The following is a 144,179-nucleotide window of genomic DNA, read 5'->3' as shown; positions in this document are numbered from 1 at the left end:
TAAGTGCCTACTTAAAAATATATGGAGATATCTCATACTAGCAACTAACAGCACACATGAGAACTCTAGGACAAAAAGAAGTAAGCACAACTAAGAGAAGTAAACAGGAGGAAATAATAAAAGTGACTGCTGGAATTAATAAAATAGAAACAAAAAGAACAATGTAAAGTTTCAATGAAACAAAGAGTTGAATCTTTGAGAAAATCAACAAGATGAACAAGTCCTTATCCAAACTAACTAAAGGATGAAAAAAAAGATTATCCAAACTAATAAAATTACAAACAAAGAGGGAGGACACAACAAACCCAGGAAATTCAAAGAATCATTAGGCTATACTTTAAAATCTGTACTCCACAAAATTAAAAATTCTTAAAAAAAAATGGATAATTTTCTTGTGAGGTACCATTTACCAAAGTTAAATCAATATCAGATTAACAACCCCTAAGGAAATAGAAGTAGTCATTAAAAGTCTTCCAACTGAATAAAGCCCAGGGCCAGATGATATTAGCCCAGAACTTTACCAGACCTTAAAAGAAGCATTAATGCTAGTACCCCTCAAATTATTCCACAAAACAGAAACAGAAGAACATTATCAAATTCATTTTATTAGGCCAAAGTCACCCTGATACCCAAACCACAAAAATTTAATAAAGAGAAAGGGAACAAATCTTTTATGGGTAGAGATTCAAAAATATTCAATAAAATACTCACAAACTGAATCCAAGTATACACATTCTAACGATTATTCAACATGACCAACTAGGCTTCATCCCAGAGATGCATGGATGGTTTAACATACAAAAACCAAAATAATCCACCATGTAAACACACCATCTTACTAGATACCCCCCAAAAAAGCCTTTGACAAAATCCAACACCCTTCAGAATAAAATTTGTGGAGACAACAAGGATACAAGGGAAATATCTTGACATAAAAAAAGGCAATTTACAGCAAGCCTGTAGCCAATATCAAATTAAATGTAGAGAAACCAAAAAACATTTTTTCCTGAAAATCAGGAATAAGGCAAGTTTGCCCACTCTCTATCTATTCAATATAGTACTTGAAGTTCTACCCAGAGCAATAAGACAACCGAAGGAAGTCAAAGAATATAAGTTGGAAAGAAAGAAGTCAAAGTGATGCTATTCACAAATGATATGATAGTAAACATAAACCATCCACAAAATTCTATCAGGGTACCCCTAGAGCTGAGAAAAACTTCTAGAAATTTGGCTAAATAAAATATTAACTAAAAAACTCCTATATACCAATCACAATTGAGCTAAGAAAGAAAGCAAAGGAACAACACATTTCATAATAGCCACAAAGAATATAAAATACCTTGGAGTAACTCTAAACAAGCAAGTGAAAAACTTGTAAGATAAAAACTTGAATGTTTTGAAAGAAATCAGAGGCTGGAGAGATGACTCAGCAGTTCTGCTCTTTCAGAAGTCCTGAGTTCAATTCCCCACAAACACATAGTGGCTCACAACCATCTTTAATGGGATCTGATGCCCTCTTCTGGTGTGTCTGAAGACAACTTCAGTGTACTCACATTTATAAAATAAATATATCTTTAAAAAAGAAAACAGAAATAAAAGAAGATATAGGAAAATAGAAAGATCTCCCATGCTCATGGATAGGAAGCATCAACATAGTAAAAATGCCCATCTTACCAAGGTAATCTGAAGATACAATGCAATTCTCACCAAATTTCCAACACAATTCTTTATAGACATTGAAAGGACAATACACAACCTCACATGGAAAAACCAATAACCCAAGATAGGTAAAGTATTCCTGTACAATAAAAGAACTGCTGGAGGTATTGCCATCCCTGATTTCAAGCTGTACTGGAGAGCAATTGTAGTAAAAACTGCATGGTATTGGCATAAAGATAGACATATTGATCAATAGAATCGTATTGAAGACACGGAAATAAACCCACAGAATTATGGACATATTGTTTCTGATATAGAAGCCAGAAAGATGCAATGGAAAGAAGAAAGCATCTTCAATAAATGGTACTTGTCTAACTGGATGGCTGCATGTAGAAGAATGCAAATAGATCTATATATATTACCCTGAAAAAAAACTCAAGTAAAAGTGGATCAAAGATCTCAACATAAAACCAGATACCCTGAACCTGATAGAAGAGAGTATTGGGAGTAGTCTGGAATGCACTGACTCAGGAGATGACTTCCTGAACACAGATAAAGCAGGTATTAAGATCAACAATTAATAAATGGGGACTCATGAAACTGAAAATCTTCTGTAAGGCAAAGGACACTGTCAACAGGACAAAACAGATCCTTACAGAATGGGAAAAGATTTTCACCAAACCCACAAATGATTTAGGGCTAATATCCAAAATATATGAAGAACTCAAGAAACTACACATCATTAAACTAAATAATCCAATCAATAAATGAGATACAGATCTAAACAGAGAATGCTCTTGAAGAGACACAGGAAGCCTGCCTCTGCACTTTACTGCCACTCACGCAGTTAGAGCTCCACTTCCCCCAGCAGAGATACCTCTGGCCTTTTGGAGAGGGCAAATAGAGGGCCCAGACTGGCACCTGAATATTGCAGTTCCACTTTTCATGGTGGCACTCCCTTCCCCTAAATGACCTCCCGGGGGAGCATTAGATGTCAGCTTTGGGAACAGACAAAAGACAACATACCCCAGCCTCTGTGTCACCGAGGCTGACACTCTCCTTGATAGATAACCAGCATTTCTCCAGTGCAGATGGCTCCTTTCCTTAAAGGGTAAAAGGACCAAGCATCCTTGAAGTATAAGTGGACAATTCTTGGACCATAAGGAAAGTGCAATTAAGTGTTTCCAAACAGATGTGACCAGTTTGTAAAAATACAACTAGCTCCTGATAGCACCATAAAGTAAATTCCCAGGTCAGAGGGTCCTGCTCACAACTTCATGAATCTGCCCTGCTGTCTGATCCGACATTATGAGGTTTGCAGGATGGCTTCCTCTTGTCACCTCCCCAGTCATGTAACCCCAAAGCCTTAGAATCCCTGTTTATGCATGTGCGTGTATAAATACTCCAAGCCCCTGGACATGGGCATCGCATTCCTAACCTGATGAATGAGAAGGCTTGAGATCTGAGTCTGACTCATAAATAAAGGCTGTCTTTGTTATTACAGAGGATTTGCACTTCCTGGCATTCTTCTGGGGTTTCCAAAAACTGGACATAACATTTTGGAGGCTCGTCTGGGATTCCCACCAGACCTCTGAAATCTGCAATCCGGAGAGCCTAGTGCCAGTGAGCGAATGGTGGTGTTAATGGACATCCACCCCATGATGCCTAGTTCTTATACCCTATTGAGCTCCCTGACACCAGATCAAAAATGGTATTCTGTTCTGGACCTAAAAGATGCTTTCTTCAGGTTACCCTTGGCTCCCAAAAGCCAGAAATATTTTGCCTACAAGAATTCACACTCTATTTTTGATGAAGCCATACATGAGGACCTGGGTAAATATAGGGTTAATAACCCAGACATAACCCTTCTACAGTATGTAGATGACCATACCAAACACACAAACCAAAGAGGGATAAAAGACAAGGACCCAAAATCTCCTACAGGCTCTGAGGAACATGGGATATTGGGTGTCTGCCAAGAAAGCACAGCTCTATAAGACTGAAGTCACTTATCTCATTTATATTCTGAAGGAGGGCCAGTGGTGGCTTTCTATGACAAGAAAAGAGACTATTCTCAACATCTCCCCCCCACCCCCGCCCAAGCCCAAGACAGATAAAAGAGTTCTTAGGGTCCGCAAGCTCTTACAGACTATAGATTCCAGGCTTTGCTGAAGTAACCAAGGACTTTGTTGTGAAGCCACCAAAGAAGCAAAGGATTTTGTTGGATTCAGGATCACCAAAGGGTTTTTGAAAAAGTAAAGCAGTCCCTGCTGTCAGCTCCTGCTTTGGGGATACCAGACATTATTAAGCCATTTCACTTGTATGTTGATGAACATAAAAGAATAGCTAAAGGGGTGCTAACTCAAACACCGGGGCCATAGAAATGGCCTGTGGCTTATTTGCCAAAAGAACTAGACCCAGTGACAATAGGATGGCCACCTTGCCTGCATGCCATTGCAACTATGGCACTACTGGTTAAAGATAGAGATAAACTGACTTTGGGTCAAAATTTAGCCGTGACTAACCCCATGCAATCAAAGGGATAATTAAACAGTCACTTGACAAGTGGGTCAATAATGCTGCATGACTCATTACCAGACATTACTAATTAACCCTGGCAGAGTTACTTTCCATCTGCCTGTTTCCTTAAAATCCAGTGACCCTTCTCCCTAACCCTGATTTGGGCCATCCACCCCACTGACCCAAATACACAGTACTCGCCCTAACCTACAAGACTCCCCTCTGCCAGGGGCAGGGCAGACTTGGTTCACAGATAGAAGCAGTTTCATTCAAGAGGGTCAGAGAAAAGCAAGAACAGCAGTAACCACAGAAACAGAGGTAAATTGGGCTCAGTCCGTCCCCAAGGACACTACTGCTCAAAGGGCTGAACTGATAGTGTTAACCCAGGCTCTTATCATGGGGAAAGGACTGGCTATTAACATCTACAATGACGCCAATATGCATTTGTAACTGTTCATATACACGGAGTCATTACCAGGAAAGGGGGGCATCTTAAAATCCTATAACTACTTGAAACCCTCTGGTTGCCAAAAAGGGCGACAACCATACATTATCCAGGACATCAAAAAGGAGCAATGACAGTAGCTAGAGGTAACAACTTAGCTGACAAGGCTACCAAAGAGGTGGCCCTGGAAGAAACAGCTGCCTTCGTGTTGACTGTGACCCTACAAGAGCCACCCAACCCCAAACTGCCAGACTGTCCAGTCTATGCGGAGGAAGAGATTGAATGGGCCAAGAATCAGCCCATGAGCTGGTGGCAAATGGCTAAAGGTAAGCTAATATTACCTACCTCCCTGGCAAGATCTATCTTTAGAAAAATCCATAGTCACTCACATGGGAGTGAGATGGATGGCCGAATCAGTGAGGCAATCTAAGGCAACCTTCAGAGATATACAAAATATCATCCAGAGTAGAGTGACAAGCTACAGAGCTTGCCAATTAACTAATACCCACAACACTACCAAATATCCAGACTCTCTGTTGTGAAGTAAGAGGCTGGGGGCCTACTGGGAAGTTAATTGTACAGAGATCAATCAAACCAGGGAGATACAGTTACAAGTACTTACTGGTATTCGTGTACTCCTTCTCTAGATGGACAGAAGCATTTCCAACAAAGACTGAGACTGTTAAGATAGTGGCTAAAAAGTTGCTAAAAGATATCCTACCCAGGTATAGATTCCCTCATATGATAGGGTCAGACAATGGATCAGCATTTGTATCCAAGATAAGCCAAGATGTAACAAAATTTATTGGGGCAGATTGGAAATTACATTGTATATACCAACCCCAATGTTTAGACCAGATAGAGGAGATAAATAAAACATTAAAAGAGTCCTTGAGCAAATTGTCAAAAGAGACTGGTAGAGACTGGGTGATGCTCCTTCCCTTTGCACTATATTGGGTGAGGAATTCACTTACTGGATGATGTAACTCCCTTTGAGATTATGTATGGTGTCCCTCACCCTATTGTGCCTAACCTTCAGTCAGCAGCTATTACAAAATTAAAAGATGATAAATTAATAACTGAAGTCAGAGCAACCCAGTGGGGTCACAAGCAGGTTTGGCTTAAACTGCGTGCCCTCTATGAAGCTGGCCTAGCTCCAGAACCACACAAGTTTTAACCAAGAGATTGGGTCTACGTGAAGAGATTTCAATGGGTACATGCTGGAGCCCAGGCTTAAAGAACCCTTCGTCTTGCTGACCACACCAAATGCCATTAAAGTAGACAGGATTGCTGCCTGTGTGCACTACACTCACACTAGACCAGCTGATCCCCTCTCCCCAGAGGAAGATTGCCAGATTTCACCTCGGCCAAAAGTTCAAAAGGACTTCAGTCCTCTCAAGTTAAAATTAACCCAGTCCTAAGCCTACTGTTTCTGTTAGCTATAAGTACTGCTGCTCCCAACCCACACCAGCCTTTTGACCCGATCTAGACTATCGAAAATCCTAAGACTGGTTATCTTGCCCAACTGGCCCATACAAAAAAGCCACTTGGGACTCCCTGCTTCCCAGATTTGACCTCTGATCTGTGCCAGCTGGCTGATAACTCATGGCCTAACACTCAATGGACTTTACAAAATTCATACCCCAAGTGTAGATGGGAGACTATATATATATATATATATATATATATATATATACACACACACACACACACACACACACATATATATATATATATACACACACACACACACACACACACACACATATATATATATATATATATATATATATATATATACACACACACACATATATATATATATATATATATATATATATATATATATATATCCCTGGGGGGAAGAGAACTGTTACATGTGGGGGGCAGAAACAATTCTACTGTGCTTCTTGGGTTTGTGAAACATCAGTCATGGAGAATGAGGGATAAAAGGTATCCAAAAAAAAAAAAACCTTATCACAGTCGCCCGGTATGGGAACTGCTCCAAAGCCTTACTTAAGTTCACCACCAGAGGGAAGCAAGCCAAAGGATGGAAAGCTAGAAAATTGTGGTGTCTCTGGCTTTACATTATTAGAGAGAGCAATCCTGGACTGTGTTTTACAGTTAGATTCTCGATAAAACCAATTGTAAATCCCCTGCCGGTAACTGTAGGACCAAATCAGATTTTGACAAACCCTAAACCTGCTCAGGGAAGGCTTGTGCCAACACCATCCCTCAGACTAGCGGCCACTGTTCCCCTAGTCCCCCTACGGCAGGGATCTTCAGTTCCATTTTTTTTTCCCTGAAGAACACAGAACCAGTAAACCCCCTCTGGTCAATGATGTTAAAGACCTTCCAAATTCTAAATGTCTCCCAGCCAAAGCTAACTACCTCTTGTTAGTTGTGTTATAATGCTAGACCCCCCTTTTTTTGAAGGCTCCAGATTAATATCCAGATATAATGAGTCTGAGAGAGACACTACATGTAGGTAGTCCCTAGAAGGTCTGGCCTTAACTGTACAGACCATACTGGGACAAGACACCTACCTAGGAAAGGCTCCCCTGTCACATCGGCACCTCTACAATTGAACAATACCCACTGTTCATTCCAAATAGATTATCCACCCCTGATCAAGCATGGTGGCCTTCTTTGACAGGGCTGACCCCGTGTGTACATAGAGAGGTCCTTAATTCCTCTACCACAAAGGAGTTCTATATTCTAGTCCAGTTATTACCCCATATAACATATTATTCAGAAGAGATAGTGCTAAAAACTCTGGTAGGGCATGTTAAAGGAGACCACATAAGGCAAAAAAGGGAACCAATCTCCTTAACCCTAGCCATAATCCTAGGGACAGGACTAGCCAGAGTGGGTCCTGGGATAGCTGCACTGACGTTACAGGAAAACATTTACAATAACTTAAAGACAGACATAGATAAAGACATTCAACAGCTAGAAAAGTCCTTCTCACACCTAGAGCGTAATGTGGACTGAGGTAGTACTGATTAACAACAGATGAGGACTAGATTTAGTGTTCCTACAACAAGCAGAGTTATGTGCTGCTTTACATAAAATAATATCGTTTCTATGTCAACCATTCTAGAGTTATTAGAATAACCATTAAAGTTAGAGAAAACATAGATAGGCACCAAAGAGAACAAGAAAACTCCAAAAGGTGCTATCATTCACTATTCAATTCTCCCCCCTAGCTAACAGCCTTCATCTCCACAATTATGGGACCCCTGATTACTGTTCCTCAATTTGGGGCCATAAATAATCAATAAGCTTTTACAGTAGTATATGAACCAGAGACTGGGAAAGATTCAACTGATGGTAATGAGGCCGCAATATCAACAAGCTAATACACACAAACAAGGTTTTAGAGAGCTCAAGATTGACCTCTAAAGTCACTAGCAGAGGGGAGAATAAAAAGACACAGGACACAGGAAACCTGCCTCTGCACTTTCCTGCCACTAGCGCAGTTAGAGCTCCCCTTCCCCCAGCATAGATGCCTCTGGCCTTTTGGAGAGGGCAAATAGAGGGCCCAGCCTAGCACCTGAATATTGCAGTTCCCCTTTTCATGGTGGCACTCCCCTCGCCATAACAACTACCCCCAGGGGGGTGGCAGATGTCAGCTTTGGGAATAGATGAAAGACAACATACCCCACCCTCTGAATCACCGAGGCTGACACTCTCCTTGATAGATAACCAACATTTCTCCAGTGCAGATGGCTCTTGACCGTGAAGGGAAAAAGGACCAAGCATCTTTGAAATGATAAGTGGCCCACTCTTGGATCATGAGGGAAGGGCAATGAAGTGTTCCCTGCCAGCTTTTTGTGGGAAATATTATTAAAAAAAAAAAAAAAAAACATTGAACCGGCTCATTCCCGCACTTGTGCTTTAACACTCTGCCCCAGTGACCTGGTCAGTCATGCACTGGTGGTCAGTGGCTGACCTGTTTTTATCTCACGGAGACTCTGACTCAGAACTCCACAATCTCTCCACCTAGCTCACTAGGTTCCTGCTGGCGAGTCGCTACCAAGCCAACCAACCCCATGCTTCAAATCGGCCTTTGTGGTGCACCTCAGGCAACTCATGCTTTGCCACTGCACCTTTCTTAAACCCAGATGAGCAGCAGCATGAAGGAAAACGCAACACAAACTTAGTTCAGAAACAATGATAACTCAATCTCTGTGTGCAACAAGTAAAAACTAATCTTGTAAGCCTTATTACAATCTGATTGCTCCATTGGCAAATCCTTGTGGCTCCGCCATGATACGGGGGAATTCTAGCAGCTACATCTTACCCTTATCCTCTCCCCATTCCAAAAAGACCTAACTCTCTCCTGCTTCCTTTCTTCCTCTGTCCAACCCAGAACTTTGCCTCCTCACCCAGTGATTGGCTCCTTTATTCATTAGGGGATTGGTTCACAAGAAGCCACCTGAGTACATGACTCATTCCTCATCCCAGAAACCCATTCCCAGGAGAGCAGTATTAACATAAATATACAAGCTGCAAAGAACCATCCGCAACAACAGCTGTGACCAGTTTGTAAAAATACACTAGCTCCTGATAGCACCATAAAATTACTTCCCAGGTCGGAGAGGTCCCCCTCCTGCGGCATGAATCTGCCCTGCTGTCTGAACAAACATTATCAGGTTTGAAGGATGGCTTCCCCCTTGTCACCTCCCCAGTCATGTAACCCCAAAGCCTGAGGATTCCTGTTTGCACAAGTGTGTGTATAAATACTCCAAGCCCCTGGACACGGGCACTGCAATTCTAACCTGTGCAGTGGGAAAGGCTTGCAATCTGGGTCTGAGTCATGAATAAAGACTTTCTTTGTTATTACAGCAGACTTGCACTTCCTGGGGGTTTTCTGGGGTTCCTGAGAACAGGGCATAACACTTTATAGAGAAAATGAAACTGGCTTAGAAACACTTAATGTTCAACATCCTTAGCCATCAATGAAATTCAAATCAAAACTGCTTTGAGATTTCATCTCACACCTGTCAGAATGCCTATGATTAACAGTACAAGTGACAGCTTATGCTATTGAGGGTGTGGAGAAATATGAATGCTCTTCCATTGTTGGTGGGAGTGCCAATTTGTACAAACACTTTGGACATCATTATGTCAGTTCCTGAGAAGACTGGCAATTGATAAAGCCCAGCTATACCACTCTTAGGCATGCATATACTCAAAGGATGCTCCGTCCTACCCCCAAAATACTTGCTCAGATATGTTCTTAGTGGTTTTATTCACAATAGCCTAAAACTGGAAACAGCCTAGATATTCCTCAACAGAACAAGAAATAAACAAAATGTGGTACATCTACAATATGGAATATTACATGAAATTTGCAGCCAAATGGACGTAACTAGAAAAAAAAAGTCAACCTAAGTGAGGTAACCAAAACCCAGAAAGACAAACATGGCATGTACTCATTTATAAGCGGATATTAACTATTATGTTAATCACAATCATGCTACAATCTATAGACACAGAAAGGCTAAGTAAAGAAAACAAATGGATCTCCTTGGGAAGAAAAAATAGCATAGAATTGGTAGATACATTGAAGGCAGAAAGAAATGGTAACAGGAAGTATCAGGTGAGAGGGTAGAAGGAGGGGGGACAAGGAGAAATGACTGGTGTTGGAGGACATTTGGGGGGCAATGCGGAAGTATAGTAGAAAGAAACTCCCACCATTCTATAAGGGTGACCCTAAAGAGGACTGCTAGTAATGGAGAATATAGAGCCTGTACCAGCTATCTTCTGTACCCAGGCAAGGCTTCCAGTGGTGGGACTGGGACATGAATCAAGCCACAAACCCTTCAACCTATAATCTATCCTGCCTACAAGATGTGCTGCAGCAATGGAGGCACAGAACTTGCTGGAATGGCCAACCAATGACTTCTAATTTGAGGTCCATGCCAAATGAGGGAACCTATTTCTGACCCTGCCTGGATGGCCAGAAACCAGGATCTGTAGAGTCCAGATACCTAGGATAGAAAATTAATAATAATAATAATAATAATAATAATAATAATAATTCTTAATGATATTCTGTTATACTCATAGCCCAATCACCATCAGAGAGGCTTCCTCTGACAGTAGATGGGAGCAGATGCAGAGACCCACAGCCAAACATTAAGCAGGAAGGGAGTCCAAATTTGAGATCTCTATGGGTTCCACCCCCTTGGAGCTTTTGGAACCCTATAAAAAATGGAGAAGAGCTTTAGAAGCCAGAAAGATGAAAGACATCAGAATATGGCCCGTAGAATCAAATAAGCAGGGCCCATTGGTGCTCACAGAGCCTGAAGCAGCAGTCATGGAGCCTCTATGAGTCTGTGCTTGGTCCTTTTCATATATGTTATGGGTTTTTTCTTGTTGTTTTTGTGGAAGTCCTAACAGTAGAAGTGGGTGGTTTATTTGACTCTTTTGCCTGCTCTTGGGACCTTATTTCTTCTACTGGGTTAGCTTGCCTGGACTTGGTATGAGCGTTTATGCCTAGTCTTACTATTCCTTATTATGCTGTATTTTGTTAATATCCTTTGGAGGCCTACTATTTTCTGAAGGGAAACAGAGAAGGAGTGGATCTGGGGAAAAGGGGAGGTTTGCACAGAAAAACTGGGAATAGGAGGAGGGGAAATACAGTCAGGAAGTATTGTATTAGAGAAAAATAAATTAAAAATACAATTAAAAAGAAAATAAAAGGACATGTCTGTGTTCCACTGCAACAAATTACTGAGAGTCGTTGTTGTCAAAATGTACAAAGCCATCCTTTAAAAGTTATTTGTGGGTATATGTGTGTGCAGGAATCTGTGGAATCCAGAAGAAGACATTGGATCTCCTGGTACTGTTAGAGGTGTTACAGGTGTTAGTAAGCCATCATATGGGTATTATGAATTGAATCAAGGAATTCTGCAATAGTAAGCATAGCCCTATTTCAAAGATGTCCTAAAAAACAATGTACAAAATTATAACTGTTCTGTAACCTTTACAAATTACATTGAAAACTAAAATGTAATAAATACTAAAATTAAATATTTGTTTAGTATACTATAATTTTAAATATTGAACACTTTGAAAATTAAATTAATTTCATTTCTTTATAAAAACATATTAAAAGACCGCTTGGCACAGAGATGTTCACCTATAATCCTAGCATGCAAGTGACATGATAGTTGGGTGAAGACCAGTCTAAGATATATAGCCAAGACTGTCTTTGAATCAAAACAAGGGGTAGAGAAATGACTCAGCATTTAAGAGCCTCTTCCAGAGGACGGCAGTTTAAGTCCCAGAACCCATATAGCAACTTATAATTAGTGTTATCTCTAGTCTTAAGGAGTTCTGGGTTCCACTGGTATTGTGCTCATGTGGTATACATAAATACATGCAAAAATAATAAAAACAATAATAATAAATCATAATGTTATGTTTAGATTGTTAAAACCCCAAAGAGACCATCAGGAACCACAACTCCCAATGCAAGCACATGAGACTTTTTATTCAAGGAATGGAAAGGAGAGTAACCCCCAGCTCTAGGTGAAGGGGACTTATAAAGGAAAATAAAAAACAAAAACAAAACACAGAAGCAGGGGGTTTCAAGACTGATTCATTCCTATCTCCTTGTACTAAGACTTGGCATTAATGTGAGGGTAAAGGAATGTTGATCTCTTCCCCAGAGCCCAAGGATGGGAACCACATCACTCCAGGGACAGCAGACAATAGCTTTCTAGACAGTAGCTTTTTTCAAGAACAGTAGCTTAAAAATAAAATTTGAGAAGATGGAATCTGTCCTGTTGCTTTTTGTCTCCTCAATAAAATTAAAATAAAGCAAAATAAACATACAAAAAATAAGTTTACCAAATTTGTTCAAGACATACTTGGTACTTTCTTAGGCAAATTACCATATGAAGCAGGACCTTTTCTGCCCACTGGTAAATTGGCATATTCTAAGACTGACTGATCTTTCCTACAACTTGCTTCCAGTACTTGTAGTGTTGTAAAAGTATCTTACATGGTTTTGTAGTGATTACTTCCTTGCAGCATCTTCAATTTTCCATCATGATCACTTTGCTCATTTATAAATTTGATATAACCCTCTGCTAAATATTTTGAAAATGGTAGTAGGACCAATATCCCCAAAGTCAGCTTTTTGCTTTGTAATATTTGTCAGTTTTTTTTTTCATTTATGTTCACATGGACTTAAATTCCAATATTCCCACTTCTCTTTGCTTCACTTTCATCTCTCTTAGACAACTTCCATGGTTTATTATCATATTTTGCATAAGGTCACTGATATTTGTCACTAAGAGGCAACAAGGCAACACAAGATTCCCATAGATGAAGTGAATAACAAATGCATGGAGACCAGTCACCAAGTTTTGAAAGAAGTGATATGACTACTTCCTGCTTGTGATACTCATCTCTTGTTTAAGAACAGATTTGTGGTCCAAAGAACTACATACAAATTAATATTTTATTCAATTAGTCAGCATTAGAATTATCATGATGACTGAAATTTGAATTACATCATTATGGGACTAGTGTTACTTAACTAAACTAAAGGATCTGGAATGTTTGAGTGTTCAAACAAGGCGAGAATTGTCTGTAGAAAAGCAGAGAGGTTACATAGTCTCCCTCATACATTCTGAGTAAATAATCATTCTCCAAAAGTTTGCATCTGAAGTTAATCTGCACAAATAAGTTGACAAATTGAAATGCCCATGATGTCCCTCAACCGTTGTTTTATAGCAGTTTCCTTGAAATTGATACACTTTATCCTGTAGCAAAGCTCATTAAGACAGGAAATAAAAAACTTAATATGGCTTTAGGAAGTCCCTGAAACTGACTAGATTCACTGGGCTCCTTCATCTCCCAAGAATATATAAACAGTTAAAGCTCTTGGGAGTAGTTTTCAGTCAAGCCCAATTGCCTGGAACAAAGAGACCAGATTCATTGCCTAGAAGGAACATAAATCAGTCAAGTTGCCTGGAAGAAGTTAAGACCAACTGAGATACCTAGAAAGAGCACCTTCCAACCTGTTGATCTGCCTGAAGGCTCTGTAGTGTGTTCCATATTTCCAGCGTTTTTGAGCTGCCACCCATGCTAGCCTGGCCTTTGGTGGTCTTTGTGTTATTTGTGCTTCTATGATGCCTTACCCACATTCCTGCAAGTGACCCCAATAAAACTCATTGGTTCACCAAGGTAAACTTTGATAGTATCCATATTTTGGTCTTTTGTGAAATCCCTATCTTGGGGAAATAGAGATGTGTGTTTTGTCTCCCAAGAAGTCTGTCACACAACACTCACATGAGTGTTCCTCCACCCCAAGAAAAAAGGAAAACAGCTTGATTTGTGGCCAAGATGCTTAGACACCTGTAACTAAACACTCCAAATAGGTAGAAAAGTTAAAGGTTCAAAGCCTGTTCTAAATAACTTTTGGTAAAGTATTGGGACCTACTTGAGTCAAGTCTCTGGTGAGAACTGTTATCCAGAGAAAACAGGTTTCAATCAGTGTTCATAATTTGTGCTGCTCAGTGTTAAATTCACCAACCAAGGGGACTTCCTGAGCAGCTGTCAAGTACAGATGTAGCTGAGAAAAGCACTTTGCACTGCCCAGCATCAGAGGGAGCTGGGCCCACTCCATCTATACAAAGAGTTTCAGGAAAAAAAAAACAAAACAAAACAAAAAAAAACAAAAACAAAAAAACATTGCTGAAAGGACCACTAGAGAAATCAGCTAGGAGAGGTTATTTGTGCACATCTTTGGCTAACATTTATTAGCGCACATGGTACTTTACACACCTTTCACAGCAATGATTGGCCTTCCATTCCACAAATTATTACCTAGGCTTGACATATGCAAGCAAGGTCCTTGCATTATTTGGGGAAAGTGTGAAACCTCTTAGGAAACTGGCTACCTAATGACTAAAGACTCAGGTAAATGTGTCATTAAAACATACAAATACAATAGCAAAGTAAGTGCCACAGAAGAGATTGAGGTGATGTCATAGCAATGTAGAAAGGAGAAGAGGTGCCTGGGGAAGATTGTTTGATATTCACATTTGAGCTGAAATTTTGAATGACAGGCATGTTGGGTTTTCTGTAGATTGCCCCAAGTTTTGAAGGTTTATGACTTTGACATACAAAACAACTCATTTTTTGCTATTCTTTTCTGGGTTAAAAGAATGCTTTTCATCTAAATTTTACATACTTAACACCAATTTTCAGAACCAAAGTTTTTAAGCCAGTATAGCACGTTCTGGACATGACTTGACAGCTTTTCCAGCTCTAAGGTTTTGTTTTGTTTGTTTTTACATCATAGCAGGTACCTGCCCTGGTCTACTTGCCTTGGCCCATAGTCTGACTCTCACAATACTTCTTCAGTTTTCTACCCTAGCCTTGACTTTCCTTATAGATTTGACATATCCTTTTAAAAATTGTTTTCTTAGATTTATTCATTTCACTTTATATGTGTTTTGCCTGTGTATGTGTACCATTTGTGTGCTTGGTGCTTACAGAGGTGAGAAGATGGCATCAGATCCTATGGAACTGGAATTATGGATGCTTGTGAACCTCTGTGAGGGCTCTAGGAATCTAATTCCAGTTCTCTTTAAAAATAGCAAGTACTCTTAACCTCTGAGCTATTTCTCCAGCCCCTTCACATATTTCTTAACAACCTCGCTATAGCATTGGCTATCCTGAACAGTTTTGATTCTCTGCTTCAGTCCCTTGCTACCCTGAACTTGCATGCACAAGTGTGGTTGCCTGTGACTGACCACAGCTTCAGTGGGAGGACCAGAGTTTCTTAAGTGTATCCTATTTGAACTCCAAGATGCTCTGCTTGAATCATATTAAAACTGTGAAGTCCACAACAGCCAAGTCACCATAGGTAGAACTCTTAGTAAATTCTCTAAGAATTAGGTGGGTCTCTGTGAGTTTGAGGCCTGCATGCTCTACAAAATTAGCTAGAGGACAGCCAGGGTTGTTACACAGAGAAACCCTGTCTGAGGGTAAGAGTTGAATAATAAGGCCAGAGAGAAAGCTTAACAGGAAGAAGCAGTAGCTGTGCCAACCAAACAATATTAGTTCTACCCGACAACCTGCACAAAAAGCTAGATGTAGCTATGTATGTTTTGATCAAACCACTCATATGATGAGATGGAAACAAAGCAGAAAAATCATCTGGAAGCTCCATGGGTCAGCTAGCTTAGAGTATACAGTGCAGCAGCAGAAACCACAAGATCCTGCCTCACTAAGGTAGAAGGTCAAAAACTGACTTCTGAAAGTTTTCCCTCCACACACTCACTGTAGCATCTGCATGCCCGCACTCACTCACACACATAGACACACAGAAGCACTCATGTGTATGTACACACACACACACACACACACACACACACACACACACACAGACACACAGACAATAGTGCATAATTGTGTTGTTATAACTCTGTTTGTCCTGGAACTCACTATGTAGACCAGGCTGGCCTTGAATTCACAGAGATCTGCCTGCCTCTGCCTTCCAAGTGCTCAGATTAAAGGCATGTGCCATTGAAACTGCTTAGTAAATAATATGTTAATGTATTCTAAAATATTTGAGCAACAAACACATTATCTCCCTTGTCTGGCAGGGAGTGTGGGCACAGTTTTGAGATGTGTGCTGTGCAGTTTATGAAGATCATGAAGGGTATGAACCCCAGTTCCCCACAATGACTTCATTGATGACATACTGTATTGGCTGGTTTCACTTCTCTAACTCGTCTCCACACTCTGTTCTCAGCATTCCCTGGGACTATTGGTCAGACAGACAATTTATATATGAATCTTTTTCCCAGGATCAAATTCTCGAAAAACAGACTTGGTCAGCTGCCAATGTACAAGCTACTTTTCTGGCAAGGTGCTAAGTATTTTATATATTTAATTTCAATCACCCTTCAAGACAACTTTAAGAGATATTTGAAGTATTTCTCTTGTCTTATAGATACTAAATCATGACTCCAAGTTAAGTAATTGCACCAAGATCACACAAAAATTCTAACTGTGGAGAAAGGATTCCAAAGAAGACAATATGACTCTAACACTGTGTCCTTAATGTCAACTTAAACTTCCATGTTTTAGAAGCTCCCCTCTCCCAGCAATCAAGTAGCTTTATTAACTTAAACTGATCTCATCAGGTGCCATTAGGTCATCTATTCATTAATATTTTCAAAATAAGATTTGCATTCAGTTTTCTTAGGTTTAAGAGCAATTCTTGCTGGGCATAGTGGAATATGTCTTTAATTCCAGCACTTGGGGAAATCTTTTTTTTCCATTTTTTATTAGGTATTTAGCTCATTTACATTTCCAATGCTACACCAAAAGTCCCCCATACCCACCCACCCCCACTCCCCTACCCACCCACTCCCCCTTTTTGGCCCTGGTGTTCCCCTGTACTGGGGCATATAAAGTTTGCGTGTCCAATGGGCCTCTCTTTCCAGTGATGGCCGACTAGGCCATCTTTTGATACATATGCAGCTAGAGTCAAGAGCTCCGGGGTACTGGTTAGTTCATAATGTTATTCCACCTATAGGGTTGCAGATCCCTTTAGCTCCTTGGGTACTTTCTCTAGCTCCTCCATTGGGAGCCCTGTGATCCATCCATTAGCTGATTGTGAGCATCCACTTCTGTGTTTGCTAGGCCCCGGCATAGTCTCACAAGAGACAGCTACATGGGTCCTTTTCGATAAAATCTTGCTAGTGTATGCAATGGTGTCAGCGTTTGGATGCTGATTATGGGGTGGATCCCTGGATATGGCAGTCTCTACATGGTCCATCCTTTCATCTCAGCTCCAAACTTTGTCTCTGTAACTCCTTCCATGGGTGTTTTGTTCCCACTTCTAAGGAGGGGCATAGTGTCCACACTTCAGTCTTCATTTTTCTTGAGTTTCATGTGTTTAGGAAATTGTATCTTATATCTTGGACATCCTAGGTTTTGGGCTAATATCCACTTATCAGTGAGTACATATTGTGTGAGTTCCTTTGTGAATGTGTTACCTCACTCAGGATGATGCCCTCCAGGTCCATCCATTTGACTAGGAATTTCATAAATTCATTCTTTTTAATAGCTGAGTAGTACTAAGCTTCACAAAATCCAGAGTTCAAATAAATGAGTAAAGTTTGACTGTAGTTTGAAATTTGTGAAAGTAGACCCATCTATAAGTTATGAGTATAAATCATACTTCATTTTGGAAGATTGGGTCAATGAAAGATGGTTAAAAGGAAAAGGATATTTCCCCCTGAAATACAGAAAATAAAGAATAAACAGAAGGAGACAACACTCCAAAGACAATTGAAGAAATTCTAAACTGTAACTCCCAGGGTTTTAAGTATTGGGATGCGTTTTCTTCATGTGCAACAAAAGCCAAATCGGTTAATGAGACTGAAGGTGGAGTGTTACGAATCTGCAGAGAAAGCAAGCTGACAGCTTGATTGGCATATTGAAAGATAGGAGGAGAATGAAAGGAAAATTTATCATACCAAATTTACGATTGCCTTTTAACCTCAGAAAATGAGCAAGAGTGAGGGAAGAAAAAATAAATACTTTTAACTTTAAAATAAATGACTAAGAACTATGGACTTTTGGACATAAAAAGGGTTTCTTTAAGTGATGTGAAATTTCATTGGTACAAGAATGAGATTTAATCATGAGAATAGAATATCCATAAAGAAGAACTGATCAATTTCTAATGCATTCAAGGTATCCACTATCCCCCCCCACCCCCGCAGTATCATGAGGACTTTTCTGGAACCAACAGAAGCAGGAATAACTGTGTCCAAAAGTTCACAAACTGTTTAAGTTGGAGATTGTTGCCCTTTCTTTGTGTTATTTCCCATTTGGAATCCCGATCCATAGACCAGGTGTTATGTATCTGTTCTGTTTGAATTAAAATGTTCCTTCGTAAGAGGAGCTTATATAACTAGTAAACAGTTGTTTGTAGAGCAAAAGGAATTCAGTGGAGCACCCTGAAAGATATGCTACAGTTTTTATGAACCACCAGCAATACCACAGTGGACTTTTCAGTGATGCTGCTTCATGAGACAAACTCATTTTCCTGTAAGTAATCTCAACAAACCCACCAATACACCACCCTGGTCATGGATGAAATAATTCCCAAGCTAGAATGAATATGTGTTGTTGCCTTCTCTATCTGGGCTAGGAAAACTCGTACAAGCCTAGATTAGCTCTCAAATGTTCCTCTTTGATTTGTGAGCTGTTGTTCTGCCTCTGTCTCCTAAGTATTGGAACCACTAGATATATCACTATACCTAGATTCCAAGATAAAATTTATTGTGTTTATTTATTCATGTTCTGTAATTTTGTGCTTTTGTAGTGCTGAGGATGGAAACCATGACTTTTTCATGCTAGCACAGCATTCTATTACTGAGCTATGTCTCTGGCACTTGAAATATATTTGAAAGTCTCTTCCTTAAGGCATTGTCACAATTCCTCAATTAATCTACTTGGATTTTTTTCTCATTTTCTACTTAGCTATCACTCAGCACAACTAAGTAATAATTTTGCATTCAAAGGAATTTTCACAATATTAATGTACTATAAAATAAGCATAATGGAAATGCATTGCTCTATAGTAAATAACTAATATAATCTTATTTCTGTCTGTGAATTCGTTTAAACATGGTTAAATTTTCAGTAATAGTAAGTTAATGGCACATTAAAAATAAAACAGGAACCATTTATCTGAAGTATCAACAATATTATTATTATTATATGTTTTAAAAGGTCATCATTTATTTAAAACATAATTATAGAATGACACTATCCCATATAGAGACTTACTTTTTAAAGCACACATTACATTTTCATACAGTGGTGGTTGGATTTTTGAAGGCAGGAAGCTCTATACCATTATTGCATGTGTTTCCTTTGAACAAATTTGGCCCATAGGTCACTGACCTTCTAAAATCAAAACCAACACAGCCCACATCAATGAATCAATAGTGTTAGATCTAATCTCTCTTCTTTTGCCCTAGATTCATGTTGTAGAGGTTATGTGAACTTAAGATAAAAGGGAGTATGATGAAAATAACTGGGTTTCCTGAAAAGATTCACCTGGAAACAGAGCAGAGCAATACACAGCATCTAAACAGCACCTTTCTTTCTGGTGATACCTCTGCAAGATTATGATCCTAATAGGGAATGTGTTGGTGATTAACTATTGAAATGTGTGGATTATCTAAAAAAGATGTTTCTAAAAGTCTTTTTTACTTAGTATTATTGTCTTGTCAAGACAATTTTTTGACTGTGTTATTTTATCCTAGCAATAGTCACAGGCTTCTTGGGATATGCTATGAAGGAAAGATTCACGGATGCGATAGTTGCTACAAGAATATTTACCAATAAAAACCCAAAGTAAAATTAGCATTAATATTAATATAACACAGTATCACATAGAAATTTCATTTATATTATGCATTCCTCTAATCTGGGAGGTAGAAAAAGTATAATTATCATTCATGGTTTATAGGAAAAGATAAGAGAGAAAAGTGATGGTAATAGGTAATAGACAGAGATAGACAGAGAGGGAGGAAAGGGAGAAAATATCCTTAATTACTAAATCCAAAATCTAAAATGATCCCACATGAAAAACTTTTGAGCTTCAATAAGATGCTACAAGTATAAGATTCCATGTGATGAACCTATTCATACAAAATGCTATATAAATTTGCCTTTAGGTTATGTGGACAAGGAACACATGATACATATTAATTTTATGTCTAGACTTGGATTACATCCATAAAATATCCCATTATGCATGTGCAAATATTCCAAATTTTAAAAATTCTAAAATCCAAAACATATCTTGCCTCAAACTTCTCAGTTAAGGGATACCCAGGTTGTAATGTTGTTTTATTTTTCAGTTGTTATATAAACAATTAAATTGCACATTAATGCAAACTCTAGTTGCATTTTTTGTCATTGCCACAGATACCTTCCTTTAATGTTACTGACACAGATGTTGCAAGTTAATTTCACACATTTTTTGTATGAAAAAAATCTCTACCAAGAGTGTCATCTAGCAGCCCCATAGGAGGAACAACAATATGAACCAACCAGTACCCCAAGAATTCCCAAGGACTAAACCACCAACCAAAGAGTACACATGGAGGGACTCATGGCTCCATTTGCATATGTAGCAGAGGATGGCCTTGATATATATCAATGGGAAGAAAGGCCCTTGGTTCTGAGAAGGCCCAATGCCCCAATGTAGGGAAATGCCAGGGCAGGGAAGAGGGAATGGGTGGGTTGGTGAGAAGGGGGAGGGGGAATGGGTTTTCAGAAGGGAAACTGGTAAATGGGATAACATTTGAAATGCAAATAAAGAAAATATCTAATAAAAAAAAAAGAATGTCATCTAAACCAGGCATTTGGAGCATACATACATTCGCTAGTGGTTACTAACCTTACAGAAAACAGATTATTCCCAGTTTATTGTCTCCTTTAAGTGCTATTTTGATCAAGATAATATTTTGAAAGAAAAATGCTGACCACTGAAATATGAATTTACCTGTGTTAATTTTCCTTTTTTCCATTAACCCAATATGTGTTGAACACCATGGCTTAGTAGTACACACCTGCAATTTTAGCACTTGGGAGGCTGAGGCAAGAGAATGACAAGTTCAAGTACAGCCAAAGCCACAAAATGAGTTCCAGGACAGCCTGGGGTACATATTGAGTCCAAAGTTTTTTTTTTCTTTAATGTATTAAGTACTTCACTATTATTCCAAGAATTGTCTGAGCCATAGGAAATTTAGAGTGTCTTAAAAGTGGACAACTCATTCTATGAAGCCACAGTTACTCTGATACCTAAACCACAAAAAGACGCAACAAAGATAGAGAACTTCAGACCAATTTCCCTTATGAATATCGATGCAAAAATCCTCAATAAAGTTCTTGCTAACCGAATCCAAGAACACATCAAAACAATCATCCATCCTGACCAAGTAGGTTTCATCCCAGGGATGCAGGGATGGTTCAATATACAGAAATCCATCAAAGTAATCCAGTATATAAACAAGCTCAAAGACAAAAACCACATGATCATCTCATTAGATGCTGAGAAAGCATTTGACAAAATCCAACACCCATTCATGATAAAAGTCTTGGAAAGATCAGGAATTCAAGGCCCATACCTAAACATGATAAAAGCAATCTACAGCAAACCAGTAGCCAACATCAAAGTAAATGTAGAGAAGCTGGAAGCAATCCCACTAAAATCAGGGACTAGACAAGGCTGTTCACTCTCGCCCTACCTATTCAACATTGTACTTGAAGTCCTAGCCAGAGCAATTAGACAACAAAAGGAGATCAAGGGGATACAAATTGAAAAGGAAGAAGTCAAAATATCACTTTTTGCAGATGATATGATAGTATATATAAGTGACCCTAAAAATTCCACCAGAGAACTCCTAAGCCTGATAAACAGTTTCAATGAAGTAGCTGGATATAAAATTAACTCAAACAAGTCAATGGCCTTTCTGTACACAAAGGATGAACAGGCTGAGAAAGAAATTCGGGAAACAACAGCCTTCTCAATCGTCACAAATAATATAAAATACTTTGGCGTGACTCTAACTAAGGAAGTGAAAGATCTGTATGATAAGAACTTCAAGTCTCTGAAGAAAGAAATTAAAGAAGATCTCAGAAGATGGAAAAATCTCCCATGCTCATGGATTGGCAGGATCAACATTGTAAAAATGGCTATCTTGCCAAAAGCAATCTACAGATTCAATGCAATCCCCATCAAAATTCCAACTCAATTCTTCACAGAGTGAGAAAGGGCAATCAGCAGATTCATCTGGAATAACAAAAAACCTAGGATAGCAAAAACTCTGCTCAGGGATAAAAGAACCTCTGGTGGAATCACCATGCCGGACCTAAAGCTTTACTACAGAGCAATTGTGATAAAAACTGCATGGTATTGGTATAGTGACAGACAAGTAGACCAATGGAACAGAATTGAAGACCCAGAGATGAACCCACACACCCATGGTCACTTGATCTTTGACAAGGGAGCTAAAACCATCCAGTGGAAAAAAGACAGCATTTTCAACAAATGGTGCTGGCACAACTGGTGGTTATCATGTAGAAAAATGCGAATTGATCCATTTCTATCTCCTTGTACTAAGGTCAAATCTAAGTGGATTAAGGAACTCCACATAAAACCAGAGACACTGAAACTTATAGAGGAGAAAGTAGGGAAAAGCCTTGAAGATATGGGTACAGGGGAAAAATTTCTGAACAGAACAGCAATGGCTTGTGCTGTAAGATCGAGAATCGATAAATGGGACCTCATAAAATTGCAAAGCTTCTGCAAAGCCAAAGACACCGTCAATAAGACAAAAAGGCCACCAACAGATTGGGAAAGGATCTTTACCCATCCCAAATCGGATAGGGGACTAATATCCAATATATATAAAGAACTCAAGAAGGTGGACTCCAGAAAATCAAATAACCCCATTAAAAAATGGGGCTCAGAGCTGAACAAAGAATTCTCACCTGAGGAATACCGAATGGCAGAGAAGCACCTGAAAAAATGTTCAACATCCTTAATCATCAGGGAAATGCAAATCAAAACAACCCTGAGATTCCACTTCACTCCAGTCAGAATGGCTAAGATCAAAAATTCAGGTGACAGCAGATGCTGGTGAGGATGTGGAGAAAGAGGAACACTCCTCCTTTGTTGGTGGGATTGCAAGCTTGTACAACCACTCTGGAAATCAGTCTGGCGGTTCCTCAGAAAATTGGACATTGTACTACCAGAGGATCCCGCAATACCTCTCCTGGGCATATATCCAGAAGATGTCCCAACCGGTAAGAAGGACACATGCTCCACTATGTTCATAGCAGCCTTATTTATAATAGCCAGAAGCTGGAAAGAACCCAGATGCCCCTCAACAGAGGAATGGATACAGAAAATTTGGTTCATTTACACAATGGAGTACTACTCAGCTATTTTAAAAAATGAATTTATGAAATTCCTAGGCAAATGGATGGACCTGGAGGGCATCATCCTGAGTGAGGTAACCCAATCACAAAGGAACTCGCACAATGTGTACTCACTGATAAGTGGATATTAGCCCAGAAACTTAGGATACCCAAGATATAAGATACAATTTGCTAAACGTATGAAATTCAAGAAGAACGAAGACCAAAGTGTGGACACTTTGCCCCTTCTTAGGAATGGGAACAAAACACCCATGGAAGGAGTTACAGAGACAAAATTTGGAGCTGTGACGAATGGATGGATCATCTAGTGATTGCCATATGCAGGGATCCATCCCATAATCAGCTTCCAAATGCTGACACCATTGCATACACTAGCAAGATTTTGCTGAAAGGACCCAGATATAGCTGTCTCTTGTGAGACTATGCTGGGGCCTAGCAAACACAGAAGTGGATGCTCACAGTCAGCTATTGGATGGGTCACATGGCCCCCAATGGAGAAGCTAGAGAAATTACCCAAGGAACTAAAGGGAACTGGAACCCTATAGGTGGAACAACAATATGAACTAACCAGTACCCCCGAGCTCTTGTCTCTAGCTGCATATGTATCAAAAGATGGCCTAGTCGGCCATCACTGCAAAGAGAGGCCCATTGGACTTGCAAACTTTATATGCCCCAGTACAGGGGAACCCCAGAGCCAAAAAGGGGGAGTGGGTGGGTAGGGGATTGGGGGGGTGGGTATGGGGGACCTTTGGGATAGCATTGAAAATGTAAACGAGGAAAATACCTAATTAAAAAAAAGTGGATCTTGGTTGCAAAAATTTAGACAACACTAATTATTTAGTTTCTTTCAAGACACACTCTTTTGTTGTTAGTAGCAGACTGTTTAACGTCTTTTCGATTTAAATGAGACAAAAAAAGTTATCTTTTAATTTGAAAGACTTGCATCAAATGACTTCAAACTTCAGCACAGTAAAAAAAACAAAACAACAACAAAAACAAACTGTTCTTATTTTTGGTTGTGAACCTAGCCTTTAATGGCTTAGCCAACCCCATAGGAAGAACAACAATATCAATCAGTGAGAACCCCCAGAGCTCCCAGAGACTAAATCATCAACCAAAGAGTACACATGGAGCAACAAATGGCTCCAGCTGCATATGTATCAGAGAATGACCTTGTTGGACATCAATGGAAGGAGAGGCCCTTGGTCCTCTGAAGGCTGGATGCCCCAGTGTAGGAGAATTTGAGGGTGGGGAGGTGGGAGAGAGTGGTAGGGGGGGAACACCGTCAATGAAGTAGGGGTAAGGGGATGGGATAGGGGGTTACAGAGGGGAAACCAGGAAAGGAGATAACATTTGAAATGTAAATAAAGAAAATAGCCAATAAAAGAAAAGAGAAGAAAATGGTCTTATGAGATGTCCAACTCTGCCCTGAAATATTCTGATTTTAAATCTGGGCTGATGAATTTGACTTTTTGACAACTTCCTTATCCTTTAACCGGGTGGTCAACCTGTGGTTGTAGGTCATAAACCTTTTGGCAAACCACTATCTCCAATTTAAATATACATATATTAATAACAATTGTCAAATTATAGTTATGAGGTAGCAACAATTTTAAGGTTGGGAGTTACCACATGAGGTATAACTGTATTAAAGGGTCATAGCATTAGGAAAGTTGAGAACCACTGCGGTAATTGCACACATTCTGAGAATTGGTTTGTAAGGTTCATATCATTCTCAGAATGGTTTGCAAGGAAGTGTTCTTTACTTATGGGCCTTGCAGTCTTGTCATGCCCTTTTAGAGGATGGGGAGCCCTGATTTGTAAAAGGAATAAAGAGTTAGTCCAAATGCTTTGAATACTATCATTTAGTTGATCGATGAATAACTCCTTTCTATATACAATGAAAATTTCAATTTTTTTTCTCTTTTCTCGCTGTACTGCTGTTGGAGATGGAATCCAGAGCCTGAACCCTGGAGTCCTCAGTCCTCAGCATTTCATCTGTTTTCTGAATGGATGTGCTATTTGCCTTCCTTAAAGAGATGAACAGTCTGCCCTGCAGCCAGGATTTATTTGTCCTTTCCTTGCACTTGTTTATGAACTTCAGATGATGAAGACTTCATAGTCTACTATCTCTTCCCTTTTCAGTCTTACATATAAGGTATTTGTAGCAAATGTTCGTTTTATTGAATTAAGTGAAAAGGAACTCTAAAATTAGAAGTGTATGTGCTTTTCTATTTCAAGAATTGCTTGGAACTGCCTGAAGATGATTTGCCTCCATTAGGGAGTAATAAACAGAGGGCCCCCAGGAAAGGTTGTTTCTACCGTCCAAAGATGCACATGGAAAAATACAGCTTTAGAAGATTCCTCCCTATTTTACAGGATTCTCTTGGGCCTACTTTAATCACTAACCCTTGCTTTTGTAAAAAAGGCATTGTGCCACATTCATAAGGAGCAGCTAATTTACTGAATCCATATTTTCCAAAACACACTTTTCTCTTGTGTGTAAGTCATTTTTCTTGGACTCAAATACAAAATGTTCACTGATAGAATGAACCCATTGTAAAGATTTTTGGTGAGTCTTCTGCATAAGTTCCCTGGACTGAGTTTTAAGCATTAATCACAAACTAACACACACACAGCCCAAGAGCAGCAAAAAGACCCATGTACGCCAGCCCATCACACCACACAAAAACACCAAAGAAAATGAGTTAAATAAAAACATGCAGCAGTGACTGTGTCTGCTGGGAGCACTTCTTTGTGGTTTACATTACCACAGCTAAACATTAAGTCAGTCCCTTAACTTTATTTTAATGTATTTAAGCAATAACCATCAAGGCACAGGACATTTTCTGGGAATTAACGATCAGCAAGAAGGTTTGATGGTCTAAAGTGGAACAAGGACCGTTAACCCCAACTGGCTATTAATTCCCCAGGAAGTGGCTGGCAGTGAGCTTGGTATTGCGATTTATAAGGCCTTTGTATATGGAAAAAAGAATTACATATATTCCCCCTGCTGTGCCTTCATTTCACAGAGTGCTATGGGAAAGTGGGGAGCTGGATCACACTGTTGTTGCCACATCAAGCCTTTTCTACTAAATTAAAAGTAATAACCAAAATGAAGGCTTTGGCCTATGAGGAGACACATGGAAAAGCCTCCATACTGATCTCATCTTCCTTGTCTACACCACCAGCAAATTAAAGGAAGGGACTCATGGAAACACCTTCCTCGGACGTTCCTCGTCAATGAGATCCAGCATGTGCAGGAGAGTGCATGAGTAGAGTGGGATTCCGTTTTCAAATACACGTACACACAAATCAAGGTTTAGAGTATTTCCAGAATGCCCAAAGCCTTCCTCATGTCTTTTCCCAGGCAGCACCCCATCAGAGGAAATCACATTTCTGCTTGAGTTCCCTGAGTGTTTACCATTTTTCCAAATGTCCTGTGAATGAAATAACGCAGTGCATATTCTTTCGTGCTATTTTTTTCTCCACACTCAACATTATGTCCATAAGAAATTCACTAAAGATTTTTAAAAGTCAAGTCAAGCCTGAATGCTTGAATTTCTAGGTTATGTTCTTGCTGGGAAAGCAAATACATGTTCACAGCAAACGCCAACAACCCTATGTGTGTGGGACTTAAAAATTCCACTAGTGGACCTGGGATTGTAGCTCAGTGGTAGAGCATGTGTTTACCATGTAAAAACTGTCCAGGTCCATCTCTAACATCAAAAAACAAACAAAAATCTTCTATCTGTGGTAAATTGAACATGTAGGGCTAGGAATGCAGCTTATTGGTAGAGCACTTGCCCATCATGTATAGGGTCCTCAATAACTCAAAAACATTTTAATTGTCTATAAATAAGCATTTATAAAAATGCAGTTTAAGTATCTTCCTTATTCCCCACTCCCATGCCATCTCTAAAGGAACTATTATTAAGTGTTATTATGGTAGATTATTTATCTCTTTCATTCTCACAATACTCCATAAATATAGGTATTGTTATATCAGTATGACCATGGGGAAATGCCAAGTCCTGCTTGGCCATGTGGGAGAAATGGTGTGACATGGTTTTCTGCCCCTGGAATACAGCCAGCAGGGAGTGGGTCTCCAGGTCTATTGAAGGTTGCTGGGTGTGAGGCTTGTTTGTATATACATATATATATATATATTCCTTTAGGAAATATTCTCCCTGCCAAGGTTATCAAGAGCTATTCTCCTTACCAAGGTTATTGGGGAATGGCCTCTCTGCAAAGGTTAATGACTCCATGATAATCAGAGACAGCAAAATGGTGAATGCTGAGACCTTCAGGACAGCCCTTAAAGTGGTGGGAAGGAACACTGAAAACATTAGTTAAAAATATATATAATTTCTCAACTATGCAAAATATAAGGGTGCAATAAGAATTGAATAAGAAATTTCATAGACAAAAGAGCATAGGCAGTTGCACTGGTGAGTCAGTATGTGAGAAAGATACAAAGGCAGGCAGATACAAAGGCAGACAGATTCCTGAGTTCAAGGTCAGCCTGGGACAGAGTGAGGTTAGGCCCAGGCATGGTAGGAATGGTGACCTCAGAGTAAGATACCACCCATATAGCTTATTGTCTGTACTTACAAAGGCAGGCAGATCTCTGAATTCTTTTGCAATGTTAAGAAAGGAAAAAGAAAAACCAAGAATGTGCTCACTGTTTTTTTTTTTCTTCTAAGAATCAGGGGGGCTGGGGTCAGGGGATGCTGATTCATGGGATAATCAAAAGGAAACCTGAAGTAAATGACAGAATTGACATGTATATAAAAGACTGGGCCTTGGTTTGTGAGAACTGAGCTATTTGGAGAAGCTGTCTGAAGATCTCTAGACAAAGCTGTTTTGAGCAGAACACAGGCCATTTAACTTTGAGGCATTCTTTTCTCACTCCCATACACCCCTTCCTCAGAAGCCCTCTTCAAGCTAAGGCTGTTCCTTGGCAGGACAACTAGAAACCTAGCTAAGTTGGGAGTACTAATGGGCATAAGTGACAATATTAAGACTCATTCATCTTTCTCATTCCAGAACTTAGTGCTTCTATCATGCTCATAGCTAGGTGACTGGAGAGACGAATGACTTGGGATTTTGTTTAGATCTCAGCACGAAGCCCTTTGCCAAGCCTTTGTTTCTTTCTAGCGAAACTGCTTTAGTCAGTATTTGCCTGAATAACCGATGCCTAACCTCATAATCACCCTCTCAACCATTTTTGTAATGATAAAGTCTGACATTTATTAAGACTTTAGTATGTGTACTTTATGTGATGTGTGTGTCTCATGTAACCCCATAAACTCCCTCTGAGAAGGTAATAATAATAGTCTCATTTTTCAGATGAGAAGACATAAGTAGGAAGTCATTAAGTAGTTTGCTTAAAGGAATACAACCAAAAGGGAAGGTGTCTGAGTCCAAATGTTGGTTCTGAGCTGCACTGTGCTTATGAATACAGTGCCTTACTACCTAAAGCTAGGTTGGTTGCCTTCTGAAAGGAAATTAATCTTTGTCTTGTACTTTGTTGCTTGTGATAATAATTGGATGACAAAGTCATTGACTCTTCTGATGTGGATTCATTTGGGGGAAATAAGGTGCATGACAGATAACAGCAATCTTACCTCTAAAATATGTTTGAGGGACACTCTGAGAGCAAAGATTTGACTTAAAAAATTTAAATATACAATGTCTTACATGGATATAATTAGTAAGCTACATTTGTTGGTTAATATTCTGATTATCTATTTCTCTGAAATATATTAGTCATACCTAACAAAAACAATAAACATTTTATTATGTTCATGATTCTATGGGTTAATAAGTCACTCTGATGAATGGGACTGGTTAAGATAGTTGTATGTGGAATGACTATATTCTAGAAAGTTCTAAACTTACATGTCTGACACCTAGTCTGGGATGACTTGAAAATGAAAATGAACTGAAATAACTGGAACAAATATCAGTTGCCACATCACATGACTTGGGCCTTGCCAGAACCAGATATCTCATAATATTCTGACAGCTTAGGTGATGGCTCAGAGTCCCAAGAGAGAAAGTTTCAGTAGACAGAGTGCAAACTGCATCATCACTTTGGACTGAGCCCTGAAAGCCACACAGAACCACTCCTGATTCTAACAGTTCAATCAGTCATAAGCTTGCAAGATCACAAGATTTAAAGGTACCCTTACCATTGAAGAATAAAGAAAAGACAACATATCGATATTAGTGGAAGTGCTTAATCTGGGTGAGTTCTCTGGATATCTATGATGTTCATACCCACATGGTCTTCTGCTTGAGTTATCAACCCATAGATTCATGAACATAATATAATGTTCATTACCTTTGTTAGGTTTGGTTTATAATACATTTCACAGAAATAGATGACCAGAATATCAACTAACAAATGTGACATCTGACAATGGGAATGTTAAAGAAAACATTGAATGTTAAAGTAGTAGAAAGCTACTAGAGTCAAGGGTCAGAGAGGTAGCTCAAAGGTTCCAGTAGACTTGAGGTTCCCAGTATACATATTCAGCAGCTCATATCTGCTTGTAACTCCAACTCTAGAAGATCTGATAGTGGTAATTTTCTGGTTTCTGTGAGTACTGCACTCATGTGCACAATCCCTCACATCCCCATATTCACACAATTTCAAAAAAAATTACCAGAGTTCCTTTTTTTCAAATAAAAACTTTCACTGAGTTATAGAAAACCTGCACTATTGCAGAAAGCTAAGACTGTTGGCTTCAGTAGATCAACGAGGTAATTTTCAACTGTAAACTGTATCACAGTGGTGCCCAATGATTTATGTTTGTTCTATTTGAACATCTTGGATATCCACAGAACCCACACTTTGATTAAGAACCTCCATTAATACAGATGTGTTGTCTTTTAATTATTCTTCATGAAAGTGAAGACTATTCAACTGACAGCACCTTTACCCCGTTTCTTCACTTCTCTCTAGGTATCACCATAACTTGGGAGTTTTTACATACTTCTTTTTTGTCAAAGCTGAAAAGAAGAATTTATTTCTTGTGTGAGAAATAAATAAGCCTTGCTCTATAATTTCTTATTGGGCAGGAAGCAGAGATCTGAGGAGATAAATGAGGAGACATTTCTTAGGGCAGAGTTTATCAATATGTAATGTCACAATCTAGGTTGATAACTTGGCAGTAAATGTGACTGGTTATCAAGTAAACAGTGTGCAACATATTTGTATTTGCTAGCTAGCAGATTTGTCATTACATTTTTTTCCTCTGTCTTCTTTTTTCTCTTCTGAGACAGGCTGTGACTAAGTAGCTCAGGCTGGCTCCAAACTCAGTATTTTCCTGCCTCAGTTTCTCAAATGTTGGGATTATGGGTTTGTGCCACCACAAGAGGCTTTCATCAATCTTTATGTAGGTTTAGTTATTCTAAATTTTTCAACTTAATTTTAATTTTTTTTTTACTTATTCCCTCTATATCCTGCTCCTTGCCCCCTCCAAGTCACCCTCTTCTACATTCCCTCCCCATCCTCCCTCCTGTGAGTAGGTGGGGTACCCCTGGGCATACCCCTACCCTGGCACCCCAGGGAAGAATTCTATTTTCTAATCATAGTACTCCAAGTGTAAAAGGGTCCTTGCTACTTGTTACTTCAGTTGAAATCCACTTAACACTGTCCATAAAAGCCCTGTCTACAGTGGTGCCTTACAGCAGAAGAGCCAAAGAATTTTCCTTTTGTGTTCTAGAGTTTCCCTTCCTTCATTAGATTGAAGGTAATACTTGTGGTAGGAAGAAAGAGCTGGAAGGGATTTTGTTCTTAGGTGGCACTTCTCTGGGTTTTTAACAGATTGTATCATGCTTTTTGCATGGAAATATATTTAAAACAACAGATATCTTCTGCTTAGGAATCTCTCAAAAAACCTGAAAATCACCATTGCAAGATTCAGAGGACAAACTCAACTTTAGGTTTACTTAAGATTCGTAGGTCCAAATTTATGGCAGCCTCACATACTCCAAATTTTCCCAAAGCCACTTGATTTTCATTATTTGGCTTAAATGTAGAGTTATGCATCTTCTAATGGATCCTCTTAAGAAAACTAAGAATAACAGAATCCTATACAAACGAACAATAAAATAATGTGTATGAAAATTCCGTGACCAAGATCATACCTAACTGTAGAATGCTGAACATTAATCCTAACAAAAAGAACAAAGGAAAGATACCTGCTTTCATCATTTGTATTCAGCATTAAACATTTCTAAGTTGCTTGTGATAGCATACAGTCAGAGTTGATCTAAAGTAACTTGATAGTAGATGGAGGAGGATTCCTGCAAGTTCAAGGCCATCCTGGGCTATATAGTGAAATGTTATCATTGATTCCCTCTCCCTCTCCCTCTCCCTCTCCCTCTCCCTCTCCCTCTCCCTCTCCCTCTCCCTCTCCCTCTCCCTCTCCCTCTCCCTCTCCCTCTCCCTCTCCCTCTCCCTCTCCCTCTCCCTCCCCCTCTCCCTCCCCCCTCCCCCTCTCCCTCCCCCCTCCCCCTCTCCCTCCCCCCTCCCCCTCTCCCTCCCCCCTCCCCCTCTCCCTCCCCCCTCCCCCTCCCCCTCCCCCTCCCCCTCTCCCTCCCCCTCCCTCTCTCTTTCTCTTACACCTATCTCTCTCTCTCCCTCTCTCTTTCTCTTACACACACACACACACACACCATACTCCATGCTTCTGATTGTACCTTTTATATCTAGCAAATGTCACATAGCCACCCAACTTGCTTTTATTTCTTATACAAAGTAAAATGAAAGATTTTACTTTATTAAATGTTAAACAACTACACCTTAACATGATTATTTTAATATTGTGTATTTTCATTTCTGGGTAAATGGAGTTTATTAAATTCTCAAGTAGCAAAATCATGGAACATTATGAATGATATTTTTTACTGATTTTGATAGATAAGTAACTCAAGTAAGCCTAAAGATCAGACAAAGTGTATTTAAAATGAAGTTCCCATATCCAAATAAACAGGAAAATAACTAAAATACTGTATCATGGAGTTGAACTCTAAGTGGGAGAGCTGTAGAAAAACAGAAAGGAAACTCTTTTCCTGGAGTATGATAGTACAGATTAGTATCTCCCAAGCTTAGCCCACTATGGCAGTAAAAAAGAGTACTTTATCTAGGTCCAGAAAAAGTAAATCTTATTGAAATCTGCCTAGAGTGGACATTGCAGCACTTAAAAAGAAGGGGATTGTCTTCTAAGTTTCGTGTGAACATGCCATAGAGCTAAGTGCAGTTCAGGGCCATTTGATAACATGCTTTTAAAAACCTAGAAAGACAGTAAACCTGAGCATACCACATTGTGGTTACACAATGTAGTAGCACTAATGGGAGTCATGAGTCACACTCTTTTGAGTTCAGAAACTTTCTGTCCTTTCTTCCTTCTGTTCTTCCTTGCAGATAGTTATGAAAGCAACAAGACTATATCTGAACATCTGGGAGTAGTTTTCCATTCTCAGAGGTTTCCCACAACATTGGCCTGATTATAACAATGTGTTCAAAACAAGATTTGATTTCAAAGATACTCAGAATTTTATGAGGACTGGGATCATAAAATCCTTTTTTAAATTGTGGACAATATATTGCATTTAGGTAAGAGAATGTCATTGTTATTGGAAGCATCCTGATGATGAGATCTAATGTTATCAACTTATTCTAAAATGGTTTGGCAAACAATAAGAAATATGTATATATATACACACAAACATACAGAGAGAATGGTAAAACAAATCAGACAAAATATAAGCCTTTGTTGATGGCTGTGATAGCACCTAGTGCAATAGTTCTCAACTTTCCCAATGCTGTGACCCTACAGTTCCTCATGCTGTGGTGACTACCAACCATAAAATTATTTTTGTTGCTACTTCATAGCTATACTTTTGCTACTGTTATCATTGTAATGCAAATATCTGTGTTTTCTATGGTCTTAGGTAACTCCTGTGAAAGGGTTGTTTGACCCTCTTCTAAGGAGTCTCCACCCACAAGTTGAGAACCACTTTTCTACTGCCTTTTGTCACACTTGTTAAATATTCATAAGATTAAAGAGTCATCCTCTAGCAAGCATGAATGTTCATCTCTACCTAACATCCTCATTCCTTTCCAGTGGGAAGCAATCATGTTTTGTGGGACCATTTAGCCATGCTGATAAAAACTATTACCAAAATTAATTCCAAATTATTTCTGATGACATGTTCAACTTTGCTTAACTGAAGACATGAGCCTTGCTTGGAGCTTCATGAACAATAATGTGTTTCTGTGACCCTAAAAAAAGAAGTCACCTGATCTTTTATGGTTAGTAGATTCAGTTCAGTTTCAGAAAACTCTGAATGTGATAGCTATAGGTTATTTACAACAGTGAATACCAAAAGGGGCTATGATTTAGATAAATTTTTGAAATTTAAAATTTTGATATAATTTCAAATGTCAGTTTCATTTACAAATGCTTGAATTGGATTCACTAAAAGCCTATACTTTATCCTGTTTCTCTCTCTCTCTCTCTCTCTCTCTCTCTCTCTCTGGGTGTGTATGTGTGTGTGTGTGTAATGTTTGTGAGTATGCATGCACATTTGTTTGTTGTTTTTATTACTATTGCTTTTGGAAACATTTTAGATTATCTCATCTGGATGATGAGAACACAACAAAATAATAATTTAACAACTTGTCATTGCTAGAGACAACCTTGAATACTAAATTCAGAATTAGAGAGTGGAAAGTATTCTGCTCCTTTGTCATAACAAATGAAGGACATCATGCTCAAAATCTCGTCACATAAAAGTAGCAAAACATGGGGTGAAAGCAAGAAGTATGCATGTACAAAGCAGTAAAAGACAATGGGCCCAAATCCTGACACAGTCTTAAAATAAGAAAAGTTCCTATAATTTATTTGAATATTCAACTTAAACTCAACACAGTTCAATTTCTTTCTCCATAATAAATAACATTTTATTCATACTGTTGCTTTCTTTAAAAGATGTGATTGTCCACTATATTCCATATGTCAAATGAAAGAGAACAGAACACTAGAAACTGTGACCTAGCTTCAAACATCATAGTCCAGCATTTCTAAATTATAGGAGTCAAAAATTTCAGAAGAAATGGGACTCACATTCTGATGTAGGGCACACAGTCCATGCCACTCAAAGGCATGTCTTATGATTATTTTATAAACTTGTCACACTGCACAATTATGCCTTAGCATTTCTATGGGGCCTTATGTGGCCATAGTCACCACCCATTCAGTCATGTTCTTTGTTACTTCCCATGAACACTCCTTAGGCATCTTTTATTGTTAATTTCACACCTAGCAACTTCAAACATGCAGTCATGGTGGTCTGAAATTATTTCAGGACCTTATAGGGTATGGGCAGAGATGCTTTCTTTGGAGGGGCTCCAGGAGAAAAATCTATTTGGCTCTATCTCCAAGTTTTCACTTGTTGCTTATGTTCTTTGGTTTCTAACTCCCTTAGTCTACCAACTTGGCAACATTTCATCTTCAACTAGTTCTACCTCTCTATCTTCCTCTTTTTTCTTTTCTTTTTTTTTTTTTCATGAAGTCATTGTTTTTATTAGATATTTTCTTTATATGCATTTCAAATGCTATCCTGAAAGTTCCCTATACCCTCCCTCCGCCCTGCTCCCCTACCCACCCACTCCTGCTTCTTGGCCCTGGCATTCCCATGTACTGGGGCATATAAAGTTTGCAATACCAAGGGGCCTCTCTTCCCAGTGATGGCCGACTAGGCCATCTTCTGCTACATATCCAGCTAGAGACACGAGCTCTGGGGATACTGGTTAGTTCATATTGTTGTTCCACCTATAGGGTTACAGGCCCCTTCAGCTCCTTGGGTGCTTTCTCTGGTTTCTCCATTGGGGGCCCTTGTTCCATTTTATAGATGACTGTGAGCATTCACTTCTGTATTTGCCAGGCACTGGAATAGCCTCAATATGAGACAGCTATAACAGGGTCCCTTCAGCAAAATCTTTCTGGCATATGCAATAGTGTCTGGGTTTGGTGGCTGATTATGGGATGGATCCCCGGGTGGGGTAGTCTCTGGATAGTCCATCCTTTCATCTTAGCTACAAACTTTGTCTTTGTAACTCCTTTCATGGGTGTTTTGTTCCCTATTCTAAGGAGGAATGAAGTATCCACCCATAGGTGTTCCCTCTTCTTGATTTTCTTGTGTTTTTCAAATTGTATCTTGGGAGTTTTATGTTTCTGGGCTAATATCCACTTATCAGTGAGTGCATGTCTAAAGACTTCTTTTGTAATTGGGTTATCTCACTAAGGATGATATCCTCCAGATACGTTCATCTGTCCAAGAATTTCATATATCCGTTGGTTTTAATAGCTGAGTAGTACTCCATTGTGTAAATGTACCGTGTTTTCTGTATCCATTCTTCTGTTGAGGGACATCTGGGTTCTTTCCAGCTTCTGGCTATTATAAATAAGACTGCTATGAACATAGTGGAGCATGTGTTCTTATTACCAGTTGGAACTTCTTCTGGTATATGCCCAGGAGAGGTATTGCTGGATCTTCCAGTAGTATTATGTCCAATTTTCTGAGGAACCTCCAGACTGACTTCCAGAGTGGTTGTACAAGCTTGCAATCCCACCAGCAGTGAAGGAGTGTTCCTCTTTCTCCACATACTCACCAGCATCTGCTGTCACCTGAATTTTTGATCTTAGCCATTCTGACTGGTGTGAGGTGGAATCTCAAGGTTGTTTTGATTTGCATTTCCCTGATGATTAAGGATGTTGAACATTTTTTTTCAGGTATTCCTCAGTTGAGAATTCTTTGTTTAGCTCTGAATCCCATTTTTAATGGAGTTATTTGAATTTCTGGAGTCCAGCTTCTTGAACTCTTTGTATATATTGGATATTAGTCCCCTATCAGATTTAGGACTTCCTCTTTTTTCTTGAAAGAACCCTTGTAATTACTTTGAACCCTCCTCGATGATCTAGTAAAAATCAAACTTAACTATCTTAAAAATATTTCAAGGATAATACATTTCCAGGTTGAGGCATGAGATGTCGACATCTTTCCATTTGCCATTCTATCTCCAGGGAAATGTTTTGAGAAGAGTGGGTTGTCTTGCTTTAGAACTTTAGAATTTTCTGGTTATTTTTGTACTGCATTTTGTAATATTGGGGGGTGGGGCTTGTGAATTGTAGGCTGAGAATAAACACTTAAACCAAATAAAATACTTTCTCTCTCTCCTATATCAGTCTTCAGAATACTGGGATTATGAATGTAAGCCAAAATCTTGCTGGCATATGCAATAGTGTCTGGGTTTGGTGGCTGATTATGGGATGGATCCCTGGGTGGCATAGTCTTTGTATAGTCCATCCTTTCATCTTAGCTCCAAAGTTTGTCTCTGTAACTCTTTTCATGGGTGTTTTGTTCCCTATTCTAAGGTCTCCTATGAGGCTATGCCAGTGCCTGGCAAATACAGAAGTGGATGCTCACAGTCATCTATAGGATGGAACACAGGGCCCCCAATATAGGAGCTAGAGAAAGTACCCAAGAGCTTAAGGGGTCTGAAACCCTATAGGTGGAACAACAATATGAACTAATCAGTATCCCCAGAGCTCGTGTCTCTAGCTGCATATGTAGCAGAAGATGGTCTAGTCGGCCATCACTGGGAAGAGAGGACCCTTGGTATTGCAAACTTGATATGCCCCAGTACACAGGAATGCCAGAGCCAAGAAGTGGGAGTGGGTGGGTAGGGGAGCAGGGTGGAGGGAGGGTATAGGGAACTTTGGGGATAGCATTTGAAATTTGAAATGTATAGAAAGAAAATATCTAATAAAAAAAGATGAAGGAGAAATCATGAAAGAAAAAAATTAATGTAAGCCACCACGTTTAGCTAGCTTTTGAGATTCTTTTATTTTATGTTTTATATGTATTTACTTGTGTACATATATGTGTACATAGGTCAAAGGGAAGGTGCAGGGAATTGAATGAGCTCAGTTTTACAGGGTTGGTGGCAAATTCCTTTACCTACTGAGTCATCTCACTAGCCTTGAAATTAATCTCTCTCTCTCTCTCTCTCTCTCTCTCTCTCTCTCTCCCTCCCTCCCCCCTTCATGTGTGTGTGTGTGTGTGTGTGTGTGTGTGTGTGTGTGTGTGTGTGTGTGTGTATGCACATGTGCACTGCACATGCTGCTTGCACACATACCCACAAGTACCTTGAAGGTCAGATCCCCAGGACTGGTGGCTATAAGATTATAAGATACCTGACATAGATAATGGAACCCAAATTCTGGTTCTCTGCAAGAGCAGCAGGCACTCTAAACTACTGAACCATGTTTCCAGCTCCATGTTTCTTATTAAAGTTGCATGCTATTATCCATCCCATGACTATCAGTTTAATTTTGGTTTTAGTATAGCTTGGTACATATTCGAATTGTCAGACTTGTGAGAGATCTCAGATCTCAATTCTTAATTCTTCATAGCAATTTTCTAGGACAATTTTATTTTACAGGTCATTGCCTGTCACAGAATAAAATTTCAAATAACGTGTGTTAAATGAGTTAAATCTCTGTATGACTTCCAAAAACATTAAATATGAATCCCTTTTGACCAGATGATGCCTTCATGCTGCAAATAGCAATCAACAACATGGTTTCTTGAGAAATTATTTGCTTTCTGTGCACAATCATTTGGTTAGTGAAATTGTTGAATGGTGTTGTCTGTGGACAAGCCTTCCTGTTTTTCTGGAAGGTGTGTGTTTATTTTTTTAAGGATTATAAACATCTCATGGCATGGTCCTGGTGTGACTTTTGCCAGAACCTCACTGAAATCCTTGAGCAGGACAGGCTAGAGTCATTGCCTCTCTTCTTATTTTTGTTTGTCTTTAACCTTCTTTCCAGCAACCAACCATAGTAGCTAGTTCCTGTCTCACATTATGTTGAGCCATGTTGCATGAATCCATTCCCCTTTTCACATGATAGGGGATAAGTAAAATACGGTATTACATATAGCTGATAAGTGAATTACACTTTTCTCTTTGCAAAGTTATTAACACAAAGTTAATAATTCATGTCTCAGCAGAAACATGATGGAGGGTTCTGTAGCTATCTATTCCCACTTCCTAATGGAAGAATACATGTAAAAAAAAGTGTTGTTCTCATTATTATTTTGCCCTTTAGAAAAATCAGACCCATTTCCTGCCTGCATAGAAAAGAAGTTTATTGATGAGTCTATGTTCAGTAAAAACATACAAAATTTAGCCTAAGTTCTTTCTAATAAATGACCCTCCTAAAAGCTAAGAATCCTCTAAATTTGGGCACATGTACCATACTTAAGTTGGTCTACTTGTGTCTATAAAAGTGCCTCATTATTTTGAGTACTGAATATTTAGCAATGGAACAACTGACTGCAAAGTGGTCGGGTGTGGCACCACAAAGCTGAATCAACTGTGATAAAATTTCTCCTAGAAACTTCCAGAAACACAAAATGAGAGTTACTCATAGATATCCAGTAACCCAGTGACAACTGAAGTGTAATGGACTAGGGAAAATAAGAACATGGGCCTCTGAGAGAAATGGCTTTCATTTTCATCAGATTAGCTGTGCCTGCTTGCAAGAGACCATCAGGTGTGAACATGTTGACTGTTGATGTTTCCACAGAAGGTGGAGATGGAAGGGGCTTTAGACTCTCACCTCAGATTCAAGCTCATCTCTTCTGCATCTCCTAGTCATTTGTGTGTAAGTGTGCCTTAATTGTACATGGGCAGTGGTCTGAAGAGATGCTGGATAATATGAACCATAGGAAGGTATCTGGGGGTAGGGTGGGGAGGGGTCTTCATCTCTGTGACTATGAGGAAGTCATCACTGACAAATGGAAACTTCCCTGTGTAGCAGCCGTAGGCAAGCCTTTAGCTTTGCTCTTTAAATAAATCCAATAGATTCATAAGTTTCCCAGAGTGAACTTCAGTGGAATAGTACTTTAATTTGTCATTGGGACCTTATAAAAAAGGGATAAACATAGGAAAGGGATTCTGAAATAATGTCAGATTTAGAAGCAAGAGGAGGTACACAGCTAGGAACCTAAGAAACAGAGACATAAATAGGTAGGAAAACTGATGTTAAATAATAAATATGAAATATTCTGAGGCAAATTGCTAGAACAAGAGCTAGCAATTATCTATGGCTTGCTTATAATTGGGATCAAGTGCCATGCATGGTTTAGGGTTTGAGTTATTGTTCAGTGTTAAGGTTATTTCCTACTTGCCCTTCCAGATTATTCTGTAGCCTTTCCCAATCTGATTTGGACTACTTTTAATTGTCACATTCAAGTCTCCTTGTTGTGTATCTCCTAGTTGTGTTTGCCCTAAACAAGTCACTAGAAAGAGATCTGAGAGCAGAAAGACGAAACATCATAGTGCTTATTTGTTGTACTTCCATTATATTGGCAGTGATGATATTCTATTGGAGTCCTTGGCTCCTATCTAGCAGCACTTTCTAGATTATAGGTTCCCATAACTTCTCTTTTCCCCCCACCTCTGCCCTAGACCTAAGAATAATAACAGCTTCTCTCACACTTAAGAGTTCCAAAGTGCTCTCCTTCATTGTTGGTCCTCATTTCCCCACCTCCACCTGTGTAAATATTCCTTTCTTAAGTTATCTGCAGATTTCAATCTGCCTGTGTCTTCTATTTTCTGTTGCTAAAACTCCAAATGATAATCAGTGAGAGGAATATTTTCTAGAGTTGGTGAAAGTTCTAAATATTTCTCAATGGTGTTATGACTGAGTATATAAACTGTGTTTTGTTCTGTTGTGTAAGGTCTTGTGATTCAGGGAGAAATGCGTTGTACCTACCTTTAGTGCCTTTTAATCAGCCAAGATGACAATAACTACTGAGCATATAAAATTTTAAAACATCACTGTCTTAGTTCTATTGCTGTGAAGAGATACCATGACCACCTCAGTGCTTATAAAAGGAAGCATTAAACTGGGGCTGGCTTACAATTCCAAAGGTTTAAGCCATAATCATTATATATTGGAAAGCATGGCATCTCACGGGCTCACACAGGAAGACATGGGCTGGAGAGGTAGCTGAAAGTTCTACATTAGGATGGACAGACAGCAGGAAGAGAGAGACATGGGCCTGGCTTGAGCTTTGAGATCTCCCAAAGTCCACCCACAGTGGTGTACTTCCTCTAACAAAGCCACACACATCCAGATCTATGAGCCAATAGGAACCATTCTTTTTTAAACCACCGCAACCCCAAAGGGATTGCCCTAGTGTTAGTTCTCTTGGGGCTTAAGGAATATTCTGTTCTAGCAACAGGAGGAAGGAATCACTGCTGGACTGATGATCTATTATCATTCTATGGCTTTGGAAAGTCGGGTGATGTTTTTCCTTCTCAACAGGCTCTGGTAAGAATCAGCTTACTTCCCAGTGTTTTTACTGTTATCACATATGCCTTTCCTGAATCAAGCTCATGTTAGGTCAAATGCTTCAGAGCATGGGCAAGGATAAAAATGAATTTTGGTACCCACTTATTATGAAGGAGTGTGTACGGAAACCAGTAAAGTAGTCTGGAGAAGCCAACAGTGGTGAGTTTAGATGGTGTCCCAATCCCTATCCCATTCCCTGGTGCATTAGTTTCCTGATTCCAGAGTCAAAATTCCTGACAGGAGTAATTCAAGGAAGGAAAGGCTTATTTGAATTGTATTTTCAGAAAGACTTAAGTCTATCATAGCAAGTGGTTCCTTTTGGAGTGGGACATGGCAGGAGGAACCTGTGGCTATTCACACTTCAAACTAGAACCAGACCTGGGTAGAAGCTTCAAGGGTTGGCCAGCTCCTAGGCTTACTTTAGGTCCCACATCCTAAAGGTTTCACAGTCTCACCCAATAGAACCATTATCTAGGGAAGAAGCATTCAGACACAGACCTATAGGAAACATTTCAATGTGAAACTATGCATAGTTAGATAAGAAACACTAATCTTTACCTGAGTTTTGTTTCTCTTGGAATAAAGGCTTGCAGTTTTCAGAGTTCTGTACCAGCCAGCTATTTCTTAAAGCTTTCTAAAGATGAGAGCGGATATAGATATGGACATATACCCATCAAGCCTTTTACAGGTTCAGTGAAATGAAATAGTCCAGTAGCCCAATGGTAGTTCCTCAAAGACAGCTACAGGTGTGAGGTATTAGGAGCAAAGCAAAGGTGAACAGAACACATGTAGGAACATCTAGGACAGTGGTTCTCAGCCTGTGGGGGTTTAATTACCCTTTCACAGGGGTCTCATATCAGATATTTACATTATGATTGATAACAGTAGCAACAATACACTTATGAAGTTGCAATGAAAATTATTTTACAGTTGGGGGTGCATCACCGCAACATGAGGTCTGTAGCATTAGGAAGCTTGAGGACCGCTGGGCTAGGGAATCTGGACAGAGCGCCAGCAGCAGCCTCCACAAAGCCCTTACTGGAAGCACACTAAAATCCCAGAGAAGAAGAAATCAGTAATGCTTTCTACAAATACCTGTCTTCAGGTCCAAGATGTAGCTGCAAGTGACATTCTGCGTCAAAGATGAGTGATAATATTCCAAGATGCTGAATTTTCACAGGGTCCTGGTTCACTTTACTTCTTGTATGTGAATGGGCACACCATAAGCAACTAATTGGATAGTCTCATGGAAGATCTAGGTCAAGCAGAACCTACCAGTTGTGAATATAGAAACATGTCAAACCTTCTCTCACATAGCACATACTTGCTTCCAGAATTGAAACTGGAAATATGCATCATTATCTGTGAAGAAACTTGATTTCCATAGGAGAGAAAGAAGAAAAGGGAAGGGGGTTTCAATTATCTTCCAGGTATAACCATGACCATCATAACTCAGGGCAGTAGGGAATATCTGTTTGAGATATAAGATGAAAAGGATCTTAGGTACCAGGACTCGAGAGGGCACATAGATTCTTTAAGATGCTCAGGCTGGTTTGGGGGTTGAACCTTTCTTCCAGATGAAATTGCCAGAGCAGTGTACTTGCTTCTCTTTCTCTACTGCTTAGGAGACGAGGAAGCTGGTTGACAGTAGTTTAATTTTTTAGGTATCATCATGAATTCTATTGCTGTGATAATAAATTTCCATTTAGCAATAATTCTATTTAGCCTTTTTTCAAGTTTCATATGAGTAAAGAGCAATAAAACTTCAAATTATATCAATTCTCTCTATGAGAAAACATGGCATTTTCATGACATTTTTGTTTTTTTTAAATGAAATCAAAAGGTGATCCTTGACTACATTTTATAACGTATGTATGGGTTGAAAGACTTTCTTATGAATGTTGTCATAATGATTTCACCCTGGGGAGGCTAGAAATGTTTCAGAGGGTTTTGAGCTATTGCACTAGAACAAGTTTGGATGCAGGTGTCAATTGCGATTGTAAAATATCTTTTGTATTTTCTTTTTTCCTGTGCTAAAATCAAGGTTTTTAAACCTAACTGAATACAGAAAGTATTAGTGAATCTTAACCATAATCAAACCAAATAAATACAGAATTTAGGGGGCATGCAGGGCTGTTGTCATGGACCAGAGTGCTGTGCAGTTACACAAGGGTCCAATTAGAAGGGGCTCTGCACTTGATTTAATACTCTGGTATCTTGAAATTCTTAGTGAATTTTTCAGCAAACAACTCTGTCTTTCCATTTTGCACTTAAAAAATCCTTGGGCTGCCCCACCCCCAACCCCGGACCTCCCAGGGACTGTACCAGCAACCAAAGAGTACACATGGAGGAACCCACGGCTCTGGCCACATATGTGGCATAGGACTCTGGCCACATATGTGGCAGAAGATAGCCTTGTTGGCATCAGTGTGAGGAGAGACCCTTGGGCCTGAGGGTGCTTGATACCCCAGTGTCAGTGAATGTCAGGGCGGTAAGACAGGAGTGGGTGGGTGGGTGGGGAAACACCTTCATAGAGGCAGGGGGAGGGGGAGGGGATGGGGGGTTCCCGAACTGGAGACCTGGAAAGGGGAAAACATTTGAAATGTAAATAAAGAAAATATCAATTTCAAAAAACCAAATAAAAAAACCCAACAAAACAAAACAAAACAAAACAAAAACAAAAACCCTTGGGTCTGTTTATTAGGTTGTTTTGTTTTGTTTGTATATGTGTTGTTTTATTCCTTCCTTCCTTCCTCCCTCCCTCCCTCCTCTCTCTTTCTTTCCTTCCTTCCTTCCCTCCATCTTTCTTTCTTCAGAGGTAAGCTGGCCATTAACCTATGGTTGTAGATCAGACATAACCTTGAACCCCAGAGCTTCCTACCTCTATCTCCCAAGTGCTGGGATTGAAAATATAAACCACCATTTTTTTTTGTAAGTATGATTCTTCATTCAGGGCTGGCCTAAACTCACTATGTAGCCCAGGTTGTCCCCAAACTTGCTTTGGCCTCACAAATGTGTTTGTATCTTAAAGCATCTCAGGTACTTTTTGTGGAAGAAGAAGAAGAAGAAGAAGAAGAAGAAGAAGAAGAAGAAGAAGAAGAAGAAGAAGAAGAAGAAGAAGAAGAAGAAAAGAGCTAATGTTGGAGCTGTGGATAATACTACTAGTGGGTAACAGAAGATACATATGGATAAAAGGATCTGAAGTTCCTGAAGGCAAAAAGATTCCCAACTTCAGTGATGGTGGGCTGCACTTTCTAAGAGGATCCTTTTGCTCTGTAAACCTGCCATCTCAATAAAGACTTGCCAAGGGCCCATGTAGTGGGAGCCTTAATGGAGGAGGTGCCTAGCACACCTGCAGCATAGACCCAAGGTTAGAGAAGTAGGTATGCACTGTCTTTTCCTGCTTCATCTTCTGCAGTAAATAGGCCAAGTGAGCAAATGACTCTGGTCTCTGCATAGGTGTGAGAGATCTCAAATTTATTAAAAACTAACTTTCATACCAGTCAATATTTCAACAAACATTTACAAATCATCTAGAATGTATCAGACACAATTCTAGGTGCCAGGTCACAGTTATAAACAAAATAATCAAAAGCCCTTTTCTCAGAAAATGGTTATTCTACTGGAAAAGGATGGATGATAAATAGGAATACTATCAAGGGTATTTGATGATGATCAATGCTATCAAGAAATATAAAGCAGTGAATGTATTTTTTGGATATTGAGGTTGGTGGGTGTCTTAGTCAGGGTTTCTATTCAGGCACAAACATCATGACCAAGATGCAGTTGGGTAGGAAAGAGTTTAATCAGCTTACACGTCCATAATGCTGTTCATCACCATGGGAAGTCAGGACTGGAACTCAAGCAGGTCAGAAAGCAGGAACTGATGCAGAGGCCATGGAGGGATTTTCTTTACTGGTTTGCTTCCCCTGGCTTGCTCAGCCTGCTCTCTTATAGAACCAAGACTACCAGCCCAGAGATGGCACCACCCAAAAGGGGACCTCCCTTTTGGTCACTAATTGAGAAAATGCCTTACAGCTGTATCTTGTGGAGGCATTTCCCCAACTGGAGCTCCTTTCTCTCTGATAACTCCACCCTGTGTCAAGTTGGCACAAAACTAGCCAGTACAGTGGGTGGGGTGGTTTGAATGAGAAATGTCCCTGAGAGACTCAGATATTTGAGTTCTTGTTCCTCAGTTAGTGGTACTGTTTGGGGAATATTCTGGAACCTTTGGGAGGTGAAACCTTGTTGAAGGAAATATATACTGGGGAGGAGTACTGGTAGTTTCACATCAATTCCTATTCTGTTTCTTTGCTTACTACTTGCATTTGAAGATATGAGCTCTCAGCTTCCTCCTGCCATTTCTGCTGCTTGTTGCCAGGCTTCCCTGTTATGATGGAATCTTATTCTTCTGAAATAATAAGCCTAAAACCATTTCTTCTATAAGTTGCTCGCATCATAGTATTTTATCATAGTAACAGAAAAATAACTGATAGGATAGGTTTGGGGTTGCAGTTAAGCAATATCTAATAATTGCTGTGTTCTTGGGTGATAGAGAAATTTTGTTGTGTCTCTTGTCTGATATTTAGTATCACTACCCTAAGACTAGGGAAGGTTTTTTGAACTGGGGCCCAATTTCTGGGAAACATCTTCACAGATGGAGTCAGCTTTCTTACTGGTTTTCTGATCGGTTGGTTTAATGGCTGGTGGGATTTATATGCATGATAAAGAAGGATTCTTTACTAAAGATACCATATCAAAAGTCCTGAGCACAGCCACACACCGTGGATGTAGCCCTTAGGAGATGGATGTAGTAAGATAAAGAGTTTAAAGTCATCCTTAGTTAAATATCAAGTTTGAAGCCATCCTTGACTATAGAAAAACAGTGCCTGAAAAACAAGCAAATAAACAAATAAATGAACAACCCTAAACAGCATAACCTATATAATATCATGTGCGGACCACTAAGTTTTGAATTTTTGCTATTTTTCCACAGGAACTATTTTGAAAAACAAACAAGCTAATATCAAACGTATTTTCATTGTATTGCTTTGAATTGACTTACGGGCAGTAGTTGGAATACCTTTGTACATTTTTGTAAGAGTAAATCCAGTTAAGTTCCAAGTGGCTCCTGACTGTTGCAAAGATTTTCACAAGCTTTTTAAGAGTCTAGGTACTAAGCGGTAACAATGGGCATACAGAGAATTATTTCCAGCTTCTTTCTTCAGAGATGTGATTCTTTCTAATTCTCCTACCACATCTGTCTGAGAAGTCACACTAGTCATCTTCCAATGGTACAGACTCTTGCAAAAACACTTGGTTCTCTTTTATGGGGAATATACCAAGGAGGTGGGTTTCACTCATTGCTTTTTGGTTTATATTGGGGTCTACACCAGGCATATATTTCAAAATGAATTTTCACTAGCAATGGCAGCTCTAGCATTTTCTGTTAAAGAAGAGCAAAGGACATAGGAGCTGCATGTGGTTGAAGCTAAGATGTGAGGCCAGCAATTGAAAGTTTGCTTCAAGTTGCATTTGTATATCACATACTGTTATCCAACTTATATATTTTCAGAGGATGGCTGGGAAGTGGGCAAGAGTTGGTGATGGTTCTAAGAGAAGATGAAACCTCTCCCTAATGCATACACTATCATATTCACAAGTGCTAAGTGGATTGGAAGGAGTGAAAAGAATGAGGCTCCTAAGAGACCTCCTGCTCCCTTATTACAGTCCCATGTTTCTATCAAAATCAGATAGACCTTGGTCTTTCTGGAAGCTTCCTTTATATAAAGCTCTAGGACCAAGTCTGCCTTCCTTCCTTCCTTCCTTCCTTTCTTTCTTTCTTTCTTTCTTTCTTTCTTTCTTTCGTTCGTTCGTTCTTTCTTTCTTTCTTTCTTTCTTTCTTCTCTTCCTTTCCCTTTCTCTCTCTCTTTCTTTCTTTCTTTCTTTCTTTCTTTCTTTCTTTCTTTCTTTCTTTCTTTCTTTTTTTCTTTCCTTCCATTTCTTTGTCTTCCACCCATGCATCCTCTGTGGTTAAAATGATACAGTCTCCTCCAAAAATTCTCATTTGATACAAATCTAACAAGCAATAGTATTACAAGAGAAGAGCTTCAGGAGGTTGTTAAACCAGAAGAGCTATGCTCTCACGAATGGGTGCAGTATCTTATAAAACGGGCCTGGGGTTGTTACTTAGTTGAAAGAGTACTTAGCATACATGATACATGATGTCAAGCACCACACACACACAATCCCCCAGAAATGATGGTATACACCTGAAATCCCAGAATCTGGGAGGTGTAGACATGGGGACCATAAATTCAAAGTCAGCCTTGGCTTGTCTGGAAGTTCAAGGCCAGCCTGAGTTACAGACCCTGTCTCAAAGGGAAAGGGAGTCTAGAAAGCTAGTTAGGTTTTTTCCTCCCTTTTGCATTTTATCATGGAAAGACACACAAAGTTTGTATGTGGGATAGGCCCTCATTAGATACACAATTTCTCAGCACTTTTATTTTGAGCTTCTTACTTCCTAGAACTAAGTGGGGAAAAGCCAGGTTCTTATAAATGATTCAGTGTCAAGTATTTTGTTATTGCAGCACGAACAGACTAAGGCATGCTTACCCTATCCTTCTGTCTAGTTCTTGCTAGTCTTAGCTCCTTAGCTAATCTGGCAGATATTTATGGAGGAGACACTATGTGCTGAGTCTCTTTCTTTAGGCATCGAGACGTTTTTGGTCTTCAGTAAAATGTCAATAAATCTGGAAGATTTCCCAGGCTAACTAATATCAATTGGCAAATTGAACAGTCCTTATTTCATCGTTATATCTCCTGTTGCCTAGGAAAGAAGCTATCACAATCCAGTAACTAGAGGTGAAATTGAATCAGTAGGACATACTTCTGGTATTACACACTCTGAGAAGAGAACCTTGTTCTATATCTTTAAAGTCCTAAGCTCTGCTATGCATCTCAAGAGAAGAGAAAAATCTCCCAAATCCTTTAAACATGATAAGATTCTGTGATTTTAAGACTCTAATGGAATCTCAGTTTGGAAGAGTCATTAGATATAAACTCTCAAGATTAAAGTTCTGGATGACTTAATACTGTTGCTGTTCTTTGTGAGCAGAATTGTCTCTGTGACTCATCCTTTTGTATGTGTGTGGTGTATACATGTGCTCAGTGTATATACATGTATGTGTGTGCATATGAATGCCAGAGTCACAACCAGCTGCCTTCCTCTATTGCTCTCTACCTTTGTTTTTAAATATCCATCTCTTTAGTCATTAATTTTTTCAATCATACATGTGTTTATGAGTCTGTGCAAGTATATGTACACAATATGCTCATGATTGGGTGTCCTCCTCTGTTACTTTTTCCTTACTTATATTTAGGCAGGGTCTCTTCCTGAACCTGGGTTCTCATTTTGAGTAGGCTAAAAGACAGCAATCATCCCTTGGACTTAGAGTTACAGGATTTTCAGAGATCCCATGCTTATTTCATGAGTATTGGAATATTCATAACCACTTAACCATCTCTACAACACCTTTAGTTTTGAGAACCAGTCTTTTATTTTAACCTAGTTTTCACCAACTCAGCAAGATTATCTAGCCAGTGAGTCCCAAGAATTTTTGTCTTTGTATCCCCAGCCCCAGAATTATAGGTGCATGCATGTCACAGAAATTTTTTATGTTGATGCTATGGGTTCACACTGAGGTCCATATGCTCATAAAAAGTTCATCTGTTTCATTAACTGAGCCATCTTCTTAGTAATTTGCCTAGATCACTATTAAATGTGCTTCCCTTGAACTTGTACTGCAACCTGCATATAGATGATGGACAGGTAACACCAAGAGTTAGGTGATGATGATTCCCTGGTGTACTGGTTCCTGAGGGCTACAAACTGGGTGGCTAAACCTAGGAAATGTATTTATTTCTTGACAGTTCTGGTGAGTAGAAGTCCTAAATCAAGGTGCTATTAAAGTTGTGTACCCCTAAAGGCTCTTTAAGAGGAGTATCACTTCTTGTTTGCCTGATTTCTGGTTATCTGGGATGTTTCTTGACTTGTGGCAATTTAATTGCAGTCTCTAGTGTTCCTCTGACTAGACATGGGAAACTTCATTCTGCTGCCTCTTTTTGTAAGAGCCACCTGTAAAATTGAGTTAAAGGACCATTTTATATCATTGTGACTTCATTTTAACTTATGCCATAATCACATCTTCTATGACCTACTTTCTAAATAACATCACATTCTGATGTACCATAAAATACAATTTCAGTTTATCTTTGTAAGAGACAAAATTCGAAATGCTACATTTATAGATCAACAACACCTTTGTCAACCATGAAAAAGAATAAAGCAGAACTGTCTACGAAGGAAAAAAATCATAAGTTCATTAAACTGATAGTCTTTGCAGTTGTCCCAAGGAAACATACATGTAACCACAGTGTCACATAACTTTTCCTATGACAGATGAATAAACATGAATAAAGGTCTATTCACTTCAGAGAAGACATTCTCTTGTCTTTCACAATAGACCAAAGTTACAGTTACACCTAGGTTTAGGTTGTTGAAGCAATGAATTGATTGATCTTACTTATGGTAGCGTGCAAGAGGGCTTAATTACAGGAGACTCAAAGGTAGTTTTATCACCAAAAAGCTCCCCCCTCCCAGCATTTTAAGTAACCCCAAAAGATCTATCCTTGGATAACAGGGTGGGGCAGGTGTTCCCCACCCTGAGTTGTTTACCACTAGTATAACTTCGGGGAGGTGCATCTTATTCCTGTTACTTTTGGAGCTTCTAAATCTTGTAAGTTTCCTTAACACCCTGAGACTTTTGGCCTTCCTATCTCCTGTCAGGAGGTGATGTTTTAATTTGTAGAAAACCACTGTACAATGAATAGTAGTTCTCATTGGTCTCTTTCATTTTCTTCCCTTCCTCCCTCCCTCCCTCCCTCCCTCCCTCCCTCCCTTCCTTCCTTCCTTCCTTCCTTCCTTCCTTCCTTCCTTCCTTCCTTTTTCCCCAAAGCCAAAGAATAACACAGTTAAATGGTGGTGTGAATATAAGGAGGTCTAGATTTAAAAAAAATGTTTTCATGTGAATAAGATAGTGCTGTATTCTTTAATTTGCCATGTGCATCAGAAATAACCATCAACAAAGAGAAGGGAGGGGAAGGGAATAAAGAGAAGGGAGAGAAAAATAGCTTACCAAAGGTTTTATAGGTGAAGGATTTGTCAAAAGTATTTAAATTTACATTTATTTATATATACACCCACTCACACGCACATATTTATATTTTTACTTTAAAGTTTTGAATCTAGTTTTTGAGAATTTTATATGTAAGTACTGTAACTACATTATTTTTAACAGCCCATCCTCTCTGCCTATAATTCTTCTCATGCCCCCACTTGCCTTTCAAATTCATTACCTCAAGCTGGCCATGATAGAGCATACTGTATACCTTTAATTCCAGCACTAGGGAAGCAGAGGCAGGAGGATCATTATGAGTTCGTGTCGAATTTGGTATACAAGTTGAGTTCCAAGAGGGCTAAGGCTACACATGGTGAAACCCTGTCTTCAAAACTACAAAATTAAAGCAAAATTCTTGCCCTCTTCTTCTATAAATTACAAACATACCAGTGCACGTGGGGGGGGGGGGATGCACGCGCGCGCGTACACACACACACACACACACACACACACACACACACACACATTGATTGTAGCTCTTCAGGGGTAGCTATTGTGAGATTTCCTCCATCCATCCATCCATCCATCCATGTTTGAATGTCATTGTGCAGGTCTTGCTTAGGAGACTATATTGTTGAAATTTCATGTGTGTAGCTTCCCTGTCACATATATAAGACACTATCTGGCAGCAGACTTCCCTGCTCTTTAGTTCTTAACAATCTTTCTGCCCCCCTTCCCCTGCCTTCTAAGAGCCTTGAATACAGGGATTGTATGGTAGATTTATCAGTTGGGGATAGGGACCTCCATGGTCAGTTGTCCACATTTTGACCAGTTGTCAATCTCTGTAGTAGTCTCCATCTGTTGCTAAAAGAAGCTTCTTTGATGAGGACTGAGGGCCACAATTACCTGTGAAGATAAGAATATGTATTTAGAATCCAGTTATGGAGTAAACTATTTTAAGAAATGGCAGTAGTAGGTTCTTCTCTATGGTACATGACCTCAGCAACCATTAGTAATTGGCTAGGTTTACAGTGACAGGCATAAATTACTTCCTGTTGAGTGAGCTTTAATTCGAATTGTTGGCTGTTTGTTTGTTTGTTTTTGTTTTTGAGACAGGGTTTCTCTGTGTAGCTCTGGCTGTCCTGGAACTCACTCTGTAGACCAGGTTGGCCTCGAACTCAGAAATCTGCCTGCCTCTGCCTCCCAAGTGCTGGGATTAAAGGCGTGCACCACCACTGCCTGGCCCTGTTGGCTGTTTTTAAGTTACTTAAAAGCAGTAGTATTTCAGTTTTAGAATTAGATGGGTTATGGTATTGTCTCTATCCTCATTGTCTTTTGTGAGAACTGTTGACTTATTTCCCTAAGAAAAGGAGACCAATTAAAGTGATTGATATTCTGCAAATTTAAATCAGTGATGTTGCCCACCAATCTTAATCACCCAAAGTAAAGAAATTTAGTGCTTTTTCGCAGAGCCAGAGTGGCAAATGACAAAAAAAAATCTGTCCCATTGCAGCCTTGTAAATCAATTCTCAATTACATGGGATAGGTGGGGGTAGATTTGTTTTATTATGTTCAGGTTCACAGCTTAAAAGGCAAATGGACAAAATTTGCTAAAATAATTATCACCTGACATCTTCTAAAGTGGGGAAAGCTAACACTCTTGAAAACTTTGTTGGTTTGAGAACTGGAATGAGAAGACATCAGTGGAATGCCTCGTTTTAATCCATGTTTTGACTGCAAGTTGAGCTCTTTTTCCAGGGTTCTATGTGGGATGTTCACATCTGCCCTCACCTATGTTGGAGGCATGTCAAGAAAACTTCTGAAGCCAAATTGGGGGGGGGGGTAGCATAGGATTCCTTGAGGACTGTGGAGGTGAATGCCTAATACACATTTTTACTTAAAACCCAACAAAAATTCTACTGCATAGGAATTATGTAAGAGATATATAATGGTGTTTAGTTAGTGGGGCAAAGGCTTTCTGCTAGTGGAAGAAGACACAGGGAAATTTATTTGAATTGTACCCTTTACATATCATGAGATCTTAGCTTAATTTTGGCCAGAACACAAGGAATTTGCTGGTGTATTTTTACCTTGTTTCCTTTTATTCAAATGGTCATGCCCTCTTGATTTTGAGAAATTCATCTGTTATCTCTTAGAACTGTGCCTGAAGTACTCTTTCCAGATTTATATGTTTAATCATGCTGATGTCCTGCTGATTTTTTTTTTTTAAATCAAAGAACTAAAACCTAAAGGACAAAGACAATTGTCAAGTGAGCTATACAGATCAGGGGTTAATTCCTGGAGATTCAATGGAAAGAGTGTAAGCAAATATTTAATAAGGTAGACAGAAAGAAATGAAATGCATTTCTGGAGAATAGACAGGGTCACACTGGAACTTATGATAGAAGCAGTCAATGAGTAATTGAGAACCAATATCTGATATATAACTTAAGATCTGAAGATCACTTAAAATTAACTTTCAACAACCCACAACAATCTAAAGAGTTTGACTTGTAGTTGCTTAGTTTTATCTTAGATGATTTTTATTTCTTTTTTTTTTATTTTTATTTCTTAAAAGTGTTTCTTTGGAGGCATAAATAAATGTTAGAATATAATTGAATTTATCAGAGGCATTTACTTGGATTAATTAGGTAATAAAGCATTTTCAAATTTCTAATTTACTAATCAATGTCACCAGAATGCTGAATTACTTTATTTTTATTATGATGATCAAAAGAGATAAATGGAGGCCTAGCTCAAACTGGAAGAAAGAAGAGGGAAGAGGCAGCAGTCACTCTTTGCTTAATCACTGGCATTTGTCATGCTTTCCACAAAAAGGGGAGCATCCTTGTTTTTTCTAAAGACATTTTTCTTCACTTCAGCTTCTCTTCTTTAGGACGGTTTATCATTCATATGGTCCTGATTTACCCAGAAACATGTATAGTAATAATATTTTCCATTAATCAATTTAATTATCTTAATTTGGGTTCACAGAAGGAGGAAACTTGAAAAAGCAAAAACAAAAACAAACAAACAAACAAACCAATTATTGGTTCTCTCAGGAGCAGGAGAACCCAGAGTTCAAAGCCAGGATGGGCAAACAGTCAGACCCGGTTTCAAAACAATTAGAACAGAAAAAAACCCCGGGTTCCCAAGAATTAGGCTAAGTGAATGGTTATAGTCTGGGTTGAAAATTCAGCATCATGAAATTCAGATGGATTTTGACAGTGAATGATCATGAATTTTCCTATCTTGTTTAAGAACACAAATGCTTAAAAACATGTTATGTTTGAGGGAAAATTTTGGTGGGGAAAAAAGGAAGAGGAAAAAAAAGAGGAAAAAAAGAAGGGATGTTTGCCTGAAGGAGGAAGAAATAAAATAAAAGCTATCAGATCAGCTATTCCATCATTAGAAAATTAGTGGGAATCTTAGTTTTTCTTGGCTTTAAAAACAATCCGTGCTTTGCCAGATCTAAACATACAATTAACCTGGAAGAAAAGAATTACTTTTCCTATATAATGGCATTTAGTAATCTCCATGAAACAGATATTTTATAACTAAAGAGGAAATCTCTGGGGTTGCTAATTTCAAAATTCTGAGCCTGTTTAAGAATACTTCAAATATATACTTTAAATCAAGCCAATTAATACAATTACAGTGGGTTTAAATAACACATATACATTGGTTCTGTTTCTGTAAAACATAGTTGTTCTGTTATTTATATTTTGGTTTTTTTTTTAAATGAGAAACGTGGCATATGTAATACATATAAGAAATGCAACTTTAAAATAAAAAGAGAGAGCCTGTTGTCTTCTGCCATCGCACGCACACATGTATACACACACACACACACACACACACACAGAGAGAGAGAGAGAGAGAGAGAGAGTGAGAGAGAGCGAGCGCAGGATCCCCAAATCAATTAGTATGGAAATCGTTAGATTTCCTCTGAACATTACTGGGGTTATGGGGCTATAAGGACGGCAGCATATCCAGGTAGTTAATGTAACAGAAACATGAAGCAGGCTGCAACTTGTATCTTTCCCCGGGCAGTTGGCAGGGTTATTTCTTTGCCTCTTCTCACAGGCTCATTCTACTCCTCTTTACTTGATTCCCAACCCCCCAATCCCCACCCCTCAATCCCGCTGCACGACCTACTCGGGCCCAGCTTCCCACAAAGCATGAGGCAGTAACCCAACTGGTGGTGGAAGGTGCCTGGCTGGGAGTGAAGAGCCTGCGGAAGAACAGGGCAGAGCATGCAGTGCCCAAGGCCTAGGAGTCTGGATGAGTACTGGAGGGTTAGGAGGGCAGGAGTCCGGGCTATCCCAGGGCCGCCCGGAGTCTTCCTGGACCTGGAACCCCGGAACTGCACCGCCAGGCTCAGGCTAGGCAGCTCAGAGCCAGTCCCCGCAGCGATGGGCGGGCGGGCGGGCGGGGGCGGAGCGCAGAACAGTGCTGCGCGGGTGGCGGGAAAGGGGCGGGGATGAAGGCTCGGGTTGGGCGAGTGCGGACCCAGTAACAGAACCTGTGTGCAAGAGCTAGGTGAAGGACCTCTAGCACTAGGGAGCTCTGTCCACTTCTCTGAGGAAGTGAGGCCACGTGTGGGGTACCGCAACCAATTCATCATTGCCTTCTCCAGCTGCTGGAGACAGGGCACCGGAGGGTGCACTCCAGGTTCAGGTAGGTCCACCACCCGCCCCCCGCCCCCCAGCAACAGTGGCGCACTACCCGCTTCTGGGGTTGCCGCGGCCTGGGAAGCAGGGCTGCTATGGCCAACCCGGACGAGAGCTGGCCAGGTCCCATTGCCAGAGGAGTGTTCTGGGCGCCGTAGGGTGCAGGCTTGGAAGGTCGCTCAGGCTAGGTGGAGGAGAGGTGCGGGAGGACTACCTCCTGTAGGATTCGCTCCTTCTGGTCTTTGGGGTTGTCCTCACTTCGTCTCCTTCGGAAGGACGTGAACACCCATGCGGCTTCTGGAGACTGCGACCCACTAGCGATCTGGGTGGTAGTTGCCTGTCTTTCCAATCTTCCTGATTCCCATCCAACAGCCACGAGGACGCTCCTGCTCCTGGCAGGCTTGAACCAGAGGGACTGTGTGAGGAGAAACTAGTGGCAAGGTTGGCCAGGGCGTGCGGGGAAAGCTAGAGTTGCTAGAGTATTGTGTGCCAGCGCCAAGCCACACCCGGGGGCTCCCTCCTGCTGTCCGAGCTAGGGTGGGGGCTGGGATTTGGGGTGTGCAGAACTTCCCTCAGAGGGCTGGCCGCGCACACAAGCCTTGGGAGCTCGTGCACTTTTGCACGAGGGCTTCTTGGAGGCATGTGGGAGCAGTATTGGTCCTTGGCAGGTACTCAAAAAGGTCTTTGAGATGGCTCAGCGCACGTCCGGGATTGGGAAGTAAAGGGAGAAGGTTTTGGTCGTGTGTGTGTGTGTGTGTGTGTGTGTGTGTGTGTGTGTGTGTGTGTGTGTGTGTGCAGGTACAGGTCCTAGAAAGGAGGAGGCGAGTGTCCCAAGGAGACTTGAGTTTCCAGGATTTGCGTAGCTTCTATAAACAAAACAAGCTTTCAGGCTTTAAAGTAAATTATGGGTAAGTGGGGTGCGTCTCTGGTGTAGGTAAAAAAGCATGGGCTTGGCGAAGTAGCAAGCCAGGCTGGTTTGGTTGGGGTCTTTTGCTGTCTACAAGCGGTGGGCACGGGAAGTGCTTCTAGTTTCTTTGGCTTAAGGCCACTTGTCTTGGGAAGACTGTGGTGATCAGATGAAGCCCAGCTCTGCAACGCAGCTGTTGGGCAAGGTGCTCCCTCTTATTTTCAATTAACTCCAGGATTCCAAGGTTTGTCTTTATCTTTCTCTCCGACTCAAATCCTTCTTTTATCTTATGGTTGCTTGGATTTTGGTGATTGCTTATGAGAAGGGGATTTTAATCAATAGGATGTAGAGAAGATCTTTTAGGATTTGTAGTCAAATAAGGGCCAGAGCACTATGATGAAGACAACCCACCAAACATCGATTTAGATAGAACGAAGCTCTGTTCAGACTGGAATTATAGTTTTTAAATAGGCATCTTATGACCTTTTGATGTAATAACCCTAGCTTGGGTCCGTTATCTCTTTTTATCTGGTTAATTTATGGAATTCTTTATCCCCAGATTATCATACAGGGCAAGCTGTTTTGTAATTTTAAAAGGTAGGTCTTGAAATGGCTGTTAAGTTATGCTGGCATGTGCTCTCTCTCTCTCTCTCTCTCTCTCCCCCTCCCCTTCTTCTTCTTCTCCTCCCTTGATCTCTCCCTTTCAACCCCATCTCCCTACTCTCCCTCTTTTTTTTTTTTTTTTTTTTTTTTTTTGATTTTCGGTTTATTCCTAGGCTAGCTTGGAACCCGATAGCCCAGGATGGTCTCAAATATTTGGTCATTTCCCTTCTCAACCTTCCTGAATGCTCTCTCTCTCTCTCTCTCTCTCTCTCTCTCTCTCTCTCTCTCAATGAACTGGGGAGAAGGCCATTTGGTTGATGACCTGGGACATAGGAACATTTCAGTTTCTAAGCAACTTCTTTATTAAACCGTTGTGGGAGGAGATGACTTAGGTATGTTGCTTTGAGAGAAAGAACACTTGGCTCTTTTGGAGCAAATATTTTTTCACTTTCCCTTCCATTTTCTCTATTAGATGCCCAGGAAAGATGCATTGCTGATGAATAATACAGGATTTATTTCTTGTTTATGTCTACAGGTGGCAGTGTTGAAGCCGAAAGCTTCTAAAGAAGTGGTTTCAGAAAAATTAAGAGTTGAATGTATATGAGTAAGCAAACGTAGGAATCCAAAAAACCACAGGTATGTAGGACAATTCATCTATCTGGCTTTATAATTATTTCATTTCAATAGTGCTAACCCATTTTCTTTTATGCTAAATATTTTGATATTTCTATAGACTTTTTTGAAGTGAAACATATTTCAAGGTTCTCTCAGAGGAGAATGTAAGACTAATTATCTATTTCAGATAGTGCATTTAAATAAAAATATGCAGCATGCCAGATCATTCCAGTTTACTATTCTAAAAGAGGTGTTGTTTTTCCATTGTATCCAAATGGTGTATTTTAAAGAGTGATCTGATCATTTCTTTTTAAAACGTTTATCTGCCAGCTGCTCCACACTTTTTTTTAATTACATTTCTGACTTGTCATGTTGAGCCAATATTAGAACTACTGCTGTTAATTCTATATCACATTGATCAGAATATGGCTACGTCACAAAGCTTCTTTGTACTTCACACTCTCTACCTCTGCCTCCCTAGTGCTGACATTATATGTGTGTACCTCTCCTGGTTTATGCTGGGGCTTTGTGCGTGCTAGGCAAGCACTCCACCACTTAGCTTGGCCCACGCAGTTTTTTTTCACACTAGCCTCTCTGTGTTTAGAACCTTCTCATTGCTTTGCAATTATTATCTGGCTGCTTTTTCAGCCCAGCAATTCACCCCTTTGACTAAAATACAGGCATGTTATATGCAATGCAAAGGCAATCAAGTTTGCAAAATTGTAAGAGCAGAAGGATTTGTCTCTGATTATTATTACAGTGTAAGATTTTGCATATGAATCTCTTTAATATCCACATCATTACTAATGGAAGGAGCCAGGGGAGATGGAGAAGACATTACCTTTTTTTTTTTTTCTTTCTTTTCTTTTCCGAAGTAAAAGCTGTTGTTACATGTGCTAACTGACTGCTTACAGTTAGGCAATAAAATATCCCTTTATAAAAAGAATGAACGTTTCTCTTCTTACATAGGTAGATAGCGGGGAGAAAGTATAGGTATGAGAAGGATGCCATACATTTATCAAATACTGGAGTGTGAGAACACTGTAACCTGACTGCAGAATTCAAGATATTCCAAAGAGACAATGTGTGTCTCAATCTGATTGTGAGACTATTGAAAGAATGGACCCTGAAGAAATGGACATTTCCCTGAGAAGAAGAAAAAGCCATCAGCCAGAGGGGGAGATTATCTCTGCAAAAGAGATTTCACACAGTTATAGCAACTTGTCAGAACACCTTTCAGTCCAGATCATGATGGGTCATTGGTAGGTGCGACCATACCTTGATCAAGACTGCTTAGATAGGTAAATCCTTGGACCTATATTTAAACTTTGATTTTGCATTAGGACCTTGACTGGCTTGGGAGATAGTGAGTCTCCTTGTCCTTGTTCCCATTGTGGCTACATTAGATACATTTGCCCTTTTTGCTTCCCACATTTAATTTGGCTCTTTTAACTGGCTTTTTGAGGGTAGGTAGCAGGACCTAACTTGACATAGTTATGAACCACTCCAAAGTTTGATAACACTTTATAATATATAGACTCTTTTTGTCTCTGTCTGTCTCTGTCTCTGTCTCTGTCTCTCTGTCTCTGTCTGTCTGTCTCTCTCTCTCACACACACACACACACACACACAAACACACACATATTTTCTGGGCGTGGGGTGCTGCTAGGAATGGAACTCAGGGCCTTGAATACATACCAGGTAAATGCTCTAACCCTGACCATCTCCAGTCTTATATTGTGATTTTTGACATTATGCTTTTCTAGTTGGGGGAAGGTGGCCATGAGCTAATGGGAATCTAAAATAAAATTCTGTGATGTTTTTGAAAATTAAAAAGGCCATGACTGTCATAGTGGCGTATGATTTTAATCCTAACTCTCAGGAAGCAGTAGCAGGTGAAATCTGTGGTATGCACTGAAACCCTGTCTCAAAACAAAACAAAACTAAACTAAACAAAACTAAACTAAACAAAGCACCAGGGCAGGGCGTGGTAGCACACCCTTTACTTCCAGCACTTGGGAGTCAAAGGCAGGCTTGGTCTATAGAGCAAGTTCCAGGACAGGTACGGCTACCAGGGAAGCCTTGTCTCAACCCCCCCCCCAAAAAAAAACCCCAAAAACTGAAAAAGGAAACATTGTTAAATCGGACATTTCCCCAGTGGAAAGCAAACACAAAGTATACATTCCAAGTATAGACTAGATCAAAGAAAACCAGGTAATTCTAAAAAGACCCACTAGGTAAAGAGTGCTTTTAGGAAAGGGAACAGGAAACAGGTATATTAGGAAACTGGGAAGTCCTAGTAGAATAGGGTCCAAACCTAAAGAAGGTTTAAAAAAAAAATTAAGGTTACACTTTGTTGGCTTTTGAATCAGAGACTCCTGATTGAAAGGCCTGAGATGTTTTACAAATAATTTACCTTTGAGAAATAGCAAACATGTAGTAAAAGGACAAAGTGAAGTAATCCAAAGTATACTGCTCATTTAATGTTTCCTGTTTCTATTCAGCCTGGGACAGATCAAGCCTAGTACCTTTCCAGCACTTAAGAAGAGTTCATGCCCAATCGATTCACTATTCATCTTGATTCCATCATGAAGGTAAACTAAATTGCCATTAAACAATAATAAAACTCAATCTACTGCTTTGATCTGCTTTTAAGATCTATATCAATAATATCATACAATAGGAACTCTCTGGTGTATGTCTTGTTTCACAGGCAATTAGTTGATCCCTTGAATAAATTGAGTAATAATTTACTTGTTTTTTGTTACATCTTTGGGTAGTATCCAGGATTTGGCTAAAATGAATGAAACATCTTTGAACGTTCTTGCTTGTTTCCTTTGGTGCACATTTCTACTCAGTTCTCCCGACATAAACATAGGATAGAATGTAATACTCAGAGATTGATCTTCAGTAGATGTTGCCAAAAGTTTTCCAAAGTAGTAATACCAACTAAAATTCTACTAGTGCCATGTAAAAATTCTGGTTCCTCTCTACATTTTAAGTGATACTTTTTTTTTTAGACATGCTCTCTCTGTATTCTTTATTGCTAAGGCTGGTCTATAATGCTTGAGCTATTTCCAAGCAGGAAGCTGTAGTCACACATAATTTTTATTTGATTTTTACTTATGTTTGATGAGAGCACAGTTATATTTTTGTAGGTTTAAAAATACATACTTTAAAATTCTGGTTAAAAATATATATACATGCAAATTATTATTTAACCTATTTTCTTGTATATAGTTACTAACATTCGGTTTGTTCACATTGTTACATATGTATTTCTACTATTCACAAGAAAACCAAAGCTCTGATAAAATAAAATACCTTATACCCCCTTGCTAATATAGTAACCAACATGCTAGTTTCTATGAATTTACCACTGTAGGCACTTCGTGAGTAGAATCTTAAAGTGATCTGGGTTATTGTCATCTTATTTCAGTTAGAATGCTGCTTCAAAGTCTGCCCACATTGGAACTTTTATATTCTGTGTGTGTATGTAAAATAATACCCATTTACTTGTCCACAGACTCTTGACTAGTGCCATCTTTTGGCTGATGTGAATAATGCTGCCATACACATAAAGGTACAGATATTCTCCTTAAGACTCTATTTTCAATACACACACATACATGCACACATACGCACACAGAGAGACAGAGACAGAGAGACAAGGTAGAGTGTCTGGAAGAATTTATTTTTATTTTTTTAAGGAACTGCTATACGGTTTGTGCTGTGCTTTAGACCCATTTTACACTACTGACAGTAGCATGAAGGTTCTGATTTCTCTACAGCCTGACCAAAACTTGTTCATTTCTGTCCCGCAACCCTCTACTGAGTAGTACCCATTCTGATTACTGTGAGGTGATCCTTGTGAGTTTAAAATCCATTCTTGTTGAGTGGTCATGCTGAATGGTAAAGATACCATTGACATTTTTATATCCTTTTTGAGTGCTGTCCAAATCTTTTGCTCCTTTTTTTTTTGTTGTTGTTTTGTTTTGTTTTTAAGGCAGTCGCACAGGCTGGCCCTGCACTTGGTATATAGCTCAGGTTGGCCTCCAACTGTCCAACTGGTGATTTTCTTGCCCTAGGCTCTCAAGTGCTAAAATTGATGTCATGAAGCACCATGTCCAACTATTTACTCACTTTTGAAACCCCTTATTTTATTGTTAGAAATATATTAGTTTTCATGTGAGTCCTTTGTCAGTGTATATGTATTAGTATTTCTGGGTTTGGTTGTAGTCACCTGCAATCCTATCACTCAGGAGATGTTGATTGGAATATTGTTAGTTCAAGTACAGCCTGAGCCACTAGTGAGACCCTGTTTTAGACATAAAACAAAACCAAAACCAACCCACCCTTTTTCTTCCAACCTGTGGTTTGTCTTTTTATTCTTAACATGTCTTTTGATATTTTTAATAAAGTTCACTTACTTTTTTTCTTTTTTTCTTTTATGGTTATTGCCTTTTTGTTCTACCTAGAAAATCTTTGCCTACTTCAGAGTTCTTTTTATTTTAAAATTTTATTTCTTGAAACAAAGACTGGTGGTATAGTCCTGAGCTGGCTTCTAACTTCAGCCAATTCTTCTGCCTTAGTTTCCTGAATGCCAGGTTTACCAGCATGCATCACCATGATGGCCTTGTATTGCTTTTAAAGCATCTCATTAGATACAACCACCTGTGATAGGAAGATCTGGATGTCAGCTGGCAGGTCATCAAGAGGAATTCTTTGTTTAGTGTTGAGATTCCTCTAGTGGAGTTCTTGGATTAACAGGTGACAATCTTTTGAAGTGGCAAGCTTGTTCCAGCAAAATGTGTCCTCATTACTAGCCCCTGCTACACAGAGGCCGCACCCCCTAAGTCTGGTTTTGTTTGTCTGCTTGTTTGTTTTCTGTTATATTTTTTTTAACTAGTGTCATCAGGGTCTGGTTATAGGCCCCCAAAACTCAGGGCTTTTTATTTTTAAGTTCTTTTTTAATTGCAAAGGGCACATGAAGAAAATTTATCCAGTAGATGTCTTCTTAAGCTAGCTACAGAGTTAAGTAGACCTTTATCTGAGATGCTTGAGTCCAGAAGTACGTTGGATCTTTTAGATTTTACAATATTTGTCCCTACCTAATGGGACCCAAGTTTAAGCATGGGTCTAATTTATATTTATATAAATTATCCGTACTGCTTGGTTGTAATTTTAAATAATGTCTTTATTTTGTCTTTGTTTTGATTGTGTCACAAAGTGAGATCAGGAATAAAGTTCTTCAGATTTTGTAGCATTCAGATTGTGGATTTGGGATGTTAAACTTATATAAGCGCATTTCAAGTATGTGCCACAAATACCAAAGTTGATAGTCATTTCTGTAGTAGGTGGAATAAAGGTGTTTTTAAAACTTGTATATACCCCACCACCTTTCTTGGTCTGTTGAGTGTATTTATAATTCCAGTGTTTCTGAGGCAGAAACAGGAGGATTAGCCCAAGTTTGAGACCAGTCTGGTCTAATGTGTGAGGCTATATCTCAAAATCAAAATAAAACTATTTAAAATGATCAATATTTGCCTGGACATAGACACTGTTACTCATGTAGTCTGCATTAATGTCATTGACATATTTAGGACCTGGTTAAGTGGGAGGAACCCAAGGGGAAGACTGACAGCTACAGAAGAGAATGAGCAAAGTAGATGCCTCAAGGTTTCCCTCTGTTCCTAATCACCATCACTGATGTTTAGAGTTACTTTTCTTTAGTCCCTGAGATTTTAGTTGCCTTCCCACCCCAGGATTTTGTCATCTTTTAGCATTTTGTTTTCTGCATCTTTATCTTTCTCTGAATATTCTGCATTCATACCTTCACTCTCATATTTTGAATTGCCCCCCCCCCCCATGTTCTTAAGATAATTCCCCAAATTCCAGCACTAAAGAGGTCAAGGCATGCAATTCAGAAGTTTGAGGCCAGCCTGAGCTGTATAATGAGACCCTATCATTTTGTGTTTTTTTTTTCTTTTGTTTGTTTATTTGTTTTGAATCATGGTTTCTCTGCATAGCCCTGGCTATCCTGGAACTCACTCTGTAGCAGGCCTCGAACTCAGAGATCCACCTGCTTTTTTGCCTCCTGTGTGTTGCGATTAAAGGCAATGTGCCACCACTACCTGGATGAGACCCTATCTTTAAAAGAAAACAAAACAGTAAAATTTGACCATGCAACATAAAAAAAGGTGCCCTACTATCAGGTTCCCTATTCTGGGTCTGGATGTGGATCATTCATTAATGGCCTTTTATCTGTGTTCCTAGGGAATGTGCCTAGGGATTCCCTTTAGTCTACTCTTCTGTTCTTCCTTAATTAATGTACTTACCATGCTTCTATGATTCCAAAGTAGAGACTTGCCATGGCTCCTTATCTCCCCATACAACTTTACTCACCCTCCCAGCCCATACTTAGTTGGTTGTCAAGTCTCAAACTTTGCTCCTCTGAAGCATCTTATAAAGACGTCTTCTTGCCCTTGCTTACGGACCCTTTTCAAACGTAGTAACTGCTTTCCAGCTGACGCCCAAATTGGACTCTGTCCATTAATCCGTCTTCTACTTGTCATCAGCTTTCTTAAAACAGATCTAATTAGTCCAATTTTTCCCTTAGGACAATTTGTAGCACTCAAGTCCTACAAGAGGGATTCAAATTTCACAGCAAGATGTACGACCCTTCAGAATTTGCCTTCCATCATTTGCTCCCTACACTTCATCTGTCCTAAACTGTTTGCCATTCCTAGAACACTCCTTGAGTTCTTTCTTGTATCTTTGCTTTGCATCTCTGTTTTTGTTCTCACTCTCCCTTCTACTTCGTCTTCCTTTCCTTCTGCTGGAGAAGGGATCCAGATTATGTCTGTTAGGCAAGTATGCTAGAAAGTACCTTGTCAAAATTGTGTTTGGCTTTTGAAAACCTTCTCACATGGGACCTTTTTTTGAAGTCAAGGTTTCACCTGGAATGTAGCTCATCCTGGCCTTGAACTCAACATCTTCCTGCCTCTCTTAAGTGATATAATTATAGATATGTGATGCCACACCATTGTAATATGGCCTTTTTGGACCATTTGGTCCAAGTAGATCTTGTTAGCACTACCTATTTGTGTGGTTAGAAGAAATCACTGGAATTGCAAGCACTGTTCTGTGTTAATTTTTCATCTCCAGTAACCATCTGATCAGTCCTCGAAATATTGAAGGCCTAATTCATATTTTGATGAAGAATCCATAATTTATGATCTGAGTTAGATTTTACTGCGTAAGTAGATCATCAAACTACTGAGTTTAGTTAGTAATTTTTGAATCACTTAATTAGATCCCGATTTTAAGAGTGGGTAATTTAGTTAGGCTGCAGAGGCTGCGAGTTTTAGAGCTGGGCCTATTTTTTGATGTTCATTTGTGACTTGAGTGATTTGGAAGATGGCTCTTCTTCTTGCCTCAACTACTTGTTCCAGCCACATGTTTTCTAGTCTATAACCAAGCTTGTCCATACTCAAGGTTTAAAGATCATACAAAGGCATAAAAGACTTCCTTGGGCATGAAATCTAGACTTGAAAGACATTATTGCTGTCTGAATGAAGTCTGTTAGCCAAAGATAGTGCTGATAAAAGTGAGAAAATAGATTGACTCTCCTGATGAAGTGGACTGCAATCCTGTTGCAAGAAACCTGCAATCAATCTCAGGTATAAGACTAAGAGATTAGACCAGGCTGGGGCCAGGTGTTTTACTTCACTATTTGACTAGTATTGTGAACAATTTTGACCTGACCCGTGGGTTTAAATTGAGCTCAAGATGTCCCTACTTTCAAATTCTCATCTTTTGATGTGAAACATATACAAAAATGTACCTTTTTGGCCTTGATGTCCCAGGATGAAGTGGAATACCAATAATGCTATGGTATGGGGAAGGAGTTCCTTAGTATGGCATAACTTTGCACCAGCTCTCTTCTTGCCTCTACATTCTGGAAGCTAGTGGGCAGTCCTGAGAACTTTTCTGTGGTTGAGTGCCCTCTAATACGGGCCATTGATTTGCTTTCTTGAATTTGATTTAAAAGTTATCTCCTTGGAGAATGTCAGGGAAAGGTTTACTGGTATAAAAATATCTCCTGATGTTAGTAGTTTACTTATCTTAAACTTTTGTGTATTTTCTAGTCTGTAGAAACTGCTGAAACTTGACAGCATGAGTTTATATGTTCCTGACTTGTCTGAGCCCCATTCAAGAATACTTTTGAGGACTAGGAAGTCTGCATAGATCTACAAGCATAATATGCTAAAGTATACATGAAGTGCATAATAGTTGTGCAGAGAGTAAACTACCCCTGGATAGTTTCTTCTAGGACTTGGCTTCTGTACTTATCTGTATACTTTAGTAGAATTATTGGAAGTAGTTAAAGAAAGCAGATACTGGACTGGGATATAGCTCAATGGTACAGGACTACCTTGCATGTGAGAGTGCTGTTGATTCGACCTATATTACAGATAAAAGACTGGGCATGGTGGTACAAGACAATAATCCAAACAATAGGGTGGTAGACATGGAAGGATCATAGTTTTGTGGTCAGCCTAGGCTACATAGAGAAATCCTGTCTCAGAAAAATGAAAACAAAAACCACATATAACATTTACCTCATCCACACCCATTTCTACCAATTGTAGAAATGTAGATGGATAATGGATGCCATCAAAAGGCATAAAGGAATGAGAGGCACATAGAGGGAGGGCTACTAGGCTTTTTGGCAGTAGGTAGTGACTCCACTACTCACCACTGGCATACCAGGAGCCAAAATAATCCACAGCCTATAATTCTACCCAAATCACACACTGTGTTGCTTGTGAATGCATGCGGAATTTTAATCATGGCATAAGAGTATGGTGGTGTAATCCCGGAACTCTGGAGGTAGAGGCAGGAAAGTCCTAAGTCCAGTTTAAGTTATAGTGAGACTTTGTCACAAATACCAACAAAAGAGTTGTAACTTACATTAACAAAATAATGTTTGCTTTCAAGACAGGATCTCTGTTCTCAGCTGCCCCCAGACTTTGCTATGAAGCTTTAATGACTTTGAACTGATCCTTCCTGTGTCAATCTCCTGAGTACTGGTACTATAGACAGGCATCATTATGGTTAGTTCATAGGTTCTGGATATCTAACCCAGGGCTTTGTGCATGCCAATTAGGCAAGCAGTATGTTAAATGAACTGCATCTCCAATCTTTATAATTTTTTCATGTATTATGCTTTTAATTTCATTTTTTCCAAATAACAAAAATTTATGGAATCGTTAAGTCTCCACACGTCCATTTAGAGGATCACAATAAAATTCAGTTGAAAGATCAGTGTTTTAGTTGATAAGTGTAACAAGTGAAATCAAAGTAGTTTAATCGACTGGAAACAGGGTATTAATCAAAATAGTATTTGTGGGTATTATGCTGTACTTTTCTGAAAGAGCACTTTAACATGTTACATAATCAGAACTCTTTTTAAGTTATATTTATTGATATGTGTATATGATGTATATGTACCTACTGACACTTACTTGTGTGGTATGTAGGTACACATATACAATATGTATTCTGCACAGATGATTGTGTCTGTATAGTTTTCATCTTTACATCAATTTCTTTACTAATTGGCGCCTTATTTTTCCTAGAGGTGAGGGTATGTAAGGAAATGTTTGTTCACCACAGAAAGGGCATAAATAGAATGTTTTTTGTGCATCTGAAAAATAAAAAGGACAGTTACTTCATAGGTAACCAATCAAACACACACACACACACACATGCACACACACACATCTGTTAGTGTTTTCCCACATTCAGTTAACCTTCTACCATATATATATAATCTTATATACCCCAAGATCAGACACAAGCTGGGGTAGGCAGGAGGGAGTGTTGAAAGGATTCTTAGTAGAGTGTCAGGTTACTTATTTGTCATAACCATAGATGTGTTCTACTTGTTTCATTGTCATGAGTTCGAGGCCAGGGCATTTTGTAGGTCACCACAACAGTCTCTTCCTGCATGATGGCAGTGATCATGTTATACCTCTAAGATAGCTATACCACAGCAGTATCTCAAAGTTCTAGTAAATAGCTATGAGAAAATGGAGTGCTATTTGTTGGTCCATTCATAGAGGATCAGGATTAAATTTTATCAGAGATTAACAATTTAGTTTTATCATTAGTAGTATCTTATCTACCACAGTCTTCCTTAAAGGTAAATATAAGAGAATAGTAATGAGATTACTAGATGAAGGTGGTAGATTCAGAAGGCACCTTTGTTAATACTGAGGAAGATTAATGGGCATACTGTTGGCTCTTACATAGAGATATAAAAATACACACTTAAGATGGAGTACATGCTAATAACTCTCCTATAATTTGAACACTACATTAGATAATATTAAGGATGGTTTGCATGTTTGGAACTCCTATTCCTGATTAACAATGCTTGCAGTATGTTTCATCCCCTCCATTAGTGCTGTGTAATTGACCATGTGATGGTTTTTTGGGAATAAGTTTAGTTCTGAGGCTATATCTGTGGCTATTGAGTTGGGTTGTCTGCTGAGCATCACATTTACTGCTCTGGACTTTGATATTACCATTTCTCACACATGGTTATAATCTGATCTTGAAAGTCTCTCCTGTTTCTAAAAATGTTGGTTTTAATGCTGTGTTTTTTAATATGTCAGTATAAAACTACTACCGGGATTCCAAACATAGGGATGATAACTTCAGTTGGTAAACTGCTGTGCTGACATAAGGACCTGAGTTGATTATTAGGACTCATGAAAAAACAAAAAAACAAAAAACAAAAACAACCCAAAAACCTTGTCTCACATCCCAGTGCCAGCATCATAAATATCAGTTATATTTTATTTCTGATGCATATTACACTAACACTAACAATTGTTCCTAGAGGAACCAAACTAGTTTCAAATTATGTCATCCTATAGAATGTCCTCCTTTTCTTCTGTTGGGTGAATATAGTGAGGCTTGCACTTTTGTATTTTGAATGACGTTTATACACTGTGGGAGAGTCATTGCTACCTTTTTGTAGCCTCCTGCCCACATACTATTTGATTCTTTCAATTAATCATAGACTTGGAGGGAACACTCCGAGTAACATCTCTAGCCTAATAGCTCAGACTTTTTCTAGCAGTTTTCCCTCCTTCCACTTCTCCCAATCTCTTGTCCCACCTCTCCTCTTCCCTAGATCAACTCTTTCTTTGCCTCCTAGGGAGGCTAATCCACAAAACATGGCCCAACAAGATACAACAAGACTAGGCACAAACCCTCATATTAAGGTTGGATGAGGCAACTAAGCGAGAGAAAAAGGGTCCCTGGCACAGACAAAAGAGTCAAAGATACTTCCTACTCTCACAAGAACACCAAGCTACACAGCCGTAAGGTACATGCAGAGGACCTAGCTCAGTCCCATACAGGCAGTGTATTTGCTACCTCAGTCTCTGAGGCCCTATGAGTCTTGCTTAGGTGATTCTGTTGACTGTGTTCTCGTGGTGTCTTCATCCCCTCTGTCTCCTACAATCTTCCTCCTTCTCTTCTGCAGGGTTCCCATGGTTCTACCCCGTGTTTAACTGTGGAAGACAGGGTCTCTTACTGGACTAGAATTTTCTAAGTTGGTCAGCCAGTGAACCGCAGGGATCTGTCCATTCCCACATACTATCACACCTTTAAAAAAGACAGGTTTCTAGGGATTAAATGCAATGTCCCCATGCTTGCAAAGCAGCATTTTGCAAACTGTCTCCATAGTACCTCACCTTAGCCCTTGTTGTATATCATAAATCCTCATTCATTCCACTTACTGCAAATCTTCCCTTTTCTTGGCAGACAACAGTGTGAGCCTGGAATTCCCATATGCCCAGGAAGGAAGGAAGTGGAATTATCTGGTAGCCTCAGAAAGTTTTTCCCCCCCTGGTATTTGTGTCTTTGAGTGTCTCAGTAATTTCATATCAACCTCACAGGATTTTTCTGCATAACTGTCAGATGGGATATGCAGTTTCCTAATATATGCAATTTGCATGTTCTTATCTGTCCCTGACTCTTCTGTTTAAATATTAAACAGTTTCTAGCTTCATGATAAAATGTAATTTTGGTAGTTAAGCACCTGCTGACTCATTACAGTATTTCTAAAGGAGGAAAATGGGATGAATTAGATGGTATGCTTCTCTTCAAAATATTTTCTTTACATGATTTTCAGTTTCTCAGTTTTAATTTGTCTAGAAAGCCTTTATAGGTAGAAGATGGTAATGAAGGCACTTGCCAGCTGATGGATTTCTTATCGCATACATTTATTCTCCTTAGTAGTAAAATGAGGCATGACTGTCATTACAAACCCTCCCTTTTGGGATCTGAATTTGCTCCTGAGAATAAGTACCACTAATAGGCAATGTGCATGATTTGCATGTGTGCAAAGCCAAGCATATGCCCTTCAGATCACTTAAATTTGAACCACTTCATTGTTGAGGAGAAATTATTATTACTTTCTGTCTTGAGATGGGATCTTGCTGTGCAGTTCTGGCTGGGCTCAAACTGGAGATCCTTCTGTCTCAGTTTCTGGAACACATAGTACCACAACTGGCTCTTAAGGATTTCAGTATTTTATTTGAGATTGGGCAAGAGTTGGCCAGGATAAGAAATGTTCAGAATTGGTGGAGGTTTTGTGTTTGAGTTTTTGACTCTGCTTTCGATAAGCCTTTTTACCTGAAAGGGGCTGCTGCTGCTTCAAGATGATATACCCCCATACATTTGTTGATTTATGAAGTAATTTCTGAGAAATATGTCATTAGGTGACTTTAGTCATTTTTGTAAACATTAGCTACCTTATATAAAGCAAGGTGATGTAATGAAGTATGATATTGTACATAGATGTATACACTATACTTTGACTGACAGACAGTTGTTTACAGTAGCATTGCTACACATGTGAGTAATACATTGTGTTAAACTGAAGATTGGAAGGAATTTTTGGCTTCTATTTTTGATATGCACGTCCCTGTAGATCAAATGACGGGCTGATTCCTAATCCTAGCTTAGTCTTTCAGATTTCAGTGAACCATATATCACTTGGAAATTAAGGTCATTTTGGGATTTCAAGAAAATATATTGTCAGTATCAAATCAGAAAGTATTAGTATACCAATTAATTTCTTTAATTCATTTAAATTTTGTGAGACACTAGTGGGAAACAAGGCAGGGTATATGGATGTCTAATAAATTTTGAGTATTCAGATTCAAGTCCTGGGCTTTTTATTCATCCGCCGTGGGATCTTTGGCAAATCCTCCACTCTTTTTGCTTATTTTGTTTTCTGTTTGCCTGTTTTGCCTGTATATGTATCTGTGCATTATATATGTATCTGGTACCTTGCAGAGGCCAAAAGATGGCCTGGTCAGAGTCTCTGGAAGTGGATTTACAGACTCTTGTGAGCTGTCATGTAGGTGTTGGGAATCAAACATGGGAAGAGCAAGTGCTGTTAACTGCCGACCCAACTCACCAGCACCTATCTTCCACTTCTAGAAACCTTAGTTTCTGCAACTGGACAAGGGATGGGCTAGTTATAACAGTCTTTTGTTGTTTCAGTGCTGCTGCTGCTGCTGTGGGGATCAAGTAGAACCTCTTCATGTGTGAAGTCTCTTTAAAAACAGCTGTAAAAAACATTATCATTAGGCTTAATGATTCAGTCCTTATCAGCAGCAGCCATCTATTTATTCTGTCACTGACAAAAGCAAGATGTGAAAATGGTCTAAGGGTATTTCAATTATATATATATATATATATATATATATATATATATATATATATATATATATATATACACACACACATCTTGACTTTCATTCACACCTTAAGTTTTTTGTTGTTTTTGTTTTCGTAGTCCAGTTGACAAGATTCAATGAGCTGTCTCTTGGAAACCACTGAAATGTGGAATCATATTTTGCAATTTATTTTTTCTCTTCAAAGATGCAGCTTAGAAAGTCTAACTGACATAAAGAGGTAACAAGGGCTGCTTCAAGGCAAAGCCACCACTAAAGCTCCTGTGAAACCCTGATTTGTGTAGTTACTTAATAGTTTTTGTTTCTATTTAAGCCAGCATCTACATAACTCAGGACTGACTTTAACACATGCTCCTCATGCCTCAACATCCCAGGAGCAAAATTCTTTAGTGTTAAAATATTAGGGTTCTGTTTCTTTCTATCTTATGGCCCTTTTGCTGTTCTGATAAAAGCACTTCCCTCTCCCTAAAGAATACTGACTTCTCCTTTTTAAAAGACATTATCCTAGATACCATACATGGGCTCAGTGTAATTATAGGGGTCTTTAAAAGCTGTCTGTGCTTTCACAGCCCTCCTGTCTGAGTGTAAGAACTGCTGAGGATCTTAAATTGCTTTGACTATTATCCCTAGTTAATGCCTCATTGATGTCCTTCCTCTAAGAGATATGATTACATCTGTTTTCTCTGATATTAGCTATTATCAAAGAAAGCTTATGAGTCAGGTGCTTTCTCTCTATTGCCTTGCTTAATGTACTAAATGGGTTAAGAAGTAGATAGTAAATCCTTTTATAGATGAGGAAACACTACAGAGTAGTTAGCTTCCACAAGGTCAAGACACTGGTAACCAATGACACTGAGGTTTCATTGCACAATAAAGAAGAAAATTCTGAGGTGTGGTATTTGCACTTTTGCTAAGGCATGCTCACAGTTTATATGGTCTAAAGCTGTATTTTACAAAGTGTTCCACACTGCAGTTTGAAAGTTGAAGACAAACGTACATGTAATTGAGACAGTATGACTCTAATATACTTAGAAGAAAGGACAAAATAAGATTAATTTCAGCAAATTCTTGATTCTATTTCATAATCTCTTTTACTGTTCTGTGCATGGGTATGTTGTAGTTTCCCCTGGCTGTAATCAGTGGCCCACTATCTAAATTTTACATTGTGTATTCCCTCGTGTTGTTAGGGGGTCTCTGTAATTATTACCACAAGTAGCCCACCGATTGTTTCAGAGTTTTATCTTGTAATAATAGTGCTGAACCAAAAGCTATCTGACATATGCCATTTGGCCAAGAAAAGAGGATGTCAGGATGATATTCAATATAAATCAGGAAATGCAGTAGTTAAAGTAATAATTTCATCTGCTACCTGGGAGGGGGGATACAATAATTAGAGGCAGAACATCAAAATATAATTGAGTGATATCTGAGAGTGTGGTGGCATGCATCTGTGATAACACTTGGGGTGATAAAGCAAGAGGATGGTGAGTTCATGGCTAATCTGAACTACATAGCAAAACTATTCTCCAAAAATAGAAGTAAGGGCTAGCAAGTTAACTTAGCAGTAAAGGTGCTGGCCATGCAAGCCTGGACTTGAGTTTGATCCTCGAACCCATGTAAAGGAAAAAGAGAGTTGAATCCCCAAGGTTATCCTCTAGCCTTTACACATACACCATCATGTACGTATATACACATAGACTACTACTAATAAATAGAATGAAAATTGAGGCCTAACAGATGTTTCCTCACTAAAATGATTGCTGTGTATCTACAATCTTCAGTATCCACATAACAAGCTGGATGTGGTCACATATGCCTGTGATCCCAATGTGAGGGAGGCAGATTAAAGAGGCGTGCTATCCAACCAGCCTAGCTGAATTTCCATGCTCTTACAGTTAGTGAGAGACCCTGTCTGAAAAGATAAGAAGGGAACAGCCTCAGGAAAGCACTAGACATTGACATCTAGCCACTACACATTTGTTTGAGTGTGTAAACACACATAACTATGAACAGGTACACATACACAGGAACCAATATAAAATAAGCTGTCCAGTTGGCTTGTGTTTTGAGGCAAGGTCTCAATATGTCACCCCAGGCTGGCTTTAAATTCCTGGGCTTAGAGTGATACTTCTGCCTCAGCTGTCTGCTCACTAACCTGTGTGTGTGCTCGCATCACACCTGGCCCAGACTGGATGTTTTTGAATCCAGATTCTGCTCTTGAAATGGGGCTCTGTCCACAGGCACTTGCTGCCTCTGAAATGGAGGGAACAGTGTGTGGGAAGTGTGCATTTTGCCTGACATACTGTGATAGACAGACTGCTAGCAAATGCTGGTTCCCCTCAGAGATGTAATTCTGCCATGTAATTGAGTGTGCTATTTTGGTGCTGCTATTTGGATGAAACTTTACGTTTTTTGTTTTGTAACTCAAATGTACATAGTGCTGTGGATTTTTTAATTGTGAAACAAAAGATGGGCTGAATTTGTAGGTTACACTCATTAAATCCTTTTTATTTTTGCTGTGTTTTTGGAAATGACCTAGTGTCTCATACTGCTATGCAAGCCCTCAATCACTGAACTATACTCTCAGTATAAACCATTCTAAAAAGGACATAATAACTATTTGGGAGCTTATATGAAATCCCTAGATCCAGATTCCAAAATCTGCTAACAAAATACTGGATGCTGGGATGGTGGAGACAGGTAGATCCCTGGAACTCATTGGCCAGACAGCTTAGCTGAACCGGAGAAGTCCAGGTTCAGTGAGAGACTCTGTCTCAAAATCTAAAGTGCACAACAGTTGAGAAAGATACCTGGCATGTGTTACCTGTGTTCCATACACACACACACACACACACACAAACACGCACACACAAACACACACACACACAAACACGCACACACACACTGGGAATTTGGTGGCGCACACCTTTAATCCCAGCACTTGGGAGGCAGAGGCAGGCAGATTTCTGAGTTCCAGGCCAGCCTGGTCTACAGAGTGAGTTCCAGGACAGCCAGGGCTATACAGAGAAACCCTGTCTCGAAAAAAAAAAAGGGGGGGGGAATTGGTAAATAATTAAAAAAAAATGAGAAAGTACCCAAGGAGCTGAAGGGCTCTGCAATCCTATAGGAGGAAAAACAATATGAACTAACCAGTACCTCCAGAGCTCGTGTCTCTAGCTGCATATGTAGCAGAAGATGGCCTAGTCAAACATCATTGGAAAGAGGGGCCCCTAGGTCTTGCGAAGATTATATGCCCCAATACAGGGGAATGCCAGGGCCAGGAAGCAGGAGTGGGTGGGTTGGGGAGCAGAGAGGGAAGAGGGTATAGGGGATTTTCGGAGAGGATGTATTCCCAAGTGGGGCAGTCTCTGGATGGTCATTCCTTCAGGCTCTACTCTGAACTTTGTTTCTTTAACTCCTTCCATGGGTATTTTATTCCCCATTTTAAGAAGGAACAAAGTATCCACACTTTGGTCTTCCTTATTCTTGAGTTTTATGTGTTCTGCAAATTGTATCTTGGGTATTCTAAGTTTCTGGGTGAATATCCACTTATCAGTGAGTGCATATCATGTGTGTTCTTTTGTGATTGGGTTACCTCACTCTGGATGATATCCTCCAGATGCATCCATTTGCCTAAGAATTTCATGAATCCATTCTTTTTAATTGCTGAGTAGTACTCTGTTGTGTAAATGTACCACATTTTTTGTATCCATTCCTCTGTTGAGGGACATCTGGGTTCTTTCTAGCTTCTAGCTATTATAAATAAGGCTACTATGAACAGAGTGGAACATGTGTCCTTATTACAAGTTGGAACATCTTGTGAATATATGCCCAGGAGAGGTATTGCGGGATCCTCCAGTAGTACTATGTCCAATTTTCTGAGGAACTGCCAGACTGATTTCCAGAGTGGTTGTACAAGCTTGCAATCCCATCAACAATGGAGGAGTGTTCCTCTTTCTCCACATCCTCGCCAGCATCTGCTGTCACCAGAATTTTTGATCTTAGTCATTCTGACTGGTGTGAGGTGGAATCTCATGGTTGTTTTGACTTGCATTTCCCTGATGATTAAGGATGTTGAACATGTTTTTCAGGTGCTTCTTAGCCATTCAGTCTTCCTCATTTCAGAATTCGTTGTTTAGCTCCGTACCCCATTTTTAAATACTTTATTTGATTTTCTGGAGCCCAGCTTCTTGAATTCATTGTATATGTTGGATATTAGTCCCCTATTAGATTTAGGATTGGTAAAGATGTTTTCCCAATTGGTTGGTGGCCTTTTTGTCCTATTGACAGTTTCTTTTGCCTTACAGAAGCTTTGCAATTTTATAAGTTCCCATTTGTCAATTCTCGATCTTACAGCACAAGCCATTGATGTTCTGTTCAGGAATTTTTCCTCTGTGCCCATATCTTGGAGGCTTATGCCTACTTTCTCCTCTATGAGTTTCAGTGTCTCTGGTTTTATGTGGAGTTCTTTGATCCACTTAGACTTGAGCTTTGTACAAGGAGATAAGAATGGATCAATTCACATTCTTCTACATGATAACCACCAGTTGTGCCAGCATCATTTGTTGAAATGCTGTCTTTTTTCTACTGGATGGTTTTAGTCCCCCTAATCAAAGATCAAGTGATATGACCCATAGGTGTGTGGGTTCATTTCTGGCTCTTCAATTCTATTCCATTGGTCTACCTGTCTGTTGCTGCACCAGTACCATGCAGTTTTTATCATAATTGCTCTGTAGTACAGCTTGAGGTCAGGCATGGTGATTTCCCCAGATTCTTTTATTGTTCTTTTTTGGTGAGAATAGTTTTTGCTATCCTAGGTTTTTTGTTATTCCAGATGAATTTGCAAGTTGCCCTTTCTTTTTTATTTATTTATTTATTTATTATATGTAAGTACACTGTAGCTGTCTTCAAACGCATCAGATGAGGGCATCAGATCTCATTACGGGTGGTTGTGAGCCACCATGTGGTTGCTGGGATTTGAACTTCGGACCTTCAGAAGAGCAGTCGGGTGCTCTTACCCACTGAGCCATCTCACCAGCCCCCGCAAGTTGCCCTTTCTAACTTGGTGAAGAATTGAGTTGGAATTTTGATGGGGATTGCATTGAATCTGTAGATTACTTTCAGCAAAATAGCCATTTTGACAATATTTACTATCAATCCATGAGTATAGGAAATCTTTTTAACTCCTGAGATCTTATTTGATTTCTTTCTTCAGACTTGAAGTTCTTATCATACAGGTCTTTCACTTCATTAGTTAGAGTCACACCCAGGTATTTTATATTATTTGTGACTATTTTGAAGGGTGTTGTTTCCCTAATTTTTTTCTCAGCCTATTTATCCTTTGTGTAGAGAAAGGTCATTGATTTGTTTGAATTAATTTTATATCCAGCTACTGCACTGAAGCTGTTTATCTGGTTTAGGAGTTCTCTAGTGGAATTTTTAGGGTCACTTATATATACTATCATATCGCCTGCAAATAGTGATATTTTGATTTCTTTCTTTCCAGTTTGTATCCCTTTGATCTCCTGTTATTGTCGAATTGCTCTGGCTAGGACTTCAAGTACTATACTGAATAAGTAGGGAGAAAGTGTGCAGCCTTGTCTAGTCCCTGATTTTAGTGGGATTGCTTCAAGATTCTCTCCATTTAGTTTGTTGTAGGCTATTGGTTTGCTGTATATTTCTTTTATTACGTTTAGGTATGGGCCTTGAATTCCTGATCTTTCCAACACTTATCATGAATGGGTGTTGTATTTTGTCAAATGCTTCCTCAGCATTTAGTGAGATTATCATGTGGTTTTTGTTTTTGTGTTTGTTTATGTAGTGGATTATACTGGTGGATTTCTATATCTTAAACCATCCCTGCAACCCTTGGATGAAGCCTCCTTGATCAGGATGGATGATCGTTTGACATGTTCTTGGTTTCAGTTTGTGAGAAATTTATTGAGTATCTTTTTATCGATATCCATAAGGGAAATTGGTCAAAGTTCTCTTTCTTCTTGGGGTCTTTGTGTGGTTTAGGTATCGGAGTAATTGTGTCTTCATAGAGTGAATGGGGTAGAATACTTTCTGCTTCTATTTTGTGACATAGTTTGAGGAGAATTGTAATTAGTTCTTCTTTGAAGGTCTGATAGAACTCTGCACTAAACCCATCTGTTCCTGTTTTTTTTTTTTTTTTTTTTTTTGTATTGTTTTGTTTGTTTTTGGTTTTTTTGTTTTGGTTAGGAGAACATTAATGACTGCTTCTAATTCTTTTGGGGACATAGTACTGTTTAGATCATTAATCTGATCCTGCTTTAATTTTGGTAGCTGGTATCTGTCTAAGAATTTGTTCATTTCATCCAGGTCTCCCAGTTTTGTTGAGAATAGCCATTTGTAGTAGGATTTGATGATGTTTTGGATATACTTGTGTTCTGTTGTTATGTCTACCTTCTCATTTCTGATTTTGTTAATTATTATACAGTTCTTGTGCCCTCTGTAAGGGTTCATCTATCTTGTTGATTTTCTCAAAGACCCAGCTCCTGGTTTGGTTGATTCTTTGAATAGTTCTTTTCGTTTCCACTTGGTTGATTTCATCCCTGAGTTTAATTATTTCCTGCCATCTACTCCTCTTCCTCTTCTGTGAATTTGCTTCCTTTTGTTCTGAAGCTTTTAGGTGTGTTATCAAGCTGCTAGTGTGTGCTCTCTCTAGTTTCTTTTTGGAGGCACTCAGAGCTGAGTTTTCCTGTTAGAAATGCTTTCATTGTGTCCCATAAGTTTGGGTATGTTGTGGCTTCATTTTCATTAAACTCTAAAAAGTGTTTAATTTCTTTCTTTCTTTATTCCTTGATCAATGTATCATTGAGTAGAGTGTTGTTCAGCTTCCAATTCAACATTGGCTCTCTATCATTTATGTTGTTATTGAAGATCAGCCTCATTCCGTGGTGATCTGATAGGATACATGGGATAATTTCAATATTTTTGTATATTTTGAGGCCTGTTTTTGTGACCAATATCTGGACAGTTTTGGAGAAGTTACTGAGAGGTGCTGAGAAGGTACATCCTTTTATTTTAGGATAAAATATTCTGTAGATATCTGTTAAATCCATTTGTTTAATAACTTCTGCTAGTTTCAATGTGTCTTTGTTTAGTTTCTGTTTCCAGGATCTATCCATTGATGAGAGTGAGGGGTTGAACTCTCCCACTATTATTTTGTGAGGTGCAATATGTCCTCTGAGCTTTACTAAAGTTTCTTTAGTGAATGTTTCTGTCCTTGCATTTGGAGCATAGATATTCAGAATTGAGAGTTCCTCTTGGCAGATTTTACCTTTGATGAGTATGAAGTGCCCCTTCTTGTCTTTTTTGATAACTTTGGGTTGGAAGTAGATTTTATTCTATATTAGAATGGCTACTCCAGCTTGTTTCTTCAGACTGTTTCCTTGAAAAATTGTTTTCCAGCCTTTCACTCTGAGGTAGTGTCTGTCTTTTTCCCTGAGATGGGTTTCCTGTAAGCAGCAAAATGTTCGGTCCTGTTTATGTATCCAGTTTGTTAGTCAATGCCTTTTTATTGGGGAATTGAGTCCATTGAAATTAAGAGATAATAAGGAAAAGTAATTGTTGCTTCCTGTTATTTTTGGTGTTAGAGTTGGGATTCTTTTGTTTCAGCTATCTTCTTTTAGGTTTGTTGAAGGATTACTTTCTTGCTCTTTCTAGTGTGTTATTTCCACTCTTGTGTTGGTGTTTCCCCTTTATTATCCTTTGAAGGGCTGTATTCTTGGAAAGATACTGTGTGAATTTGGTTTTGTCATGGAATATTTTGTTTTCTCCATCTATGGTAATTGAGAGTTTTGCTTTGTATAGTAGCCTGGGCTGGCATTTGTGTTCTCTTCAGGTCTGTATAACATCTGTCCAGGATATTCTGGCTTTCATAGTCTCTGGTGAGAAGTCTGGTGTAATTCTAATAGGTCTGCCTTCATATGTTACTTGACCTGTTTCCCTTTCTGCTTTTAATATTCTATCTTTATTTAGTGCATTTGTTGTTCTGGTTATTTTGTGTTGGAAACAATTTCTTTTCTGGTCCAGTCTATTTGCAGTTCTGTAGGCTTCTTGTATGTTCATGGGCATCTCTTTCTTTAGGTTTGGGAAGTTTTCTTCTATAATTTTGTTGAAGATATATACTGGCCCTTTATGTTGAAAATCTTCATTTTCATCTATACCTATTATCCTTAGGGTTGGTCTTCTCATTGTGTTCTGGATTTCCTGGATGTTTTGAGTTAGGATCTTTTTGCATTTTTCATTTTCTTTGATTGTCGTGCCAATGTTCTCTATGGAATCTTCTGCACCTGAGATTCTCTCTTCCATCTCTTGTATTCTTTTGCTGATGCTCACATCTATGGTTCCTGATTTCTTTCCTAGGATTTCTATCTCCAGAGTTATCTCCCTTTGTGATTTCTTTATTGTCTCTACTTCCATTTTTAGACCTTGTATGGTTTTGTTCTATTCTTTCACCTGTTTGTTAATGTTTTCCTGCAACTCTTTAAGGGATTTTTGTGTTTCCTCTTTAAGGGCTTCTAGCTTTTTACCTGTGTTTTCCTGTATTTCTTTAAGGGAGTTATTAATTTCCTTCTTAAAGTCCTCCATCATCATCATTTTGAGAAGTGACTTTTGATCCGTATCTTGCTTCTCTGGTGTGATGGTGTATCCAGGAATTGCTATGGTGGAAGTTTTTGGTTCTGATGATGCCAAGTAACCTTGGTTTCTGTTGCTTCTGTTCTTATGCTTGCCTCTGGCTATCTGATTATCTCAAGTGCCTGCTGCCCTCAATATATCTGACTGGAGCCTGTCCTTCCTATAATCCCGATTGATTTAGGACTCCTCAGAGTCCAGCTTTCTCTGTAATCCTGTGATTCCGGGCTCCTGTGAATCTGAGATTCTGGGTGTGTCAGATTTCTTGGCAGTCTAGCTTCCTTTGAGACCCTGAGATCCTGGTGTGACCAAGCCCCTGTTATCCTGGGATCCTGGAATCCTAAGATCCTGGGCATGTTACAGTAACGGGAAGTGGTGTTTCCTCTGGGGACCGTGGGTATGTCTAGTGTGTTCAAAAGCAAGGTATACCAGCACTGATCAGAAGGAACCCAAACTGCTGGTCAGGTAGGGCTCCTGTTTCCTTGCTCTTGTTGTCACAGGCCTGTCACAATTGGTTTGGAACAGATGTGTGTACCACTCACCAGTGATCCTAAGATCGCGTGTAGAGTCCTCTAGGGACCTTGGGGCTGTTCGCTGAGTCCGTGCACAAGGTGACCTGGAGCTGGTGCAGACTGGAAGGGACTTGAGCGCCTGGTCAGCCCCAACCAATCCTTTTCAAATTCCTGAAGGTGATGCTCCTATCAGATACCAGTTTTATTGTACAAATGTGTAATTTTACCAGTCAACTATTTTCCCTTTTTATTTTCAAGTCACTAGGAATTGAACCTGGAGTCCTCCTATATTCTAGGTGTGTACTCTACTCATGAATTGGGCCCTTTTCGCAGGTCATATTTTCATTATATATTTCATGGATACACGATACTTCCCTGCAACACAGCCTATTTAGTATTTTCCTAGAGAACTCTATAACCTCAGATTCTTCCCTGGGGTGCCTCTTTGTGGTGGGTTGTGATATCTTCACAGAAAAACAGTAAAGCTTCCATACTGAATCTCATACTGAATGCTATCCCTGCCCAGAAGTCCTATCTTATAAAGATAGCTAAAGATAGCTAGAAGCTCATGGGTCATTAGACTGGGAACCTATTGATGGGTACAACTTGGGAAAAGACTTTTGCTGTACTGATTGGCAGCCTTCCTTTTTCATCCTTTATTGTCAATAAACTTGAGTGAGCATTAAAACAGAAATAAATAAGTCATAGAAGTTTGGGAGACATTCGTCATTAATTTACATTTTGGGTCATTCACTATTCAGTTTGTCTGCCTGTATATGTTCTAGAATATATGCATTGGTCTGAGTGTCTAATGTGCTCACACATGTGATAGCAGGGATAGTGATTATTTCTTTATTAGCACTTTCTATATTTGAATCTCTCACCAAACTGACCAGTTTTCTTTGGACAGGCATTAATACATTACTTAATAACTAGTTTATAAGCAGAATTTATAAGTAAGTATATCTTTACGTAAAAAGTCACATCCATTTTCTTGATTTTCCACTTAAATTATTTCTGGGTAGAATATGTTAATACGGCATACCCATCTACCAAGAGTCCACTGATTTCGGTAGCTATTACAGTAATAGGTGAGTTCTTTTCTAAAGATCCTCTCAAAATCAAAGTAAGGATTATACTGTGTATTTGTAATTATTGTCAGGAAATAAAGACAGATGCACTAAATAATTACTCTTTAGGTATATAAGCAGGGAATTAATGGCTTTAGTTTTAAAATCCAGGAATAATGAGCTTATTTAACAAGCTAACTGCTGGAGCCTCTGTAGTCTATTTGAACGAGGATAAAGATATCTGGGATATATACAGCACAAGTAGTACTTTAGAGACATTCAAAATTGTGGTATTCAGCTAACTGGTCCCATGGCTTTAAGATATTTCCTAGATATTGCATGTCTAATGTTGTGAGCATCCTGGAACAGATTTATGTAGTTGCTATGTACAAAAACCCCTAGAACAAATGAGTGGGGAATGATCCCAGGGTAGGAAAATAGAGTAACAACTTTTTTTCCATAGGAGAAATTTGGAAAGTAAATCAATGGGACTTGAGAATAAATGGATTTTGCACAAAAATGGAGAATAAGGGAAGCAAAACTCACATGTCTGATTCCTTCCCACCTTCCTGCTTGCCTACCTTTCTTCCTTTCTGAGGCAGTATCATGTAGCTCAGTCTAACCTCAGACTCACTAGGTAGCTGAGGATGCCTTTGAACTTAAGTTTTATTTTTCTTCATCTCCTGGTGATGGGGTTATAGACATGCACCACCATGAGTGTGGCACTAAAGATGGGGTCCAGGATTTCAAGTATGCTAGATAAGAACTCTTCCAACTGAGCTATAAGCCCCAGCTCCTGATACTACATTTCATTAAGGGTAACTTAAAATGTTCATTCTTGAGTGATTTTTGCATTATGGAGTTTTAATAAGACCATTAAAGAAGTTATATAAATCTCTGAAAGAAAGAAATGGCATTCCATTTCTCTTCATAACACATCAGTTCCATAGAATGGTCTTTACATGAAGTACAGCATGAATTGCTTTCTTTTCATTCACTTATATCAAGTAACATTTTTTGGAGCTTGAGATTTGAACCCAGGATCTTGCACACGTAAGACACCACTAATCTAGAACCTCATCCCTTAAGTAACTCTTGATCAGAAGATTCTTTAAGACAAACAAACCAAAACCAACCTGAATCTTGGGTTGTTTTGCACCTGATTTTTTTTCTCTATGCTTTTGTCCTTTATTCTTTAGACCACTGACAGTGTGACCCATGATAGGTGTCGGGGTCCAGCTTCAACACAGGATTAAAGTTCTCAACTGGAAGCAGGAATACTGGAAGGTGCATACTAAATATACACAGACTACTTTTTGGGTACAAGCTGACAGGCAATTTTTAAGGCTTAAAGTTTCTCTTCTCTCTCATTCTCTGCTCTCTTTCTCTCTCACTCATTTGATAGCAGCTTGAGGCTGTACATACTCTGCATTCTCATGGGCACTCTGCTTTTCTCCTGTGGCTTTTCTTTTCTTGAACTCTCATGCTTATACACACCTCTGTGTGTTCCCCTTTCACTCTCACACACACTTTTCACACACATCTCTTACACACACCACATGCACTATTCTTTCACTCACATACACACTCTCCATACACACCTCACATTCTCTCTTCACTCTTCACATTTTCTCCTCACTCACTCTTCATATTCTCTCCTCACTCACTCTTCACATTCTCTCCTCACTCACTCTTTACATGTTCTTCTTATGCTTTCTCCCTCACTCTTCATTCACTCTCCACAATCACCTCACATGTTCCTCACTTACTCTAAACATGCTTTCTACTCACTCTCTTACCTTTCTCTTTCCCCAGTCTTTTATCGGTACTCCAAAAGCAGGTAGAAAAAAGACATTGTATAATCACTGCCAAATCAAATTCAAAAGAATAACCATGTTCCACAAAGAATCAAGAATTACAATTGCTCCCCAAAGTTTCAAGCTTCCCTATTCCCAGGCCTATAGCCAAAATAATAATAATTGCAAACTTATCATTATTTAAATTTTAACTTTAACTTATTATACTTCAGAACTCATAGCTCTGACCAGCTACTTGCATTTTCTTGTAAAGCTTTAATGATAAATGACATGGGCAAAGCTGTCAGGTAGTAGCCAGAAAGAATCAAATTAACCCTTAACTCAGTGTTTCCACTAGCTTTCTGCTTCTGCACATTGCACACAATGACTCTCCTAAGAGTCCCAGTGATTTGACTTAGTTTTACTAATGTAAGATTTTACATATTCTGTACTTACTTATCTACGAACCACTCCCAAATGTTGTGCAAAACTTATTTCATAACATCAGTAGTTTATTTCTTTCTTGGACTCCCAATGTTGGCTTTATTTCATTTTCTAATAATTTCTTCAAGCTTTCTTTTCAAATCAAGCATTAATCTGGAATTACCATTATGCAGTTATTACATTGTTCCCAAGATGAGAACACACAGCATGCACCTGGGCCATTAGGACTATGCTGTTCTTTGTCCCATGCCTCAACTTTTTAATTGTTTAATAATCAGTACATCAAGGAACATCTAGTTTCACAGAATTCACCAGAGCAGAAGGAGAAAGAAGAAAGTCAGATATAATAGAATAATTATGTACACCAAGGCCAACTAAAAAACAGTCACACACAAATGAAATCTATGCAGCTGTTGCCCAAGGCTAAGGTTAGAAGAAATGGGAACAACTGTTTTTTACAAAGAGCTGCCATGGGCTACTGAGATGTCTCCATCCCGGCCTACTGAAAGCAGTCCCTGTCATTGTATTCTGTCCCAAGAAAAATAGGCACCATCTACAGCCTTTACTTGGCTAGCATCTCCACTTAACACTTGAAAGGGTCACACCATCATAAGCCTCTCTACTTTTTCCCTCTTTCTTGTACTTCTGGGGCAGTGCTTTATATGTATTATAGTGGCAACAGATATTATTTCATTGACATTGAGGTAGAGCCAAAGCAAGAAGAATCATGGCATGCCCATCCATATATATCAGTAAGCAAATTTTACTTCTCTATTGTGTTTTTACAATAGATTATAGTTTATGGATGAGTGTGCAAATCAAAAACTAAGCAAATGCATTCCCTGTCTTGTTCATGGCTTTGCATAGCTGAATAATAAAATACATCTGGAGAAATCTGCTAGGGAGCATGTTTGGGAATCATTGTGAATCCCTGAGCTACTGGGAAACTGACTTATGTAGCACTTGTCTTGTGATCTCTAGGCCAGGTTATAGAAATGTGCACCACATTGCTGTTATTGGAGTAACAGCATTGAGCAGAGTGAAGCATCCCCTTATGTAATGATTTTAATGGTTGGTGGTTGAAACTGGGAGCTCTAGAAAGCAATTTGAGGTCTTGAGAAGTAAGGCCTGGGTGAGTTTGCTCTGCTTTCTTGCTCCATCAGCCCAAGTTTGTTCTTACCAGTCTTCTTTTCTTAGAGTGATGTGTATAATTCAGGAATGGATGATGGATCAGTGTTCAGAGTAATTAAAAAGTAGATAGAGGTGTGTTAGAAGGGAAACCCAAGCTGGAGGCAGTAAAATAGTAGGACTGAGGCTAATAATTTATCCCTCTCTATCTGTAAGTGAATGAATAACATTGCTGCCTTTTTTATAATAGCCACAGTTTTTAGTTTCCAAGACTGCCTTGTAATATATCCTTTTATTTAAAGCCACATTTGATTTAGAAGCCAATTTAGGATACCATGCAAGCCATGTGGGAAGGATGTCCCACATAGTAGTCTCAAGTGTCTTATGATGATTTGTTTTGAGTCTTCAAAGCAACTTATTTCTCACTGTTTCATTTTTCAAAGATATCAACTAAATATCTGTTTTATTTTTAAATATCAAAATGTTGAACTGTAGGCTTAGTGATAGAGAACGAAGGTGGCACTTTATTTATTTATTTATTCAATTATTTTGGTTTGTTTTTTGTTTTTTGTTTTTGTTGTTGTTCCATGACAGAAACAAAAAAGGTTTGATTTGTCATCCAAACCATACTTAATGCATATTATTTTAATGTTTTGGGCTCATCTTGATATGCCACAGAACTCTATATAACTTTTTCTTGAAAAATCAAGTATGTAATTTAAACAAAGCCCCTTCCTCCAACCCCCTGGCAACCACATTCTACTTGAGTATCTACTTTAGATTTCCATTATAAGTGGAATCACGCTTATTTGTCAGTTTCTGACTTAATTGTCTTAATTGGCATGATGTCCTCCAGGTTCATTGATGTTACTGAAAATTATGAGATTTCTGTCTTTTTAAGGCTGAGTGCATATCCCCCCTCACACATACTCTACACATATTCTTAATTAATTTCTGTAGTTACCTTTTGCCAAATGTTTCTCGGAAGGTTTTGTTTTTGTTCTTGTTTTGGTTTTTTGGTTTTTTGGTTTTTTGGGGGAGAAGGTAAAGCAACCAAACCTCAAACAGAAACATCAAATCAGAGTCACACATGATAAGAAACAAAATTTCTATTGTGGTATTGGTATTTAATATCAGACTTTTAGCCGGGCAGCAGTGGTGCATGCCTTTAATCCCAGCACTTGGGAGGCAGAGGCAGGAAGATTTCTGAATTTGAGGCCAGCCTGGTCTACAGAGTGAGTTCCAGGACAGCCAGGGCTACATAGAGAAACCCTGTCTCGGAAAAAAAACAACAAAACAACAAAAAACAAAACCAAACAAACAAGCAAACAAAATAAACAAACAAAAAACCCCAGACATTAATACTTGGAAAATATAGAAGTCACTCAGCTGAAATCCTAGTGTAAGTAGTTTAGGGTTACATTGCTCACATACCCATCTCCCCACATGCCTATTGGGTTCTTCTTAGAATTATGTTTTTCCAGATTGTACCCTGGAGAGGGCAGCAGATGAAAGCAGTTCAAGTTGCTCACATGATAAATGGTGGCCTTTTCTACTCAAATTGTCTGGTCTTCCCTAGAATGTTTTGTGGCCAAATGGGGCAAAGGGGCACGGCAAGAATGGGGCTGCTGTAGCCAGGAAAGGATGAGCTCATTGGGGTTAGTACTGGGTTTTCCAACATTGGGTGCTGTGGGGTTTTCTCACTGATCTATATGGATTTTATCTCCAACTCAGAGATGAGGTGGTCCTGCCTCCAATAAAAGTGCATGGGTAATAAACTTTGTGACCTGGCTTTAAGCCTGAAAAGTGCTGGTACAGAGCCAAGGACAAGGTTTGACTTCAAGGAACCTACCCAGTCAGGAAGAATTGGAAGGATGTAGTGTTACTTTCACTATTTCTTCACTTTGTTGTAAACTGGCTAGGCAGGCTCCTCTAGCAACTGGAGTTGGTGTTTGCCCAGGTGCTTCAGTGCCTAGCAGATAGAATCTGTGAGAAAAAGCCCCCTTTCTCTTTCCCTGTCCCTCTGATGTGTGCGGATGCACTTTTGGAGTTACCAAGTGCTGAAGGCCCACTTTTTTCTTGTGCCTTGCCCCTGCTGTACCTCTGAGCTGTGATCATGCTAGCACTGAGAATGCCTCCCTCCTGCCTGGTTTCCTCTGCCTTCTCCTGTTTTGTCTTTGATGTCTTCCTAGGAAACAAGTCAGGCTTCTGCCAAGTCAGTGAGTAAAGAGGGAAGCAGTAAAAGGTGTCCAGTGTTGACAGGTACACATACAGGGCCTAGCTTTGGCACAATGGAAAGAGAAGGCGATGTCATACCAAGAGCAACATTCTGTGTCCACAGCACCTGATTTGTTCCTGCCTCAGGTGATAGTGAGGAGGAGGAGGAAATGCTTTCTTAAAGCCCTGACAGATGCTATCATCTGACGGTCAGTTGATTCTTATTTTTTTAAGTCAGATGAGGATCATGCTCCAAATTGAGAGAGATAAGTGAGAGACATGGGCCTTATTTACTGATGCCAACCTGTGTTCCAGAAGAAAAAAAAAATGAGACAATGTCTTATTTTGTAATTTAGGCTGGCTGTAACCGCTCAGCAACCATCCTGCCTCAGCTCCCAAGTGTTGGAACTGCAAGGATGAGATGATATTTCTTTAAAAGAAATATTTTAAAGAAACATTTCTTTTGAGGCAAAGTCATACAATGTAGTCTAGACTGGCCTCAGACTTGATTTCTGTGGGTCCACTTCCTAAGTGCTGGGAGTACAAGTGTGTGCCACCTCTCCTGGTTTAAAGATGTATTGACCACATCCTTTTGTGTTATATTTTATGCCTGTGTCTGTCTTTCTGACTCTTCTTCCTTCCTTCCTTCCTTCCTTCCTTCCTTCCTTCCTTCCTTCCTTCCTTCCTTCTATTCGAGAGTGTTTTGCTGTGTAGCCTGTCTGTCCTGTCCTGAAACTCAGTCTGTAAACCAGGATGGCCTCAAGTTCAGAGATCTACCTGCCTCTGTCTTAAAGTGTTCACTGTCACATCTGGGTATATATATGTATTTTTTTTTAAAATCTTTTATCTATCTATCTATTTATTTATTTATTTACACTCCAGATTTTATCCCCCACCCCAGGCCACCCTCTAACTGTTCCACATTACATACCTCCTCCCCACCCTGTCTCTATGAGGATGTCCCCTACCCCCACCCCCTACCCAACCAGCCCTTTAAACTCCCTGGGTCCTCCAGTCTTTTGAGGGTTAGGTGCATCTCCTCTGACTGAACCCAGACCTGGCAGTCCTCTGCTGTATCTGTGTTGGGGGCCTCATATCAGCTGGCATATGCTGCCTGGTTGGTGGCTCAGTGTCTGAGAGATCTCAGGTGTCCAGGGACTGCTGGTCCTCCTACGGGGTCTTCTTCCTCTTCACCTTCTTCCAGCCTTTCCCTAATTCAACAACAGCAGTCAGCTGCTTCTGTCCATTTGTTGGGTGCAAATATCTGCATCTGACTCTTTCAGCTGCTTGTTGGGTCTTTCAAAAGGCAGTCATGATAGGTCCCTTTTTGTGAGTGCTTCATAGCCTCAGTAATAGTGTCAGGCCTTGAGCCGGATCCCACTTTGAGCCTGTCGCTGGTCCTTATTTACCTCATGCTCCTCTCTATTTCCATCCCTGCAGTTCTTTCAGACAGGAACAATTATGGGTCAGAGTTGTGACTGTGGGATGGCAACACCCTCCTGTATTTGATGCCCTGTCTTCCTGTTGGAGGTGGGGTCTATAAGTTCCCTCTCCCTACTGTTGGGCATTTCATCTAAGGTCCCTCCCTTTGAGTCCTGAGAGCCTCTCACCTCCCAGGTCTCTGGTGCATTCTGAAGGGTTCCCCAACCTCTTACCTCCCGAAATTGCCTGTTTCCATTCTTTCTGCTGGCCCTCAGGGTTTCAGTTCAGTCCTTTTCCCTCACCCAATACCAGATCAGGTTCCCCTCCCCCCATATATACCTTTTTAAAAGATATACTTGTATGGTTGTTCTTTCCCCTAACACTGTAAATCTTTATCAAAGTTGAAAGAATTTTTATGAGTACAAATATATCCAACACCTAAATGACTGTCATCTTAATACACTTGTTTTAACAGATGCCTGTGTATCTCACTGGATTTTCCACCCTTCTTTGTTGTCTTACAACTGACCCTTGTTTTGACCGTTACTGCAGAAAAGAAACTAGCAGTTAATTGAATATTTTTCCAAGGTTCATCTGAAAGGATGTCTTGCTTTTGCCTTTTGCATTTTTTTTAAATCCTAAGACATGTAAGGAGAAGCTGTCCTGTCACAGTATGTTATAACATGTAAAATTCTTCCCTTGGTTCAATATAGCATTTTTCTAAAGCCTATTTTAAAATTCCAGGGCAGTTAATGGTGGCATTTATCCATGTGGGATTAAATGGTTTCCTTGCAATAGCAGACTACCTTAGTATTATAAACGTTAGGAAAATGTGGAGTTCTTGACAGTACATTTGGTTTATTACTGCTGGAGAACTTTCTTTGCATCATTTGTTTTAATTGTCATACCTTTTCTGTTCCAGGCTGGTCTTGGGTGTGAGTGAGTGAAGAAGCTGCTCCCAAACTCTCTGCTCTAAGGGAAGATGGGGCTTGGAGGAGATTTGACTTTGTATATAGTGCATATACATGAATGCTAGATGCTGCAGGTAAAATAGCTAACCTTAAGGATAGGGTCTCCAGAAAAGAACAGGATAGGTCCCTTAGAAAGTGACGATCCTGGTACAGAATGGGTTAGGAGAGCAGAGAAGCTGGTAGGTGGCTTCCAATGTTAGGAGAGTTTCTTTTTAACATTACTGTTTCTTATGGAGCATCTGCTTTGAGGTGTATATACCCCAGAGAAGGGGTACCCTTAAGGTCTTCAGGTGTTATTCATAGTAACAGCCTTTTTCTTTTAGTCCTAGTAAGCTGGCTATAAATCAGATGGAAGATTTGGGGAAAGCAGTACCAATATAAAGATATAGGAGCTGATTTTTGTTGGTCTTTACTTGACAGAAAATTCTAACAACAGGAAAGACTTGTATCTGGGATCATTTTCCATTCCTAGAATAGGCCTACTCTTCCCCCCCCCCCTGTTGGAAGAATGATACCCAAGTGCTTATTATGTGAAGAAGGTGATAAATCGTTTGAATATATAAGCTCTTGCTAATAAGGTTACAGAAAACAAAGGCCAAACAAAACACTTGGAATAAAATCTTCAACCTGAATATTATTCCCTAAAATTTCATGGAGAAGCAATGTGATTGTGAAGAGTTGCATTCCTTATATTAATAGGGGTTAGGTTGCTTTTTGTACCACAAACAGACAAGAAAAGCCCAACAGTGTTTCCTGGGTATAGTTACTCATCCTCTCAAATGTTGCAAAATACTAGAAGGAAAGGAAAAGCCAAAAGGGGAGGTAATGGTTGGTGGTTTAAAAAAACTGATGACTAACCAACTTGTGCTGACTAATACTGCTGAACTCATAATGAGTAACACTAATGAATTTAGAAGGGTTATAAGTAGAAGGCATCTATTTAAAGGTTACTTCTATATAAAAGGCAGCCAAATTGTTGGTCACAAGAAATTCGCTTTGGGGAAATTGGGAGTAATTCTTCTCCTTCCACAGTTAAGTTGTTTCCTTTGAAATTTTTACAAGGATAGAAATTGTGATCCTCCTGCCTCATTCTTATGAGTGGACCATAGCCTTGTGTCACTATGCCCAACTTTCAGTTCATTTCTTAAAAAATTATTTTATAATTTTTATATGTGCTTTGTTTCCATGTATATATGGGTATCATGTACATGGCTGGTTTGCTGGGAGGCCAGAAAAAAAAAATGTTGAGTCTTCTCGAACTGGACTTACAGCTAGCTATTTGCGAGGCACCATTTGGATACTTGGAACATGGTCCTATAGAAAAGCAGATTAATGTTTTCAATCCACAGTTCATTTTTTAAGAACTGCAACATCTTTTTCTGTAAAAATTACGAGATTGGGTAATTTCCTGTTTCATCCAAGTTTAGGTCTTTGAAAATAGAGAGATGAGCGGTGAGAGTGTTTGTACTTTGGTTGTGACACCCTGGAATGTTTGGATTTATTTTTTAAAACTATTTTGAGAAGAAGAGATCATTTTTGTCAGGCAGAGGTACCCTGCATCCAAGAGACTGTAAACAAGGTGGAAAGAACCTGCTCACTGCTTCTCATGGAATTACTGTGTGGATGTGGTAGGGTTTTGAAGTCCATAGAAGGACTAAAATATCCCATGTTGATAAACATTAAAAAGAATGAGTTTCTTCAGATCATACAAAGGTTGGTAGCACAAAGGAATGCGTAATGTGCCGCATGCTTGGATTGATAAATCTCATCTTCGCATTTTGGAATGATAATGAAGTTTGAATACTGAAAGAAGACATTTCTAGGAAATCAAGCAGAAACTTATTTTGTATAGTGAATGAAACCATAGAATCTATTATATAAAGAAATTGCCTATTTAATATGCTAAGAATAAGCTAGATAAAAAACATTTCTATTTTGATGGATGTGGCCCTTGGTCATTGAAGAAAACAGACTGCCATCTAGTGGAGTCATTTCACTCAAGTGCACTGCAGTGAGAAGATTTAGGCATTTTGTTTTGTTTTGTTTTGTTTTCCAAGAGTTTCACTGTTTAGCTCTTGCCTTCAATTCCCTATATAGACCAAGCTGTCCTTTGACCTGCAACAAACAGTCTTCCATCTTCGCCTCTAGAATATTAGGATTACAGGCATCTAGTCCTACACTGACACATGATGTTGGTTCTTAGTATAGCATGGAATACTTTTTTTTTTTTCTCTTGTAGTGTTCATTTTTAAAGATTGCTTAGTTTGAACTGATTGTACACTGGCAGAAGAGTTAAAGAAATAGTGGAGAGTTTCTAGCTCCCTCAGCTAACCATGACATACACACGTATCACAACCAGGAATTTAACATGTTGCAAAAGTTCCAACTTCTAGACTCCATGTAGACTCAGGAGTTTTTCCACTTCCGTTCTTTTTCTGTTCCAGGATCCTATCCAGCATCTTACAGTGCTTTTAGTCACATCTCCTTAGGGTCCAGAATCTGAAACAGTTATTCATCAGTTTAAAGGCTCTTTACTAAAAATACTTCTTGGGATTATGTCTGTTTTAAAATTCATTTGAAAGCAGCTAAAACTTAGAAAACTACAAAGGCATATTAATGAAACAAGATTTTGATCTAAAAATATTTATCGTACTTATACACATTCCTCATATAAATAGTTTTTTTTTATATGTTTGTAATGGGTTTTCTAGGTTTTTCTTGCCTTGAAAAGTTAAGTCATTCATCTTTGTCAATTTTATCATGTTACTTAAAAGAAAATTGGGCCTTTGGGAGAGTTTCACATTATGCCTTTTGGCCACTGGTCTCATGTACACCCGCAGGTTAAAAAAAGGAAGATATCACAAAGTCATTGCCAAGTAAAGCTCAGTTGGCCAACAGTTTTTGTTTTGGTGGTAACCAAAATTTGAAAATAAAAAAGAAATCTAAAAGTGACATGACCAAATTCATAAAATTGTTTCTTTTTAAAATTAAATTTATTTTCTTTTATTTTATGTGTGAGTGTTTTGCCTGCATATAACTGTACTGCTTGTGTACTTGGTACCTGTAGAGGTCAGAAGAGAGTATCAGATCTTCTGGAACTAGATGATTATGAGGCATTGTGTGTACACTGGGAATTGAACCCAGGTCCTCTGGAAGAGCAGCCAGTGCTCTGAACCAACTGAGCCATCTCTCCAGCCCTCAAATATTTTGTTAAATACTAAGGTATATGTTTCAGATATCTAAAATAATTGTAGCATTTAAGCATATATATTGGTCTAGTTATTAATAGTTTGGTCCATGTAGGCTAATTTTCTAACCTTTAACTACCTCATATGTTGAAATATTTCCATTACAGTTTTTATCAAACATTAGAAATGACTTTTGGTCATTACTTGTTTTTGTTGTCCCCATGCTGCGTTTCAGAAAATAGAACAGTAAATCAAGTAAAATACAGTTTTGTGGTCATTTTGTGGTTTGTGGCTTGATTCTTCACAATACCACATTTTGTAAGCCTTTAAATTTCCACTGAAGATAATAAACAATGACCATAGTGAACTTTTGTGTACCTGAAAGCTGGGGAAAGCCTGGCATTTCCCAAGGAGATATTGATATCCTTTATTGTTCCTCACTCACCTTAACAAAATCATTTCCATTAAAGGTGACGGATGAAGGGAAGCTGCCTCCCAGATAAAGAATGGCTCAGGAGAGGCCTAAGCTAGCAGAGACAAATTTGGAAAGCTTGCCATCAGTTAATGACTGTGAAGAGAAGGATGGGCGCTCTCTGGCCCAAGATGCCAACAGGCCTAGAGTTCCATGCAGCCAAGTTGTGGGGGCAGAGAGTTTTGGCAGTTCTCATGCCTCTGCTTTTTCCGAATGTTTTTCTTGACTGGGAAAATGCAAATGCCTTTCCATTTTAGAACTGTGCTTTTTTCTTAGTATGCTTTTAATTTGTCTTAACCTATACACATAAGAACAGAGAATAGTAGGGGTGAACAATTAGACATCTCCAGAAATGTCCTCTTTGATATGCCCAGATGTGTGTATCTTTCTCAGAGATTTAAGTCTAGCCAAGTATAAAATGCAGATGATCACACCCACCCAACAGTAGCATTCTCCTTTTCTCTCTCGTTCTGTGTCTGTCTCTCATTTCTTTTTTAACCAAGCAACCCAACTAGGTTAAGTTTCTTGACACTTGCTCTTACCTTTGTCGGTATTTGTGACTGTTAACTATTAGTCCTGTAAGCTGAGATGGAAGTTCACTGAGACCTTGAGGGCATTCTGAAGCCCTAGTCTAGTGTCACCCCGTAGGCTTTTGCATAAATACCCTGTTTGCTGTTGCTCCTCATAGCAAGGTTGACCCCTGCCAGTGCTTCTAATCACATGAAATAAACTTACAAAACCTACAAATTATAAAAATGGCCTTTTGAAACACAGGAAGCAAACATTTTTTTTTAGGCCTGTGTGTGAAATACAGCCTCCCAAGTAAATCAGTTCATGCATATTACTTCTTCTTTGCTATAAGAACATTCTGAAGAAATAAAAGAAATAAAAAGTCTGCCTGCTGTGCTTTATCCTGATCGAATGTTTAAATGTTTTCTTGAGTCTGGCTTCTTAGGAAGATCATTTCAATTAGTGGTCCACAGGGATGTGATTATTTTTCACAAACCTTCATTTTATGTTGACAGTTGGTGTTTATCATTAAGCACTTCAGTAACATTTTGGTTCCCTTCATATATTTTTCCTTTTTCAGTAAGTGGAATTTTTTTTATTAGTTCTTGTGGTTGTCTATAATTAAAAATGGCTTTGTGTTTTTCTAGGCTAACCTTTTCAAAATGGTGTAAGTTAGACATTCTAGGGACAGTGTTGAGGGCCTAAGACATGAGTGAGATTATAAAAATGAGTTTGTGTTTCTTCTAAGAAACTTAAAAGGTGAAGTTTGGTGTGTTAATGCAATTCCTCCTAATTAAGTTTTTTTTGTTAACTCTCAGTGTGGGTGTTTTACTAACCTTTGGTTATACTGCTGTTTCTCCACTCATAAAAAAATAAACCCTTATCACCACAAAGCAAGAACATCATAGAGCAAAGCTATTAGGTGGAGTTAGCTGCTCCAAACAGTGCTTGTTTTGATGTGCTTTCTTTGGATGCTTCTTTCTATAAGACAGCAGGCACATCATTGCTATTCCTTGCAGGACTTAGTACTTAATAAATATTAAATACTGTATGTCTTAAATTGATTTCCCTAAGCATGTAATATTAAATTTCAGACCTATGGGATGAATTCATGCAGTATTTAGCAAATTCTAATATTTCTCTAAATTACAGATTGAATCTGTTTTTCTTATTGACTCAAAAAACCTCTACTTTAACAATAGAATGGTTTTGGCTATACTTGGTTTCCATAACCTTCCTTTATTATTTGAGAATGTTCTAGAACAGGATGTTTGTTGGTTTGGTGGCTTAGTTTTAATTTTCATATATCATAAACACATGAATTGCTCATCAATACAAAATGGTTCTAGCCGGGTGTGGTGGCGCACGCCTTTAATCCCAGCACTCGGGAGGCAGAGACAGGCGGATTTCTGAGTTCGAGGCCAGCCTGGTCTACAAAGTGAGCTCCAGGACAGCCAGGGCTATACAGAGTAACCCTGTCTCGAAAAAACCAAAAAAAAAAAAAAAAATGATTATGTAAATCCTTAGACTCTTTTTTTTTTTTTCATTCCTTGGTGTGGTCTGAGCAAAGCTGTTCATAAGCTCTGGGTTCCTTTTACATCATCTGCAATGTGAAGCTACCATATTGATGGTATACTCACTGTAAGTGATCATAACAACTACATACTCAGCAAGAGAGTTACAGCCTGTAACTAGACTCATTCTAAGACCCACTTCTAATAGTACAAGTGGTTTAGTACCCATGAGAAATGGAGTTAGTAGACATTCTGTTGAAAGGAGGAGTGGAGAGTATAATGGACTGCTCTGTTTAGGGTGAACAAAGCATGTAGAAGAAGCTCCTTTTTAACATGAATTATTTATTGTATATAATTTTAAAACCTGTTTCATGTCAGGAGTTATACATATATGAGGACAATCGTATTTGATAATAAAATATCTGGCTTATGGTATGTACCCGTGTTTCCTAGCTATCTGCTTCTTGATAAAAAACAATGGAGAAAGTAAGCCCTAAAAGGTTTCATCATCTTTGAAGTTATCCAGGGAATTAAGTAGTAAGAAGCAGTCTGAGAAAGGTGCAAGGTGATACTTCTACTTGACTGACATCTTTTCAAAGATCCAGTGCTACTCAGTTTTGTGAGCATCAATCTGTATTAGATTTAAGGAAGGATGAACAAATAACTCAGGTGAGTGGTCACAAGCCATTTTGGTCTGAAACTGGTAATCTGTTTAACAGGATTTTGTTTGTTTATTTTTTGATTCTTTTTTCTTAATAAGGCTGATAGATATGAGTTTACCCCAATTTGCACTATGGTTTAGAAGTGTCTAGGAATTTCTCTTTGAGTGGTTGCCTCAGCCACACTGTAAGTGACTTGATTTTTTTTTTCTTTCAGAAAGCTCTGAAAAAAAAAGAGTTGTGTACCAAGTTTTGTTTTTCTGTTAATAGTTGTCATTAACAAAACTGGACATCCTTTATTGTTTTGAGGCAGGTTCTCACATGGTTAAGTTTGGCCTCCTCTCTGTAGCAGAGAGGAGGCCAAACTTAAATTCTTCCTAATCTCTCTAGAGCACTGTGATCAAAGGCCTGAGCCACCACACACATCATTGGACTGCTTGTTGTACTAGAATTATGGTTTATGGACTGCAACCTGAGGTCTTGTCTTCCTAAACTCTTTTTTGTAATAGTTTGCCATGCATAAATCTTCAGTGGAAGCCACTTGCATGTCAAATTTCAGATTCTGTGATGTGTTTGTTCCTTGAAAGCATAAGGGAACATGAGAGAGAGAAAACATTTTCCACTGGGAGAAGGCCAGTCACTGAGAGCCCCTCCAGAGGAGTAACTGTTACATCTAGGTAGAGCATTTCCATTACAAATGTTAATTATATTAATTGTTTAGCTAAAAATGAGATGCTTTATCTGTATACATTTCATCATGTCCTGTTCTTTTTTTCTCTTCCTGTGTTCAAGTAGAGAACTGTTAAAGAGTCCCTTTTTTTAAAAATTAGGTATTTTCTTCATTTACATTTCCAGTGCTATCCCAAAAGTCCCCCGTACCCTCCCCTACCCACTCCCCTACCTACCCACTCCCTCTTCTTGGCCCTGGCATTCCCCTGTACTGGGACATATAAAGTTTGCAAGTCCAATGGGTCTCTCTTTCAAGTGATGGCCGACTAGGCCATCTTCTGATATATATGCAGCTAGAGACATGAGCTCTGGGGGGTACTGGCTAGTTCATATTGTTGTTCCACCTATAGGGTTGCAGATCCCTTTAGCTCCTTGGGTACTTTCTCTAGCTCCTCCATTGGGGGCCCTGTGATCCATCCAATAGCTAACTGTGAGCATCCACTTCTGTGTTTGCTAGGCCCCGGCATAGTCTCACAAGAGACAGCTATATCAGGGTCCTTTCAGCAAAATCTTGCTGGCGTATGCAATGGTGTCAGTGTTTGGAGGCTGATTATGGGATGGATCCCGGGTATGGCAGTTTCTAGATGGTCCGTCCTTTCATCTCAGCTCCAAACTTTGTCTCTGTAACTCCTTCCATGGGTGTTTTGTTCCCAATTCTAAGAAAGGCCAAAGTGTCCACACTTTGGTCTTCATTCTTCTTGAGTTTCATGAGTTTCACAATAAAATTGCAGAGTCCTTTTTGTCTGGACTGTTTTTTGCTGGTGGCTGGGCCCTGTTCTCAGGCTTTCTTAGCTCCAAGATTACCTCAGCAGTATCTGGCCCATAGTTGGTCTTGGTCTTAACACCTTGTCCATGCCTAGAGTCATTATTTCTTTGGATGGTCATTGTTTTGGGTCTAGCTCCTTATTATACCCCTTCAAGGCTCTCCTCTCAGATTATGCTTTATATGTGGGGCAGAAGCATTCAGTGGGGTACAGAATTTTAAAAAGAATGATTTCCTACTTAACCACTAAAACGAAGGGCATATGTGTTCATTTCCCAAAGTGATTTCTTGGATGGGATAACTATGCCTGTGTTGATGGTGGTCAGCTAAGTCTTTGGAAGATTTGTTTCAATAATGTATTTGTCCTCTACATTTCTCCTTATTAACACTCATTTCCTTCTTAGTTTTCTGTGTAGTAACTTGATATATGTACTCAGTAAAATTAAAATTCTGTGGTAGTAGCATTCCCTCCCACACAGCATATTGTTTCATATTTACTAGCTGTCCAATCAATGCTTGCTTTTATTGTAGTGTAAAGGGTACTGTGTTGAGACTCTGGGACTTGGGTTCAATCTCATTTTTACCTCAACAAGGAATGCATCTTTGGAGTAATCACGTCCTGTAGCTAAACCATAGTCTCATCATCTGTGAAGTAAGGGCATGGTCAAGGAGATTTATGAGGTTGCTTTCAACTTTATGAGTCTCTGTTTGTGTTGGACTAAGTGAGAACTGTAACCAATCAGTTGGCTAGCATGATTTTATTTCCAAACCTCAGTTGACTCTATGTAAGTCCCTGCCTTGGGTTGGGAATGGCTGACCCGTAGCTTTCCTGAGGAAATTATGCCAGAATTCCAAGTCAACTCCCTTGGGATATCTGAGAGTAGTGCTTTTCAAACTTCTATACCAGTTGAATTCCCTTCAAAGGAATAAAGAATACAATAAGTTGCTTGGTACATATAGATTAAAAACTATGATAATAGCTGGAGAGCTGGTGCATGGGTGAATGAATAATTCCAGGAAAGTCTCAGAAAAAAAGTTTCTCTGATTTGAGAAGGAATTGAGAGAATTCCTTGGTCTTAGCCTGATTTGTTCTTAGAACTGGAGCCTCTTCTAGCATAACCCATTCTTGTCCCTACCTTCAGCCACGCAGATTCTTATTTACTTCATAAAATATTCCCAATACTCTGTAGGGATTTGGATGGCTGTGGTCATCATCACAGTAGTATGTCAGTCCTCTTACCTTCTCTCCCCCAACCCACCGCACTATCACATTGCTATTAAAAGACTGGAAACTTTTCTGCGATAATTAAGATGATGCCAGGTCAGGAGATATCTTCTTTAGTTCATGTAGATCTTGTGATTGTTTCTTGTAGCTCCTTCTGATGAAATAGTGTTACACTTAGTTTTATTATCATACTGATTAAGTACCTGACAAACAACTTCAGGAAACAAAAGTGCACTTTGGCTCATCAGTGGACCAGTAACATGTAGGGACCAGGACTATATACTGCTAACAGGACACAAGGCCAATGTTATACTTTCTCCAACCAAATTCCACCTTGTCTAATCCTAGCACCTCCCAATGCCCTACTTAGATTTTTAAATCCATTAATAGGTTAAACTATTGGATCAATTACAAAGGCCTCTGTATAGATATAATCACAGACTCCCCCAGAGCTGTGCTTTGGTTTAATCTTATAGATGTTTCTCAACTAAGTCAAGTTGGTTAGTAATCATAATTAATTATTGTATATAGTTAACATGAATAGCCCTGAGTGTATTCATGGTTATAAATCTCTCAAAAATTGGATTTTCCAATCTTGATGTTGGGATTGACTAGTGAAAACATTTAAGGAAACAAGAACACCTATTTTAAACAGTCTGTTCTAAAAGGAGAGGGAAAATGTTTCTACTCATTTTATAAGAGCTGCAGTTACCTGACCTGGTGGCTAAAAGAGAACACACAGAAGACCATTAACTTTCATGAACATAAAAAGAAATCATTAAGCAGTCAGTGAAATATGTAAAATTGTTTATAGTATTCCATTTTTAGTATCTAGAGATCCGTAATGATATTCTCTCTTTGTTCTTGGTATTAATAGGTTATGGTGTATGTGTGTGTGTTTCCTTTCTTTCAAATAGAAAGATTTAATGCTATAAATTTCCCAATATGCACAATTTTAGCTGTGTCACACTTTAATGTGTTATATTTTTGTTTTGTTCCATTCAAAACAGTGGGTTTTAACCCATATTTTAGAAGCATGTTTAACCTCTAAATAATTGAATATTTTCCTCTCCTTTTTCTGCTATTGATTTCTAGTTTAATTTCATCTTGAACACAAAGACATACTCTGTATTCGTTTAATTTTAAATTTTTTAAAGGAATCTTCAGAGCATAGTCCATCTAGATGAGGATTTTGTTTTCCTTTTAAAGAATGCATATTCTGGTCACTGTGGGTATGGGCTTAAGACCCTCACCCTATTGGTCCGGGACCCGCCGAACTTAGGAAATTAGTCTGAACAGGTGAGAGGGTGCGCCAGAGAACCTGACAGCCTCTGGAACAGGCAGAAGCACAGAGGGGCTGAGGCAGCACCCTGTGTGGGCCGGGGACAGCCGGCCACCGTCCGGACCGGAGGACAGGTGCCCGCCCGGCTGGGGAGGCGGCCTAAGCCACAGCAGCAGCGGTCGCCATCTTGGTCCGAGACCCGCCGAACCTAGGAAATTAGTCTGAACAGGTGAGAGGGTGCGCCAGAGAACCTGACAGCTTCTGGAACAGGCAGAAGCACAGAGGCGCTGAGGCAGCACCCTGTGTGGGCCGGGGACAGCCGGCCACCTTCCGGACCGGAGGACAGGTGCCCACCCGGCTGGGGAGGCGGCCTAAGCCACAGCAGCAGCGGTCGCCATCTTGGTCCCGGGACTCCAAGGAACTTAGGAATTTAGTCTGCTTAGGTGAGAGTCTGTACCACCTGGGAACTGCCAAAGCAACACACTGTCTGAGAAAGGTCCTGTTTTGGGCCTTCTTCTTCGGCCAGGAGGAGGTCCAAATACAAGATATCTGCGCACCTTCCCTGTAAGAGAGCTTGCCAGCAGAGAGTGCTCTGAGCACTGAAACTCAGAGGAGAGAATCTGTCTCCCAGGTCTGCTGATAGACGGTAACAGAATCACCAGAAGAACAATCTCTAAACAGAGTCAACTATAACTACTAACTCCAGAGATTACCAGATGGCGAAAGGTAAACGAAGGAATCTTACTAACAGGAACCAAGACCACTCACCATCACCAGAACCCAGCACACCCACTTCGCCCAGTCCAGGGAACCCCAACACACCTGAGAACCTAGACCTAGATTTAAAAGCATATCTCATGATGATGGTAGAGGACATCAAGAAGGACTTTAATAAATCACTTAAAGAAATACAGGAGAACACTGCTAAAGAGTTACAAGTCCTTAAAGAAAAACAGGAAAACACAATCAAACAGGTAGAAGTCCTTACAGAAAAAGAGGAAAAAACATACAAACAGGTGATGGAAATGAACAAAACCATACTAGACCTAAAAAGGGAAGTAGACACAATAAAGAAAACTCAAAGCGAGGCAACACTAGAGATAGAAACCCTAGGAAAGAAATCTGGAACCATAGATTTGAGCATCAGCAACAGAATACAAGAGATGGAAGAGAGAATCTCAGGTGCAGAAGATTCCATAGAGAACATCGGCACAACAATCAAAGAAAATGGAAAATGCAAAAAGATCCTAACTCAAAATATCCAGGAAATCCAGGACACAATAAGAAGACCAAACGTACGGATAATAGGAGTGGATGAGAATGAAGATTTTCAACTCAAAGGTCCAGCAAACATCTTCAACAAAATTATTGAAGAAAACTTCCCAAATCTAAAGAATGAGATGCATATGAACATACAAGAAGCCTACAGAACTCCAAATAGACTGGACCAGAAAAGAAATTCCTCCCGACACATAATAATCAGAACATCAAATGCACTAAATAAAGATAGAATACTAAAAGCAGTAAGGGAAAAAGGTCAAGTAACATATAAAGGCAAGCCTATCAGAATTACACCAGATTTTTCACCAGAGACTATGAAAGCCAGAAGAGCCTGGACAGATGTTATACAGACACTAAGAGAACACAAACTGCAGCCCAGGCTACTATACCCAGCCAAACTCTCAATTATCATAGAGGGAGAAACCAAAGTATTCCACGACAAAACCAAATTCACGCATTATCTCTCCACGAATCCAGCCCTTCAAAGGATAATAACAGAAAAAAACCAATACAAGAACGGGAACAACGCCCTAGAAAAAACAAGAAGGTAATCCCTCAACAAACCTAAAAGAAGACAGCCACAAGAACAGAATGCCACCTTTAACAACTAAAATAACAGGAAGCAACAATTACTTTTCCTTAATATCTCTTAACATCAATGGTCTCAACTCGCCAATAAAAAGACATAGACTAACAAACTGGCTACACAAACAAGACCCAACATTTTGCTGCTTACAGGAAACTCATCTCAGAGAAAAAGATAGACACTACCTCAGAATGAAAGGCTGGAAAACAATTTTCCAAGCAAATGGTATGAAGAAACAAGCAGGAGTAGCCATCCTAATATCTGATAAGATTGACTTCCAACCCAAAGTCATCAAAAAAGACAAGGAGGGACACTTCATTCTCATCAAAGGTAAAATCCTCCAAGAGGAACTCTCAATTCTGAATATCTATGCTCCAAATACAAGAGCAGCCACATTCACTAAAGAAACTTTAGTAAAGCTCAAAGCACACATTGCTCCTCACACAATAATAGTGGGAGACTTCAACACACCACTTTCACCAATGGACAGATCATGGAAACAGAAACTAAACAGGGACACACTGAAACTAACAGAAGTGATGAAACAAATGGATCTGACAGATATCTACAGAACATTTTATCCTAAAACAAAAGGATATACCTTCTTCTCAGCACCTCATGGTACCTTCTCCAAAATTGACCACATAATAGGTCACAAATCAGGCCTCAACAGATTCAAAAATATTGAAATTGTCCCATGTATCCTATCAGATCACCATGCACTAAGGCTGATCTTCAATAACAAAATAAATAACAGAAAGCCAACATTCACATGGAAACTGAACAACACTCTTCTCAATGATACCTTGGTCAAGGAAGGAATAAAGAAAGAAATTAAAGACTTTTTAGAGTTTAATGAAAATGAAGCCACAACGTACCCAAACCTTTGGGACACAATGAAAGCATTTCTAAGAGGGAAACTCATAGCTATGAGTGCCTTCAAGAAAAAACGGGAGAGAGCACATACTAGCAGCTTGACAACACATCTAAAAGCTCTAGAAAAAAAGGAAGCAAATTCACCCAAGAGGAGTAGACGGCAGGAAATAATCAAACTCAGGGGTGAAATCAACCAAGTGGAAACAAGAAGAACTATTCAAAGAATTAACCAAACGAGGAGTTGGTTCTTTGAGAAAATCAACAAGATAGATAAACCCTTAGCTAGACTCACTAAAGGGCACAGGGACAAAATCCTAATTAACAAAATCAGAAATGAAAAGGGAGACATAACAACAGATCCTGAAGAAATCCAAAACACCATCAGATCCTTCTACAAAAGGCTATACTCAACAAAACTGGAAAACCTGGACGAAATGGACAAATTTCTGGACAGATACCAGGTACCAAAGTTGAATCAGGATCAAGTTGACCTTCTAAACAGTCCCATATCCCCTAAAGAAATAGAAGCAGTTATTAATAGTCTCCCAGCCAAAAAAAGCCCAGGACCAGACGGGTTTAGTGCAGAGTTCTATCAGACCTTCAAAGAAGATCTAACTCCAGTTCTGCACAAACTTTTTCACAAGATAGAAGTAGAAGGTATTCTACCCAACTCATTTTATGAAGCCACTATTACTCTGATACCTAAACCACAGAAAGATCCAACAAAGATAGAGAACTTCAGACCAATTTCTCTTATGAACATCGATGCAAAAATTCTTAATAAAATTCTCGCTAACCGAATCCAAGAACACATTAAAGCAATCATCCATCCTGACCAAGTAGGTTTTATTCCAGGGATGCAGGGATGGTTTAATATACGAAAATCCATCAATGTAATCCATTATATAAACAAACTCAAAGACAAAAACCACATGATCATCTCGTTAGATGCAGAAAAAGCATTTGACAAGATCCAACACCCATTCATGATAAAAGTTCTGGAAAGATCAGGAATTCAAGGCCAATACCTAAACATGATAAAAGCAATCTACAGCAAACCAGTAGCCAACATCAAAGTAAATGGAGAGAAGCTGGAAGCAATCCCACTAAAATCAGGGACTAGACAAGGCTGCCCACTTTCTCCCTACCTTTTCAACATAGTACTTGAAGTATTAGCCAGAGCAATTCGACAACAAAAGGAGATCAAGGGGATACAAATTGGAAAAGAGGAAGTCAAAATATCACTTTTTGCAGATGATATGATAGTATATATAAGTGACCCTAAAAATTCCAACAGAGAACTCCTAAACCTGATAAACAGCTTCGGTGAAGTAGCTGGATATAAAATTAACTCAAACAAGTCAATGGCCTTTCTCTACACAAAGAATAAACAGGCTGAGAAAGAAATTAGGGAAACAACACCCTTCTCAATAGTCACAAATAATATAAAATATCTTGGCGTGACTCTAACTAAGGAGGTGAAAGATCTGTATGATAAAAACTTCAAATCTCTGAAGAAAGAAATTAAAGAAGATCTCAGAAGATGGAAAGATCTCCCATGCTCATGGATTGGCAGGATCAACATTGTAAAAATGGCTATCTTGCCAAAAGCAATCTACAGATTCAATGCAATCCCCATTAAAATTCCATCTCAATTCTTCAACGAATTAGAAGGAGCAATTTGCAAATTCATCTGGAATAACAAAAAACCGAGGATAGCAAAAACTCTTCTCAAGGATAAAAGAACCTCTGGTGGAATCACCATGCCTGACCTAAAGCTTTACTACAGAGCAATTGTGATAAAAACTGCATGGTACTGGTATAGAGACAGACAAGTGGACCAATGGAATAGAATTGAAGACCCAGAAATGAACCCACACACCTATGGTCACTTGATCTTCGACAAGGGAGCCAAAACCATCCAGTGGAAGAAAGACAGCATTTTCAACAATTGGTGCTGGCACAACTGGTTGTTATCATGTAGAAGAATGCGAATCGATCCATACTTATCTCCTTGTACTAAGGTCAAATCTAAGTGGATCAAGGAACTTCACATAAAACCAGAGACACTGAAACTTATAGAGGAGAAAGTGGGGAAAAGCCTTGAAGATATGGGCACAGGGGAAAAATTCCTGAACAGAACAGCAATGGCTTGTGCTGTAAGATCGAGAATTGACAAATGGGACCTAATGAAACTCCAAAGTTTCTGCAAGGCAAAAGACACTGTCTATAAGACAAAAAGACCACCAACAGACTGGGAAAGGATCTTTACCTATCCTAAATCAGATAGGGGACTAATATCCAACATATATAAAGAACTCAAGAAGGTGGACCTCAGAAAATCAAATAACCCCCTTAAAAAATGGGGCTCAGAACTGAACAAAGAATTCTCACCTGAGGAATACCGAATGGCAGAGAAGCACCTGAAAAAATGTTCAACATCCTTAATCATCAGGGAAATGCAAATCAAAACAACCCTGAGATTCCACCTCACACCAGTGAGAATGGCTAAGATCAAAAATTCAGGTGACAGCAGATGCTGGCGAGGATGTGGAGAAAGAGGAACACTCCTCCATTGTTGGTGGGATTGCAGGCTTGTACAACCACTCTGGAAATCAGTCTGGCGGTTCCTCAGAAAATTGGACATAGTACTACCGGAGGATCCAGCAATACCTCTCCTGGGCATATATCCAGAAGAAGCCCCAACTGGTAAGAAGGACACATGCTCCACTATGTTCATAGCAGCCTTATTTATAATAGCCAGAAACTGGAAAGAACCCAGATGCCCCTCAACAGAGGAATGGATACAGAAAATGTGGTACATCTACACAATGGAGTACTACTCAGCTATTAAAAAGAATGAATTTATGAAATTCCTAGCCAAATGGATGGACCTGGAGAGCATCATCCTGAGTGAGGTAACACAATCACAAAGGAACTCACACAATATGTACTCACTGATAAGTGGATACTAGCCCAAAACCTAGGATACCCACGATATAAGATACAATTTCCTAAACACATGAAACTCAAGAAAAATGAAGACTGAAGTGTGGACACTATGCCCCTCCTTAGAAGTGGGAACAAAACACCCATGGAAGGAGTTACAGAAACAAAGTATGGAGCTGAGATGAAAGGATGGACCATGTAGAGACTGCCATATCCAGGGATCCACCCCATAATCAGCTTCCAAATGCTGACACCATTGCATACACTAGCAAGATTTTACTGAAAGGACCCAGATGTAGCTGTCTCTTGTGAGACTATGCCGGGGCCTAGCAAACACAGAAGTGGATGCTCACAGTCAGCTAATGGATGGATCACAGGGCTCCCAATGGAGGAGCTAGAGAAAGTACCCAAGGAGCTAAAGGGAACTTCAACCCTATAGGTGGAACAACATTATGAACTAACCAGTACCCCTGAGCTCTTGACTCTAGCTGCATATGTATCAAAAGATGGCCTAGTCGGCCATCACTGGAAAGAGAGGCCCATTGGACACGCAGACTTTGTGTGCCCCGGTACAGGGGAACGCCAGGGCCAAAGGGGGGGAGTGGGTGGGTAGGGGAGTGGGGGTGGGTGGGTAAGGGGGACTTTTGGTATAGCATTGGAAATGTAAATGAGCTAAATACCTAATTAAAAAAAAAAAAAAAAGAAAAGAAAAAAAAAAAAAAAAGAAAAAAAAAAAAAAAAAAAAAAAAAAAAAAAAAAAGACCCTCACCCTAGTTGCCTGGAAGTCAGCTTTCCACTAGCAACCTTTGAATGAAGATGTAGAACTCTCAGCTCTGCCTGTGCCATGCCTGCCTGGATGCTGCCATGTTCCCGCCTTGATGATAATGGACTGAACCTCTGAACCTGTAAACCAGCCCCAATTAAATGTTGTTTTTTTTGTAAAAAAAAAAAAAAAAAAAAAAAGAATGCATATTCTGTTTTTTATTTAGAATATTTTGTAAGTATTTCGTTTCAACTAATTGGTAGTCTTCTATTTCTGTATATTACTGAGTAGGATATTTTTCAGATAGAGTTGTGCAACAGAAAACTATCAGTTGTTTGCTTCATCTAGTTTTCAACTTGATTTTCTTTGGAATTATTCTAGATGTGTTTCATTCAGCTTTTGAGATTATTCTGCATAAGGTTGATTTGTACTTTTTGAAATTATGGGTTCCTATAGACTGTAAAATATGTTTTCAGCCAATATGTTGTCAACCTTTTCTCCCTAAACTGTATCATTTCTCCCCACTGTTCTCCCATGCAACATGGCAGACCTTCTGTTACAATTTTCTTGATATCTGAAGCTCCATGTTGCTTTGTTTTAGATCTTTTATCTCTTCACTGTTCAAATGAGCTAACATTTGGATCTATCCCCAAGTTTTGTTTGTTTGCTTGTTAAGTTCTCAGATTTCCAACAGTTCTTTATATTGTTCTTACATTTTGATTAGCCATTTTTGTGTTGGCGTATGTTATCTTTTCATGTTGAGTAATACTGATTCTATGTGGAATATTTTGAGTATTATATTATGAGACTAGATTTTATTTAAATCTATGGAGAATTGGGTTTTAGTTTTACCCTGCAGTTGACAGGGTTAGGCCCAGTGAGCAAGTACTATTTTACCTTCAGTAAGCTGTGGTTGCAGTGTCATCCATTGCCAGTGCCATTTGTGTGCATACTTCAGATGGCCAATCTGGAGTTCCAGCACTTTGACTGCCAATTCTTTGTAGGTTATTTCTGAAGAGATCTACACATCCAAGCCTGAAATGTAAGCCTGGGAGTTTATAAACAATTAGGGGGTATATTTGTTTCCTAAGCTCCTCCTTTCAATGATTTTTTTTTTTTTGAGATCCTTCAAGTTCTGTGGGACTTCTGTTTTTTGTCATTTGGCCAGGAAACTTTGACATTAATGTCTTCTGTCATGAATTTCACAGCAATGCCTAAATTTCTGCAGCCAAATAACTGGTCAGCAAGCCATCATGGGAGTCATCCCTACCTTCTCAGAACTACAGTTGTGAGTAACCCAGAGGGAACTTTGGTTTTAGCTTTTCAAGTTTCTCTTATTGCTGACTGCCATATACACCACTGAGATACTTGGGCATGGTAACTTGAGATAGCAGAGAGAAGGAGGGAAATGGAGGCTTACACACACACACACACACACACACACACACACAGAGAGAGAGAGAGAGAGAGAGAGAGAGAGAGAGAGAGAGAGAGAGAAAGAGAGAGAGGTTTTTCCTCCCTTTCTTCTATCATTATGTCTCATTGAATATTGAACCACTGAACTATATGCATACTGCTATTTTTTACTTTTTGTTTTGAGACAAATTCCTACTCACTCTGTAGCCCAGGCAGCCTTTGACTCTAGGGTCTTTCTTGCTCAGCCTTGCAAGTAGTTGGAATTATATGCATACACAATCAGGCCTAGGCAAACTCAAGAATTTGGGACATCTTTTCATTTCATCTTAGAAAAAGGACCATGGAGATAATGCTTCTGTGACCAATACAGCATTTTCACTTTCTGCTGAGTGAATAGGTACCTATTTTCATGAATAGAGTTTTGCGTGTTTCATAGGGTCACATCTGGAATTTAGAGTGTTAAATATGTTTATAATGCCTGTAAAAAATGTTATTATAGCTGTAGTGGTTAGTGGCTTTGCGAACAAGCATCTCTGAAAATCTCAAGTAAGATGGAAATGCCTTTCTTGATAGGGACTGATGAAATGGTTAAAGGTGTTCCCAGGGTGGTGAGGATACTCAAAGACCTGTTGTGCCTGAGGAGTGGAGAGCAGGAAGCCCTGTTGTGGAATTGAGAATGGAATGTTTTAGGTAGCAGGGGTTTGCATTTCCTGGAGCAGGGCAAGCTACACAGCGAGAAGGTCTGGCTTCAACGTGAGCCCACTCACAGGATGTCAGCAGAAGTGTGATTAAGGTCATGGCCACACCACGTGGCAGGCCAGCTGGATTCAAAGCAGGGGCCTCTGGCCACATATCCTGAGTTTCCATGGTCTAATGTAGTAGGCTTGAAAGAAAGAATGGATGCAGGATGCTGGCAGGGCCCTGTGCAGTTCATGGGCAGTAAGTCTTATGTGGCAATGGGTGGAGATCACAGCATTTCATATGCTTCTCCTTTGACACCTTTTAAAGATATAAGCTACAGTATGCAAGAACTTGTGCCAATGTCTGCTTACAGGGATCTTTCAGACCTCTTAAATACTTTAGTGTTCATAGGAGCACAAGGGAAATTTTTATATTTGGGAGCCACTTACAACATATATAGAGATGTAAATTTAGATTAAGAATTTGTGGTCCTGATCACATTTAGCAGTTTTATTGGGAATGATTTTGAAACCCTTTTGTAATTTTCAAATGTGGACAGCTATGAAACATTAGATTTCTTTCAACGTTTCCTTGGAGAAGGGCTGTTCAGAATGTTTAGCAGGTTAGGTTTCAGAATTTCAGCAGCTTTTTGGTCTTATCATGCAGTTTGACAGACTGAATTTGCACTTCGAAGAAATGAAATGTATTTTTAATCATGGGACTATATTGTACCCAGGGAATACAGGAGAGTATATGTCAGATTTCAGCTGTAGTTACTATTTCACTGGTGACTTTCTAACTACATGGCATGCTGTCACTTGAACAATTTCTAGTGTTGTTTCCTGAGTGTAGAATGGGAAGACTCTTAGAACATCATTCTAGAGTTCATACTTATCCTTTATCCATTTATGTTCTTACAGAGGTTTCTGGCCAAAATTCTAAATTTTAAGAGAAAATTTTATTAGGAAAAACTATAAATGTTCAGTATTTTATATACTCCCAATAAATTATACAATATGCTAGGAGGAATGAGGGAGAGAAGTGAGGATCACCATAGAAACTTGGGTGGGAGGTTCTAACTACTGGGGGGTATACGAATTGCTATTATTAGACATCCTTGTTGAATGTTTTTATGACTGCCTGGGAGGGTTCATTGTAGTGGAAAAAGAACTTGAAGTATTTATTTAGTTCAGGTTCTTCCTAAAACTTAAGAATCCTTTCTGTGGTGAAAGATGATAGAAGGCAGCAGCATGGTCTTTAGTTGTAATCATTTTGTATATAGTGTCATTTTTGAAATTTATGAGCATATATTGGAAATCGGGTGCCTGGAAGAGACACCTTAAAGAGTAGAAACTGAAGTTCACAGTTCACTACCATTAAAGATTTAAGTGTAAGCGCCCTTTTAAAACATTTTCATGTTTAGGATATACTTATTCTATTTTTCTCAAACTGATTTTTTTGCCACCATTTGGGTGTCTTCCATTTTGCCTGGAGCTCATTGTCATGGAGGTGGTCAGGTCTGTATACACTATGTAGGTATGTAAAGGGCACTATTAAATTGCCTCTGAGCCTTTAGTAACATAAATCATTGAAGACCACTGCATTGGATTAGCAGTAAGGAGATTGTGCATAAGCATAAAAACCAGTGAAATGACAAAGACAAATGTATCATACTGTAAGGACACTGCTTTGTGAGCATCAGATAATATTAATATAGGCCAATTGTTAAGATCTCTTATAAAAAGTTTTTTTTTTCATTTTTATTTGTATATGTGCATGCCCATGTGACTTTATGTGCACCATGTGTATAGGTACCATAGGGAACAGCAGAGAGTGTTGAATCTCTGGAACTGGTGCTATTGGTGGTTGTATACTACCTGGTGTGGGTGTTGGAGATCAAAAGTGGGTCCTCCGGAAGAGAAGCAAGTGCTCTTAACCATCAAACCACCTCTCCAGCCCCACAAAGTTCTGTTTTAAGTGTTTGATTGTACCTTGGGTTGCAAGGCCATTGCAGTTTAGAGGCCCTGTGTGCTCATCTGCCCCCACAATACTTTCTCTTGTATAGTATCCTAAGTAGCCAGAACTGTAAAACAAAACAAAACAAAACAAAACAAAACAAAACAAAACAAAACAAAACACAACCCCATTAACCATGAACTATGTTACAATCTTGTCATTATTAGACATTTCAGAATACTTATTGCAAGTTAAAACTTCACTGACGAGGCAAGGCAAAGCTTATAGGAGAGGAGAACCTTAGAAATCAAAGGTAAGATTTATGACGAATGGCACAGTAGGGAAGAGGCTCACATAGACTAATGGTGGTTTGTCCTGCATACTAGAAGTATCTTTCAGCACAGGAAAGTACACCTGAGATGCTGCAGATTAGGAACTCAGGAGCATTCTGATACAAGTCTAGAATGTTTAAAGAAAGTAATTATGTTTTTATACAACATGAAGTTGTTTGTGCCACATTTGTGTTGTGCAAATTCATCTAAAATTATTGAAACTGAACAAGATGAGGGAATGAATATGGGTTTCCTGCAGCCCTATTCAATATAGGGATTTTGAGCACTAGAAGAACTACTCTCTGCAGCATGCTATAGACACAGCATCCTCCTTTGGTAAGAGGAGGGATTGTCACTGTGTTGAGTGAGAAGTGGTGAGTAGACAGGGATTTAGGAACTTTAAGAGCAGTGACATGGAATAAAGGAAGGATGAGAGTTAATTAGAACTGAAGGCTGCTAGCTTTATACAAAGAATGCATGTTATTCTAGTCCTTGGAAAAAGAAATGGTAACTCCTTTTTTAATTATGGCACCTGCTTTGATATCTGAAAAATGATCTGTTCTCTCTTCAAATTATATTTAAAGAAGATGCCAACATGTCTCTACTAAACATATAAACAACAAAAATGTATAGGAAAATAGAAAAGAACACAATTAAAAATAAATTTTCATATCTTTTCAGAAAAAAATGTGGAACATGGACCTAGAGATTAATGATGCAATTAATTCAATTATATTAAGTTTTATCTGGTAATAATTTAAGTTTAACCATAAGATAGACACAAACACTCCAAAAATTATCTCAGGTTGATGAGTTAGCTTATGCCTCATAACCTGAATTTAATCCCCAGACCCACAAGCTAGAAGGCCAGAACCAATTCCCACACATTTTCCACTGACATCCACACTCATGCCATGGCATATGTCCCCACATATATTACACAATAAATGAATGCAACTAAAAAAATGAAAAATATTTCACTGGATGTGATGAATATAGCTTATAACCTGAACATATATGGGGTGAAGCAAGAAGAGTTCCATGAATTGGAGGCCAGCCTAAATTACATAGTGAGTTCTAGGCTAGCCTGGGCTACAATATAAGACTGTCTGAAAAAAAAAAAACCAAAACAAAAACAAAAGCAAAACAAACATTAAACAAAATCTACTTGTTGGTTTCAAAAAGGTTTACATATTAGCTTGCTTATTTATTTCCCTACTGATTTTTTTAACCATCTAAATGAAGCCAGATTGTTGTAGTTGTTGTTAGTAGTATACAAAAAAAAAAAAGAAATTTATTTAGGAACAGCTGTACTTTATATACTATTCTCTTAACTTTTGTATGTAATTTTAAGTTTTCTACCATAAACTATTTTTAAAAGAAGCAGCCAGCTGGTGGTGGCCAATGCATTTAATCCCAGCACTCGAGAGGCAGAAGCAGGCAGATCTCTATGAGGCCGAAGCCTGTCTGAAGCATGTGAAATCCAAAGGAACATAAAGAACACCTTCTACGTGCTTTCTTCAAATGACCTGGCTACCCACCCACCTATCCACCCCACTCCCTATCCCCTAGGTCATTTGAAGAAAGCATGTAGAAGCTGAAGGTGTTCTTTATGTTCCTTTGGATTTTACATGCTTCCTTAGACGATATACAGTCTTCCCCTGATTTGTTCGCTGTGGTGTTAGAGATAGAGTCTAGTGCTTTTGAACACATTATACCATTGTACATACTAGACCAGAGCTACATAACTTGTCTGGTCTTCCCTCACTTTTGTACTAAGTCTCTATGAATCATGAATTCTGAAGGGCAAGGTCTCCACCATTTACATTTCTCCTGTCTCAGATCCTAGCCATAGGACTGCACTTTGTAAGGTTAAGAGAAAATTATCTTTGTCAAGAACAAGCCAGTACTTCTGTGGTCTTCAGAGCAAATCATGTATAGGCAATACAAATACACAGGTTTATATGCTGAGACATCATTTCCCTTTGTTTGGGCACATCTGTTCTTTGTTCAGTACTAGAATTTTGAAAATGGAAACCAGTTCATGCCATCTTGTTCTATTTAGTATCTAATACCAGTTTCTTTCCATCTGGGGTAAAAGAGGTAGGGACAGGCATGGCTGGATTATCACTTGGAATTCTTAGTCACCTTAGATGGGGAAGGCAGGAAGGGCTGGTGTGTTAATGAGGTTTTGTGTGGAGACCACACTCCTCTTAGAATTCTCAGCTTATAGGGATGAGGATATAGTTCAGTGGTCAGACTCTTGCTTCAATATACTATCCGCACCAACACTATAGACACATACCTCAAAACCCACAAAAGCAAATCAGTGAACCAAATAAAAGAAAGAAGAGAAACAAGAGGAAAGATCCTGTATCTAGACAGCAACACAGCCTCACTAAGTAAGCTCTATGTCATTTCAAGGGGCTCCAAATTTCATGATAAGGTGCAAAGAAGGCAAAACTGAGGCTTGGCGACCTTGCCTTACTTGCTGAGCTTGCTTAGATCTGTCTCTTTTCATAGTGGAGAGCCTTCAGAGGGCCATTTCTCTGCAGGGTACAATGTCTTCAGTAGTCAGTAGACAGCATTTTATGCCATTGTTCCTCTGAAGTTCCAGAAGAGAAACTCAGAAGTGACAAGGACAAAAGGGGCCCGAGGCAAGCATACAATCTATTCCTAGTCTCTCCCTTCTAAAATGTGAATCATATGCTTCTAATCTTCACTACAGCTGTGTTGGAATGTTGAAACAATCTAAAAGTTAGTTTTGCAACTTAAGATTTTTTTTTGCCATCAAATTTTATAGTACAGTTGGTGTCCTAAAAATGTGTAACATTCTACTCAATCTGTTTTTGTGGTTTTCCTGAAAAGTTCTTTTGCTAATTCTTGCTAATTCCTAGGTTACACATCCTGTAACCAGTAAAGTTGGGTAGTGCTGACATTTGACCTGGACAAACTGTGTTCTGCACCCCATTTGCCTGTCCTTATCTGGCACAAACTAATTTATGTACCTCAGCTATTTGTATATGTGTCCTTGATAACACCCTAAGAATTTTGATGCTGCTGTTCACAGGCAATAGGGATATAAAATTCTTGCAATTAGTAAATGGTAATTTTTATGTGCAGTTATATTCTATCTAGTCCAAAAGATGCTTGGTGTTAGGCTATCATGTGCTCAGTTCCCAAGAACTCTAGTCAGATTTTGTTGTATGGCTACAGATAGATATGGCTACTATCTGGTTCTTGTTAACTCTCTGGGAGGTACCCACCCCATAGTGCTGTCCCTGCTTATTGGAGCCATGCCATTCATGGAGACATGTTGTATCTTCAGTTTAGACAGAGATAGATACAAATAAGCTGTTTACTTAGGTGTTTTCAAGCAGTGTGTGATGCTACAGTTGTGACTTTGGAGTAGTATTGTAAAATATTGTTTAGATTTCTAAAGTCTTGATGTACTTTTGCTCGTAGTTTGTGTTTCTTAACAACAAGAAGCTAAGCACCATTGATTACTCAGGGCTCTGCTGAACACTCCGAGTTTAAGGTTTGCTAGATAATTCATCTGTAACCACAGACTATTAGATTATTCTGGGGGTATATTATCAACTAAGTCTTTTTTTTTGTTTCATTGCCTTAATAGACATAGATTGAGGCTGTGGGTGTCCTTTGGCTAGTGGAGCAGCAACAATAAGTAGCCAGACAAAAGATCAAAGTAACCCAACTATGAAGAGAATGTCTTAAACAAACTCATTACTTGGAAGAAAACCAAGTGGGCTGTACTAATATACCCGCATGTGTGCTCTGAGCTACCTATTTTGCCTTACTGGAGTGAAGGCTAGCCTCATTAGGCTACTAAAATTGACCTGTGTTTTCTTGACAACTGTTCTACCACCTACCACTCACTTCCTCCCTGTCATTTCTCTTCGTCTGAGTTGTTTCTAAGGACTGTGCTCCTGTGCTCTGTAGGCCACTCTGTAGTTAAAAATGGTGCTCCTTCTTCCCCAGTCTAGAGCACCCAGGACTTTCACAGTAGAAATTCAGTGTGATGTACAGGTTCTAGTGTCCATCAGTTTGCCAGCTGTTCATCAGGAATCATTTTGATTCCTGATGCCACTGACTCCCTGAAGGGTATTTCTTACCACTCCCTTTTGTACTTTTTATATTAGTTAGGATTTTCTTTTTTCTGTGATGAAACATCATAACCAAAAGCAAGTTAGGGAGGAAAGGGTTTATTTGGCTTACACTTCCATATCTTAGTCCATCATTGAAGGAAATCAGGACAGGAACTTAAGAATAGGAATGTAGATGCAGGAGTTGATGCAGAGGCCATGAAGAGTGTTGCTTACTGGCTTGCTTCCAATGGCTTGATCAGTCTTGCTTTCTTATAGAACCCAGGATCACCAGCCCACAGATGGCACCACCTAACATGGACTTGGCCCTACCCAACATTGATCACTAATTACGACAATACCTTAGAGCTGGATCTTTTGGGGGCATTTCTTCCACTTAGGTTTTCCCTTTCAGATGACTCTAGCTTGTGCCAAGTTGTCAATAAACCTAGGGAGTACACCTTTGTTGAGCTCCTTGTTGTTGCCCCGACCCATTCATATTTAAGGGCCTCAGTCCTCCACCTACCATTTACTTCTCTAACAGCCCTCATTCTCAGCACAGACCTAAAGAAATGGATCAAACTAGTCGTGGCCTAAAACCTCTAAATTGTGAGCCAAATGAAAACCTTTATGTAAGTTATGTCAGATAGAGAATGGAAAGAAGGGTGTTGTAAAACATCCTGGAAAGATCCTTGGATAACTCACATGATCAAAAACTTTCTATGGTTTTGTTTCTTAGAGCTAAGGATTGGTAACTGTTAGGATTGATCCAGGAAGCCCTGTGTAACCTGCTTCCCTGTGCCTGTCTAGCCTAACCAGACTCATTTCTCTCTCTTCTTTGTACCATGTTCATCCTGCTGTGTGACACTAGACTTTGTACCGATCTAATCCCTGAGAAGATATATTTCCACCTCCAGTTCTTTCTTCTCTGCCATGCCCTCTTCATTTGCTGTATTTATGGAATCTGCTCCCATGACAATTTAGTCTGCCTCTCCCTATCCCTCCCCTATTCTCCCTGATCACTTTATCACTAGCTAGTCTACTTTGTATTTCTTTGATTCTATTTCTTTTCCTTATAGTTTGGATATTACCTACACCCAGCATAGTGCCTAGGAGCTAGGAAGAATTTTGTAAGATGTTGAATGACTTAGTGAGTGTACTGGGCAGTGAGGTCAGAAATAGATAAGAATGTAGATTCACTCAGTTTTAGAGGAAAACACAACATGTATATTTCACAGAGTCTAAGGGCATTTCTCTTGGACACTCCCAGAGATCTTACCATTTCTAAAATTGGGATGCATATGGCAGTTATTGGGACATCAGTTGTTACCTGCTCAGCACTGATACAGCCAGTGTTTACCCTGGTATCCACAAGTTGGCAGTAAGTGCTCACTTGACTGTATATGTTGTCTGTGTTCTTAGTTCTGTATAGATCGACTATGCCTACTATGAGATAGGCTCTCAATATAATTCTTTTGAAAAAATTTTGTTGACTTTGGAACAGTAGTACCCTTATATATTCAAAAAGGCATGATGGTGGCAGGGAGAGAATTCAATATTAGTGAGGTTGGGAAAATGACTGGGACTCTACCTTTCAGAGCAACACCTTGGACGGTAGAAGTAGTCAAAGCGGTTTTATGTCCCATTACCACATTACTTATAGACATGCTGTTCCATTACAAGTAGTGAAGTGAAGGAAGAAGATATTTCTTAATTCCTCAGAATGAAATAATGAAAAACAAGTTTGGCCATCACTCCTATCTGTCCTTAAGGAACCGTGTCATGGTTAAGAGGCAAAGTGGGTTCCTTTCCTAATGGTAATATGAAAGAATGGAGTTTAATTAAATTAGTAGTGTTTCAGCATAGATGAAATTGAATTGTAGAATTATAAAGTGAATTATGAATTTTAATTATTTCATTTTTTGGTTAGAAATTTTCATATTTCAGTTTCCATGAAAGAAACTGTTGCTGTTGCACTACTCTGAGAAAGATAAAGGCTAACTTATAAGGGTTTCTTGGTTTCCCCATTCGACATCTTTTTCTCTCATTATTGGGACCAGTTACCCATTGGCGAGATTCGACTTATTGTGATTGGTTTAAGGAAAACTCTTTTCAGACAGCTGCAAGCTTGCTTCTTTTGAAAAAGCTATAGTCTCCTAAGGTAAGAGGACATGGCAAAGAGTTCTGGAGTTTCCAGTATACAGTTTTTGACCTGTGGTGACATCTCTCACAACTGTTAGTTGCTGTGGCTAGATTATCTCATTCTTTCTAATGGCTTGCTAGGGTGCAATAGAGAAAAGGGTAGTTTGGTCATAGCCAGTAGCTACATTACATTAGAAAATTTCCTGATTTTGAGGTCAGACTAGAAGTAGACATTATTGTCACAACATGTCCCAGCTACTCAGGCTTAAATCAGAGAATTATTCCTAGAAGGAGAGATCCTGTCACAAATGAAGATTTGATTTTGGTGTACAGTGTCATTGTGTATGTTGCTGACACAGCAGGTGCTGAAGGCTGTTGTTCAAATTTTATCCAGAGGCAGGTACTCAGTTCACTTTTGCTTTTTTTTGTTGTTGTTGTTAAGATTAGAACTCCAGTTGATGTGGTGGCCCTTCCCTCTTCATTTGAACATTTCTGAAAACATCCTCAGAGCTGAGTCTCCTAGGTGCTGATTTCAAATTTAGTCAAGTTGTCAGTGAAGATTACCATTTCTATGACAATCAGGGACCTGGATTCCATACCTTGCCCTTCAAAACCAGGGTGGTGTGCCCCACCCCCTTCATGAAAGAGGCATGAACAAACATGGTGAACTGGACTATATGCTGGATAAGCGTGGATTAGGGTAAATTAGGAGGTGGGTAGAGAGTTACATTGTAAGAAAATTGAAAGTGGGGAATTAGTAGGTACAAGATTGGGAACTAAACTTTATTATTAAAATAGAACACTTCAAATAAGATAAAACCTCCCTGTTCATGTTTATCTTTTCCATTTTTAGTATATTTTTAATTGAAATAGAAACACATCCCTTTCCCCACTCCCTTTCCCCCAGCTACTCTCCCTTGCCCCTTCATTCTTAAGTTGATAGCCTTGTTTTCTTTTATTCTTGTTACATATATGTTTCTGTGTATGCACAACCATTTGTAAATAATATCTGCCAAGTCAGTTTTTGTTGATGGTGTGTATATGACTGCAAGTCTGACTACTCTGGATTGGAAAACCAATGAGGGGTCTCATCCCTGGGTGAGGCTGATTCTCCTCCCAGCTTTCATTAGTTACCTGTAGTTCCTTGTTTAGGAATGGAACATCCCATGCCCATTGATAATGACATTGTTCTGGCCATTTCTGGACAAGCTTCTCACAGCAAGTTTCCTGGTATTCTGGCTCTTAGAATCTTTTTATCTCCTAGTCCTCTATGTTCCCTGAGCTGTAGATGCAGAAGGTGCGATGTATTCATGTCCACTGGGTCTAAGCTCTCCATCGTCTGTTGATCTCTTATGGTGTCCAGTTGTGGTTTTCTGTGGTTTCCATTTTCTATAAAGAAAGGCTTCTTTGATGAGGAGTGGTAGCTAAACTTACTTGTGGGTGTAAAGATAAGATTTAGAATGTAGTAAGGAATCATACTGGAAGTGGCTTGACAGAAGGTCAAGATAAACTCAGTCAGTTTCCAGGGCTAGTACTGAAATTTCTAGTACAGGGAATAGTTTCACTCCTGTTGAGTGGGGTATAAGTCCAGTTAGACAACTATTGATTGCCATCCATTGAATATGTACCATGCATAGATGTCACTACTCAATAAGACCATTAATTGCTTTCATCCTTTGTCTAAGAAGCTCTCTCTTTTATTTTGATTCATCCCTTGCACTGTTTTATTTGTGTTTTCTCTACCTATCAAAGCCAGATTTCTAGAGTAGATGTGGTTTGTTTTGTGAGGGGTGTTGGTATGCTGACCTCCCCACTCACCACTTTTTGCTTTGTGCTTCTATTGACTCCTTTACTTTGTCAATTGCCAACAAAAATCACCACTCTATCACTGCACATCCACTGTCCTTGATCAGATTCATGCTCTCCAAGGCATCTCTTTATTACTACATTTTCATCTCTTATACTTAGTGATCAACTATAAACAGTCTGGAATTCACTTTGACTTAAAATCTATGGTGCCTCTGAAACCTGTGATTTTCAGCACTCAACAAATGCATGGTAGCTCCTATACCCATCCCAGCTTCCACTCTGAATGCTTAGTGTAGTAGAGAATAGAAAGTACCTAAGCAGACTGTTCAATGACTCTTTTGTTTAAGGTGCTTTTACTCTGAGGATTGATGAGATCTGTTTTGATTTTTCTTCTCACTGTTTTTCCTTTGAGTTAATATTTAGAAGATCGTATGTGTGTGTTTATGTGTGTGCACATGCATATGCATGTGTGGAAACCAAGGGTGGCCTTGTCCATTTTTTTTTTTTTGATAAAGGGCCTGTCACTAACCTGCAGCTCACTAAGTAGGCTACAGCAGGCTGGCCAGTTTACCCTAGGGAGCCAGTTGTTCTGGTTTACCCAGCACTGGAATTACAGATTTGTGTAACCTGTTTTACATTGACTCTAATGATTGACATTAGACCCTTGTGTTTGCAAATGAAGTACTTTCCAACTGATCCATTTCCCCAGGTATAGAAATTTCTTTTATCCATTTATAGCAGGATGTGGAAAAGTTGGGTTTGAGAGTATTGTTTCTGTTATGTAGGAAATTTGAGATTATGAGTTTTGGAGAATGCTGACTGAAAAATAAGTCATATAAGCTTGGCAGAGAACTTAAGGGCTGAGGGTGTAGCTAGCTACATCGCTGAGTCTGAGAACAGATGTGGTTCATTTTATATAAACCCAACAGTGATAGACAGTATATCTTGGCTAAGATTTGTTACAGTTATTCAGACAGATTTGCAGGTAGGTAAACTTGGGCATACAAATTGTCATCCACAAAGAACTCATTGTTACTTATTAAAATTTCTAAATCGAGGAAAACAAAGAACCCAAGAAACTTAAAAGCCTTGGCATATTCAAAGTTGTCTTGAAATAATTTATTAGAGACTCCATTAAGAGCACTAATACAAAACTACTATCCTATAAATAGAAATGAACTTTGGAACACCCACAATGTGATAAAAACACTGTCCTCTTTGATCTTTGTGGATCATTCTGTAAGGAACTGGATTTGTATAAAACACTGTCTTGTTAGCTCCATTGTTAAGCAGAACAGCAAGCATAGCTAAGTGGTAGAGCACTTGACTAGCATGCCTGAGTACCTGGGTTCCAGATTCAACACTGTCAAGGGGGGAAGGCCCCTTTAACTCCTTATTTATATTTGCCCAAGAGCAGAAGATATTAACTTGGTTGGTTAAAAGCTTTTCTTTCAAGCTAGCCACTTTTCACTTAACAAAGGGTCTCACATGGGCTGGCCTTGAACTCACCAATCCACCTGCCATTGTGTTCATGTACTGGAAGGTGTGGGACTGCAGAGGGATGATCCTCTTATACATAATACTCCTGTGTATATTTCTAATAGCTTAATTTGTATTTGATTTGGGTCTACCTTCTTCTAATTATTCCTAGTAAATACATGAGTCCATGAGTCCTGAGAACTCATGTGTTTGAGTCTAAGGTTCATGTGATAACTTTCTTCTTGCTACAAACTATTAGGACAGAGATACCCACTTTCTCCTGAGTGGTTGCCCTACTAATATAGTTATCATTTCCAGTGGGATGCTTTTGAGAGGTTAAAGTCATTTTCTGAGTAATAGATCTTACAATTCTGTATTTTGTTCTGATCTCTACCTAGTATTACTATTGTGTGCTTGTCACTAACCTTCAAAGGCCAAAGACTGTCTCACAGTGGGCTATGAAGTAAGTCTTGATTCTGAAATATATGCAAAAGGAATTTTATTCTTTTTAGAGAAGAGAATTATAATTGAGTTGAAACTTGAAGGATGCTTGTCAAGGATTATATTGATGAACAAATACTCTTGCATCTTTTGGACAGCTTGTGAGAAAGCAATGATTGTAGTTAATTATTATCGAGTGTCATGTAATTGATAATTGCTCTGATTCATGATATTATTATATTCTCTTTCCTTCACCCACAGCAAAACAAGCTTAATTTGATTTATAGCTTTAGGAAGAAGAAAAAATCCTAAGATTACTCACATGGCATGAGTCAGCTTTTGGCTCCTTTCTCTTTCCCTTCTCCTCCTCCTCCTCCTCTTTTCCTTCCTCTTCCTCCTCCTCTTCCTCTTTTTCTCCTACCCTGCCCACTCCTGTATTCACTTCCACCCACGATATTGTTGTCATCAAAGAACTGAGTCAGTTTGTTCTTTAAAATGGGTGGAGGCAAGAGACAAGTAATAAAAAATTTTCTGAGCAAAGTATTCCGCTTCTGTGTGAAATCACTGCAAGAAGACAGGCAGCTCCTTCTATGAGATGAAAAGCTTAGAGCACAGTCCAGTCCTCTTAAAGACATGTTCCCAGTGTCCTACATAAATCTGCGTGTAGTTTGTATGCATATTTGTCAAGGCATTCATGTAGCCTAGCCATGGAGGCATATTCCTAATTTTGATACTGGAAATTTTATGTAAACTATACATGAAGTTAATGTGCTCTGAAAGTATAGTATTTTGCTAAATAGGAAATTAATTTTTTGGTGTTTTGTAGCCATGATCTCACTCTGTGGCTCAGGGTGAACTTGTATTCCTCCTGCCTCTGCTTCCAAAGGCAAGATGGAAATTATAGACATGTATTGTCATATTTGACATTTTCTAGATTTTTGATTGTTACAAAATACAACTGATGAAGTCACTTTATTTGCTTGAATGAACAGTGTGAAATGGAAGCTTGAGGCTGTTCTTGCCTCCCTTAGAATGGAAGAGATCTATTGGGGGGTGGCTGCACAGCCTTGGTAATGTGGTAAGCGTCACTGAAGCAGAGTTTTTATTTCTTCCTTGTATTTTCTTGTTTATGTCTATTCTCCAGGTACTGATAAACAGAAAGGAAGTGACTCTCTCATTTCAGGGCCAGTATTGGATCTTGGGTTGTTTGTGTTTACCTTGACCTGTGGTTAGGGTTTCTAGAACTGAAAAAGTCAGATTGTTTTGTATTTTGGTTTCTGGCAGAGCTAGAACTCTGTACTGTTTCGCTAAAACAACCTTTTAGTTCAGAGTTGAACCAGATCTCTACCTCTGACTCAAGCTCCCACTGAAAGGGGTGAGTCCTGGAGCCTTCCACATCATCATCTCTCCATTTTGCTATCTTACCTCCATTATGTTAAAGACAGGTTAGATCACTTGCTTACCCTTTGCTCGTCAGCAGAGCACAGTATTTGAGGATCTGCATATTTATAAAGTGTACTTATACCTCAGAGATGTTTGCCTGCTATCTTTTTTTTTTTTTAATCATCCATCAACTATGTCACATGTTGACTGGAAACAACTGGCTTTTGTTACCAGAGGGCTTGTAGGATGGTTGAACTGTTTCATATAGCTTTCAGATGGAACCAGAGCTTCATGTATTCAGAGGAAGTAAAATTTCTTAATGAGAGATAATCTAACAGAGAACATACTGGTTCTTCAATTAACTTATAGGTTAGTTGAGGTTCTTTACCCAACTGCCTCAGCTTCCCTTAGGGTAAAAGTCATAGGATTTTATATGGTGGCCTTATGGAGGAAAACAAAACAAAACAAAACAAAACAAAACAAAACAAAACAAAACAAAACAAAACAAAACAAAACAGTAGATCATGGGTCTACTCTGTGTCTGTACTCTTTATCCCTTTTGTTAGGAGCTGTTTGGAAGTGTTCTGCACTATGCCCAGAACAGTGCTCTACCCTGAACAGGGCTATAATGTTCCTCCACTTTTTTCACTCATTTATCTTTTTCTGGCTACAGACATTTCTAATGTCTTGACCTATCTGGGCCAACTAGAATGAGAGTTCTGTTTTGTTGTTGTTGTTGTTGTTTTACTTCTTTTGTTTGTTTGTTTGTTTGTTTTGTTTTAATTTTGAGGCAAGGTTTCACCTAGTCTGGCCTTGAACTAACTCCTTATCATCTTGCTACAACCCTACACAACCTTACATGTTCCTGTGTGTTCGGGAAGACAGGCTTTTTGTCAGAATGCTTGGACTGCTATGGGACTTTCTGAATATCTTTTCTGACCGGTTCCATCTGGTCATAACTCTCTTCTGTACTGACCTTAAGAATACTCCAGAAAATGTGATGGGAAAAGCTCAAACAGATTCTGAAATGCTCTATAGAAATGATGGCTTGGTCAGGTGTTTGCCATCACTAATAAAGTAGTTTTAAATGTTATTTTAAGTGATAGAATAACTGCTGTGTGTGACTCACTGTGTCAACCCTTTTCAGTTCAGGTGCAAAGCTAGGAATGGAGGAACCAGGATTGAAACACCAATCATTCTCCAGACTTTTAAGAGACGTTATATGTTTCTTCAGATGCCAGAGTTTTGGTTCTTTGATTTTTATTAAAGTCTGCTTTCATACTCTGTGTTAGTTTCCATCAAAAGCTAAGTAATTATAGACTTGATATTCTCTGTGTACCATGGGAAGGTAACTATCTTTAAGCTAATAAAGCTCTACTTGGAAAATGTCATCGGCTAGATTAATATATCCCTGTTGAAATATGAACAGGTTTTAATAACTAGTTGAGAAATATGTGCATGAACTTAAAATAGAAAAACTTAAAGTATAATTTGGAAATGCACTTTCAAGTAGTTTTTAAATTTAATTTCTGAAAACTAATTCTCTATGAAAATTTAGAGTAGTATTTATTCTAGTAAAAAACTTACAGGGGATTTTTAAATATATATTTATAAAGTGAATGATCAAATTCTAAATTAGCTTTTAAAATAATATTTCCATGTGTGAATCTTTTCTGTGTCTTCATCTGTGAGGTGAAGAATTAGCTATTTGCTTTGTGTCATAAAAATAGAAGGTATATCCTACATTGTAACATAGCTAGTTATCTATCAAGGTTTAATTAACACTAAAATCCCTCGTCAAAGCAGTTGCTGACTTTGCTCAAGGTTAAAGGAAGTATGCCGAAAGAGATAACTGTAGTATGACTGATTGTCTGAGCCATTCAGATTGTTTGTTTGTGTGTGTGTGTGTGTGTGTGTGTGTTGAGGGGGATTGCACTTATTATTCCATTTTTTCCTATATCTAAAATACCTGAGAATAATTGATTCCATGCATGTAATGCCACTCTCATCATGGTAGTTAAACATCATACTGAATAGGGGACTTGTAAGCAGTTTATTTGACTGCGATTTCCCCAGAGACTATTTGGTGATTTTTTTTTTTAAGGCTTTTGTCTTCAGCTATTAAACCATTGACATCAAAAGACTATGCAGATGTTGGGTTGTGGTGAGGCCATTGTTGAATTCGTGATTCTATGTGAGTGAGTCAGGTTAGAGTGCAAATTGCAGTACACGCAAAAGTGAAAGCCTGTTACACGGCTCTGCTTTCAGGTCCCTGACCACTTCCTGAAGAACCTGCCATACGGGCCCCAACAAGAGATTTAAAACTGGATTCCTCCCATAGTAAAGACATGAGGCAGACCTGCATGTAGATAACCTTTTCGCCACTGTTGTGTGAACTTGATTGTTCAGTGGCCTTAATTGTAAATTTTACAGCATATGGTTCTGAAACACTACTGAGGCTTAAAATATAATCTTGGAGCTTTCTTGTTTACCTGACTGAATGCTTTGAAACCTATTAGAACATGCATTCTGATCCTTAAATGCATGAGCTAGAAAAGAAACAAAAAAAAAAAAAAGGAGCTTGTCAAATCAACTACAACCACCAGTCTAATAAAACTGAGTCACATCCAAATGGGCTGTACTTACACTACCCTCCCATTCTGGGGAAAATTTGGCCAGGGGAGGTAGTGTGAGTCATCACCTGGTTTGTTTGACATATGCTTCCTTCCATAAATTGGGAATGGCAAGAAGCACAGTGCTCTGGGCTTGCCTTGGAGAAAGAGTTATCACAGCTTTGCCTGAGAAAAATTGGGTGTCTGGTTTGGAAAGAAGAGATTGAGCCTGTGTTTTGACTTTAGATGTCGGTAAAGGGGGAGAATAAATAGATCCAAACAAGGAACATTTGTAAGTACCATTTTCAGAGAATTAAGAAATGATAAGGGTGTTTGTGTGTGTGTGTGTGTGTGTGTGTGTGTGTGTGTGTGTGTGTGTGTGTGTGTTTTCTGAGGCATAAGTGTTATTTAAGAAAAATTGAGGGCTGGAGAGATGGCTCAGCCATTAAGACTAGGCTTACAACCAAAAAAAGAAAAATTGGGGGTGTTAAAATAAATTGGCAGCTACTTCATGAAGTGGGCTTGTTTACGTAGCAAAAGTGTTCTTTATATGAACAAATGAAAATAGATGGGGACATGATTTGTAGTTAGCATAAAGATTTGTCCCAAGGATGGTTAAATTTGCTTAATTTGTATAGTTGTCTTTAAAAGAAATGTGTTTGACTTAGGAATTGTCTCTTGGGGCCCTTTGCTGGGAGGGAAGAGAAGCTTATACACCTCTCCCATCGGCAAGCCTCTGTGGAGCTGTACAGAACGGAGCTTAGGATGGGCAATTGCCGGGGAGACCGTCAGAAGCGGGATGAGCAGTTCATTTATAGTTGAACTGAGTTTCTAAACTCAGCCTCTGCTTTGGCATTATTTTTTAATACATGCCAGACATTCTTCTGATTCCCATCTTGGCTGGGTTTCAGCTCCTTCTTTGTCTGGGTGAGGCTAGGGTGTTACTTGTTTTAAAGCTTGAGTTGTCGCAGCCGGGGTATTTTCTGTTTCGGCTTATGACCACCACCCCCCTTTTCCTGAATGAGTGTCCTTTGTATAACCCCAGTAATTCAGAAATTCTACAGGCATAGGGACTGCCCTGTCATGTGACTTAGGTACTAGGTGTTGGTTGTGATTGGTCAGCAGCTAATTGTCAGTTCCCTATAAAAAAAAGTCCCGTGTTAGGCGACTGTCCACTCTCCACTCTCCCGCTGGCTACTGCTCATCAGGAGCAAGATGGGGGTGGGGACTGTCCAATGATTCCTCTGTGTGATAGATGACCAAGTGGCTGCAGTCGTGGGGGTCTACACAGCAGTGCAAGATTGTTTGTAGCTGATTTGATCAAACTCTGGCTTCCTGAACTGGTAACTGTTACTTTAATGCAGCTTACTGATTAAACTGAGAAAAATGTAGCTGAAAATGTGTGCCAAGAACTTGTGTGGACTTATTCCCTGTCCCCTTTTTCCCTTTTGTCTGATTCATTTTGTCACAGGAATGAAATGCAGATAACTCGTTAGCAAACTTTTGTGGGAAAAAAGTGCCTTGTGCGATCAGAACAAAGCCGTTTTATAATCAGATTTACCAAGCTGAGAAGAGGGAGTTTCAGCAAATGGAAGCTTCAGCTTTCTGTCACCAGGAAACACTGCGTTATCCAGAATCGGTAAGTGAAAAGTGGCATTGTCCCTAATAGATATCATATGGTGTGTGGGAGAATTGCAAAATATATATATATATATAGGATTTTAAAAGCAGGCAGCCCCACCATATAACATAAAAGCTGAGACGTTACCAGGTAATTAACAAAATGAGATGTGAGTTACTAGTTTAGCCAAACATATGTAATAGAACTAGATCTTACTTTTTGAACATGGTTTCCTTTTCAGTGGGGCAAAGCATGAAATCCAAATGGGCTGTTTGCTTGAGTTGCTACACTAACTTTCCATGGATAGAGATTTGCATTCAGTCTGAGTAGCGAGTCGAAATGTGAAGAAATACTTTCAGAATTAGTCGGTTCCTTTGCTTCCCCATTGTGTCAGATTTTATCTAGATCTTTACAAAATGAAAGTAGAAGCAGTGTACCAAAAAAATCTGATTGTGAATGGCAGATTATGGTGGTCATAGAATTTGTTTTGTATTCATGTCATGATTTTAAGATTGTTCTGTTTGATTACAGTTCTGTTCTTGTTTTGATAAAGCAAAAGGGTGCTGATTTCCATACAGTTCATAACTTTTTTAAGATGGTAATGAGCAACTAACTCTTAATGGTGTGCTACCCGTGTGTCTGCCTGTCTTTCTTTCTCTGAAACCTGAAATTCAGTTTTCTTGTTTTGAATCTGAGCTGCTCCTATTCCAGAAAAAGACAGTAAAGCTGTGACTATCTGTGTTCCAAAAGACACCGAGATAGCAGTTTTATATTAGTGTGAATGTTTGACTTCTCTGAAATATGATTGCATAAAGGTTGTGCCCAGCAAGCATATTAGGATAGTAGGTGGCTGCTTGATTTTTGTCTGTTTCTTTTTGGTCAGTAGAACTAATCATGTGATATATACTTACAAAGAGTTAGATGGAAATATTTTAAGTGTCAGTAATTATATAGGTATTCTGGGCAATCTCCATTTATGAGTATAAACATGCAATTATGACATGAACAGAATTAGGCTTTGAGTTATAAAGGATGTAATATTATTTATTTTGCTTTAAGTAGCCCCAACTAAATTAAAAGTTAAATGTACATTCTTGACTTCTGGCTCCCACTCTGTTCCTTTTGGAATCATAAAATTTCCAGCTTAAAAAAGGAACACCATAGCAGGATAACAAAGCTGCAGGTTTCTGTTAGTTGAGTGGGCTGCAGATGGGAAGAGAAAGATGAGTATGTTGGAATCTGTAAATTGTGCCCCCTTAACGCACACGCTTTAAGGGTTTGAAGATCATTTTTCTTAGGCTAATAGCTCCCAAGACTTCAGTTTCAATGAAAAGACAAGCATGGCTGTGACATGCAGATCTAGCTGCAAATTTGGGCGAATGTCACATGTCATTTGGCTTAATTAAGGTGTGCCCTCCTGACACACATAAATTTATAGGTTTGAGAAGGAGACAGAAAAATTTTGAGAAAGCATGATAGTAATTTTAGCTGATTTTTATCCTGCTGTTAGTGTATCTTCAGTAACTAATAATTATTTTCACCTCTGTATTTCATCTAAATGCTTGGATAAAAAACACGGTAATTTAATATTGAGCTAAATACATGCAGGATAGGAAAAAGACTATATAAAAATTTCAGATGTTCTTCAACATTTAGAAGCCACTGCCTTGAGTGATTAAAAATAGGATATAATATAAATTGAAATAGTAAATGCTAAAAAGTGAGTCCCAGAAAAACTTCATCTTTAAAATTTAGTTTGTCATTCTTTGTTCTGAGTTTCTTATTTTTAAATGTACATCTAAAAGCATTGCTATGAATTATCTCCCAGAGTTACTAAAGGCATTGCTATTTTGGCATGTTTGGTCTTTGTGGATTTTCAAAACAACAAAGTGAAAGGAAGCCATTTGAGAGACATATCTCAATCATTTCTACCCAGTATTTGATAAGTGTACTGTACACCTTCAAAATTTGATGTGTGTGTGTGTGTGTGTGTGTGTGTGTGTGTGTGTGTGTGTGTAGGTGTGTGTCTAAGCTTACTTTGAAGGTGGGTCTTAAATCAACAACAGCTATTTGTTAGAACCCAGATAAGACTTGGAATGTAGTTCTCTGGCAACCGAGTAGTTAGGCATTGAAATGTAGCTTTAAGGATTCAGTTCATAAATGGCATTCAGATCTCCTGCTACAGTGTCATTGAGTAGAAGGATAACAAGAATGGGTAAACCATGAAGAATTATAATGATCTCCATTTTTCAGGTCTTCTTGACTTGCTTTTGTATACAGGATCACCATGGAAGTGGGAAGCATAGGCCTTGAAGGAAGCCATACTTTAGTACAAAATTAGTATGTGAAAAATTGGGAGAGATAAGTACCAACATATGGAGTAATGAGTAAACGTCAGCTCAGCTTCCACAAGGCTCTGCACACCGTTTATCCGGGGCTGACCAGCCATGAGAAGAACATCTTGAACCAATTATTGTAGGCTCTTGAAGAGCTGCAAATATTTCCTTCAAATGCAATGTGGAGAGAATTCCTTTGGTAGTAGCAGAATGGCTTACCAGTTTGCTATAGCATTTATTTCTATCCCCGCTCCCCCTAAGAACAACTACAGAGGCTTCGGTGTTCTTATGAGACACATGCTTTCCAAACAACTGTTCATTTGCCATTTCCTAGTTTTGTCTTCTTTTTCCTATGGAATAAATAGGAGTGTATTAAGCAGTCATAAGCCCTAAGCATTTTATCTTACATTCAAAAATTACTTTTAACATTCTTTAAAAAGAGACTAAGAGGTGTTTATGGAATGAATTGGCAGGCTGATAACCTAGGAAACACCGTATCAGAGCAAGAAAATGTTTAGACTAATATGTACCATAGATTAAGTATGCACGCTTGCATTTTCCATGCCTGAAGGTATTTTCTATTTCACAATGGTTTTAGCAATTTATTTTGTCACTTGTACCTTGAGAATTAGTGAAAAAAAGATTTCAGTTGAAGTTATTCCTTACTTCATAAGTAGAAACCTGGCAATTCTTCTAAAGTCCAAATGATTCTGAAAAGTTAGAAAAATGTTCATGTCACAAAATGATGGAAAGTTCTGACCTGAGCTTAAATGAGTCCACTTGCAGTCTTTATTTAGCTCACTAAGCCTATACATTTTATCAGAGAAATATTCATGTACTTGATTCTGGAATACAGCACCAACTCTCCCTAGAGTTATGTATGTATGTATGTATGTATGTATGTATGTATGTATATATGTATGTATGTATATTAAATAATCACCCTCCTTATAAACATTTATAATAGCATGAGTGTTGGAGTGCCAGATAAGGCTTTTTGACTCTTGAATTAACATTCATTGAACTCATGATATGTGTTAGATATTTTTCTAAATATATCCCTGACATCTATTTCAGTGCCAACCAATTCCTGATAGTTACCCAGGACATAGGTCTTAATATATAATGCTTTACATGTACTAACTGTAAACCCAGTATGATTGTTACTTCTTTTTACTGTAGAGAAAGCAGTACACAGAGAAGTGAAACTAATTGCCCAAAATGACATAGGAAGGAAATAATGGAGCCAGGATTTGCAAGCACTGAAACTAGGCTGAGTCAAAGGGGTGTGTCAACTGCTTTCTGCATTCCTGCTTACCCTATGCCTAGTGTCATGCGAAGGTGATAGTGATATCACCACTCTGGTCATTAACAGGGTCCATTCCTCCTCTGTGTGAAATGTTTGTTCACAGGTTTGTGGTGGAATGGACTATGGGAGTTTCAGGGATCCAAGCTCCTTCTTGATGAGTCAACCTGGCTTTATTAATTGAGAAAAATTAAGACAAAAGAAATAACATTTTGTTTTCAACTCCAAAGTAATTTTTGTATACAATTACAAAAAGTCCTTTCATATTTATTTTCTGGAACTTTATACCCAGACAGGTCTATGCTGTTAAGGGAGAAAGGGACACCTTAGAGGGAGTGACACTTTGACACAGGAGTCATGCTGGGCACAGTAAGTGCCTTTGGGAAACCAGGCAGCCCAGGAAATTGAACTGCATTATTGAATCTAGAAAAGGAGACTTCTAACCATGCTTCTCAAAAAAAGAAAAGAAAAGATGTATAAGATGGCTCTCTTGTCCCTATGTTTCTAATCATTAAAAATAAGTTCTTTCTAAACTTCCCAGTTTATGTCCCTGATCCTCCTTCCCTGCTTAGTGATTCAGCAGTTACTTCCTGTTGGCATGTTGTGCAGTTTATGTCCTTGCTTGCCATTTTAGTCAACCACTTCTGTTATTGTTGGCCTTGAACACACTTAAAGATTTCTGGATCTATATTTTGATCTCTGTCTTCAACTTAATTTCCTTATGTTCATTTCAAAATGCTATTGACAAGAAAAAATGTTGGTGACTATTTTTTTTTTTACTGTTACATACTTTTTTTTTTTGTAGTAATAGTTTTGAAAACTTATTTCTCCTAAACAAACTGTTTAGGTTACATGGTCGAAATTTGGAGGATAGGTGTTTTTATTCAGATGAAAAGACCTAACCAGTTTTGAATGTAGTTACTGTATATATCATTTATTCCATTTATTTTCTTGATATCAGGAAGAATAAGAGTTAAAGAGGGTATGCAAAGTAATTCCATTTTGTTAACTACTTTCAAAGATGAGTAGCTGAATTAGAACATATATTTCATCTAAAATGTCTTATACTTATCTAGTAAACTACCCTGATTTTTTTGAAAAAAAAAAAAGATCAATATAAAACAATTGCTATACAGACTATATATTTAAAATGTCAGTAATTTAATCTTAGCATCTGCTAGCTCAGCTTCTTAGGGTTCTAAGCTGTAACTTCTTCTCTTACTTACTCCCCATTTACTATACATTTATTATACACTCTAAAGTATTTAGGCAAATTTAAGATATAAAGCATAGTACACGTGCTGTTAACTGTAAACTATGTTATGTAAATACACTCCTACTGCTCATTTCCTTTAGTTTTTCTGAAGGAACACATTTGATGCATACAAAAGTTGAATTTGATAGCTTTGTAAGTCAGCATAAGAGTCAAAACATTTGCTTTTCTTGGCTATTGTAAATAGCTATTCTAAGTAGCACCTATTTTGTTTAAAATCACTTTAAAATATTAATCTAAATATAGTGATAACTCTATATGTAAAATGTAGCTCTTCTGAGGTACAGGGTGGAAATGTCTCTAATGAAGGCCAGGCTAAGGTTTCATTTTAAAGCATATCCCCTTATTTCCATGAAAAAAAAAATTGATTTCCTGAAGTAACTATGTGTTCTTCTCGAGACTTTGACCTTGCTTTTAATGTTATTGAGATTTTTCTGCTTTCAACATTTTTAAAAATGGATAAAATATTTTTTTAAAAAAGATAATCCATTGGTACCCCCCACAACACACACACACACAAAACACTAGAGTTCTTAACTAAGAAAATGGGTAGCCATGCTTTGCTGCTTGCATTCATAGTTCTGAATACCTGCATACAAAATCATCTCCAAATCTGAACTATTTATTTTGTAAGAGGCCCAGGCTTGTGGAACAAGTGTGCTTGTGTTTTCAGTTTACTTTGCCCCTTGGTAGTCGAATGAGTCTGTTAGTTTCTCTAAATCACAGAGCCTGGATAGTGAGTTATGTCACCTTATACTTGGACCTGCATAAAAAGTACATTAGGGAACCTGGAGTAATGGTTCTCTAGTCACTTGTATTCTGCAAACACTTTCAGCTTAGTTCCAGGTCTATGTGTTTGTGGTAAAATGTATATGACTGTTGGCATAGCAGATTAACTAAAATAACAAAAAAGAAAAAAGAAAAAAATTGACTACCATTCATTGTACATTTAGTGTGTTTTGGGTAGCTGCTATTGTAGGTAGTCAAATGACATTGATCTGTGGGATCCTCATATCAAGCTGTTGGTACTATTGTTTTGTGTCTATTTCATAGATAAGAGTCCTAAAGCACAGAGAAACAGAGGGACTTACTTTGGGCCACTTGTCTGTTGTAGAAACAAAATCTGAATCCAAATAGGCTGTTGGCAGAACAGATGGGAGTAATTTGGGTCCAAAGGCAGAGTAAAAGTTGGCTGAAGCCAAAAGTTTCAGTAGTGATCATCTCAATTCTGTTGTAGAAAGTGTAACATCTTACAGACCCGGGCATGTCAATACTTAAATACACATTTGACTTTTTCTGCTTCTTATTTCACAAATCAGTGGGAACCGTCTTAGTCACTGGTATTTTATGAGTTTGAATTAGGCCACTGAAATCCAGGAGGGGGAATTCCTTGTTTTCAGTTGATCTAAAGCACTAATGAATTTACTCATCTAACTTCCCCTATTTTTTCCTCTCAAGTTTTCACTTGAAGGTGGGGGTGGAGGGAAGAAGTATATGAGCACTTCAATCGTTGGGTGAACTTTTGGCAGAAAGGTACAGGGAGTAGGGGATCTGTATTTATGAATATATGTTTATGAATATATGTTTCCTTTGCCTCCATCTAGTTCTGAAGGCTTTCTATAGGAACAGCTTAGAAGCAACCACCAGTGCCCATGAAAAAACAAAACTTTCTGTTTGTTCCAGGAGTTTAGTTTCATATTATGGAAATGCAGCTGGAAGGTTGATAACTTCCTCTCTCTGTAAATGCTAAGAATTCAGTGTAGAAGGCAGGTGAAGGCAGCCCACCCAAGGCCATGGATTTAAAGGACTTGGAAATCTCTAAAATGTTTCATTGTTCTTGAACTGATCCTACCTCTAAGAGGACATGCTAATAAGGCTTCCCTTCATTCCATCATTTTTTCTGTTCATTCATTCATCCTTATTTTCTCTTATTCAAGCTCTTCCTGGAGACAGAAGAAAGACAGAAAGAAAGGGATCGACTAATAGTCTATAAAATGGGGTTGGAGAGAGGAGTAGCTGTAAGCTATAAACTTACTTTGTCCCTTTTCCCTCAGTAAAGGTTTTTTGTTTGATACTTGTCATTCGGGAGCCACTATACCTCTCACAGACAGACACACAATATTTAAACATTTTCTGTCAATCAGATTCCTTGCTTAAATGGAGAAAAAAAGACTTGTGAGGGAAATCTATGCAGCAAAAATGGCTGGATGGATACACTGACTTCCTTCTTTTATGGCTAAATTATAAATATGATTTCATACCACTTAAACTTTCAAATCATTTCTATACAGAAAAGTAAATGTTAACAGAAGCCTCCCTAAAGATATCTTTAGAAAATAGTTTAAATAAAAAGAATTCTCAGAAGAAAGAGAACTGCAATGGACACATGAAGATGGATTATTTAGGAATCTGCTTTCCATAGTAAAATGCTTCTAGAAGGTAGGCGGTAGTTACTAACTAGAAGAAGAGGGATATTTCCAAGGATATGTGTGATAGGTAATCTAAAGAGGCAAACCCCCATTACACTGTATAAACCCAGGGTGGGTACAAATTGTAGGAGGCTTTCCTTTGGTAAAGTGATGGTTTCATGATTCTAGTTATGATGATTATTATGAAGCTTCTAGTAAACAAAGACAAAGGAGCTCAATGTAGGTAGTTCTTCCTCTCCTGTGTATTCAGAGAGGTGAAGAGCTTGACTATTTAATGGTGCCATGTTTTTAGTTATGTTTACCTGTAATTCTCTTCTCATGCAGCATGTCTTTGAGCATTTTGTTTATAACTTGAATCAGCTTAGGTTTTTCATTATGTTCTATATTCAGTTCTCTCTAATATATATATATATATATATATATATATATGTGTGTGTGTGTGTGTGTGTGTGTGTGTGTGTGTGTGTGTGTGTATTTAAACATATGTATTTAAACATAATTATGTTTCTCACAATTTAGGAATTGTTAAAGCATACTGACTACAACTGGAGACAAAAATGGAACCTAAGAAAATAAAATCACTTGGGAAGGATGTGAATTCATATATCTTTTCTCTTAAAGTTGTTTTGAAAAGTAAGTACTTGCCATTCCTAATTGTTTTTGTTTTGCTTTTTTTTTTTGTAATCTGATACTGAAAGCGTTGATTTGTGCATAAAGTATATATAGTTACTGCCATCTGGGAGTTTGCATTTTAAGTGACATGGCATGGGTAAGAACAGACATAAAACATATACACACCATTATATAGACAACTAGACTAGATCTAGCCTGACAACAAATGGAGCTTGATATTCATAGATCTTACCTGAGTGGATGTTATTTCATGATATCTGAACCCTTGTCCAAACTCTATATCATCTGGCCTGACTAGCTAGTGATGTATTCCTGTTAACCTTTATATTCTTGTTTAGCAAGAGTCCCATCTGCATAAAAGAGTTACTTCTTTTGTCATTTTGGTTTGGTTCAGCTGGGAGGGATAGCATCATTGCTTCAGGCTGAAATGGACTAATCTGTTTCACTTGTGGGTAAGGAGAAACGAATACTTTGAGAACAGTGTGGCGTGGGGGAGAAAGGACACAATTGCTGCCTTTCATCCTTCCCTGCCCTGGCTCAGGATCCCAGTGTGGAAATGGGGATGCTTAGGACTTAATGAGCACATTTATTTCCTTGGATGAGTTGCATAGGGAACCAAAAGGAAGATGAAGAAATGGACATGTAGGAAGTAGGGAAGTCCTAGGGGAGTGAAGAACCCGTTGCTTTCAAGCCCAGGTGTCAGCCCTTTATTCTCCCTGGTGGCTGGGACATGCTGCCCCACCCCTGCTTCCATCCTATGAATCAAGTGACTGCTTAGAACTGAGCACCACTTTGCTGAGTAACTGAGGAGAGTGAGGAATTCAAGAATGGCCTTTTAAGGCACCATTTTGTATGAATCATCCTGCGTACATCTCTCTACTGAATCTACTTCTAGAAATAGAGAGCTACCTTCTTGTCTTGAAGACAACAGCACACATTGTCTGTAAGCATTGTGTTGTGCTCACTCCTTCCTCCGAGGCCTAATCTCCTGTCCTTGGTCCTTCTTGTATGTTCCCTGAAATTTCCCTCTCCTGCCATGTAAATCCAGACAACTTTCTGCCTGCATTCTATTTCTGCCTTTGAATTGAGTCTCTTCGAAACAATTGTGTGGTGGCTGGGCACTGCAAAATGAGTCAGTTCCTACAGTTTGGTTACAAGTTCTCAAAAAGTATTTCAGAATGTGGATGTGGTCAGCAGAGTCATTTTCCAGGCATCTAAAAGGAAACCCACATCAACTGTAACAATTGAGCTCTGACCGGATGGTGCCATACAACAGAACCAAGGCCTATTTTCTCTTAGAGCAATGCCTAGAGCCATACACGAATTTATCTGCTCCTAGCACATCTTCAATGGAAAGTCTTGTTCTTGTTTGCAGGTCACATTTTATTTGCCACCATTTGAAAAACAATGTGACACAGGTTTTAACCTTATTTACTTTTGGATGTTGGTCTGAATTTGAAAAATTATTAATTATTTTTATAAACTAGAATCAGTGAGACTAGAGTATGATTAGTAGATGACTTGAAGTATGACTTATGGATGAAAAGTGGGTAATTTTTCTGAGGAATAACCAAGGGGCACTTTTAGATATCATGTAGTACATAGGATTACCTCATTTCCTAATTATGTTCTGGATCTTTCAGCGTTGGTCATATAAATAATTAAATTCTTTTCAAGCTTTGAAGATGTTTCAAGCTCATCAACAACAGAATATTTTAGCTTAGCATGGGCTTTAGAAAAATCTTTTGTGGCTATTTACTTACTTGTGTACCATAAGTTCTGTAAAATCTGATTGAGCTGGTCTTCAACCATTCATGAAAGCTGATGACATTTTCAATAATAAAAAAAAAAGCAAGATTAAAACATGAGCAAAGGGTCTCCACAGATCCTTCACAGAAGAAGATACCCATATTGGAGATAAGTGCATGAAGGTGTTCTACATCATTATTCATTGGGGAAATATAAGTAATAACTACATACTGTTTGAATGGCTGAAATGTAAAAAGACTGACCAGCAAGTAGAAGTTGAAGATGCAGAGATTTGGGGCTCTCGGTGACATTTAGGAAGAAATGTGAAATGGTAGAAACAATTTAGAAGACAATTTAGCAATTTCATAAAATGTCAGACACATACTTACCATGTGACCCAGATGTCCTATTTAGAGAGACAAGAAAGCAATGTTGTATGTGAATGCCCATAGCAATTTTATTAGTTATAGTCAAAAACTAGAAAAGCACAAATGTCCAACTGCAAGTTAATGGGTGAACAAATCAACAGTGTACCTCAATGGATACTGCTCAGTAATGTAATATGTTACTACTTTAAATAAAAGGAAGAGCCCTTACTTATGAGAAGATACTCTATGTAATTCTGCTTACATCAATTTCTAGAAACGCTTTGTGGAAATTGCAGGAGTGATTGTATGAAGTGGCAAACAGAGGGGTGGGTAGCAAGAGGTCAGGGTTGCAAAAGGGCAAAAGGAAAGCATATCTAGTCAATAATTTCACTTTATTATTTATGTCGATGTTTCATGGGTGATTCTGTTTTGCAAACTTCCCAATCATCTAATTTAATTATGTGTGGTTTATTGTGAGTTGGTTATTTCTCAGTTTTAGAAAAATCGGAAGAAAACAAGATATCATTGTTACAGTAGATAGAGGGTTTGAAAATGTCCCTATTTGGCAAAATCAAGATTATCCTGTCTTTGGAAAGTAAAACTTGTTAGAGTTTTAATGGTTTGAGTATTGAAATACCGAACTTCTAGTGTAGAAGACCAACCAAAGTTGAACAGTGAATATAATCTGTAACTGTCCTATCTCTCACTACTCCTTGTCATTTAAATTCATTTTCAGGAAGTGTTTCTTTCCCCCAACACTGGTGGGACAGCCATCTGCTGGCTTTATAAACATGAACTTAGCCACCACTGTAGGGCTTGCATGCAGCAAGGCTGCAGCTTCTGAAGCTAGCCTGAGGTTATATGGTACCTATCTCATTGTGTACAAGCCTTTCCTTGCTCACATGGATCAGAATTGTTTCCTTTTGTTTGAAGAGTAAAGGGGCTCAGAAAGGCCAAGCTGTTTCCTGAATCACAGGAACCCTTGTGTTTCTTTCTCTGGTCAGAATTGTCTCCATTCTCTCTAGCTACTTGCTACATACACCTTGCTACTTTCCCAAACTTGTATCAGTGACTATTTGACCAAGACTCTTAGCTCACTGATCTTTAAGAGTTCTTTTTATATATGTAAAACCCTAAAAAAAGACCCCCATGTAAGCCTCAGTTTCCCCATCTATAAACAGATAATACCACAAGTGCTTAGTTTTCAAAGGTTCTTATAAGATTCAGAGACTCAGAGAAAGCCCAGCTCTATGTACATCAGCATTGCCTGTGTAATTATCCACATCAGTCTGTATTACTGGAACAGTACTGAGTAGAGACTAGAGTGGACCCTCTGGGACATTGAAAGTGAGGGACATTGAAATGGTAGTCTAATTCCATGTGGTACCCTATGGCTTTATTCAAAACTGGAATATAACACAGTGAATAAAATCCTGTAATTATTTCTAGCTCTTTCTAAAGGGATACTAAATAATAAATAATTGGCTGACAATGACTCACAAAGCCATAGGTGAAGGCAGGTACTGTTGAGTTTTTCTCCTGGAAAATTGGTCCATGTATTGGTATACTCCTTTCTCACCTGGCGTATGTTGATAGCATATTTCTTCTTCAGGTACCTGTCACTTTCAGTGTCCCTCACTATCTCTTTTAGTTTTTCTCCTATTTGGTTTTGAGGAAATTGCCTCCAGAGAACTTCTTACATAATTTGCTACCCAAACTTGTTGATGCTCATGTGATAAACTATACAGGGACCAAGTATAGCCTCCAGTACTCTGAGATGGTACTTAACAAACATGTATTGAGGGAGTATATGAAGAGTTCTGTGGGCAAGCAAATTTAAGACTCTGAGAGGAAAAAAAATAGTCTGCCTGTCTGCTAGGTTTTTCAGAACCTTTTATGTTTAGAGGGAAATAATGCTGTGTGCAATTTTTTTCATATGTAGTAAAGTCAAAAAACTGTGGGGTTGTTTGTGTTTGTGTTTGTTTTGTGGCTTGTATCCTGGTTTAGGGCTCCAGTAGAAACACTGTTTTGTAGCTTCTTTGGTGTACTGGTAAATAACAGTTTTCCTAATTTGCTTTCTGTCTTTCCCTATTCTCACGTTGAAAACAAAACACAGCTTGTTTTCTCAGATCTTGAGAGGTCTTGTCTCTTAATGTTGTGTCCATGTTTGGAGAATCACTCAGCTGTATTTTAGCTTTAAAAACATTAGGGGCTATATTAATAAAGGTGAACAAGGAAGGTAATATTCTGTCTGGAAATGAAACTCAGTCAGTGAAAAGTCTGTTCCTTTGTTTCATTTTGGCCAAATCATCTGCTACTGCTTGTTTATCATTTATGACTCTGTTCTTTGCCAGTTTTTATAGGGACAGGAAGAAATGTGGTGATGGGCATGGCAGCTCCCAACAGTCTGTGTAGGATTTCTGTATTATTGCTACCACTGTTAAAGTTGGAAAGTGAAAGAATGGCCATGTCTGGGCCTTTTTTTTCCACTTTGTTTCCAAAACAACAAAGAGTTTGATCGTCTGAATAAGGTTTACAAGAGAGAACGTGTCAGAAAATGAATAGTTATTTCCCATGAAAACCTGAGACAGTCTTTCTACCATAGGAAGCAGGAGAATAAACTTGGACTTTGGGACCTGGAGCCTCAACTTCAGCTGCGGAAAAAATGCAGAGCCTTCTGTTGGGAGTGGAGTGGCTTGATATAGATGCCAGCGCCTCACACATGATAGGTAGCCACTGAGCTACATCCCTTCCTTCTTAACGCCTCTCCTTTTTAACTGATAGTTACATTCCTGGAGCATATTGGCAGTCCCCTCAACCCCACCTCACTTTCAGCTAAGTCTCTCAAGGCACACCTCTTCTGACCTCTTCTTCCACTCACAGAAAGAGGAACCAGATTTCCCCTGTGTTACTTACCATCAATATAAACAGCATTTTTATTCCTGTCATTTCCCCCTTTCAACCTAGTAATGAAGTTGGCCACTGTTTCTCTGCACAGAAAGAAAGACTTTTCCTTTTTCTCTTGCCTTCCTCCAAGCTTAGGGATAGTCCTTGCTTTGCTGTGTGTTCTGGACTCTAACCTTTTCTAACTTTTTAAATTAAGCCCACAAAAATTACTTTCCTCCCTTCCCAACCTTTCAGATTTTCTCCACCTCCTAATCCTCATCTTCTACAGAGCCATTCAAGAAGCTGATGTCTCTACTGAGGAATGTCAGGGCACTTGTCTTCTCCTACCTATATTTCTAGTTTTGTTGTAGTGGCTGACATTCCCTGTAGTTCGTCACTAGTAGTGACCCTTTTTAGTATCCTCCTTCCTTTTTATATTGTATATTGTATAGTATAACAATAAATGATCTCCAGTTGAAAGTAGATCTTTCATTTTTTTTTAAATGTTTACCTCTTGTGTGTGGTGCATAGGCCAGAGGTCAATCATCAGTGTTGTCTTTGGATACTGTCCACCTTGTTTTCAGACCTTGTCTTGTTGGAAATCATCAATTAGAGGAGGCTCCCTGGTTAGCAAGCCCAAAGAATCCACCTGTCTTCATCTCTCTCTCTCAGTTGCTAGTATTATAACCAAACACTTTGTTGTATGTTTTTCCAACTTTGGTTCGGTGAACCAAATGCACATCCTCCTGCTTTTATGGCAAGCACTTTAGAGACTTTTTAAAATATCTTCCCAGCCCTACCCTTCTCAATTGTTAACTTTGAGTTCTGACTCACTTCATGGTGTTTCTCTACGTATTTTTTTTTTGATTTCCAGAACTGGCCATGTACTGGGAAAACCCTTCCAGGGTCAGTATGGGCACAGTTCAGCATCTACAACTAAACTAAGGCCAGAAGGAGAATGCTATTGTCAGGATGTGGCATGGTCCTTGGTTTATACTAAGCTGTTTCCAACAAAATACTTGTTTCTAGAGCCAATTAAAAAAAAAAGCAGATTTATTTTCACTGCATGGCAACCAGCCTTAACAACTTTGGCAGCAAACACTTGATTGTAAGTAAGAGCTATATACTGCTGTCTTTCTCACATTCTCTAGAGGTTATATAAAGCAACTGGTATCCCCACTGCCTTTTATGCAATACACTTCAGACCGCTAAGTCTTACTTACCTTTTCAATTTTCTCCCAGATTTTTCTTCCCTCTTTCTCTTTGCTGAGCATTGCCTCTTATAGCTGGCAGCTTTATCAAGTAGAGTCTGCATGTACAATGATATACATTTGGCTTTTTATCCTTTTAAAATGATCAGAATTTGGTGCTTCCAAATCTTCACACTCCATCTGTTAGCTTGTCTTTCCCTCTTTTCCTTTGTGGTAATAGCATTTGTATAGTCTTAGTTGAAAATAAATTGTCATACAACCACAGAACTCTTATCAGTTGGTATGGTACACAGTGAGGTTTGCTTTATAGTAGACTTCTTGTGGGGCAGGCAGACTGTAGTGAAGGTTAAAAGTCTTCCTAAGAGTGCCCCTTGCCCTACCTTAGGACCCTTTTATGCTGTTAAGTGGATAAAGGCATACACAGGTACAATCCTGAATGGAGATATTCGTCTGTTGGGGTTTTGTGTGTCTCTGTGTGTGTTGAAGTATATTATAGGTGCCCAGACATTTTATAATTGATTGGTGTCTGGTAGATTTAGGTGACCACTGTTCACTAGATGCTTCTGACACCTCAAGTGCCAAGAATGAGACTTGATTCTTACCTCAAAGCACCTGTATCACAATTCTAAACCAGTAGTGTCACAGCAGTGTGGCTTTGTTTCTGACCAACACAGACTAAGCCATCACAATGCCAGCCCTAAAGAAACATCCTTCTTACCAGCTAGGAGGCCTAGAACTGGGCCTTCCATGGGCTGAGGGATCTGCCGAGGCAGCACTCAGAAGACCTGCTACTTGCTTTCTTTTTAGCTTGTCTGAGCTGAGTAGAACTTGTCTGGGAAGAGTAACAGAAGAACTAAAAATTCAGTATCCTAAAAATACTGGATGGCGTAAGGAGTCATAGTGGCAGCAAAAGAGAAACTCTGTGGTTAATACATATAAATGAGACCTACAGCCTATGACGTTAGGCTCATATTAATACCTTTAGAAAACTGCACATGGCTCAGAAGTGAGAGTAAATTTGTAAAGGCCAGCAATAAGTTGTGATTGAACAAAGTCCAAGCTAGCAGTTTTTGGAGGAACTGATTTTAGTTTTTTCTATTATTTACAGGTTCAGAAAACAATTATTTGATATCCTTATTTTCTTATCATTAATGGGATGCAAATAATTTTATTTCCCCCTTTTAAGGACAGGGGTTCTTCACTGCCTTGAACACTGCTGATATTATATCTAGAAACTGCCTTACATATTTCTTCCAGAGAGGAGGGAGGAGGGAGAAAGTGGAAAAAATGGATTTGAGGCAGTTGATTTCTAGAATTTTTCCACAAAAGACTGTGTATAACTCAGGTTAAAACTATCTTTTTGTTTTTTTCTCTTTCAGTGTATTTAGTAAGCAAAAATGACTTATGCTCTCATCCAGTAATTATTTTAGAAATGATTTTTTTTTCATTCAGAAGGATTAAAGGCATGTATCTAATTGCTAAATATTATTCTCCAAAACTAGTCTGAGTCTGTCTTTATTAATTGGAAGAGGTTTCACCTTCAGAAGCCTGTTGTAGGATCTTGTGCCAACCTGATTCCTTCCCAGACCTGTTCAGGCTAGACTAATTTGGCAGAAAATGTCTTTTTTAAAGTGTGTTGAACAGGAATGTCCCAGAAAATGTTCACCTCAAACTTCAAGCTGACTTGTAGAGCAATTTACTAAATAGAGAGATGTGAGGATCAAGTGACCATCAGCTGGTATAAATGTTTTTGGTCAATATAGTCACAGGACCTCAGGTATGCAAAAGTTAGACAGGCTGCCACCACTTGTCTGGTTATGGCGATCGCCTGATTCAAGTGCTCTAACGTAATGCAGAAGGAATCCAAGTTCACAGGAATGTACTTTAATTAGACACCTGTATTTAAAAGGTTGGTTTATGCTCCAGCATAATTTAACTCTGGGCATACTGTGTGTATATGAATGAATTGCTTCCCTAGTCTATACTTACTGTTAATTAGATTTTTTATTCTTCACCATTTGAGAGTCGTGTGTGTGTGTGTGTGTGTGTGTGTGTGTATGTGTGTGTGTGTGTGTTTGAACAGCTTTATTGAAGTATGATAAGCAAAAACAGTACATACTTCAGGTGGACAGTTTGATGAGTTTAGAAATATATAACATCTGTGCTGATATCATAATTCCAATCACCCATGATCAAGGTAATCACTAGCTTAGTGCTTCCCAACGTTTGTTTTTGTCCTCACTCTGCCCCCTCCCTTCCCCTCTCCATGCATATGTTTACATTTTAAAAGAATATTTAACATGAAGTCCTCCTAGTGGGAGATATTTTATTTAAATTAATGCCGACTTTGTTAAATTTATGAACTGTCTTATGCTCTTCCAGATCCATATATGTGTTTGTGACAGAAGTTGATGGCATTCTTTAGTTAATGGAAGGCTGCTAGCACATGAATCAAAGACTCATTCACACACGCACACACACTTGGGAGTCCCTTAAAATACTAAACTGAAAGCTATAATATGTATGCAGAGAACCTGGGGCACACCTGTGTAGGCCCTATGCTTGCTACTTCAATCTCTGTAAGCTCATATGAGCCTTGATTAGTTGATCTAGAGGGCCTTGTTCTGCTGGTATCCTCCATCTCGTCTCTCTCTTACATATTTTTCTGCCTCCTCTTCTGCAAGCTTCTCTGAGCTCTGAGGGGAGAAATTTGGTAGGGACATTCCATTTACAACTGTGTTTCAAGGTCTCTCTCCATGTTTAATGTCTGGCTGTGGATCTTTGGATTTGTTTCTGTCTACTGCAGGAAGCAGCATCTCTGGTAAAAGCTTAATAAAAAAGGCACTGATCTATGAGTATAGCAGAATGTCATCAGGATTCATTTTGTCACAGTGTTTTTTCATTATTTTAGACCAGGGGTATTTGGTTTTACCCTAGGTTTCTGGGCTAAGTCTCTGGTTCTGGTCACTCAAGTAGTATGGGATTTGGGTCCCATTTTATGGAATAGGCCTTAAATCAAACATTAGTTGGTTACTCCCACAAGGTATGTGCCACCACTGCCCTAGCATATTTTGCAGGCAGAACAGATTGCAGATCAAAGGTTTGTGGCTGGGTTGATGTCTATGTTTCTTTTTGGTAGCCTTCAGAATAATGTGTTATAGACACTAGAATATGGGGTGATGGTTCTATGTAGGTACTAGCTTTACCTCTCCATACTCAATGAGTTGTGTAGGTACTGTCTTCAGCAATGGGGCCTTGTCATCTGTTTTTTTTTTAAATTTTTTATTAGGTATTTATTTCATTTACATTTCCAATGCTATCCCAAAAGTCCCCCACACCCATTCACCCACCCACCCACTCCCAGTTCTTGGCCCTGGCGTTCCCCTGTACTGAGGCATATAAAGTTTGCACAACCAATGGGCCACTCTTTCCACTGATGGCCGACTAGGCCATCTTCTGATACATATGCAGCTAGAGACACGCGCTCGGGGGGTGAGGTACTGGTTAGTTCATATTGTTGTTCCTATATTCTTGGCAAAAGCCTGGATTGTTTTGTATGAGGATTGTATTTTCCCCTTCGGCCAACAACTCAATTGGATGTAACCTGGTTCCAGTACTGAAAGCTTTGTTTGATAACAAGAGATGACCACTTGGCACTGCATCTGCCCCCATTATTTGGAAACTGCATTTGGATTGCAACACTGCCCCTCAAATGTTCCTCAATTCAAGCTGTTTCTCTCTCCATATTTTGTCCCTCAACCATGCATACCCTTTCCTTCCCCACCCAATCCTCCTGTTCCTGCCCTACCCCCACCTCCAGAACATCCATTGAGTCTATTCTAATTCCTGCTCCTAGGGAAATCCACATGCCCCTGCTAGGCTCTTCTGTGAGTCTACAGGCTGTAGCTAAAATGGACTAAGATTTATAAATGATCATCTGTTTAACTGTGGCATTAGAAGTAACCAAACTAAACCCATGTCTCACTCGGTTAGCTTTATGTATAAAAGATGATTTAGGCATAGTTGTATAGTGTTGTGAGATATGCATTTGTGTGCTCTACAAATGCTTTATTTTATAGTAAGGGTAAGAGCTTGCCAAAACTGAACAAATGTTCTCCCCCCCCTCTCCATCTCATTATGCATGCTCTT

General features: G+C 38.9%; 2 long non-coding RNA genes across 2 annotated transcripts; one reads left to right on the top strand and one right to left on the bottom strand.

Annotated features, from left to right (window-relative positions):
* Positions 1-50,173: 50,173 nt before the first annotated feature.
* On the bottom strand, positions 50,174-55,786 carry Gm41892. Its single transcript, XR_878080.2, has 2 exons — positions 55,149-55,786; positions 50,174-51,167 (listed from the first exon to the last, which is right to left on the bottom strand). It is a non-coding gene; the product is annotated as a predicted gene, 41892 (long non-coding RNA).
* Positions 54,782-136,161, top strand: Gm14636 (predicted gene 14636). The gene is made up of 5 exons (NR_168020.1): positions 54,782-54,941; positions 56,980-57,080; positions 59,564-59,653; positions 125,690-125,857; positions 133,703-136,161. It is a non-coding gene; the product is annotated as a predicted gene 14636 (long non-coding RNA).
* The last annotated feature ends 8,018 nt before the right edge of the window (positions 136,162-144,179 follow it).

The sequence above is a fragment of the Mus musculus genome, chromosome X (genome assembly GCF_000001635.26).
Source record: "Mus musculus strain C57BL/6J chromosome X, GRCm38.p6 C57BL/6J".
Lineage (NCBI taxonomy): Eukaryota > Metazoa > Chordata > Mammalia > Rodentia > Muridae > Mus > Mus musculus.
This window is presented reverse-complemented; position numbering and strand designations above follow the sequence as displayed.